Source organism: Xyrauchen texanus, chromosome 22 (assembly GCF_025860055.1).
Source record: "Xyrauchen texanus isolate HMW12.3.18 chromosome 22, RBS_HiC_50CHRs, whole genome shotgun sequence".
Lineage (NCBI taxonomy): Eukaryota > Metazoa > Chordata > Actinopteri > Cypriniformes > Catostomidae > Xyrauchen > Xyrauchen texanus.
The window spans coordinates 15526110-15652746 of NC_068297.1; the positions used below are offsets into that span (position 1 = coordinate 15526110).

Below are 126637 nucleotides of genomic sequence, written 5' to 3' on the forward strand. Positions count from 1 at the left end.
CTTTTACATATTTTATTAATATAAGTGTATGCTATTTGTTACAGGTGATTATGAGGAAATGGATGAGCATAATGTGATTGTTTGTATAATTATTGGTCATTGCAGGGAATACATAATGATGACTCATCACCTGTCTTTAAGCATATTTGTCAGGCACAGTGAAGTTTAGTGTCTGTGCAAGAACAGGGAATGTCAAAAGAAGCCATGTAGATACAATAATCACTACATAGCATATACCTGTATACAGGGTTGGGAGTGCTACTTTTGAACAGAATACATGCTATAAAATGTAATTTGTAACGTATTCTGTTAGATTACCCAAGGTCAGTTACATATCCTATATACTTTGGATTACTTCTACAGCACTGGTAGATTTTTTCTCACTTGTTTTGACTATAAAAACTCTGCCAGTACAGTAAGACAAAATATACATGTTAAAAATACATTCTCAAAAATCTAAATATCTTAGATAAAGATAAATCAAATTGATCTTGTTTTAAGGATTTATAGATATTTTTACAGGAAAACAATACAAACATTATTATCAAGAATATGATTTTTGCCCTAATATCAAGGTCTTACTAGAAAAAAGAAATTATGATATAACATGAATTTTCTTGATAATAAATATGATCGTGACTGGTAACAAGTGCATGTTAAATGGCTAGAAATAGCAATTTAGCTTATAGCATTAAGCTGACAATTTGCACAAGGTTTATTTCTATTTCTTCTGCTCCAATCTTACTTCAAATGTACTTCTCTGTCTGCTCGTATGAATGTAACACATCATAAGAAACTGTTTCACCGCTGTTCAGATGCACTTTGGATCACATCATTTATATGTATAAATGTTTTCCATCTGAAAGGACTAAATATTAAATGAAACAAATTATAATAAAATGCAATGTAACCAACAACAAAAAAATTTTGTCTGTACTAATTTACATAATCAGTAAGTGTGTGTTATCTAGTATTTTTAGAGTCTGTTCAAATTTTAGAAGAGGTGTTGTGTAATCCAGCCTAAAATCGCAAATACATTTTTCGACTGATAAAATATTTGATGGCAATTTTTATTATTATTGTTATAATTTTTTTTTCTCCCATTTTCTCTCAATTCCCACTACTTAGTAGGTCCTCATGGTGGCGCTGTTACTCACCTCAATCCGGGTGGCGGAGGACAAATCTCAGTTGCCTTATTACATGGCTCGCTGTGCTTGACATCGCACATGCTACCCTCCGCAATCCATGCACAGTTTACCACGCACCCCATTGAGAGCGAGAACCACCATTTGTGACCACGAGGAGATTACCCCATGTTATTCTACCCTCCCTAGCAACCGGGCCAATTTGGTTGCCTAGGAGACCTGGCTGGAGTTACTCAGCACACCCTGGATTCAAACTCATGACTCCAGGGGTGGCAGTCAGTGTCTTTACTTGCAGAGCTACCCAGGCCCCACTTTCATTGCACTTTAAAAGCAAGCACAATATGATTAGTCCTGGTCTATATAATGGGTTCGGTGGAGAGAAAATTTAACACACAAAATTACACAACACAGGTTTAATTTTGTTTGATTTACTCCAAAGTCTTTCTAGCAATTCAGTCCACTGTTGGCCATCTTTGGAATGCTCTCGGGAGGCTATTTCCAGTCATGACAGTGCAGCTCCTATCTACTTGAATGGGAAATGAATGAAATATCCTAAACGGTTTGTCAAGATTATCTGGTATCATAAAGTGTGCTTCTTTACCTCAGATTACACAAAAAAATGAAATTTTCTTGGCTTGTATGCTAATGCCCATGTTCATTGTAGAGTTGATTGACAGGCGATGTCTGTATCTAATAGGTGATTGGCTCTTTTACCTGGAAAGCAGGACTTCTTTTTAACATCCATTGACTGTTGGTTGCTGTTGGGTGTTCCAATTTCTCCCAGTATTTTACTAGAATTGGCCCATCTCTGCTAAATAATCTCTGTTTACTCTAACATGATCTGGTTCTATCCTATCCACCTCTAATTAACCCAAACCTGCACATATCTGCACAAAGCTCACAGCAGTGTTGTGTAAACTGTTCAATGTTGATACAGGACACATGATAAAACACTTATAGTTTACTGAGGACCAGCAACAATGTAAGCCAGGTGCATCATCAACAGCATACAAACATTTCACAAAGATTTGCAGAAATTTTTGGAGGTTGGCATTCAGTGGTTTGTCAGTGCATCCGGCCATGAATATTCACATGCATTTTATCTCATCAGATGGGCTATTTTGAGATTAATCTCTGCTTTAATCTGTTTTCTGTACTTATGTTGCCAAGGCAACAATTTGTTTTTGTTTTTTGTTTTACTTTTGAGGAAACATTTTTAATTAAAGTACCATTAATTACAAAGTGTTGAACATACAAATGAGAATCATTTACTACTTAAGTCAGTAATTATACTGGCACACATTTTTGTTAAAAAGTAACAAAATGTTAAAAAAATTTGGTAACCTTTTTTTTTACGATTAACATTTTTATTGATTCATCTATTAGAAAGGAACAGGAAAACATATGTATACAGAATCAATATTTAATTCTAACTACTTATTTATTTATTTATTTACCAGGGACAGTGTATGGCACTCAGCCATACCAGAATTAGCTACAAGCTAAATTTCATCTGTAGTCCCAACTACCCCCAACAACACCCCAGTGGTCACATAATTATAGACACACAACAAACTGTGTGTAAAAATATAAATAAAATAAATAATAAACTAATCACACGCATCCCCTACACCTCTCTCCACTGTCCCTCCCTGAGAGCCCTCCAAAAAAGACAGATATTTGACCCATTTCTTCCCAAACAGGTATAGACTTCCCAGTCTTCCTCCTCAAGAGCTGCCAGCCTGACCATCTCTGAACACCACTCCTGAAATGGGGGCGCTCCTTCTGACTTCCAACTCCTTAACATAATCTGTCTGGCAATCATTATACTAGTTAGGACCCAGTTTTTCATGTGTTTATTCTCCAAATTATTGTCTGTCCCATCTCCTAAGATACAGAGTCTGGTGCAGAATAAAATTTGATAGGCCAAAACCTTGCACATAAAACTGAATACTCAACCAGAACTCTTGTATCTTAATACATCCCCAAAAAACATGGGTTGTGTCCCCATCTTCTGATTAACATTGCAAGCAGGTGGGTGTGTCTTCAAAACCAAGCCTATACAATCTTGAGGGGGTCCAATAGACACTTCCACCACCTGTACCATCAGCACTGGTGCCCCCCAGGGATGTGTGCTCTCCCCACTTCTCTTCTCCCTGTACACCAATGACTGCACCACCAAGGACCCCTCTGTCAGGCTCCTGAAGTTTGCAGACGACACCACTGTCATCGGTCTCATCCGAGATGATGATGAGTCTGCATATAGAAAGGAGGTTGAACGGCTGGCTTTCTGGTGCAGTCAAAACAACCTGGAGCTGAACACGCTCAAAACAGTGGAGATGATTGTGGACTTTAGGAGGAACACCCCAACATTGTCCCCCCTCACCATTCTAAACAGCACTGTGGCAGCAGTGGAGTCATTCAGGTTCCTGGGCACTACCATCTCACAGGACCTGAAGTGGGAGATACACATCGACTCCATTGTGAAAAAGGCCCAGCAGAGGTTGTACTTCCTTCACCAGCTGAGGAGGTTCAACCTGCCACCAGTGCTGCTGAAACAGTTCTACTCAGCAGTCATTGAGTCTGTCCTCTGCACTTCAATAACTGTCTGGTTTGGTGCAGCTACGAAATCAGACATCAGAAGATTACAAAGGACAGTTCGGTCTGCTGAGAGGATTATTGGTTGCCCCCTGCCCCCCCTTCAGGAACTATACACTTCCAGAGTGAGGAAAAAGGCTGGTAAAATCACTCTGGACCCCACTCACCCTGCCCACTACCTTTTTGAACTGTTGCCTTCTGGCCGGCGCTTCAGAGCTCTGAACACCAGAACCGTCAGACACAGGAACAGTTTTTTCCCTCAGGCCATCCATCTAATGAACAATTAAATTGCCCCACTGAGCAATAATTATGTGCAATACACAATTTAATTTAATTTTAATTTATATTATCCAACATATCCACTTCTGCCATTACTTACATTGCTCTGTACATAATATACTGTTTTTTGTTCTTTATATACAGATTGTATTAGAATTTGCACTACGTGTGTGTATGTGGGTATGTATGAAGGTGAGTGTATGTACGTATATGTATAATTATTTATTTTGTGTTCTTTTTTGTTTTTAATTACCTATGTCTTGCTGCTGTTTTTGGTATTGTTTGTATTGTTGTTGACTAGAAGCTCCTGTCACCAAGACAAATTCCTTGTATGTGTAAGCATACTTGGCAATAAAGCTGATTCTGATTCTGATTCTGATAATTTGGGGTTCAGCCATATGCTTGAGGCAACATTTATAAAAATGTCAGAATTAAACAGTCTGGATACTTTTGTCCATAACGAGTTCAAATGTGAGATAATTGTATTTAGTTATTATTCCTATTTTTATTTGAATGTTTCCTTTCTATTTAGTTTTTTCAATTTGTTTTTCTTTCTGTTAGTTTTAGATCAGTTTTAGTTTTTTTTTTCTAGAATAATTTTAGTTTTACATTTTCAGAATAGGCCTATTTAGTCTTTATTTTAAAGGAACAGTTCACCCTAAAATTAAAATTGTGCGGAAGCGATATATTTTTTACTATAAATATCCACTTTCACTTTAAACATTCTTCTACTTGATTTTTTTGGTGATTCACATGCTTCGTGCATATCGCCACCTACTGGTCAGGGCTGGTCAAAGACAGAGATTTAAAGTAAAAAAGGACTTAAATATTGATCTGTTTCAAATTTCAGGTCATCATTCACTTGCATTGTATGGACCTACAGAGCTGAGATATTCTTATAAAAATCTTTGTTTGTGTTTTGCAGAAGAAAGAAAGTCATACACATCTGGAATGTATGAGGGTGAGCAAATTATTATAGGTGAATTATCTTCAATATTTTAGGGCTGTCAAAATGAATGCATTAAGTGCTATTTTTAAATATGTTTAATGGCATTACATTTCTCAGGTCCTTCTATGGTGTTATTGCTACTAGCATTTTCAATTTTAATGAAAGTGGGTTATAAAGGTTTATACGTTATTATAATTTATTTAAAACTAAATTTGTTTTAGTTACTTTCAGTTTTTCCAATTAAGTAAGTTTTTCTTTCAGTTCAGTTCACTAAAATATTTTCATTTAGTTTTTGTTTTAGTTTTAGTTTTTGTTGATGAGAATTACACTAACAATATCTCCAGTAAGCACTTGTTTTATCTGAGAAATTATTTGAAAACCTGTTTTTATTGTTGTTGCTGTGATAAGTTACTGGATGTAGCATAACCAGGCTGAAATGCGGCCAGAGAGAAACGTACAAAAGTGTGACAAGAGCAAGTGAAAGAATCACAATCCTCAAGCTTAACCAGATTTTACATATCCCAGCTGCCCTGTGTTTGGCAGACGGTTCAAAACTTGTTGTCAGACTGTCATGGTGACTATAGCCATGTAATAAAATATATTTACAGAATGTTTATTCTATGAAGAAACAACACTGAAGAATTATAGATGAAGATTCTGCAACATTGAACATGAGTCAAAATATGTGAAAATCGTCATGATCACCTTTTAGTATATTTTATAATGAAAACAAAAATCTCAAACCTTATTTAAAAAGTTTAAAGTGTCTGTACACTTAGTTCTTAGAGTAACTCGACTAAGAACTCTCAAGTATTTAATAGAACAATAATGAGCTCTTTTCTGCAGATTCTCAGATTCTTAGAGCAGATTCTCTCTCAGAACAACTCATACATTCCTTTTTCAGTTTTTCTTTTTTATCACCCTTGCATCTCTTACATTCAACCCTTTATTAGGAAAGCACCGAGATACAGATAAAGAATCTATTTATAGACTTTGATTTCACAAGGTTGTAATTCTGGTGATGTCATTTATTCAGTTTACACTATTCCTTTATGCAGTTTATGTAGTTGACATAGTTCTTCCACCACCATACATGTCGGAAGACATATATCAACATTTTGATTCTTATATAATGCTAAAAGTTACTTGGAATTGGTATGGTTCTTACACCTGAAGCGATAATTTTGGGATGTTAAAACCAAATACACACACTGGCTCTATATATGACTTGAATCTGTTTTCTGGCCAATGGTCAGGGTTGGTGAGTAATGAAATACGTGAAACGGGAATACATATTTAAAACACAAAATATAAGTAACTGTATTCCACAACAGTTACTATTTAAATCATTGGTAATTAGAATACAGTTACATTCAAAAAGTATTTTACTTACTGAAGAGATTACTTTGCATTTTATTGGCATTTGTATCATTTAATATTTAGTCCTTTCAGATGGAAAACATCTATATATATAAATGATGTGATCCAAAGTGCATTTGAACTTTCTTATGATGCGTTACATTCATACGAGCAGACAGAGAAGTCAGTTTGAAGTTAGATTGGAGCAGAAGAAATAGAAATAATCCTTGTGCAAATTGTCAGTTTTACGCTAAGCTAAAATGCGATTTCTAGCCATTTATCACGCACATGTTACCAGGAAGGCCATGTTAGATCATAATATATATTTTTCTAGTAAGACCTTTGATGTTAGGGCAAAAATCATATTCTTGATAATAATTTTTGTATTGTTTTCCTCTAAAAATATCTAAAAATCCTTAAACCAAGATCAATTTGATCTTGTTTTAGAAACAACACTGCATAAGATATTTAGGTTTTTCAGAGAATGTATTTTCAACATGTATATTTTGTCTTACTGTACTGGCAGAGTTTATATAGACAAAACAAGTGAAAAAATCTTCCAGTGCTGAAGAAGAAATCAAAAGTATTAAGAATACGTTTTCTGACCTTGAGTAATCTAACGGAATACGTTACAAATTACATTTTACAGTATTCTGTAATCTGTAGTGGTATACATTTCAAAAGTAACCCTCCCAACCCTGGCAATGACAGTTCAGCTAGCGGCACAGAAATTAAACACTTTATTCTTTATAAGAATTTCAGTGAAATACACTGAAACAGATGTTTTGACCAACCATTTCCTCAATTTGAATGTATCAATTGTTTTGGTTCAGTGCACTTTCCTTAGAAATAAAATCTAGAAACATCGATTTCTAATAGTCTGACTTTTAGAAATGGATCTATTTCATAAGTAAATATGGATGTTGGGAGTGGTGTTTGATTTCCCATAATGATGAATGATGTCTGTATGGGAGGAAGAGGCTTTTTCCTGCAGTTCTTAAAACTCAGGAAAACTGTGAAAGTTTTTAGCTTTTTCCTAGTAGTGTCTTCAGTTCTCCTCTTTTGTTGGTTATGTGACAAATGTTTTGACATTCCAAGCTTAAAGTTTGACAGTGGAACAAGTCTAGTTCAACAACAAGACAGTTCTACAGGAATTAGCAATTAGATAACATCTGGATAATCTTTGATCATCTGAACATGTTGCGTAAAGATGATACCAAAATGTAGTGTGACATATTTAACTTACTTGTACAGAAAACTACAAGTGACATTATGTCAGCAATATAGAATGACGTAATGCTTCCAACTCTCGGTTTCATCTGGTCTCTCATGTCTGCATAAATGGCCATATTCATGCAGTGTGCTGATAAGCAGCCACACTTGAAATCAGTGTGTAGATAATTAGCTTTTCTGTTTATTGTTATGCTAGCATGATGAAGCTAGTTTCTCTTTCACCTGCATCTCAGGGAGGTGCATTCTGAATTAAAGGAAGAATTCAGGCTGTTGTTTTGGACCACATCTGTTAAATGGGTTTCAATAACCAATACTTAATAGACAGGAAATGTGTACAGTAATTCACGTAGAAGTCTATAATGAATATATCTCGAAATATTCTGGAAATATCATCATGAGAGATCTTGAGGAGCTTTTGAAGCTGGTAGAGGTTTGAAATGCAAATTTAAAAATTTACTAATGGGTTGATAATGGAGGAAGATGGGAAACTGCAAGAACTGAAAGAGGTGGATGGGGGGCCTGGGTAGGTCAGTGGTAAAGATGCTGGCTACCACACATGGAGTTCGCTAGTTCGAATCTGTGCTGAGTGACTCCAGCCAGGTCTCCTAATCAACCAAATTGGCCTGGTTGCTAGGGAGGGTAGTGTCACATGGGGTAACCTCCTTGTGGTCACCATAATGTGGTTCGTTCTCAGTGGGGCATGTGGTGAAAGTTAAAGGTGTATAATGGTTTGAAAAACATTATTATACAAATACAAATAAATGTTATTATAAAAAGATCTTATTACAAAGGTTTATTGTTGAAAAATATGTAATATTTCAACTTCCATTGAGAGCATGTCAACAACATATAAGGACATTTTATGCAACATTTCAAGAGGTAGCATATAATGGTTTTTGAGACACATACTCGAAATGGCACACTAAGAAACCTTTGCCAAACTTTTGTCTCTAAGCCTCAGCTAGAGCAAGAAAAATAAAATCTAGAAGCTTTAATCCCAAAATCAGTTAAAGTTTTATGAAATCATACCATGAAAATCCAGTGTTTATTCTGGGCAGTAATTATTCAGCACAACTACCGGTGCACTGATGGGATAGTAATGTTAGTACGCCAACATAGGTGTACACTGCTCTATTCATTTTATTTGAGTATTTGCACTGTTTGTAAATGTTAACATGTTGCTGTTTAAATTGTAATTTAAAGGAACAATTCACCCAAAAATGACAATTCTCTCATCATTTACTCACCCTCATGCCATTTAAGATGAGTATGACTTTCTTTCTTCTGCAAAACAAAAACTAAGATTTTGTTTTTCTGTAGGGCCATTAAATGCAAGTGAATGATGACCAGGCCTTTGAAACTCCTTTTCACTGTACATCTTGACGGCAGTCTCAATGGCGATTATGATTTCCAGCTAGATTACACTTCATATAGCACCATCCAGCTCTCTGAACATGTATCAAGCATTAGGAAGTGTAATCAAGCTTGAAATCATGATCGTGCCTAGAGACAGCAATGGCAAGATGTACTGTTATAATTTGGTCTTTTTAGTCTTACGCAAAACCGATTGTATTGTTTCAGAAGACATGGATTAAAGAATCGTATGGATTACTTTTATGATGTTTTTATGTGATATTTGGACCTTCAGAGTTCTGATCACTATTCACTTGCATTGTATGGACCTACAGAGCTGAAATATTTTTCTAAAAATCTTTGTGTTCTGCAGATGAAAGAAAGTCATGCACCTCTGGGATGGCATGAGGGTGAGTAAATGATAAAATAATTTCATTAATAACTATTCCTTTAAGTAATTTAAAATGTGTGTTATAATTAATTCTTAATAATACAGTTATTATGGGCATCTGATATAATGTACATTAGAAACAAATTCGCAAATCTGAAATTTTTAAAGTGTACTTTTTTAAGTAGCTTGTCTCAGTTAAGTTGGGCCTAGATTTGTTCAGTCTGGCTTTAGTGTTGAGAATTACAATTACACCAAACCAGCATGTGGACCTGGCCAATGAAGAAAAAGCTTTACATCAAATATCTTTAAGTTGAATATGTAAACAAAACAAACTGTTTGAAGTTTACAAGGAATGTAATACGCACACCTAAGAATTATACCCAAAACCAACATAATTTGACCAATTTTACACATTCTTCTACTAAAGTATTGCACACTAAAATATTCAAGCTATACTTACCATTCCATGCAACTTAGCATATGTCTTTGCATTGTGCTGCAGATAGTGCTGCCTTCAAATAAAGTGAAACAGATCTAAAATAATAGACAAAATTGGTTTTCTGTTCAGCAAGATCGCAGGTTTAACTTTGACCTGTTTGTGCTCAAATGTAAACTTTGTCTTTCTTCCTTCATTTTCTTTATGGCATTTGGTGAATTATTAACACCCTAACTGTTAACGTGTAAAAACATTTATCATAAAAACAATGATTAAGCAGCAATCTGGAAAAACACTCCCATTCCCTATAATGTCCGGAAAAGAATCCTCGCTCATCAATGTCCTTTCTGTTCAGGATGAGAAGGTATAGGGTTGGGCAACATTGTAGAATTGTAGAGCAAACACCAGAGCAATGTACTGTAGGTTTAACTAGGTTGTATACTATACAAGGCTTTCTGGCACAAACAAGGCATTTGGAACATGCACAAAGGAACTCAGGAACACAAAACCTAGTCAGTAAATTCATCCGGCATTATATAAACCAGCGGAAAAAGAGATCCATAAACGAGTATGGAAAGTCCCAACCGTAAAAAATGCTCTAGCTGTTTGACAGAAGTAATGCTGGAATAGTTCGAGAAAAGTCTCTTAGCCGTTTAGAAGTCTCATGTTGATGGTCCTCGGCAGAAGCAACCTAATTGGCCAGTCCTGGGTAAATGGCATTTTAAAGAAAGAAAGAGCTCAGATTGGCAGATCCATGTGTCCATCATTTTTCATCCATTTTGGCAGGGCAGACACCCCATTGGCCTCTATCCAAGAGAACAAGAGAAGCCTGGGCATCGCCTGATGCCACTATCCCCAATCTGAAGCCCCTTTCCTTGGCAAAGCCTCTCATGTTCTTAGTTTAAGAATAACAGTTGCCAGCATAAGGAAGAATGTGTTCCAGCCCAGAGTGACCACAAAACCACGCCAAACCATCATACGGGAAAAACCCCAACCTAAATGTGATAGAGAATCATAGTTAGAGCTGATATGAACTAAATTACAAAGATGATATATAACATATATTCTAACACTTATAAGTTATTATTTAAAGGAGTCTTGTCATGCATTTTTTTATTGTATTATTTTCCTTGAGGTTCACTTATAATTTGTTTGCAAAAAAACAAAAACAAACAGTCATAATGTAATGTTACTGTACAGAACCTTTTCCCACCCAGTCTCTGTGCTACTTCTATTTTAATATTTCAGTCTCCACACAATGATGTTATAATGAATAACTGGCTGATATTTTTGCAGAGCAAATGTCTTGCCGTTACAAGTCTGCGAAACAGTTTTCATGCGAAGCATGTTTTTTAACAGAATAAAAACATGCAAGCGATTAACAAAATTTCCTAAAAGCACTCAGTCCAGGCAATCATTGATTGCTATATGTCCAAATTTATGTGAAACAAGCAATCAAATTTCTACAGTTGTTCGACTGACAATAGAAAATAATAACAACATTTATTATATTTAAAATAGTAATTTAAGATTTTGAAATAAAATAATGCTATATACAGCAAACAACAGTGAAAATAGTCCAAAAAAGATGCATTTTACATTTACATTTACATTTATGCATTTGGCAGACGCTTTTATCCAAAGCGACTTACAGTGCACTTATTACAGGGACAATCCCCCCAGAGCAACCTGGAGTTAAGGGCCTTGCTCAAGGGCCCAACAGTGGCATCTTGGTGGTGCTGGGGCTTGAACCCCCAACCTTCTGGTCAGTAACCCTGAGCCTCAACCACTGAGCCACCACTGCCCAGATGCGAATGAAGCGTTAAAAAAAAATAAGGGACTGTTGGCCTTTCACAAATCTTTTGTTTGAGTATTGAAATATGGTGTGTTTTGCCAGGTTTGAAAGTAATGTGACAATAATATTAAGTATTCATTGAACTATACTAACCATTCCAAGTAATGGATGTCAACACTACATTGGTTGTCACATGTCTCATAACCGAATGCAAGTTATTTTGAGGAAGTGAGCATGAGATTTGAGAGCTATATGGCAGAGGAAAAGGTTTTCAGTGAATAAAGACTTAAATTTGTATCTCTTTCACAGCTTTTTTTGTGTCAGAAGACTTGGAATATAGCAGAGACTACTTTTAATCTGTTTTATGGTGTTTTTTTAAAAACAGGATCAATGAACAAATTTTATTATGTGGAAAAATGAAGCATTTTACTAAAGACTTAGGGTCATACAGGTTTGGAACAACATGAGGGTGAGCAATAGATGACAGAATTTTAATTTGGATGAACTATGCCTTTAAACTATTCCGTACAGTATGTCCTCAGGTGAGCGGAAAATCAAACAAAGCACTACAAGTAATGATGACCCCACCTAGAACAATGCCACTGTGATGGAGGCAGATACTCCTCCCTACTCTGTGAATAATTGAGAGAGAAGAGCTCAGAGCATGAGATCCTGTGAGTGTCAGGTGTCCTGAAGTCTATCGTAACTCAAGATGTTTATATTAGAGAAAACATGTTCGGTGAAGAGATTATTATGTGTGCTTGTAAGTAGAGGTGGATCACAAAAGAGACATCAGATGTCTGAGGTAGGGATGCCAAAAGCACTAGTACTTCAGTAAGTCAAAATAAAATAAAATACATTTTACGAAACCAGTTTTTAATGTATAAAATGTAATAATCTGTCATTAAAACATTATACAGGGGGATGTGTCACGCTTTGCAGTAATACGGCTGTGTGCGTGAACGGTCCAAGGCACTTCTTCAAAATGCCCGTATTCTGGAGAATTACAGTAATATAATTAATGGATTTGTGTTAGGTAAATCTAAACAGGTGGGACAAATACAGAATGCATTAAACCTTGCTGTGTAAATCCAGTCGAATTTACCAATCAGCCAAATGCAGTGCAATGAGTAGAACAGGACGCAGGAGTCTCAAGATGTGTTCTTTTTAACTTGACACACTCCATCTAAAAAATGTGGCTATTCTGCGAGATGCTGAAAACAGCATCCATCCATCAAGTTCACACAGTACGGCCCCTTAAAGACCTGCCACTGCCAAGTGATTTTATTTTTTGCATTGCTTACGTACTTTATAATTTGTTTCTTAGTTCTTTATCGCTGATTGTTTACTTGAATAATTACTTGAAAAGGTACAGGTATTGACTACTGAAATTGAAGTATCGTGACAGCCAACAAGACGTGTGCGGTTAGGAGAGACACTTTAATGTGTGTGATGCCAAAGGCATGCTAAGAGACTCTGTTTCCATGAATTCCATAAATATGAGTAGACTCAACCAGTCCCAGACATGCAACTCTATAATAACAGTCACACACATCCAGCAAAAAGGTTGTGCCAAATATGAAGATATGTGGGTGTTTATATTTACATAAACTGTTATATTATTTGAGTGTGCGTATGAAGTTCAAGTTTATCTTTGCACTGTCTATCCTGCTACAGGTTCCTACTGTGTGCGTGAGTGAGTGCACAAACTCTACCTCTGTACATGATGCAGCGCAGGGCCTCAGATGCATAGGTCTGGGGTAGGACTAGACTAAAATAACGCAGAGGATACGGGATACACTCAACCGGCCAGATAACACCTACAAGAGAGATAGAAAAAGAGAGAGATCATACATTTCATTTAAATAACACTTTCCTCTGTAACATCTTAAAAAAATGCTATGTGTGTCTATGTGTTTATAGTTACCAGGGTTGTGTGCTTTTAAAATTTCATAAAAATTGTTATATTGCAATTGAATTGAGGTAGCAAACAGGATGCAGAATTGTAATTCGATTTTGAATTTAAACTAGATAGGTTAAGTTTGTCCAGACAAACTTTTATGTTAGCTTGGCGAAGCCTTGTCTGAAAGATTACGCTACTTTAAAGTTTTATGGTTTTACACACATTACAAACAACAAGCTAGCTAGCTAGATAGTCAGACTTTCACATGAGCGTCAAATAAAACATAAGATAGACAGAAAGAGAGAGAGAGAGATAGATCAACTTAAAGCTGATGAAACTTATTCTTTTTTAAAATATTTCTCCTATCCAAGTTTAATATGCAGAGACTATTAGTAAGCCATTCATAGGTTTATTTTCTCAAAAACTGTGAGCTCTTTGTTTCTATGAATCTAGGAAAATTGCTCTGTTTGTTTCAAGAGACCCGCTTAGACCCAATCCAACAATGTTACTCAACCAATGGCGTGAGTTGAGAGCGGGACTATCTCTTTGTTTAACCAACATAGATGGGGGCGTATTCAGAAAGCTGTTTTAAAAACAATTTTAATTTTGCAATACCGTTTGGTGGTGCTAGTGGTGAAAATTTCATTTCATTTCATTTCATTTCATTTTATTAGAGGATAACCCCTTGAGATGGAACATCTCATTTTCGAGGGGGTCCTCAAGATAACACCAAACACTTACACATTCGCACATACTAAAGCTCTTCCTCACAACCAACCACCCCAACCTGTCCCACCTCTGTCCAAAGCATTTTCACATAAACAATATAGTATGACATTAAGATATTACAGGAGAGAACCATATTTGACGAACCCACAAAAACAAACAAATATAACCTACATATACATACCAATACAAAAATACATACCTATATACACATATGCACACAAACATGCATGCATGTCTATAATGATATTATATAAATAACAGCTCATATACCAGGAAAACATATACATTGGTCACAAGATTGCAAATAAGCTAAAAGGGCTAACTTAAAGAGTGTAAAGGAAGAGATGGACCTTAAGGAACATGGTAAGCTGTTCCAATCAGAGGGGGCTTTGAATTTGAAAGCACGTCTTCCAATTTCTTTAGATATCTTTGGGACAGAAAAAAAGGGATGATCAAGGTGTCTCAGGCCATAAGTTGACCTATATAGGACTAAATGTTGCTTCAAATAAAAAGGATAATTAAAAAATATACATTTATAAACAAACTGAAACCAGTGTAGCTGACGTCTAGCCTTTGGTGATAAAAGATTCAATTGTTGGTACATATGACAATGATGGGTTAGAAACGGACATCTCAGCACAAATCGACAAAGACTGTTATAGACTATATTTAAGGATTTAAGGTGTGATTCTGTTGTACTCATATAGACAAAGTCAGCATAATCAATAATAGGAAATAGAAGCTGAGTTACAATTCTTAGTCTAATCAATTGTGTAAAGCAATTAATTGAACGGTATAATAGTCTCAAATTATAATTTACTCTTTTCACTATATAGTCAATATGAGGCCTAAAGGAGAGGCTGGAGTCGAGCCAGAGGCCCAAGTATTTAAATTCCTCAACATTCTCCACAAATGTACCATCTGAGAATTTAAATGTTAAACTATTACCATGGTTATGTCGGGCAGATCTAGTGGAAAATAACATACTATAAGACTTACTTTTATTCAAAATAAGTCCATTATTCGAGAACCACTTTTGAATAGTATTAAAATCAAGTTGCAGTGATGATTTAATTAAATTAATATCACGTTTTGAAGAATAAATGACTGTATCATCAGCATACATGAGAATTTGACTATCAGAGCACATTTGTGGGAGGTCATTAATGAAAATGGAAAATAAAAGAGGGCCTAAACAAGAACCTTGAGGAACACCCTTTTCCATTATCATGAACTGAGAGAGAGCACCATTAAAATGTACACACTGACGTCTGAAGTGAAGATATGAATTAAACCATAAAATGGATTGTTCAGAGAGACCAATGTTGTATAATTTATCAAGGAGAATATAATGATCAACCAGATCAAACGCTTTGGAAAGATCTATAAATATTGCTCCAGTAGACATATTATTGTCCAAAGAAGATGTAACATCGTTAACAAATTTTGTAAGAGCAGTAGTGGTGGAGTAATTGGGCCTAAAACCTGATTGGTTTGAAGAAAAAATAGAAAACTCATTAATGTATTTAAACAGTCTCTTGAATATAATTTTTTCAAATACTTTTACTACATTACTAATAATTGAGATTGGTCTGTAATTGTTAGGATCGAGAGGATCACCACTTTTGTATAAAGGTGTTACTCTAGCACACTTCCACATGACTGGAACTTTGCAAGTAGATATAGATAAATTAAATAGATCACATAATGGATATGCTAGAACATGAGAGGCAATTTTAATAAACTTTATCTCCAGACCATCTATACCAACACCACTTCCAGATTTAATTTCGGAGATTGCCTGCTGTACCTCAGTGGGAAGAATTGTAGTAAATGAAAAAGAACTGTTTACTACATTACTATTTACAGGGTTGGAGTAACAGAAATCAGGTGGACGTAAATTACAAACAGAAGAAAAGTGCTGATTAAAGGCGTCAGCTACAGAAATTGGATCACTTATAATATTATTATTTATTCTTAATTTTGCAAGGGAATTCTTATTAGATTTATTCAACAGGCAATTAAGTTTTTTCCAAAAATGTTTTGGATTTGTAAAATCATTTGATAATGAATTTTTATAATAGTCAGATTTGGCATTTCTTGTTTTAACAGTACATACATTTCTTAATTGCTTATATTCAATCCAATCTGACAGATCTTTTGTTAAATGATATCTTTCCCAGGCCTTGTCCCTTTGCTTAAAGAGATATATTAAGTCACCAGCAATCCATGGTAGATGTCTACCCTTCACTTTGACTGATGCCCATGGAGCATGTTTATCTATAACTTTTAATACCTCAGTATGAAAGAAATTCCAGGCATCATCAACATAAGGAATTAAATCCATCCTGTCCCAGTTAATACATAACAAATCTTGAGTAAATGCATCATTATTCATATTTTTAAATTGTCTTTTTTTAAAAATGACATACTTAAGCTTTAAAGCAGATCAAAGGCCTTTTGTGGGTTTGTTTACATTTGAAATTTTGGCAGTTGAAGTTTGAATTAAAAAGAATTCTGTTGGCCCAACAAAACATTCCATCAGTGCAAGTCTATCCACCTTATTTTATGAAGTAAGCAGAGGTAACACATCTTAAAGACTTTTGTTATTTTGTCATTTCAATCTCTGTTCTCTTTCCCTATTGGCCTGTAATCAAGATCAACCAATGGCAGTCTTGCGATTGACGTAATGAGCACAACTGGCTTAAAATATAAAGCGTTCAGCACACGTAAGCAAACGGAACCAAACTCGGAGAACATCGGGTCCTCTGAGCACGGGATGAAGTTGTGAAGCAGAAAACCGCTCTGAAAATACTTTAATAATGGACTAATTTAATACAGATAGGACAGCACATCGCATATAAACTTTTAAAGATGAGAGCTGCTCATCTTGTTGCAAGAAAACATTATTCAAGATTACAGCGCAGAAAGATCAGAGCTGTTGTCCACATCACTTTTGTTCTGTCGCGCTCTTCACAACAGACGATGAGAGGGTGCAATCGTAGTCTTGCGGTGCGGATGGAATCAATCCGGTGTCCGACGTAACCTAATTGTTAGCAAGGCAGCTAGCATTAGCAAGTTCATCCAGTCTGACTCTACGTTACCACTGGCGCGTTGTGAGCGAAGCTGAGAGCGTTTTCAATTCATTCCTATGAAAGCCGAGCGTCATGCTCGCAAGGTGGATCGTAGGATTGGCAGCGGTGTGGAGCAAGCTCTCTCCTAGCGCTGTGAGCGCTTTTGAGTGGATTTTGCTCGCCCCATTGGAAACGCAGCCTGAGAAAGCAGAACTGCTTGTGTTTTAGCGACACGCAGTAAATATCGAAAATTCCTCAAAAGCTTATCGTGGATTTTCTTTATTGTGATATATATCGATATTGTTTTATCGCCCAGCACTATTCTGACATGATGCTTGCGTTCAGTCTGGACAAGGTGTGAGTCAGAAAGTCCAGAACGGTCTGAAGATGAGTACCAAGTTATAGGAGGAGTTAATGTCAGACATTTTGGTCTTTGTGTAGGGATTTTGAAAAGGCTATAAATAAACTTTGTAGAATAACAGTTTTTAATGCTTTATTTGCCAGAATGCTCTAATTTAGTTAGTATTTATTTAGTAACTACCTTAAAGTCCTCAAAATTAAGCCGGACATTATGAACCATAAAGATGGAAGCCATTACAGAACACCTAAGAAATTATCTGTTCTTAACCATTTTCTTGCTATGCTGGACTACTGAAATGTCCTTGTTGTGTGACTGTAGAGACTGAATAAAGTAAAATTGTCCTTCTGTTATTCCATTTCAAATTTCAGCTGCCTCCTCATTGGTGGCCCCCAACTGGTGCTGCCTTGTTTTTGCCTATGCCCAGTAACGGCCATGGTTATGACCACTAAGGTCAAAAAGACCCCACTAAAGAGAATTTCCTAATTTAATTTTCTTTTTTTCTTTTTTTCACATTAATCACCCTTGCGATACATTTCCTCTCCATTTTTATCTCATCTATCAATCACCATTTACTCTTTACTATCAGCCTATCATTTTACTCACTATGGAATCACATCCTTTAATCCATTGAACACACCCAGATCATATAGCCCTCATGCAGCCCTCATTATATTTTCTGGATTAGACCATTGTAGAGTGGGGTGAAAATTAGAAACAGTCTTGACAGAGAAGTCTGGATCAATCCTGGTGTGTAATGATTATAAAGGGAACTGAAATCTAGATATTACCTAGTAATATAAGACGCAGTGTCACCTCACGTAATTTAATCTAATCTTTAAAGGTTTGTGAGATAGGGAGGCATACCGCTAATGACAAGGTTGGGGTAGAAGATTCCAAGAGCTGCCTGGTTGGCTGACTGCTCATCGTCAATGGCAGAGGAAATGACCAGTCCGAAAGAGATTCCGGTCACACCTTGCAGCACAATCAATGAAATGACCAGTGCCAAAGATCCTTCGTTAGGAATCTGCAAGAGGGAAAGAGAGAGAAATTACAAAGATGATGATGTTAAAGGCAATGAGAGAAAGATAATTAAATTTATCTAATGAGCTCTGATCTGGGCAGTCAATTATACCATTTTATACCAACCCACTGTTGAATGCTTGATTATGATAGATGTTCTAAGGTTTGTCTTATTTTCCACCTCAGGTTGTGCATTAATTTTCATGAAATCAACAGTGCATCATCAATTATTCCTGACATTATACTGCTAAAGCAATAAATGTGTGTAACAATATGATGTTAAAAGACCTATTTTTTTTTCTTTGAAAAGAGTGCTTCAAATTGGCCTGAAGATAGTGATCTAAATTTACAGGCATAGCACAATGCTATAATTCTTATACAAATGCGATGAGTATCTTGTCTGAATAGTGTCAACACTCACAGTTCTTTATGGCTGGTTACACAACACATGCCAGTAACAGCATCATCCTCACTGCTATCTTTAATCTACATTTGGCTCTATTACCAAAGCAATCATTTTGTTGTTGGTGTGGTCAAGCACAAAACACTAGATGCAGCAAAGCAAGGAAGTGCTTGTGAATATTTCTATTAACATGGCTCAGTCCTGACATTTTTGAGAACACCAACATGAGCAGCTAGACTTCTCCATTGCCTGCCTGAATATGTAATGTCTACACTTAATCTACAATTGTAATGGAAGTTCGCTCTGTATATATGACATACAAACACCTGGCTGATGGCTCTAAAAACACGTTCTGAATTATTTTATTTATAAAAGAGGTCTGGTTAAATAGTAACTGTAAATTATTTTAAAACTCAAGTTGATAGGATTTGATAGGCAGTTTATCTAGATGATCTGGCTTTAGATTGCTGTGGACTCAATACAAATGCGTACAGAGAATCTATATTATGTGCACCCACTTCCATCCATTAAGTTTGACTCACATTACCATTTACCAATGCAATGAATCAAGGTTTATCTAAAAAAGCCAGAATCTAATCAAAATACAAGAGTACTCCTCTGACTCATTGATTTATAACCAATCAAAATAAGGACAAAGAGAGCACTAGGAAGTGATATCGATATGTGTATTTGAGCATTCATACCCTTTCATACATAAAAAGATGCAAACATTATATCCACACACACACACTCACACAAAAAAAATCATGTTATATGAACACAAGCACCCACATTTAGACATGCATACTAAACTACTGTATCCAAATTAGGTTATATGTAAACAGACTAACCTTACACCAAACAAAACTCTTTGCATTTTTATAATAATAATAAAATGTATAATAAAAGCTTTTTTTCTGATTGGGGATTTCCACAGATATCCCCAAAACACACACACACTCACTCACTCACTCTCTCTCACACACACACACACACACACACACACACACACACACACACACACACACACACACACACTCACTCACTCACTCACTCACTCACTTTGAAGACCAGCAGGATGAAGATCAGCAGAAGGATGATCTGAACACTGATGACAAAGAGCTGTGAGAAGAGGTGGGCCAGCATGGTCTCCAGAGAACTTACACCTTCAGAGAAACACACACACACACACTCATGGGTTTAGCTGTTTCTGGCTGAAAGGCTCCCCCTACAGGCAAATATCAAAAACTGCTCATTGATGAACTTTAGATGAATATCAATATGTTAAATGATGGCCATCTGGTGGATGTGAGCTGTCTTACCTGCCACCCAACACCTGTCCAGCAGCCCCTCCTTTCTTTCTAACACAAAGGACAGAGCGGTCAAACCCACTGCCAGGTAAAAGGTGATGCTTGATGAAAAAGAGAAAAAAGAAAAGAGAGAAAAGAAGACACATATGATATTAGAAAGAACAAAGAAGTCCATCATATTGCAACAGAATCACAAGACATTGCATTTTAATTTATGAATGGCTGAGTGAGTAAGTGAGTGTATGTATGGTATTGTGTGAATATCTTTATGAGTGTGTATACATTTTTACCTCAGAACAGCTCCTGGTGTCACAAATGTTGTAAAATCTGTGTTCAGGCTGCCATATATAGGTTCTTCAAACTATGCAAGCACATAAAAACAAGAAAAGTAAGGCATTTTTAAGAAAGAGATCATAAAGAGTGTTGCAAAGAGACAGACAGCAAAAAAAGAGCATACACAGGAAAAAAAAAGACAAAAGAGAGGTGATAAAGAGAGATTAAATAAAGACAGAATGTATAGAAAGATAACATACTGTAGATAATAAGACAACAAAGAGAAAATTGCAGAGAGTGTTGAGTTAAAGCAAAGGTTTGTGACTCATCACAAGCTTTGAAATTCTCCTAACAAAGTGGTTAAGAACATAATCACTCACTTTTATAGGGACGTCAACCATGTATGCCAAACTCCCCAGCTTAGTCTCGATAAAAGCCTGTTGAGAGAACAGAATAAATAAGGACAAAGGGTGTCTGAATGATGGAAATAAGCACTACAACAAAGTCAAAAGTTACGTTTTATTTTTTAAGGTTTTCACCTCAAAGGCTTCATGGAGTTTTTTCTGTAGCATTATGGCAATCTGACGATCTAAACCATTGGAAAGACAGTACGTTACATCCAAATGCTATGTGAGACTGAAGTAAAAAGTTTGTCACAGAGCATTTATGGTGTATTACCACCACCTAAAACATGCAGTAAATTCAGTTCTTCAGACATTTATTACTCAATTAAATTCAAATTAAAAAAACTTTATTGTCCATCCCAATGGGGGGTAGAAAATTGTCTTTAGACAGAGGCTCAACAATACAACAAGACAAACAAAAATAATATATATTTACATTTATCTTAAGATCCTATTTAAAATTTCAATTGCAGTAGGGATAAAAGTCTTCTTATATTTAGCCTTTTTCACTAGAGGTACCTTATATCATCTGCCTGATGGAAGTACCTGAAACGGGGGTGGAAAATGTCCAATGTGATAACGTAATAATGTATATACTCTTTCTTCCTTATCTGCTCCGGCTGTTTGACCTCAAATGTAAACTAAACCTGTTCAGATGAGAAACATTTCAAATGCATCTTACGGTACGCCTACATCATATGCCGGAACTCAACTCTCTTGTGAACGCGTGGACGGCCGTTACCAGAAGTATATAAAGTTATATACAGTATATATATGTATATTTTTCTTACAAAAACACATCGCTTCAATTCAGAAGGCCTTTATTAACACCCTGGAGCCTTATGGATTACTTTTTTGATGGATGGATATGTTTTTTTGTGCTTCAAAATCTAAGGTACCATTCACTCTTATTATAAAGCTTGGAAGAGCCAGGATATTTTTTTTTTAATATAACTCTGATTGTATTTGGCTGAAAGAAGAAAGTCATATACATCTAGGATGGCTTGATGATGAGTACATTTTGGGATAATATAAATTTTTGGGTGAACTAACCCTTTAAGTGGAACATATTTTTAAAGAGCATGCATGCAAAACATAATGAAAGTTAGTTCAATAGAGATTAACAATGTATGCCAACACTTGATAACAATTAACAATGCAGTCTTAAGTTATATAGCTGTTTACAAAATTGAAGACTATTAAGAAAGATAATAACCCCTATGAAAAGCAATGGGAGTGCAGCAGTTTTACTTCTTGAACTGCTAAAAAATAAAAAAGATGCTGTGCTGTCTAGGCCCCTTGGTCTAGGCCTAAATGACGCCCTCTTGTGGCTGCAATACAAGGTCATGCGAGTGCAAAAGCAGAATGACCTTGGCAATAAAAATCCCTGAAAACTCACTAGTCAGGTCCAGCCAAACATGCACAGATCCTCCCTCAACCACTTCTCTGGTGACTCTGGGCTGTAACATTCTGCACACACACACACACACACACACACACACATAATAATAATTATGGAAAATATTAAACACTGTTCTGTACATTAGCATTAAAGGCAGCATCTATAATTTTTACATTACATCAGCTTCAAGCATGAAAAAAGTAGAATTTGGGCTCAAATCGGGACATAGACACATAAATGGACAGACTGACACTGAAAGACAAGACAGATCTGTTTTCTCCCCTTAAAAATATGGATTCATGTCAGCAGTCTCTCCCTTCACTCTCTTTGCTACTACAGTCATTGTCACCTGACACATAACCTTGTTTACATGAATGCTTGCCTTTTCAGACAGAAGGGTAACACCTCCGATGTAGCTGATGAGGTAATAGCTCAGTTCAGATGTTTCATGTCAGATTTGGGAGAGCACAGTCTCAATTTATATTGCTCAGTGCTCCCGAAGTGCAGTGTGTGTTTGTGTAATTGTGTGTGTGGTTGACGTAGTAGGCAAATGGTACTATGGTACAGTGATGGTATCAGATTTGAATACAATGATACTTCATGGTACTTCATACTACCATGGTAATTCTTGTGTTGTGAGTTAGGAACTGTATAAGAGCTGAGTGTGAGTGGGTGAGTTAGGTTGGTGTGTGTGATCATCTGGGTTAAGTGAACCCTGGAGGTAATCCAGGGTTGGGTGCAATTTGCATTTCAGAACGTCTGTGACTCCCTTGGCTATGCAAAAATGATGAATCAAGAGCTAGCACAAAAAACGGTCTGCTTGTCTATTAACTCCTGCTGAAAACCATGGCTGCCATTGACTTGGAGAATAAGAATCTATCTCAAGGTAATTTTTATGATCACCATCAATGTGATTGAGAAACTTGTCAACAACATTATTTGGTCACAACAATAAAGCAAAACACGTTACAGCCTGATTTAACATTTCAAACAGGCACTCCGAGTCAACAGGGCTCTGAAACACTGGATCTCACCTTTTGGTTAGATAGCTGGTGAAATTCTCCCCAAACTCTATGACGCCCCAATATTCCCCATTATGGATTCCAGCAAAAGCCACTGAATGAGACAAGTTCACCTGCACAAATGAGACAAAAAAGATTGTGAAAATGATTTGTCAGGTAACCTAAAAATTTGCTAAATGTGGTAACATGTAAAAATATTATTTAAAATAACAGAATTAACCTGAATACATTAGGTTACACCAAAAAAACATAATATTTAAGGGACAGATTAGGTAGATATACATAGATCCTGAAGGTCCAACAGCATGTTATGACATTCCACAGTGCACTGATTTTGACTGATTGTAAATTAGCATGTCGCATTAGAGTTCCTAGGAATACAGATGAATAGCTTCTGATCTGTTGAGCAAAATAAGCACTTACAACTCTCTAACATCAATTATATTATACAATATGATCATTAGAGATCACCGTAACACTAATTCACTCATAACCATAGTGAAAACTGCATATTTTCTACTTAACACCCTCCTCTTCAAAGTCTGAAAATAAATGTACAGCTTTTCTCATGACTAATTATAAAGTTGTTTGAGTTCCTTGTAAATTTGACTGAAATTGAGAAAAGAAGAAGTGAGACAGTCAGAGTCTGTATCATTTCTATTTCAAGACATTGCCTTGGCCCCTTTTTATTATTTATCCTAACTTGCTAACTTGCTAGCTATCTTGCTGAAAATTATATTGTCTCCAGATTCACCATGTCAAAGCTAATCTAGATCTACAATCATAACATGCAATCTGTAAATTCCATTGTCTCCTATGAGATATTAGTCTTATAGTGTTTGAACACAAATGTGTGTGTGTGTGTGTGTGTGTGTGTGTGTGTGTGTGTGTGTGTGTGTGTGTGTGTGTACCTGGTTGACACTTGTGTTGTCAAGGAAGGACAGCAGTGATTTGCTGTAGGCACTGGGGCTGCTTTCATTATTGACCACAGCCACATTGATACCTTTGGGATCCCCACCAATACACAGACACATCAGACAGATCTGAATTACAGGCAACAGGAACTGGAAACAGAGGGACCTGAGCAAAAACACATACACCCCCTTGCCATGAACAAAATCCACAGCTTTTGGATGAATATGTCCACTTTTCTTATCAGAAACTTTTCCTTCCCCTTCACACCCCTGGCCGGCTGGTGGTGACGGGTCTCGAGGACGGCCCGAGAGGCCCTCCTCCTCAGTCGCCAGCCTGCCTTCTGCCGGGTGTACGGAGCAAGGTAAGTCCTTCGAGGGTCCCCTCAGCAAGGCCGCATTGGGTCGAAGCACCGCTCCCCAACGTGGCACTCCTTGCTTCCCCCCACCGCGAGGCCCCACCCCCAGGAATGTCGGACGCGATCCTTCCATTACTGCACCTATACCTGGAGTTTGGACGCATGGCTATTGCTTTCCAACGTGTCACTCTGGCTGGCCAGAACTATCCGACTTGGCTATACGATTCAATTTGCGTATTTGAATCAAATACGCAGGCACCCATCATGGTTCCGAGGCATTCTCTTCATGTCATTGAAGGACGAGAGCGCAGTCGTCTTGCGGGCAGAGATCGCGGTTCTCCTACAGAAGGGCATGATAGATCCTGGGGTTTTACAGTGTGACAGGGGTTTTGCAGCCCTTTACAGCCAATCTTGGACCTGCAAGTTCTGAACCGGGCCTTGCACAGACGCCCGTTCAAGATGCTGACGCAAAAGCACATTTTGAGGTGCATCTGGCACCAAGATTGGTTCGTGGCCGTAGACCTGAAGGATGCTTACTTTCACCTCTCGATTTTACCTTGACACAGACCCTTCGTAGGGTTCGTGTTGGAATGTCGAGTGTATCAGTACAAGGTCCTACCCTTCGGCTTGTCCCTGTCCCCTCGCATCTTCACCATGGTTGCAGAGGCAGCCCTTTCCCTGTTAAGGGAAGTGGGCATTCGCACACTCAATTATCTTGACGAATGGCTGATTATAGCGCATTCTCGACAGTTACTGTGTGCACACAGGGACCTGGTGCTCATGCACCTCAGCCATTTAGGGCTTTGGGTTAACTGGGAAAAGAGCACATGTGAGCACGCGCAGTCGGTGCTGAACTGCCTGGACTTATCCAGGCGGGAAATGTCAGTCCCACTGAAGTACTTTCAGAGACTCCTGCGTCACGCCGCTTGGGTTGATGCATATGAGACCGCTACAGCACTGGCTCCAGACACGAGTCCCGAGGTACGCATGGCACCGTGGCACACATCGTGTGGCTCTCACACCCACCTGCCACCTTTTCAGTCCTTGGACGGATCTTGCATTCCTGCAGGCAGGAGTCCCTATACCGCAAGTTTCCAGGCACGTCGTGGTTACAACGGACACCTCCAACACCGGCTGGGGTGCCGTGTGCAACGGGCATGCAGCTGCTGGCTCCTGGACAGGACCTCGCCTGCATTGGCATATAAACTGCCTCGAGTTGCTGGCAGTACTGCTCATCCTGCGGAGGCTATTGCCATTGATCCAGGGCAAGCACGTGTTGGCCTGGACGGACAACACGACAACAGTGGCTTATATAAACCGCCAAGGCTGTTTATACTCATGTCGCAACTCACCCGTCACCTCATCCACTGGAGTCAGCAGCGACTCAGGTCCACTCATATCCCTGGCAACCTCAACGCCACAGCAGATGCTCTGTTGTGGCAGGTGACGCTCAGGGGAGAGTGAAGACTCCACCCCAGGTGGTCCAGCTGATTTGGAGTCGATTCAACAAGGCACAGGTAGACCTGTTCGCCTCCCAAAAATCCTCTCACTGCCTGCTCTCATATGCCCTGACGGAAGTTCCCCTCAGTACAGATGCGCTGGCACACAGCTGTTCTCGGGGGCTGTGCAAATACGCATTCCCCCAGGAAGCCTACTTACACAGGTTCTGTGCAAGGTCAGGGAGAAATGGAGCAGGTCATTCTCATGGCTCCATATTGGCCCACCCAGACCTGGTTCTCGGACCTCACGCTCCTCATGAGAGCCCATCCCTGGCAAATTGCCCTGAGGAAGGACCTTCTTTCTCAGGGACGGGGAACCCTCTGGCACCTCTGGAATCTCCATGTCTGGTCCCTGGACCGGACATGGAAGACCTAACTGGTCTGCCGCCCGCAATGGTTAACACGATCACTCAGGACGATCACTCAGCCCAGAGCTCCTTCTACAAGACAGCTGTATTCCCTGAAGTGGCGTATCTTCGCTAAGTGGTGTACTTCCTGTAGCAAAGACCCCCAGAGGTGCACAGTCGGTTCAGTGCATTCCTTCCTGCAAGAGAAGTTGGACGGGTGGCTGTCCCCCTCCACTCTCAAGGTCTATGTGGCTGCTATAGCAGCACACCATGGCGCTGGAGAAGGTAAGTCTCTTGGTAAGCACGACCTAATCTTCAGGTTCCTGAGAGGCTGGAGCAGGAACCTCCTAGGCCGCGCCTCTTTCCCTCGTGGTACCTCTACGTCGTCCTTTTTGGCCCATGGAGAGCCCCGTTCGAGCCCCTAGAGTCAGTCGAGTTAAAGACCGTCTCGTTGAAGATCGCTTTCCAGACCGCGCTCACTTCCATCAAGAGGGTCGGGGACCTGTAAGCATTCTCTGTCAGAAAAGAGTACCTATAGTTCGAATTGGAAGGCTCTCACATGATCCTGAGACCCCGACCGGGCTATGTGACCAAGGTTCCCACGACCCCTTTTAGGAATCAGGTGGTGAGCCTGCAAGCGTTGCCCCTGGAGGAGGCAGACCCAGCCTTATCGTTGCTGTGTCCGGTGCGTGCTTTGTGCATCTACTTGGATCACACGCAGAGCTTTAGACACACCGAGCAGCTCATTGTCTGCTTCGACGGACAGGGGAAAGGGAACGCTGTCTCCAAACAGAGGCTTGCACACTGGATCGTGGATGCCATTGCTCTGGCCTACCAGACCCAGTCCATGCCCGCCCCCTTGCGGGTTTGAGCACACTCCACAAGGAGTATGGCATTTTCGTGGGCACTGGCAAATGTCACCTCTCTAGCAGACATCTGTAGAGCAGCGGGCTGGGCAACACCGAATACATCACAAGATTTTACAACCGGGTTGAGCCGGTTTCGTCCCGTGTTCTTTCAGAAATGCGTTCCATGCATGTTCACGATCTGTGAACCCTGGAGGTCCTTCCTCCTAGCCCTCTGGCTCACGAATTCAGCAGAGGAATTCGTAGTCGGACCCAATACGTGTGCTAACGTGCCCTGTACTGGGGTAAGTGCTCCACAGGTCTTGGTTACCTCAGTAACCTCCTGCAATGTATCTTCTGCGGTACGGTCTCCCTTTTTTGGTAGACCCGCATCTCCCTTGGCAGAGCCCTCTCTGCCCCTGTCGCTGCGTTTGTAGAGCTCCTCCAATATGAAGGTCAGGACCTACTGCCGCACCTTTTCCATGTGCAGCCTTAGGCCAATATGACATATTTGTCACTTTTTTACCCTCCCCAGTTTGTGACCTCCACAGGGTCTTTTACCACTGAACGAATAGGAAAAGAACGCCTTCCCCGGAACATTTTATGAGCATTTAAAGGCCCCAGCCAAATCAAATTTTCTGCGGAGAGAAAAACTTAGAGAGAAAAGGCTGAGGCTGGCGCGGCCTGCTCCCATACAAGATAGTTCTCCTTCACACCACTTTGGCCTTTTCTCAAAGAACTGAAGGTGTCTCGGGCTCTCAAGATCGACCCCTAGTGTCACTACATCGACACACCGTCTCGTTCCCTCCATCAGGGAACGGCGTTTACTACAGTAACCGAGAAGTTTCTGATCATTCTTGTCATTCATTTATTCTATTTGCTGAACTAGATCATAAAGCTAAATAGTCTCATTAGGGCCTCACTGTACAGGATTGATTACCCTGGAGTTCTTTTCATTCGAACCATTGTCTTGATCATCAGTGCTGCGATGTTGCGCCATTTTGGAATGATGTGTCTGGCCCGCACCTTCCAGTCAGCTGTGGAGAAACACATTTAATCTAAGTCTGAATCAGTTTCAAGGTAATAGAATTATTCTATTCTAAAAACATCATATAATTACTGTATTTTACAAGCGTACATTAAGCCGAGCAGCTGAAAAAAAAAGTATTTCTAGTACAAATCGAGTGATTTAATAGTAGAAAAGGCTTAGTTTACTTTGAGAGTTTCTTGTACCTTCATATTTAGGCATTCCCTCTAATGGGCTCTTTGCCAGTATGGGCATTCGGCTCTCATCTCTTATACTGTCTGGAGATGGGCTGCTGTCCAGCAGACGGCCCTGAGGACTCTGTTTGGGCCCCATCTGATCCGAGTCCTCACAAAGTTGCAAAAAGGCACTCTCTAATGTCTAAAATAGAGTATACATAGATACAAAAGCACAAACATTTGAAAAGTTAAACTAATGCTCATATGTACTGGCTCATCAGATGTTTGTGTGTGTGTGTGTGTGTGTGTGTGTGTGTGTGTGTGTGTGTGTGTGTGTGTGTACTCACTACAGCATTGTGTTGCTTCATAACAGCATCTGGAGGACCTTCGGCTAACAATCGACCATTCCGCATCAAACCGACCTTTAGACAGAGATGCAAACCTTGAGTTCATATTGAAATTGCTGCTTTGGACAATAGACCTTGGTATCTTCAGAAAAGTGTGACATTTGAGAAGCAGGAGAAGAAAGTCTCAGTTTGCTCTCCATTTAATTTCACTGCTGTCTAGGAGAATTAATTGAGTAATTAAAGAGATCTCATTTTGATTTATCTGTTACTGGTAAAAATGAGACAGACAGAATGAGGGATTTAGAAAACTGTGGGGGTGGGGGGGGGGGTCTTGTTTTAAGAATAGTTCTCATTTCAGGTCCCTCACATCATTGCTGTGGCTCTGTGTGAAAAGACAAGTGAATGTGCTTATATGTGCATTTATGTTGTGTACGTGTTTGTGTCATTGGTGTCTCCGTATATGGCTTGTGTATTTGATTCAGAGTAATACATTGTACTGGATGCAGCAACTGACTGCCTGATGTTACACAGTCACACAGAATTATGCACTCCAAACAAACACATCAGATGACATACACTGAAGACAAACTGGTAAAACAATACTTCGAAAAGTTTCTGTACAAATAAATGTAAACAATAAACCCAGGTGCCTTAAAATCCTTGCCGCTTCTTCTCCTGGAATCTATTTTCTGACATCTACCAGCTTCTTTTTTGACACAATTGACAGTGCTTTTATGGTGTCAGCAAAAGGATTGTAAAATCCCTTATTATGTCACTAAAAAGGTTTTCCAGTTGTCTCTATCCCAGCTTTATGACACAAATATAACAAGCATTTAGCGTTAAGGAAATGTTCGCCAAATCAATCATAAAAGCTTACCTGTAATTTTTTGCCCAAAGCTAGTTTTAAGATTATGTAATGAGCCGCACTACAAAGTACATGCGGAAAACAAGCCAAGACGTTAATTACAGGGATTACAGAAACTAATCTGTATGAACAATACTGAGTGGAGTGGCCTATCTGTTATAGACACGCAAAGAGCATTCAGCATCTCTGTAATCCTGCAGATTCTGTCATGAACATTCGTAAGAGATTGCATTGAAATCTACTTCTATTCTACACCTAAAAAAGGACTAATTTAGTTATTCTGTGAATTGGTTTCCTAAGTGATAAAAAACTATTTAGCCTCAGTGGAATGCTTGAAATTTGTTTGTTGATACAGGTGTTGTCGCATCGATGTGGGCCAGTACTCACCGGTATGGAATACTAGCAATTCTGTTATATTCTGTTTACATTCTCGGGAATTTTTGCATACAATTGCTTCTGTCCACCCTAATACTCACACTAGACTAAGGCTGTTTGTCTTGTAAACCAGACTTTAAACCATCAACAATATATATATGGTGGATATTGTAACTTACTAATGTCCATTCAGCAATGAAGGGCCTGTCTGAATCACACCAATCACACTGTGATTAATTTGACTGTATGTGATGTTTAGGGGTGGGCAATAAATTAGGCATTAAGTCAAAATGTCAGTAAAGATTTGACTGTCCCCAACTAATATAAAATAAGTCTATTTATATTGTAAGTTGGATGTCGGTCAGTTCAGGAAGGTGGCTTACCATATTGGCTTGCCTGGCCTCTTCAATGTAATGTGTTGTAATAATAACAGACACCTGTCCTCCTCTTACAATGTCCACCAGGTGCTGCCATATCCTGCAGAGGTGGAGAGTTTGTTGCATGAGTGTGGTGCTTTCTGTAAAATAGTACTGTTATACCAATGCAATGAATTGGAAAGTGGTACACAACCACTCTTGGAGGGCTTTTAACATGCTGGCATACCTTAGTACACAATGCATAAGTAATAGCATTCAATTGTTTTGCAAAGCCCCCCAAAATGGTTGCAGGCTTAAACATTCTGTTGTGTAAGAGCACAGAATTTTTATAAAAGAGGATTTCAGCAAGGTACAACAGGGTCTCGCCAGAGCAAAACAATTATTTGTCAATAAAACTACATAGAAAACCTAAGTGAAAAAGTGTTTCTATGGGTGTCAAATATGCTAAACAATAAAAATATTCTGGAGTGATAAAGCCACAGAGATCAATTGCAAATAAACAAATAAGGCCTATATAGCATCTGTGCTGCTCAGTAATTGCTGCATTTTATTAGACTTATTCAGTCTTTTACTGGTATGCACTACTTTTTTACTTGCTCTTTATTGCCTTTCGTTCATGAAAAAACACAAGCAGAAATTAGGATTGCCACTTCAAATTTACAGAATAAAGCTCTTTTCCTTGAAACATTCTTGAGATGTGGTTGGAATATTGAGCCTATAGAACTCAGTATAATGCTTCACATACCACATACTCAGGATGAACTAGCATGGAAAGAAAAATAAAAAGGCATGCAAAGTGGTCATTGAGCCAAGAGGATTTATGTATTATAATGAACAATTATAATGATATACAATGAAAAAGTGAAAAATCGTTAAACGTATATTTAATATATTATATTCATTTTATAAAATGGATAGTTCCGAGACTAAATTCTGATCGGATTAGCCATGTTTGAAGTCAGAGTAAAATGACTATAATTACATACATTCTACAGTATCTCACAAAAGTGAGGACACCCCTCACATTTTTGTAAATATTTTACCTAAACCTAAACCCTATTGAGCATCTGTGGGGCATCCTCAAATGGAAGGTGGAAGAGCACAAGGTCTCTAACATCCACCAGCTCCATGATGTCGTCATGGAGGAGTAGAAGAGGACTCCAGTGGCAACCTGTGAAGCTCTGGTTAAAGCAGTGCTGGAAAATAATGGTGGCCACACAAAATATTGACACTTTGGGCCCGATTTGAACATTTTCACTTAGGGGTGTACTCACTTTTGTTGCCAGCTGTTTAGACATTAATGGCTGTGTGTTGAGTTATTTTGAGGGGACAGCAAATTTAAACTGTTATACAAGCTGAACACTCACTACTTTACATTGTAGCAAAGTGTCATTTCTTCAGTGTTGTCACATGAAAAGATATAATCAAATATTTACAAAAATGAAAGGGGTGTACTCACTTTTGTGAGATACTGTATATTAATGTGCCACATTGCTACATTACTTGGCAACAACAAATAGCTTTTGGGTGATAAACTGTATTATTCAACAGAAGAATTATTTATTTATTTATTTTGGGGGGATCTTCTCCCCTGTTTTGGCCCCAATTTGGAATGCCCAATTCCCAATGCGCTCTAATTCCTCATGGTGGCGTAGTGACTCCGAGTCTCTTTGAGAAATCTGAGTTTTCTCCATGTCTGAGACTGTCAATTCACGCATCTTACCTCAGCATGCCCTGGATTCAAACTTGCGACTCCAGGTGTGGTAGTCAGCGTCTTTACTTGCTGAGCTACCCAGGCCCCCTATTTATTAATTCTTTATATTTCTTAATAATAAATCTAACTCTTTGAACATTGGTGCATTCTATCATAGTGATGTTTCCACCATTTTAAAACCACAATAAGCCAATTTAATATACTGCTTTTTAGTTTTATTACTTTTTGCTTTAGCTTTGAACTTACATTTTCATTAACGATTAATGTGATTCTGTTGTTTAATATCTATAAGCAGTGCTATTTTAGGAGGCACCTGAACAAGGACTGTTGAACCCAGTGTTCTACGGAAGTTTCTAGAAGGTTTCAGTTTGTAGTAAAACAAAAGCTACAGAGAAAGCCAGAAGAAACCTCAGCAGAAATGTCAGAGAGAGAGAGAGAGAGAGAGAGAGAGAGAGAGAGAGAGAGAGAGAGAGAGAGAGAGAGAGAGGAGTGGTGCAGGTTAAATCCTCTGTGTCATACTTTTAGAATGTTGAACAAGGTTGATACACGTACACACACACATTTGAAAAAAGACAGACTGGTCGTGCCAGTAGTAGCAACAGTGGAGTAAAGGGTTACTGAGGGTGAAGGAAAAGAGAGTGGGAAGTGGCAGTGGAAGGTAATGATGAATGAAAACTTGAGATATATAAAACATACTTGGCCCGTAGAACAGGGTCCACTCCTACAGTGGGCTCATCTAGGATCAGAAGTTGTGGGTTCTGAAGAAGAGCAGCTCCAAGAGAGACACGGCGGCGCTGGCCTCCGCTGTATATAAAATGAAAACATATGTCTATAAATAACCTACACACATACAGTAAATATGTAAATACATGAGTAGTAAACAACTGTCATAAAAAACAACATGTTTAAATAATTTTCTGTGGCTCTTGTTTAAATCTAAGTGAGTAATTTCGGAACCACTAGCATCATCACACAGGATTGCAAAAATACTCAGACCATTTGTAATTGGTTGGACAAACAGATAGATAATGTTGCTCTGTCGGGCTGGTCAGGTTTGCGTAAACCAATATCAATGATTTGATAGTGCCCACAGAACCACAGTGTTTACAGGAATATAAATAAATTACTTACAGCTGTCAACTTACAGCATATTAGTATCAGCAGAAAGTATCAAAACATTTGTTGCAACTCTTCAATAAATTCTAACAGGTCTTCACTCAAAATACAGACTTACAGTTAAGTTTATACATTCAATATCTGGCCTTGGAACTTAAGAAAATGTTTCTCAGTGCTAACAAATTGAATGGTAAATGTCATGATAATTGACAGCACTACCAACAAACTAAATTCAACTAAACATAATGCAGTCAACATTCAAACAAAAAGAAAGTTAAAAGAAATGAACCACAAGTTTATCACAAGGTATCACAAGATCTACCAAAGCTCCACCTTAACTAACCCAACCAGTCAAGGAGAAATTGACTCAATAACATACTAGTGTGATTCTTTAAGGCCTTCAAGGCCATTGTCTTGCTTTGTAGATTGATAAGCCCTGCCTAGAGCCAGCTCAGCTTAGTGCTGTGAAAACAAAACCAGACAGACAACATACAAAGGAAAACAGGACACGTGCTGCCTTCATGCACCCAACGTTTCATGCTTTACATTCCTCAGTCTTAGTGAAAAACAATCGCCTCTCCACTGCCCTGGCTGCCAATACACAACACAAGGCAAGTGATGAAGCTTCTCAAACATCCATAGTCTAAAACTCGATAAGCATGGAAAGCAGTAAAACATCTGCATCGGCTCTGCAGAGCTTGATAAAGTTAATCTGTTTTTCTTATCTTATCACTGCTTTCCTTGACTGTAATCCAAGATGGTTAAGGATATAATCAAAATGTTGTATTTATGTATTTATTACACATTCAAAGAAATGGTCTGGGTTCAATAAAAGTAAAACTCAATTGACAGCATTTGAAGCACAATGTTGATTACCACAAAAAATAATCTTGTCTTGACCCTCGTTTATATAACAGGAAAAAAGAAGCAAAAATCACGGTTACAGAAAGGCATTTACAATGGAAGTGAATGGGGCCAGCCATAAACATTAAAATTCACATGGTTTCAAAAGTACAGGCACAAGACGTAAACAATATATGTATTAACATTATTTTAATGTGATAAAATTCCATACTTATGCTATCTGTGTAAAGTTATATCTATTATTACAACTTTGTTGTCATGATCATGCAACGCCGGTAAACCGTGTAAGCAAATTTATCACACTAAAATCACGTTAGCATGTTTAATGGTTACATCTTGTGGCTCTACATTTAAAACACTGTGTGTTTTTAATGTTTTTAGACTGGCCCCATTCACTTCCATTGTAAGTGCCTTACTTTAATCGCAATATTTTATTTTAATGTTAATTAAACAAAGGACGAGTCCAAATTAATAAGTTGTAATAGGCATTATGCAACAAATGCTTTAAATTAAGCTTAACTTGTAATGAACTCAGAACATTCCTTTAATGGCTGATAACAGATAAATCATACAAAGATAGTGACATTGTTTCATTACCAAAAATGTACGCTTATACATATTGCACTAATATCATAGCAAGAAAAAGGTGGCAGATGTCCCTTAGTTACATGCACAAGTTTTTTATATCCAACTCCTATTATTCAAGTTATCTGAAAACATAAATAAACTGTTTCTTCCAATTAGTGCACAAACAAACAGAAATGACAATGGGAAATTGTTTGCAAGGCACTACATCTTACAATATGACACCTATGTCATAATTGCAAATGTAAACAAATGGCCATTAAAAAGTGTACTATTTCATAATCAGTGACTTCAACAGACTTTAAACTCAATCAGCCTAATGTAACCACATAAAGTACATTGTGGTCACATGACCACTTGACCCCCATAAGGCCCCCAAAGAGGTAGCGTGAGAACTGTCAGAATGGACTTGCCAGAGAGGTGGATGCAGGGTTGTCCAAATGTTTTTCCATTCATGATGTCATATGGCAAGCGCTAATGAGAATGTTGTTGTCAGAATAGTTAACAGATAACTGGGTCATACGTGAAGCCTAGTTTTTTGTTATCCTTCCTCTCTTTCTCTCATTCACTCACACACACCACTTCTTTCTGAGTTCTATTTCAAAACCCTCTCACAAACCAGCAAATAGCTGAAGCTGCAGAAAATAAACATGCAGCTGACATGATGACAGGCTGAAAATTACCTGACTGCTGAGATTAATGAAGGCAAAGAGCACATGCTGTTCTACCTGAGATTTCTGACGAGGTTGTTTTTCTGTGGCAGGTCCAGAAAGTCAATGAGAAAATTCATCCTGGCTTCTGTTTCTTTGGATGAAAGTCCATGGATTCGACCGTAAAACCATAGTGTATTGCTAATAGTGAACTCATTGTATAGGGCTATGTCCTGCAGACAGAATAGAGGAAAAAGAGAAAATGAATGAGAAGAGACAATTGAACAAAGAGGAATACACCAGTCAGGAGGATTCACTTGTCAAAATAATCATATACTGGGTTTTATGGGTAAACACCAGTCTCTCCTTGTCTCTCACCTGTGGCATGTATCCCACCATCCTTCCTGGCACTTCATGTCCTGGGAATGCAGGTGGTTTGCCCAGCACTGTGATGTGACCACGACAGATCTTCAGAGTTCCCACAATGCATTTTAACAGTGTGGTCTTCCCACAGCCACTTGGCCCTAGCAGCCCATAACTGAAGAGAGGAAACACACACACACACACACACACACACACACACACACACACACACACGTTGTTTTTCCATGTTTTATGGGGACTTTCCATAGACATAATGGTTTTTATACTGTACAAACTTTATATTCTATCCCCTAAACCTAACCCTACCCCTAAACCTAACCCTCACAGAAAACATTCTGCATTTTTACATTTTCAAAAAACATAATTTAGTATGATTTATAAGCTGTTTTCCTCATGGGGACCGACAAAATGTCCCCACAAGGTCAAAAATTTCAGGTTTTACTATCCTTATGGGGACATTTGGTACCCACAAAGTGATAAATACACGCTCACATGCGCACACACACACACACACACACACACACACACATACACACACACCAAAGCATCACATCCACTCAAATTGCTACAGTATTTTATAAATTTAGCAATTCAAATCACAGATGTTATTTAGTGGGTCAACATTTAAAGCGAAGTTTCAAGCAACTATGCAAAAGCTCAAATACTCATGAGACGCAGAGTGATTCTGATCAGATGACTGTTAGGAGAACAACAAAAAAAGGAAGTGAGAGATGTTTAAGCAAAGCAAAAAAGGCTAATAACAGCAAAAGGTTTTAAGGTGACCTCTGTATGACTTAATGGATGGGTGTTTCTTCAACTTTGGGCAATTTCATGTCCAAGGGATTGATTTTTGTTAAAACTAACAGATTTCAACTTTTTTCTTTTTGTTATATGACGGTTAAATTAAAACTGACTTAGAAACCTTATACCAGGCCTTCATCATTTATTTTTTCTACTTTACAAATGCATTTTATGTATAGATCTTATTTATTCGTATTGTTGCTTGTCCCAAATCTATTATACTAATACAAGTAATGACATGTTTAAAACTATGATACTAAATAAACAAACAAATCAATATGTATTTGGTAACTCTTTACAATAAGGTTTCATTTTTAAAAATGTATTAGTAAATGTTGAAATGAACATTAACTATTTATTAATAAATGCTTAATAAGTATTGTTCATTGTAAGTCCATGCTAACTAATGTTATTAACTAATGTTAACAAATGGAATCTTATTGTAAAGTGTTACACTTAATTGCTTGAAAATTATTTTATAATATTTTCATTTATTTAGTACTGTCCCACAGGCATCACTTCAATCACATCACACAATTCTACCTATAACATTTTTATTTTTTCAAATTAAGTGCACTTGTTAACCAAGTCGACAAATGTGTAAGTGAAGAGCTTGAGATGAAAGAGGAGACAAGTGATGCTTAAAGAAAACTAAGGAAAATCAAGGGAAATATCACTTGTGAGCAGAGTATTTTTATTGGACGTCATTTCGAACAATTTTGACAAATTACGCAAAAACTATGAAAATGTTATTTAATTGAGTTTATGTAGAATTCAAGACAAAAGAATTGGCCATTTTATTTCAAAAACATAAAAAAAATTCATTTTCAACACCGTCATTCCCAACATGTAATTCTATGAAATACAATACAGAATTTGAGATGCGGTGGAAGTGACACTGTGGTGGTAATTTCCACGACTCTCCGAAAAAAATTACAAAAAAGAAAAACATTTCCTGTGATGCATTTACATACTGTGTTGAACACTGTTAGTAGAAAAATTAAATAAACTATTGAAAGTGTAAAAAAAAGTTTTACCTGGATTTACTTTCAAGAAATTGACAGAACTGAAAGAGCCCGAAGTTGAACAAGCACCCATACTTTTCAATGTACTAAGATGAAAAATGAGACTCCAAATGTGGCTCTAAACTCAACTCAAGACTTTTTAATCTCTCTCAGTCCAACCTCAGTCTTCTAGGCTGCTCACAATGTCTAGAATGTAATTTCAGGAAAGCAGCCAAGTTTTACAAACATAATCTCCACTTCTAGCTCAGACAGCCATCTAAATATGGGTCATTGCAACTAAATATGACTTTAGAAAAAGGAAACAAAGACATATGTGCAATATTTTGAACATTGCTCTGATTAGCCTTATCAGCACTGTCGAAGAGTATAAACAGGTGATGACAGAACACATAACTCAAATAAGGTGAAGTGAACAGACACTGCCAAATTCGAGAAGTAAAATGCAACAAGAGGAAATAACTGTTTATAAAGTTAGCTGAAGCCATCTTCCTCATTTTTATCTATATAGATAATAAAAGGAACATCAAGCAAGCTGCTGTAGCGATGACTGCCTAAAGCCTCTCAACATCACATCTGATGTTTGCACTAGAAGCCCAAGGGTCAGCTTTCATATTCTCCAGTCTCTAAGATCTCCCAGAATATTTTTTTAGTTTTGCTATACTAGACTAAGGGATGAGGTGACAGAGATACAGTATGTACATGTACATGACATGTCACACAAATGTCAGGTCTACATTTGAGCATGTTTTAATGCTCAAAGTGAAAAAGCAAGATCAGAGTAACCTGAAGACATATTAGTAAACACATTAAGAGAGAAAGAGAGAGAGAAGGGGATAATATTGGACTCACATTTGGCCCTGAGGCAGTGTCAGGTTGAGACTGTTGAGGACTTTAAGTTTGCCATATGAACGGCACACATCAAGACAGTGGATTGCAGCACCACCACTCGCTGCTTCCAAGTCAGCCTTCATAGTATTGCTCTCAAAACTCTACAGAGAGAGAGATGGAAATTTCTATTAGTTCAAAGTATTTTGATAACCAAATCAAACAGCAAGCCAACAACAACTTTAAAAAAAAGAAAAGAAAAAGGATAGTTTACACAAAATTTAAAATTCACTAATCATTTAATAATAAACAATAACAATTATGGTGAATTAATGAGGAAATAATTGTATTTTCTATATATTCTAAATATATATTCTAAATATAAAATAAAAAATATGCACATTTGGTACAACAAAAACTCCAACAACCCCTTAAAAACATATATTGTTAACCAGACACAAAAGATGATGCCTCCTCATGTATGACACTTGTATTGGTTTCTAAGCAACAGCATGGATTCTGTAACTTTGAGTATGCAATTTCCCAATGCAGAAAATGGGTCATCAGCACAGTAATCTCTCCCATCTTCTTTTCACAGAATCTCTGCACACTTAATCCCGCATCTTTCAAGATTATTTCAAAAAATAATCAAGATCTCTAATTCCAGTTTACAAGCTGTCCTGCATGAATGAAGACTGAAATCTGAGCCCATTATAGTAATAACAAAGCATTAAACATTTTAATCAAGGAATTGCTCATTGATTTATGCAAGAGTTTAGATGGATGTGCTTATGAGGTGACTGTGAAAAGATGTGAAAACTGTCTATACATGAACCGTTCATATGGAGACAACATGAAAATCAGCTGACAATTTCGTAGCAACACATTCATTTTAAGCAGCTGAACTGGTTTGGTTTTCAATTTCTTAATTGTGTTAGAGGAAGCGCCTCCTATTGTCATATCACCTTCAGGAGTTGCAGGGGTTCTTCAGTAAATCTTTTCAACTCTCACTTGACATACGCGCTCATGAATAGTTTAAAGTGAATTTGACATAATAGAATAGACTTACTACAACGTACAAAGTAGCAGTTAATCTAAGCAGATATAAATTATCACAATGAAAGTTCGAATGCACAATGCGAATTTTTAAGAATTTCAAATATATCTATACTAAAGCTAATAAGAAAAAGAGGATTTTATACCAAGGCGGTTTCACAGTATTTGAAGAAAAATCACGTTGAGTAGATGAACAGTCCAGCTGTCCGTGCTCTTATCAGCCGCCGCGTTATCTTACGACAGGTGCAACGATGCGCAGCGCCACAGAAGCCGCGCGTGTTCTTTCAGTCTTTCGTACGTTTTCCGACAAGTCCCGCCTCCCTCCTCCTAAGAACCAATCCGGTTCGGACATACAAAGCAGTCTGTGATTGGACAGTTGAGAAATCCTTCATAGAACCAAATCAATCATGGCAAACCGTGAAACGAAAAAGGGCGGGATTTGTCGGAATACAGATGGAACAAATATAAATATTTAAATATAAGCAAGACGCAGCGCCACGAGCAGAAGGCAGGTGTCGAGACATGTTTATTAAAAGAATAGTTCGTTTTAAACCTAAAAACGCGTCGCTCCTGGACGAGACGCTGAAAAACAGCGAGACGCGTCTAGCGCATCTAGGACAAACAGTACGGGTTCAGTGTGAACGGCCCCTCATTACTCTGGCTGCATCGTCTGCGTCAACAGGGGACAGAGGTCCCTTATTTAGTCTTTTGAAGCAGGATATGTCTGCTAATATGAAGCAAGTATATACAAATAAAAAAATCAAGACAGAATAGCAATGACTCACTCTCTCTTCCATCTCTGTTCTCTCGTTAAGAGCTTCCTCGATTCCGTTACCGGGCATGATCACCGTGCCGGCGAGATGCTGCGCTCGGTTCAGTGCGCGTTGATGCGTCAGTTAACCCATTCATCGCCAGATCAGAGTTTATGTGATCTGATTTCAATTCGAGCATCTTTCTCTAGAGCGACTGCCTCTTTCAGTGTATCTGTGAATCTAGGTCGTCACCCTCTGAGAGAGCAAATTATGTTTGCATGAAGCAGGAATGCACACAACATATTATAATGCAAGAGTGTGGAAGGTTATAGTACATAAAGTGTCATTTGCATGTAATTTCCCAGATAGCAAGAACCTTTGGGCAAAATGTGGACGTTAGCAGTCACATCTGGCGTGGCTAAATACTTGTGGGCCAAACTTTCATCACATATGTTTAGCTAAAGCTTTAGAATTGGAGGGAATTTTCTCTTGGGTCACAACTGGGATTGAGGTAAATGGTCCAGATGACAACACGTAGCTGAGAGCCATGTGTGGCTTGGCTATGGCAAGCCGTGGAAAATGTTAATTTGTGGTAGACATTGGTTTATACTTGGAAAAACACATGTAGGCAGGTGTGGGATTCCACACCTCAGCTTGTTCAACAATGCCATTGGTTGGTGACGTCCTTGTTGTAGCATCTTCTTTCAATTTCTATTGGTGGATTAGTGAAACTGTCACTGTAGCAGCAACTTAAATACTGGACCATGGCCATTTGTCCCACTCTTTTCTCTCCTAACAACTGCGCTAGGTACCATTGTTGGCCAATACAACATACAGTAAAAACTTTTTCCAGTTTTCAGATGTTATTACTCGACCACTGTAACCAACAGTGGTTGGTGGATCACTGTGTTCACCACATTGCCTTGTTCAACTCTGTGGCATCACCAATGGTCACTGTCACTCATGTCACTGGAAATCAGAAGTCTCATTGAAAATTACAATGAGAGACAGCAGTCTGATGTAGAATCCAATCTAAGAATCTTTTCTCCTCCATAGCACCTCATTCAGACAGCAGTGATTAGTGTGTCTGTGGACCAATCTAGGTTGTCTCCCTCTAAGAGAGAAAATAACGTGTTTGCATGAAGCAGGGATGAACACAACATAATATGTCTAAGGGTGAAAGGAATGATATAAAATATAATCTGCAAGTCATATATAACATGTGTAAGTAAAATAGCAGATAGCTTCATTAATATTTAAAAAACAGGTGAAAAGAAACTAAAAATACATAGATAAATTATGGACTGTGTACAGAAACAGCACAGGTGCCTTTGGGGCTCTCTGAAGGAAAACAGAACCAGTTAACTCCTGTCTGATGCACAAAGCAGCTGAGGAGCCAGAAGAGATTTCCTGATTGGGTGGCAAAAGACAAACAATGAATGTGCGCCAAAAGAAAACAGTGAAGGTGCACTCAATAATATTTCTCTAATTTAAAATACATTTTACACATGCAGAAATGAAAAATTTTGAAAAATATGTTTAAATGTACACTCACATAAGATGACGATTCCAGTCATATCAGTCGCCTAATAAAAGCGGTTTTAGTTTACATGGAGCGGGTCGCCTCATAGGGGCTGCCATGTTAAGATCACATGACCAGCCTGAATGAATGAATCATGGGTGACAATGAACAGTGCATTGAAATAGCATCTGTATCTGAAAACGTTACAACATACATTTTTCGAGTTTTTAGATATTATTACTCAACCGCTGTAACCAACTTGTGGTGGATCACTTTATTCGCCACATCGCCTTGCTTAATTCTGTGGCATCGCCAATGGTCACGGTAACTCATGTCACCAGAAACTGGAAGTCTCATTGAAAATCAAAGACTTCTGGTCACTTTGTTGCTGCCCCTGTGAACACCCCTTTAGAGAAGATCTGACTCACCCATAGTGCAATAATGTAAATACACATCTCATCTACATATGTAAATTCACATATTTAATTTAATAACTGTACATACCCCTAACTTGCACTTACAATACCACTTGCACATGTACATATACCCTTCTGTTAAATGTCCTATTATTTGTGTCTATTTATACTCTTAACATGTTTTACATTCTGGGTCTCACTGTAATGTTCTGTGTGCACTTGTTTCTTCTATCACCAAAAAAAAATTCCTTGTGTACGAGAGAACACTAGGCAATAAAGCTCATTAGGATTCTGATTCTGGCATTCAAAACAGAAAGAATAACAACGTTCGTCACTTTTTATTCTTGATCAATTTTAAAATACATTTTACAAAGGAAGAAAAAGATATGATCACACAGGAAAATCTCATTATAGTCTCTTTGCCACAGGAACAGTACAAACCATGCCCATCTTTTCATTAAAAGTATGGGCCGATAGCATTATTGTCATCTTCATATAATACCCATTTAATCTATATATTGTGCAAAGATCCTCCTTAAAAATAATACAGTGACATGACATAAAAACAGCTCAAACAACCACAACAGAATCAAATGCAAACCATACAAAATGCAGACTTGCAGAAAGACGCACTTTCCCTAATTAACAGTAACAAAATTAAAAGACAGTCTAATATTTTTTCAGTGTGCTCGTCAGTTGTGCGAAAACCAAATAAATAAATAAAACTACTGGCAGTGAAAGAAAATTATTGTTATATGATATTCATGTATTATATAGAATTAGGTGTACAACAGTCTAAACAAATAGTTAAACCAATGAGAGAAATCTTTAAGAGAGTAAAGGCGTGTCTTTCCAGTTTATTCTAATTTAAAATATATACATCTTTGAATGGAATGACATTTAAAAACACTGATAAATAAAAAAAATCACAAATTCAAACACAATGTATACTGTACTGTAGAAAGCAAGGGTCAGTATTCATCTACAGGCTGTCTGGTTTCAAGTAGTAACATGTGCAATTCTGGTATTTTACTTTTCACAAAAATCCATAAACATTTAACTCACAAATAAAAAAGTTATGTTCGGATAAAAGAAGTGAATATGCTGTTCTAAATACTGCATGTACTAGAGAAGGTGGAAGGTGCGTTTTATTTTTTTCACACATAGCAGGGCAATTCAAACTGTTTACAAAATCAACACATCAGCCAGGACTGTTATAGTTTATAATTTCTTTTAAATAATACTTTATAAAAGTATATAAAAGGCAGCTTTTAAAGATTACTTTTTATATGAAATTTGATTGTTTGGAGGAAGCCATGAAGAGAAGCTAGAGCTGCTGCTAGTACACAGAATAAATTATGATGTCATAATGACTGATAGAACCGCAGTATTGAAGGCTGATTGGCTGGTGGTCGTGTTTGGTTATGTGCGATTGGCTGCTGGAGTTAGGATGGAGGGGAACATTAGGACCCTGCCCTTCATGAAGGACAGATCAGGGAGAAGAGAGATAACCTTTGCAGCTTCTTCACTTAACTTTTCATCTTTTCCATCTGGCTTCCTGTGAAACACACAAAAATAAAAATGAGCAGCTTTTCACAAAAGCAGTATTAACAGCAGGGTAATAACGGCCTAATTAAACTTGCGCCGCTTGTTAGTCCAGTTATGAAAGAGTTATTCAGTCACATCATTATTTTTTTGATGCACAACTTGTATTCCAAATAAATTAAATGAGAGTTTATTCTGTAAACATGTTTCCATCATACTTGTACAATTCTTCTTCTCGGATAAAAAATGTATCCACCTCAAGTGAGTGTATACTTTTTTGATGCACATTGTGGTTTTTTTTGTGTTTTTTTCGCATCTTGGTGTTTGTGCATCTCAGCATTTTTTATTAGCAATATCCTAAAATACCCATGAAAATACATTGATGAAAAAAAAAGCCAATGAGGCCAATGTTTGGAGAGTTTAAAGGCAGAAATGTGAAGCTTTTAATTTAACACAGCACTAACATGAAATCTTCTGTTAAAAATTGTGCATTATTTGAGTTGTGAAGTTGTTTAAATCATCTTTACACAGAAAAGGTTAGTAAATGATTTCATCACACTAAAATCATGTAAACATTTTATTTTATTTATTTTTTTTTTAAGTCTTGTGGCTATACTTTTGAAACATGAATATGGTAACATTTATGCATTGGCCCCATTCACTTCAACTGTAAGAGTAAAGAAAAGGAGTGACATTAATCAAAATCAACTTTTGTGATAATCAACATCATGCCACAAATGCTGTAGACTGATCTTAACTTGTACTGAACCCGGAATATTCCTTAAATGACACTAAACCAATCTGGTGCTCAGAAAATATCTATGAATCTATAAATTCCTGCAAATACCTCAGAAATGTAACCAGGGTAATTTCCTGGAAAGCACATTTCTGAACAGCTATATATTCAGTCCCTGGCTACAAATGTCAGACAGATCTCAGATAATTGTAGATTAAAACAAGATTGAAAGATTTTTTACTCTCAAATCTCAAAAATCACAAGACACAAGAAAATCATGGAAACACTCCATGTAGTGGACAAAATGACACTTGCACAACGGTAAAGTAGACCCTGGCTAGTGAGTGACCAACACACTAACATAAGACACGTGTCAAGACATGAAGTGTATGTATTCATGCATGCATATTTCTAACCTGGCTGTTGATCTGGTTTTCTCCATCGATTCCATTAGTTTTGTAAATGCATCTGCACTGCTTCGACCAGTGTTGTTGGTCTCTATTTTAGCTGTAGTCAGTTCATACAACTCTGGATCAACACCTGCATAAACACAAAAAACTTTGAAACAAATGTACTACACACGGACAAACACACACACACACAAACAAAAACCCCAAAAAATAGAAACACATACATGCAAACAGACACAAAAAAATCCTTCCATTTTCAGTCAAAACAGCAATATTAATGAGACAAATTTTATTATTATTTTGTTTATTACAATATGAATAATATTTTGCTTCAACCTCATCATACTTTAATTGCATCATAGTTACAGTAAAGACTGCAAATATACCATGGAAACAGGATCTCAGAAGCACAGTAGAAAACTTGTGTTTAAAGAACATGCAAGACTGTGTTGTCTGACCTAAATATCATTTCCCAGACAAAGAGAAGCAAATCACTATCGACAGAAGAAAGGAAGAAAAACAGAGATACTCACAGAGCCAATCCAGAGAGGAGAAATGAGGGACAGAGCGCCATACTAAGAAGAAAATCTAAGATGACAGCTTCCCTTTAAAGACATCGGTTTTTAAATCACAAACAGAATGAAAAAGTAAGGAAAGAAGATTTCACAGCAAGCCAGCTACTTGAAAACAGAACCGATTCTGTTCTGTTCAAACCTGGTAGTGGAGTGTCATTTTCAATATTTGTGTTACAATCATCCACAGGCCCAAAATAGTCCAAATTTAGCTCTGGGAATCCACCATCTTGCGCTTCACATGAGAGTTATAGCAATGATAGTGTAACAGTGCGAATTAGTGTGTTAGTGCTTGAAGCATTTAAAACCCATGATATATTAACAGTAATATATACAAATGTAATAGCAGTATATGTAAAAGATTTAAAGGAAGATACAGATTCTACAGATATGAAGAAACTAATAGCAGATCAGTACAAAACATGTCAGTGTCAACATGTCCGCTTATTATAAACAGCTTATTTTCCAGAATGTATTGGGGTTTGCTAGTCCTTATTATTTAGGCAAGTTACGTCAGATAAGGTTGCTTACCTGCTTACCAGGTCAGTGTCTGGCAACACTGACCTGTAGCAACATATTAGGCAAAGAGAGAAGAGCTATAGTGAAGTGAATGTGAAGAGCTATAGACATATTGAAGTACATCATTTTATTAGACATTTTTGGGGGGGATTTTCACCCCAATTTGGCACACCCAATTCCCAATGCTCTCTAGGTGGCGTAGTGACTCGCCTGAATCCGGGTTGCGGAGGACAAATCTCAGTTGCCTCCGCGTCTCAGATCGTCACTCCATGTATCACGTGGCTTGTTGAGCACGTTACTGTGGAGACCTAGTGCATGTGGAGGCTTTACGCTATTCTCCACGGCATCCATGCACAACTCAACCCAACGTGACTCTACCCACCTTAGCCAATTAGTTGCTTAGGAAGTCTGACTGGAGTCACTCAGCACGCCCAGGTGTGGTAGTCAGCGTCTTTACTTGCTGAGCTACCCAGGCCCCAGTACATAATTTTATTGACAGATTTATGATGTATATTTATCAAAAGAAATTCAATGTGGTGTGACACAACAACAAAAGTCTTTAATGTCAACAATTTGGTAAAGATCAAGCAAAAGCAGTAGATCACAGTTTGCAAAAGGTTGTTAAAAGTGCATTGACGAAGATCTGACTGAGGTCTGAGACAGGAAGGAGACAATCATTTGTTTTTATCAGATGGAAAAACAGAATATGAACATAAAGACAAGGAAACATGGTGTCTTACATTTACATGGACTGTTGAACCGAAATTTCCACCAAACTCAAACTTCACATGTGCAAAATAGTATCTCAGCGTGTGTTGTAGCATGTTTATGTAAATCTTTAAAATAATTGTTGGTGTTCACCCTTCAAACAAGCCAAGGCAAGCTGTACAATGGCTTTAAATTAGCACCAGCAGTAAGGTCAGCTATTCCAAAAAAGATTAGCAATACATTTTTCAATCAAACCTGAGACAATAGCTGGAGCGTAAGGACTAATCTGGTGGTATTTTTGACAACACAATAGAGAAAATATGTAATAATGGGCAGAGAGTCTTGCATATCTTGACAAGGTGATTAATCCCTGTTAAAACTATATACTTATCATTTGAGGTAGTACATTTCAGCCGCTGCGTGTGTATATGAGCGTAGAAAGCATACTGAAGATGGCCTGTAATTTCATAGTGCATATGCAAAAACAAGAGGAACAGGCAATAGAGAACAGGGTATAAACATATAAAATCAAAACAAAGACAAATATGTTTCTGAGTAGTGTTTCAGTACCCTTTTCCACCAAAATGGTGCTGGTTCTTGTGCTGGAGCCATAAAATTTGATTTGATTTATTGTGTCTTTAAGCTATTACAAGTTGCTCTTGATGCTACAGTTAAGCACAAATACTATTTATAGCAACCAGTTTACATATACAGAGTAATTTTGTAGATAAAATAATTTTAAGATGGCACGGAAAAATAAAGTGGCCAGAGCTGCTGTACAATGAAACACACCAAATGTCCATCTGAACGCATGTCACATTGCAGCAATGAGCGTTTCAGTGTAGATATTTGCTGATTATAATGGGGATGATATCATTTTACTTGATCTAGTTTAGTTTTTTGCATCAGTTTTGCCAGACTAAAATGTTGTTGTGAAGGTTTTACATAGTAAGGACATTATCTTGCCCCCCTGCTTCTGACATTATCGGGTCAAAATCAGAAGGATTTATGGGCTGATGCAGAGCAGATATACATATGAATATGCACAGAACAGTTCCAGATTGGGCACCAGCTCCAGTACTTGAACCCTGTTGGTGGAAAAGGGGCTTGGGAGGAAAGAGAGAGAGAGCGAGAGAGAAGAGAAATATAAATTTCCCAAATCGCTTCAATTGTCTCCTGTCTTGTGGTTCAAAAGCATCTGTCAACAAGATTTGGATAGCTATTACTCAAATTGTCCTGGTAATTGTAGTTCAGTGTTTAAATCAAAACAAAAACCATTTGCAATATCTGTGAATTGTGAATGGAACAGAAAGTTAGAAAGACAGAGAGAAGATAGGAGTGATGGTGATAAAGGGCAGGGTGATGAGAAGTATCAGGAGTACGATTTCTGCCGTGAGTGGCAATTGGTTTTATCTTGAGCTATAGAGAAGGAGGCACGGCGAACAGACATACCGTCAATACTAACAGCCAAAGAGGGTGCCACCTGCAATACATGAAGCATCAACACACAACCAGTTTAGAAATCTTTTAAACAAGTTTACTGAATGGCCAAGAAACAGAGAAAATATAAAGAATGATAAACAATGCACATGGCACTTTCCAATATTAACTCCAGGTGTAGGTTCCATATTTTAAGGTCAAACTATATACCCAGATGTATATGTGCTGTCCTCACCTGAGTGTGTAGTATATTTCCACTCTCCACAGGAGTAGAAGGAGAAAGTGCAGGAGAGGCTGGAGATTTTGAGGACTCTTTCGTGGGCTCAAGCATTCCCTGAGAGGAAGAGAGACAGAAAAAGTGTGAGAGGGTTAAAATCAGCACAAAATACTGCATGATGTTGGGCTCCAGGATTTCACTCACCAGCCCAGCAGCAAACATAGGCACGATAACTGGCTGCTTCTTCTCACCAGTGAACAACTGATGAAAAGACATGAAAAGAAAATATTATAATAATTATATATAAATAAATAAATATATACAGATCTCAAAAAAAGTTGCTCTGTATTTACTAATTATAGCTGCGTGTTTGAGTAAAATATTTTTTTTGGTTTTATTCTATAAAGTACTGACAACATTTCTCCCAAATTCCAAATACAAATATTGTCATTTAGAGCATATATTTGCAGAAAATGAAAACTGGTAAAGAAATTCAGTCTTTGCAGACCTCGAAAAATGCAAAGAAAACAAGTCCATATAAATTTTTATACAACACAATACTAATGTATTTACTTTGGAAGAGTTCAGAAATCAATATTTGGTGGGATAACCCTGATTTTCAATCACAGCTTTCATGCAGGCTCTCTACAAGTATTTCACATTGCTGTTGGGTAACATTATGCCACTCCTGGCACAAAAATTCAAGCAGCTCGGTTTTGTTTGATGGCTTGTGGCATCCATCTTCCTCTTGATCACATTCCAGAGGTTTTCAATGGGGTTCTGATCTGGAGATTGAGCTGGCCATGACAGGGTCTTAAACCGGTGGTCCTCCATTCACACCTCGATTGACCTGTTTGTGTGGCCTGGAGCACGGTCATGCTGAAAAAGCCAATCCTCAGAGGGGAACATCGTCAGAGACAAAGGAAGCAAGTTTTCTTCCAGGATAACCTTGTATGTGGCTTGATTCATGGGTCCTTCTCAAAGACGAATCTGCCCGATTCCAGCCTTGGTGAAGCACCCCCAGATCATCACTGATCCTCCACCAAATTTCACAGTGGGTGCAAGACACTGTCTCCAGGTCTCCTTCTAACCATTAGATGACAAGGTGGAGAATCGGTGATGCTCTGCGGGTGCTTCAGCAAGGCTGGAATCGGGCAGTGTATATATTTACACACGCACGCCACGCACACTCGATGGCTTACCACCAGATACAACAAAAATTCCCCATCCAAAAAGTGGGGGCACAAAAATTCCCTAATAACATCTGATACAGTTTTTAATATTCTATTACAGTCTTAGTTATAGCCTATATATTATGGAATAAAATATGAATTAGCCTAATGTTGATTTAATTCTTAGGATAAGAGGTAATAAATTCTCTATCTTTTGAATTTTATTTTTAATTAATCAATTTAAATTTGACATAAACAGATTTAGTTTTAGACTTAGAATTTAGATTTAGTTTGTTTTAAGTGGTTATATAAAAATATGTCCTCATAAAGGTAAAACATCTAATACTGCCCTTTAATGTGAAAGTTAATTTCTGACCCTGCTATGTACTGTATCAGTAATTTACTTTACAGGAACTCACAATGTTCCTGATTCCTAGGCAATCCAGCAGGAGTCTGTTGCTATGGGAACCTGCCCATTTGAACTTGAGGCCGTGTGTGCCGTGAATATCCTGAAGGTGGCGCCATATGGCTAATGCATTCCTGTAGGAACAGAAAAGACCCCTCAGACTTTTCTCTGAAACTCAAAAGCATAACTGAAATGCAGAAAATACGGAAACACCTTCAATGGTGCTCTTACTGGCAATATCAGCAGAGAGCAGATCAGTCTTTGGCTCTGGTTGGGAGGGGGAATTTATCTTAAAGTCTTATAAAATGTCAAATCTTTTATCCAGAAGAGTTTTTGATTATATAAAAGTCAATCTAATCATATAAGAGCACACGATCTTTAGATCCTTTCCAAATGGTCACCTGTTGTCATTAATCTGGTGCCACATATTTACAGCAGCACATGCAGAAACAATCTTAAATCCAAGCCTTGCTCTGCATGTGATGTTTTAAGTGGTGCGCACTGCTAAATAAACTCCTGCATTTCATGCATCAGTCAGTCTGTGTCTGTCTAGAGGCAGAGTCCTAAAAAGACTTCACTCAGTGACACACTCAACTCTGAGAACAAACATAGATGAAGTGAAAATAAAAGTAGTATCTCCACTGATTCATTTATCATCTTTGTCTCATCCACTGTCCACTCCACAGCTCTTACCCCAGGGCAAAAGAGCTGCTCGGGTCCCTTAGCTCCGGAGGATCCTGAGCCTGCAGGGCTTCCTCGAGGGTCAACACCACTGTGACCCCACTAACCTCAGGACTGACATCTGAAGGGAAAGTGGATCTGAAGAGATGCTGAAATGTACAGCTGAACTCAGTCTAAGAGAAACGGGCAACACAAGCAGACATTTATTGTTTTTTTCTGTTTCCTTTTGAACCCATATTATCATCTTCTTTGCAACCCACATTGAGAAAAAAATAAGTCATTTAGAACTGCAGTTCACGACTAATTTCTGTCAAACCTCACTCTCATCCCTCTCTCCATTTCTCTCTCTTTTCTCAGTCTCATTCTTTCTGTTAAGCTCAATTGATGGCATATGTGTTGATTAAAACAAAAAACATTTTGACTCATCCCTGGTGGAAGAGGGTACTGAAACGCTACTCAGAAACATATTTATCTCTGTTTCGATTTTATATGTTTATACCCTGTTCTCTATTGCCTGTTCCTCTTGTTTCTGCAAATGCACTATGAAATTACAGGCCATCTTCAGTATGCTTTCTACGCTCATATACACACGCAGTGAAATGTACTACCTCAAATGATAAGTATGTAGTTTTAACAGGGATTAATCAAGATATGCAAGAAAAAAATTCTCTATTGTGTTGTCAAAAATACAACCAAATTAGTCCTTATCCCTCAATTGAAAAAATAAATAAATCTGGGTTACAGTGAGGAACTTACAATGTAAGTGAAGGGGTCCCATTTTTGAAGGGTTTGAAAAGGCAGAAATGTGAATCTAATAATTTTATTAAAGCACTAACATTAATTCTTGTTAAAACTTCATTGTTAAAGCAATATTTGAGCTGTAAAGTTTAAATTGTTGCTTTTAAAGTCGTTTTAGAGTGTTCTGCATTACATCGGCATGGCAACGAAGTTGTAAAATTGGGAATAACTCTTCACACAATACACAGAAAAGGTTAGCAAGCGATTTTTATCACTCTAGAATCGTGTTAACATTCATATCATTTACGTCTTACAGCTACACCTTTGAAACCACAAGTATTTTAATGTTTACGGATTTGCCCCATTCACTTCCACTGTAAGTGCCTCACTACATCGCATATTATTGTTTTTTAAAGAAAAGGAGGGACGAGAAGTTTTTGTTGTAATCAACACATATGCCGTCAATTGAGCTTAACTTGTATTGAACACGGAATATTCCTTTAACAACACACTTTGATTAACACACACAAACAAACAAAGAGGTTATGAGGCATACGGGATGTCCGGTTTCATCACATTTCTTAGAATTAAAAGGGACACCATTAACTACAGTATTTGAGTTCTTGACACTATATAATTTTGGGACGTTGATGTGTTCTGCACTGTGACAAGCTAAACTCCATCTGAAACTATTTTAATCAGCATTTTGCTAATACTTCTATTATTATGCATGCAGTTTTTATGACAATATTAACTGAGACTACATGGAATATTTGTACTTGTATAAATTCTTGAAACACCTCAAATGTTTTAATTTAATATGAATCAATGAAGTCAAAATGTGATTGAAATGAAAAAGAAAATGGTGACCAGTCACAGCACCTAGAAAATAAACTCATACATGAATGTACTGTAAATGTAAAAATACATTTTAACCTAAAGTCTTGATATTGTAAAAAATTATGTATACAGTATATATATATATATATATATATATATATATATATATATATATATATATATATATATATATATATATATATATACATATATACACACTCACCTAAAGGATTATTAAGAACACCATACTAATACTGTGTTTGACCCCCTTTCGCCTTCAGATCTGCCTTAATTCTACGAGGAATTGATTCAACAAGGTACTGAAAGCATTCTTTAGAAATGTTGGCCCATATTGATAGGATAGCATCTTGCAGTTGATGGAGATTTGTGGGATGCACATCCAGGGCACGAAGCTCCCGTTCCACCACATCCCAAGATGCTCTACTGGTTTGAGATCTGGTGACTGTGGGGGCCATTTTAGTACAGCGAACTCATTGTCATGTTCAAGAAACCAATTTGAAATGATTCGAGCTTTGTGACATGGTGCATTATCCTGCTGGAAGTAGCCATCAGAGGATGGGTACATGGTGGCCATAAAGGGATGGACATGGTCAGAAACAATGCTCAGGTAGCCCGTGGCATTTAAACGATGCCCAATTGGCACTAAGGGGCCTAAAGTGTGCCAAGAAAACATCCCCCACACCATTACACCACCACCACCAGCCTGCACAGTGGTAACAAGGCATGACGGATCCATGTTCTCATTCTGTTTTCAGCCAAATTCTGACTCTACCATCTGAATGTCTCAACAGAAATCGAGACTCATCAGACCAGGCAACATTTTTCCAGTCTTCAACTGTCCAATTTTGGTGAGCTCTTGCAAATTGTAGCCTCTTTTTCCTATTTGTAGTGGAGATGAGTGGTACCCGGTGGGGTCTTCTGCTGTTGTAGCCCATCCACCTCAAGGTTGTGTGTGTTGTGGCTTCACAAATGCTTTGCTGCATACCTCGGTTGTAACGAGTGGTTATTTCAGGCAAAGTTGCTCTTCTATCAGCTTGAATCAGTCGGCCCATTCTCCTCTGACCTCTAGCATCAACAAGGCATTTTCGCCCACAGGACTGCCGCATACTGGATGTTTTTCCCCTTTTCACACCATTCTTTGTAAACCCTAGAAATGGTTGTGCGTGAAAATCCCAGTAACTGAGCAGATTGTGAAATACTCAGACCGGCCCGTCTGGCACCAACAACCATGCCACGCTCAAATTTGCTTAAATCAGCTTTCTTTCCCATTCTGACATTCAGTTTGGAGTTCAGGAGATTGTCTTGACCAGGACCACACCCCTAAATGCATTGAAGCAACTGCCATGTGATTGGTTGATTAGATAATTGCATTAATGAGAAATTGAACAGGTGTTCCTAATAATCCTTTAGGTGAGTGTATATACACAGTGCATCCGGAAAGTATTCACAGCGCTTCTTTCACATTGTCATTATGGGGTATTGTTTGTAGAATTTTCAGGAAAATAATTAATTTAATCCAATTTAATAAGGCTGTAACATAACGAACTGTGGAAAAAGTGAAGTGCTGTGAATACTTTCTAGATGCACTGTGTGTGTGTGGGTGTGTGTGGGTGTGTGTGTGTGTGTGTATGTATATATATATATATATATATATATATACAAATACTGTGTAGTTTCCAATTTTAACTTAAGTAACCCATAATGAAAAACAAGTGGATTAACATCTAAAACAACTCACAGTGTCTTTGTCCATTCTGTTTCTCTGGGGGTTTTCACTAGAGAGCACTGTTGAAGTCATATAATCTTGTACCTCTGTACCCACAAAAGTAGTCTGTTCCTCCCCAAATGCTGACCATGAATCCTGACTCTCTTCTATGCCTTCATGTTGTCCAAACGAAGCCCAGTTCTCTTCCTCTTCCACCACCACACCACCAAACAGAACAGAGCTAAAGTCAGCAAAACTATCGCTAGGCGGCAACTCTGAACAAAAACCTCCTGTACTGTCAGCAAACTTCTCCTCTTCCTCAGCTGGCTCATCTTGCTCCTTGAAGTCTTTCAGGGTGTCCATGTCACCAAATTCATCATCGGAGGAGCAGCATGACATTGCCGTGACAAAATCAGCGAATCCTTCCTGGATTAGTGGTTCAGTCCGGCTGAAGTCTGCAAAACCCTGAGTTACATCTCTGAAATCCCCAAAGTCCTCTTCGGCTGCACCTCTGTCTGTTGGTGTATCATTAAAGGCCTTAATGTCCTCATTTACCTCCATGTCTGAGGATTCATGAATTTCCCTTGTGTCTCTGTTCAGTTGTGTGTCAGAGGTTATATCCACATCAAATGAGGGGGCTGTCGCTGCCTTGGAATCACCCGTGACACTACAAATAACAAAGTCCTCACTTGAGGAGCCAGCAGCACCTGGAAGTCCCTTATCTTCTGGTCCCTTGTTCTCCTTATGTTCCTGCTTATCTTCAGCCTCCTGTACATCTTTACATGGACTAAATGACTGGGAGTCATCACTTAACTCCATTTCCACTCCCATCTCTACAAGTTCAGATTTTTCTTTAGGAGATGAGTTACTGTTACAGTCTTGCAGGTTGTCTGTTTGGTTAATTTTCTGTGTTCCGTCTAACCCATCATCCAGTCCAGAGTTTATTCTGCTCTCTGTGCTTTTTAAGAAGGTGCGCTGAACTTTCTTTTGCTCTGAATGGCCATTACTGAGGTTGTTTCGGTCACCTGTGCCATCTAAATTCTGGCCTGTGCAGCTGTGGATTTCAGAGAGCTCCTTCTGTGGGTCAGAGGATGTTACACCATTTGTGAGAATCTCCAATGTTTCCTTCTTTATATTCTCAGTGCAACTGTGCACCTCTGTCTCACCTTCTAATGTTTCTAGGTTTGATACCACACAAGGCTGGTATGCTTCCTCTAATATTTTTTTCACATTGGCGGATCTGTTCTTTCCAGACAGAGTGAGATTCTGCACGGATGTGATGTACAGGTCAGGTGGAGAGTCCTCCAGTACATTTGATTGGTTGAACGTTATGGGTGTGTCAAGCTCTGAGAAGCTGCAACTGGACATCATGCCTCTGTCGCCGAAACTGCCAAACTCACTGAACTCATCCTCTGCTGCCTCGTCCATTGGAGGCGGCGTGGAAGAGTACAAATGGACGACATTGGGCTCCATAGTCCTCTTGTGCCACCTGGGGGCCACATGCACAGACACCTAGAAAAGATAACACAAACAGTTTTAGAACACTGTAAAAGGAAGATTTTTTTTTTTTGAGAATTGCATTGTCTTACCATTACAGAACAAGAACAAAACTTTACTTTCACTATACTTTAATTCAGCACTACATAAAACACCATAGTTTAAAAGAAATAAATATATTCAGAAATAAAAATTCTCTCATCATCTGCTCAGCCTAATGCCATCCCAAATGACTTTCTTTCTTCTGCTGAACACAAATGAAGATTTTTAGAAGAACATCTCTTCTAAAATGCAAGTCCATAAAATGCAAGTGAAAGGTGGTCAGAACAATGAAGCTCCAACAAGTATAAAGGGAGCATAAAAGTAACCCATAAGACTCCAGTGGTTAAATTCATGTCTTCAGAAGCAATAAAATAGGTGTGGGTGAGAAATCACCTTTTTTTACTATAAATCTCCATCTTTTAACAGCCCCGACCAGTAGGTGGCAATATGCATAAAGATTGTGAATCGCCAACAAACAAAAGAAGAGGAATGTGGAAGTGAAAGTTAAAGTAGAGTTTTATATTAAAAAGGACTTAAATATTGAAATGTTTCTCACCCACACCTATTGTATAGCTTCTGAAGATATGGATTTAGCCACTGGAGTATGGATTACTTTTATGCTGACTTTATGTGCTTTTTGGAGCTAGAAAGTTCTGGTCACATTCACATGCATTGTATGGACCTACAGAGCTGAGATATTCTTCAAAAATATTTGTTTGTTTTCTGCAGAAGAAAGTCATATACATCTGAGACGGCCTAAGGGTGAGTAAAAGATGAGAATATTAATTTTTGGGTGAATAATTCCACAAGCTATAGGCCTTTATAATTCAGCATTCATAGTACATTTTGTGCACATATGTCCCAATCATATGTTCTAAACAGTGAATACAACAGCCACATTCACCAAAAGCCCTTTTTCTGGTATTTTGATAAATATGCCTTTCATTTGATAGCTGTAGCATCAATTTAACTATATTATCACTCTATGTTTGGTATTGTGAACACAACTCTACCGCTGAACAACATGCAAAACAAAAACCCTTAAAGAAGACCTTAAAGGGATAGTTCACCCAAAAATGTAATTGTCATTATAAATTGAAGATGAAAATTATTGTGACTGGGGCTGTCAGTCCTCAATAATATGCCTAACAACTCCTTTTGTGTTCCTTAGAAGAAAGTCATATGGATTTGGAACAGCACTGGGGTGAGTGAATGATTACATAAATTGTCTGTTTTGTTTTTTATTGAACTACCACTTCAGTTTTGTTGCAATTGACCAATGAAATGAATGACATATGTATTATTTACAGTATTTGTAACAGTGCATTAGTGTTGCAGCAGTATACCACGGTTTGAAAATTGACAGTTATCATACCATGTACATTTGCTTATCTACGGTATTGAGAAAAAAAATGCAACCGGATGGAGAATCCCACATGCGCGTGCGCATCTTCTTTATTCCTTGTCTGCCTGTCAGACTCGTCAACTTGCGACACACGCGCACGCAGCGGAGAAAATGTCTGAGAGAAACGAGGCGAGGGGGTCTGACGTGTGTGTGTGTGTGTGTGTGTGTGTGTGTGTGTGTGTGTGTGTGTGTGTGTGAGTTAAAGCAGTGTTTCTCAACTGGTTTATTCGGACTGGGTCGTGGACAGCAGGGAAAGAACAATCCCATGGTTCTCCCATTGAAGATATTTCGACGGCCGCCCAAGTGATAGACTATTTAGGACTGCCGACGCAGATTTAATGATAATCTCGCAAACAGCTAAACCAGACATGGGCAACATACGGCCCGCGGCTCATTTATCGAAAAAGTGTTTTTATTTTTAATTGGATATTTCAGTTAACTTGCATTGGGTTGCCAGATAAGAGACGAAACACCCCCAGTTTGAGATTTATACTTGCGCAAATTGGAAATATTCCGCCTAATATTATACTTATTTTGTGCAATCTGGCAACCATGTATGTCTCGCTTTCTCCTTTGATCAAACTTGTAGTGCAATATTCTGCTCAAGGAAAAGTGTTATACAGCTACTCTGTGTCCATTCTTGAGGCTGCTTGTGATGTTTGGTGCTACTAATATTGCAGGTAAACCTTCAGTGATTAAATTAAATATAAAAGTAGATCTTGGCATCATTGACACATGGAGGGGTAATCATTGACATGCGAGCAAAAGCAAGCCAGAGACGAATATGAAAATTAATTTTTTATTTGTGCAAAGTACACTCGCCCGCTTTGCGACAAACATTAAAAGTTTTTTTTATTATTATTAAAACTGAATAATAAATTAACAGGGAAGTAGAGATGGTAAAATAAATGTATAAGTCTCAGCCTTTATTCAGTTTTTTTAATGCCTGATAGAAAAGTATCTATCTTTGTAGAGCAATACAATACTTCAAGCAATTGCTGAATAGTCCCATTAGTCACAGATACACTTCGGAAAATTGAGTACACAACTATTTCTGGTATTAAAAGATACAAAAACCAAATCAATGCAGAACATTGTATCTCAAAAGGCTTACAATGTGGCCCCCTCATGCACTACTTACAGCCCGATGTGGCCCCTTTACCAAAATAGTTACAAATATTAATAATTACACACATCACCTTTACAAATGTATTTCAGGATTTTACATGAGTAAAAGTAACTGTTATATTTTGACAAAATGTTATAGTTTCATATGAAATAATCTAAAGGTAGAATCTATTACACCTCATTTTATATCTACAGTGGTAGTTGTAGTTAAAGTTTCAAGATGTGTTTCAGCTAGTATTTATTTTTCATAAATACATTAATTTATTATTACTATTATTCAAGACTAGCTACACTGACATAACCACGATAACAAGGAGCCTTTCCTCCTGTGTAATATGTGTATAAATATTTAATATTAGGTAACAAACGGGATGATAATGGGCTCAAATAAGTAAATATGTTCTTCAATTTTTAAAAGGGGGGAGAGAAAACTTCCTGTAGATTTTGACATCAACAACAAAAATAATGTCACTTGATGCATATCCTTGTACTGGAAAACCATGAACAAAACTACGCAGCATAAAAGGAAATGCAACCCAGGATACATTAAATGCAGGTTATGTTTAATCTATGGCAGGTCGACACTTGATGTCCAATGTAAAATCTGTCCTGAAGCAAAACCAGTTGAGAAGCACAGAGTTAAAGCACAGAGTTAAAGCACAGAGTTAAAGCACAGAGTTAAAGCACAGAGTTAAAGCACAGGGTTAAAGCACAGGGTTAAAGCACAGGGTTAAAGCACAGGGTTAAAGCTACAGACAGGAGCAGTCTGGCTATGCTGTCGTGCACCTACAGTATATGTTAACTGTTAATAATCATAGGACATTACTTTAAAAGCTCACACAGCTGATGTTATTTTTCATTTAGTAGTTCATTTAACATGTAAACTAACATGCTTTAGTTACATAACATGTTATAGTTACATGATATTTTGTATCATGTTTATAATTCTGTTTATTTTAATTCTGTTAGTTTTCTTATTTTTTCTATTTATTTTATTTTCAAAAGGGAGACTTTTTTTTTTTTACACATACTTCAATAAAATAAACTGTTTCAAGTTTCAATTATAATAAAGTGTTTGCTCAAAAATAAATAAATAAATAAATAAATAACCCTTCTGTTTTCACTGATAATAGTAATTGTGTAATACCGTGATATTTTCTGAGATGTTATCATACCATGAAAATCTCATACCATTGCAACCTTACAGTGCACTGACTTGGTATTTTGGTCTAAAAAGATTTTTATGCACTAAAAAAAATCAGTCACAAAAAAACTAAAATCAGTCGATAGGGAAGAGTATTCAGCACTACTAAATCATGAAGCAGCCCATTCATTATTCACTTACCATACGAGATGATTCAATTGACAAAAGCTACTAATATTTAACAGTTTATTTGCAGACTTATTACCCTGGGTCAGAGTTGAGTGGTTGTGCAATGGGGAAAATCAATAATACTGGTCATATGCAAATTCACGTTTCAGTAGTTTCTGGTATTAGGTTCATGATTCCTTGACTGCAACTGTTTCTGTCATCATTGTAAAAGTGAAAGCAGTTCTGTCTCGCTGCAAAGTGAACATGACACAGTAATATGAAGTCACATAATAAGCAGGTAGGAGCTCACAGTGCTCAGTTCCTGCACTATTTTACACTACTAGTAGATCTACACTCAGTTTAAACAAAGCTCTACAATCATGTGGCAGCTGAACGTTAATTCTAGAACTCAAGATAAGTTTTTTGCACAATCTGTGTCAACAATTGTAGAATCTTAAAGGGGTCATGACATGGCGAATACAATTTTCCTCGATCTCTTAACATATAAGAGGTCTTTGAATTATACAAATATATTCAGAACTCAAAATTTCCTTCTCACCGCAAAAAGAGCATTTGTTGAAACCAAGCTTTCAACAAATGCCAAACGTCCTCCACATTGTGATGTCACACTGTTGTAGACATTTGACTGCCTCCCAGAGTGGGATCTAGGGGAGTGGGCTTTGCCCTCCCAAATTATACTTACTTATATTACTTATCTTCTTGGCATGACTTACTGAATTCAGTCTTGAGAGAAGAAAATATAGGCTTATTTTTAGTAAATTAAGAAACTGTTCGTCAGTCGTCACCCAAAAAACTTCCTAAGAATGTTAAGACAGCATTTCACGGGTCAGAAATGGTCATTTATCTGACACTTTTAGTCATTTGACTGGAGGACAAACTTAAATAGGTCACAGAGTGACCTAAATGACTGCTTCTATGAGTGAGCGCCTACGAGTCTATGATGTCTACATGTTCAGTGTTGCAAAACAAAGTTTTGGCTGGGGCTCCTAATTTTAACCAGACCTAATAGTACACTATATAGAAGATATTTGAATTCATAAAAACAGTAAGAAAATCTTCCAGCCAATCAGTTAAGTAATTGCAAACTGCTGTAAATTCTTTTTAAGATTTTCACAAATAGCTAAAACACAAGAGACTTGTTTTCCTCGGGCAAACACACACATATACACATGCACACTGTGTAAACGTTGATATGTTTGAGTCTATTTGAGGGGTTGTAAACTGATGAGGAAACCCAATCCACTCCCTTTGTGCTCTCTGTGCCTCAGACCAAACACTGTCACTGAGGGACACAGTCCCATACAGTTCCTATATAAAGACATCCAAAAACTAAAATGAAAGCCTTTTGCTCAATTCAAAATAATTTTAAATGGAAAAGAATTTCCCTTGACAGGGCAACCTGTCTGGTAGGACTAGTTTGGGGTACTAATCTACCCCCATGAACAAACTGGAATGACTGCTGTTGTCACATTAGGCTTCTAGATCCTCCTGTCCCTGTACAGCACAGCTTACATGTAAGTGGATTGACAACAACAACCTGACAGCACATGCAGCACAGTATTCTTACCTTCACCTATCCGCTATGGGTGATCATGACGGACACTTAACCTGCTCGAGGACATATCACACAGCTCTTCTCTTCTCTCTTCGTTCTCACTACCAGTTTCAGCACTCATCCGGAGCTCCGCGTCCAACTACATGCAAGACCCAGACCTTTATTATCGCCCTACCGGATCACAAATAAGAGATCTGCCGCCCCCTGTCTGCGCGGAGTATGACGAAACGACACCGGAAAAAGAATGCAATGGAATTATGCAAAAATCTGGGTTGAGGTGAGGTACTTACAATAGACGTGAATGGGGCCAATCCGTAAACGTTAAAATACTCACTTTTTCCCTAAAAAATATAGCCACAAGACGTAAACAATATGCATGTTAACGTTATTTAAGTGTGATAAAATTGCTTACTAACCAGTTCAGTATAGTAAGTTTATTATCCATAATGTGGAAATTTGTCTTCGGCTTCCTTCACCATAGACAGCATAAACATAAACAGCATCTAAAAAAATATGATATGTTTATATATGTTTATATATCCAATTTTACAACTTCATTGCCATGACGATGTAACGCCGTAACCCTAATCCTGCAGAAACGAATATTTAAACAAATTTACATCTCAAGGAATAGTTTTAACAGAAGAATTAATGTAAGGGTTTTTATAAAATTATAAGATTTGCATTTTTGCTTTTAAACCCTCCAAACATTGGCCCCATTTACTTCCAAAGGAGGGATACGTCGAAATGGATTTTCTTGGTAATAAACATTATGGCACAAATGCTATAGATTTATCTTAACTTGTATTAAACCCGGAATAATGAGACATCTGAATTATATGATTGACAAGCCTGCTTTATAATTTCACCGGACTGCCAACTTTAAACTACAAATGCCACAATAATGCAAATTTAGGACTCTTGCTCTCTATATTTGTGGTTTGCTTTATATAGCATGCTTTTTTATAAAAACCACAAATTCGCAGAAAATCATAACAAAACTGGTTACAAGAAGATGCTCTTCCATTTCATGTCATATCTTGCCATAAACGATATATACACTGAAAAAAAAAAAAGATTTTGCGAGGTGTTAATTACACCTCGCAAGCTAGAACAGTTAGAAGCATTAAATTCGCTTTGATAAAATTACACAACATGTCCTTTAATAATTTAAATAAAAACAACCATATAAAACTTATATTAAAATACATTTAATTAATGCACGCATGCGCAGTTGCGCACATGCGTTCCCTTACGACTTCAGTCCACTTGACATTATATGACGATTCATGATGAGAGATGCCTGAGACCAGGAAAGGCACCGGGCAGAGATGAGCTCACAAGCAAAATACTGAGGGAGGGTGGCGTTTGTGCACTGACTGCCCTACATGACATCATAACAACAGTCTGGACCACTGGGCGGGTTCCGCATGATTGGAAGGATGCCCTGGTGGTCCCTCTCTATAAAAAGGGGGACCGCACGGATTGTAACAACTATAGGGGCATCTCACTCCTCAGTGTGCCGGGAAATGTCCTGGCAAGGATTATTCAACATCGCCTTGCCAGGCATGCTGAGGAGAGGCTTGCGGAGCCCCAATGTGGTTTCAGGAAAGGGCGGTCTTGCACAGATGCCATATTCTCTGTCCGTCTGCTACAGCAGAGGTGTAGGGAATTCATCTCTGCTTTACTGAGCTGGTCAAGGCCTATGATACCATCAGTAGAGCTGGGCTCTGGGTTTTTCTTCGTGCTTTCGGAGTCCCAGACCCGCTGCTCGTGATCATTAAGGACCTTCATGATGGCGAGCAGGCCCGGGTAGAACTACGTGGCCGGGAGTCGGAGCCATTCCCTGTTCACCTTGGAGTGCGACAGGGATGTCCTCTAGCTCCAACATTTTTTAATATCTATTTCGTCCACGTGGTTCGTGAAGCCTTCGATGGCTGTACTGGAGGAATTTCCATCTGAATATAATGGGAGGCTGATCAATGCCTGGGTGCGGTCAAGGGATGGGTCCCTATTGATCAACCATATTATGTATGCTGATGATCTGGTGATTGTTGCTCACTCAGAGGAGGAGTTAGAGGCGCTACTGACGAACCTGGAACTTGCCACTAAGAGATGGGGCCTTACCATTACCCCAACCGAAACTAAGCACCTGCCTGGGTGTTATGTACCATCGGACACTCCACCCCCACAGCTCCCAATTGGTGATGGGGCAGTTGTGAAGAGAGTGGAGTGTTTTCCATACCTGGGCAGTGTGCTTATGACAGTAGAGGTCTCACTCCGAATCAGTCGAGCGGCATTATCTTTTCATTGGTTGCGTAACGCTGTGTGGAATCTACCTGGTTTGTCACTCCACACGAAGCTTCAGGTATTCTCGGCCACGGTCATTCCCTCCCTTCTCTATGCTTGTGAAACGTGGACCCCCCTAATGGAACATCTTCGCTGGTTAGAAACATTTAGGCTGGCCTGCAGCCTAAGATCCATCCTGGGTTTAACCAGGGTGGATTGTGTGAGGAGCTCACAAATCCTTGAAAGATGTGGACAAAGTCCCATCAGTGAGCTCCTCCGGCAAGCAAGGTTGCATTGGCTGGGTCATGTAGCCCGCATGCCCGGCCACCGCATGCCTAAACAGCTTTTGTTCAGGCCGGATAGAAGGGGCTAAGCGGGCGCGGCACGGGCTGGAGAAGAGATGGAGTGATGTGGTACAGGAGGATGTGGAGATGAGTGGACTTGCTGATGACTGGAGGAGGCTTGTGAAAGACGCTACTGGCCAGTTGGAGGCAGTCACCTTCCAACAACAATGGAGGGCAGAGGAGCGACCCTCACAACAACGAGCAGAGCGCTGGGTGGCTAAACCACAGCAAGTTGGCCCAGTAGAGGGCACAGGTGGTGCATCAGCCAGTCATCTCAGTCAGTCGACCCGTGTCACCTGTTGGATCTGTCCCCTGACCTCCTGCCAGCAGTCGTTGGACACTTCATGTGGCCTCGACATGCACATAGCCTGGCACAAGCGTCATGGTGAATGGTGGTTTTTGTTGTTGTTGTTGTTGTTGTTGTTGTTGTTGTTTGTGTGTGTGTGTGTGTGTGTGTGTGTGTGTGTGTGTGTGTGTGTGTGTGTGTGTGTGTGTGTGTGTGTGTGTGTGTGTGTGTGTGTATGAAAGAGAGAGAGAGACTGACATACAGCACGCAGAGAGAGAGAGAGTTCACGTATAGGCTATGATGCGCTAGATTTAATTACGTTTTTTTGTTGAGGAGTTAAATATGAAATCAGCTAAATCGCGGACATTTAGGGAATCTAGAAATCCCAACTGGTCGCTTTTTAAGGTTCGAGGAAACACCTGAGAAAACAGGGCATATGCGCATAATATGTTCCATTAAAAAATCTTCAGATTTGAAGCTCGTACCTTTGCATTATTTCTGCATTAACAAGTGCCGCCTTCTCACGCACTCTTCCGAGAACAACTTGGTCTCTCCCTTATTCACATACACTCACAGTGCGATATGAACCTTCTAAAGCTGATTAATAAAACAAAGGCTTGGTTTAAATGTTTTTCATCTTTATTATCTTCAAAATTATATATATATACATATATACATATATACATATATACATATACATATACATATATATATATATATATATATATATATATATATATATATATATATATATATATATATATATATATATATATACATATATATATATAGGCCTATATATATATACAGTGGACACCACCGGTATCTCACCCGAGAAGTGCAGCGTGTGCTCGCGCCCTCATGTATAGTTGTAAACACAGAGTGAGTTGAGGCCATTTCAATTCAACACGGAATTAGCTGTTATACACCCGTGTGATATGGAAATCTTTCTGTGTTTTATTTTGAGGACAATGAAGTACTGACGAAATTCAGCAACAAGGCTTGTGCACTGTTAATAGGACATTTTTAAAGAACTGGATGCCAGATCAGATGTGATTTTTATGTATTAAATTTGTACTGTATTGTGCATTTAAACATTCAAAAATTATCCTCTGTGAGCGATTTTTGTGTAGTCGACCAATTTGTACACATGTTGGTCAATAAATATTATTAACATTTTTTTTTTTGTTTCTTGTGGGTAATTGAAATATATTTTGTTATGTGTTGTATAAAAAAGATAGGCTACAATAATTATGGGGGTCTATATGTTGTTTTTCAAAATCTCGTATTTCTCTTTCTTTATGAAGAAATAATTGTTTCATTCAATACAATTTTTATTTTAAAATAGCCTATAGTTTTCTCTTTTTTCAATGCCACAAGAACAGAAAAGGAGGTATTTACATATTCAGATTAATATTAGTTGCCAGAGAAAATAATTTTATACAGAAAATGCTATTTTCAGATGTTACATATTTTAAGTGCTTTTTATCTAAAAATGTGAGAAATTCAGTCTACAAAAGCCTATTTTTTTCTTGTGTATATGATTTGTCCTGTATTATTAATAACTAGAGATATTTCACCCAAAAATGTAAATTCTTTCATCGTTTACTCACCTTCATGCTATCCCAGATGTGTGACTTCTGCAGAACACAAGATTTTTAGAAGAATATCTCAGGTTGCTCTGTTGGTCCTCACAATGTAAGTGAATGGTGATCAGAACGTAGAAGGTCCAAAAAAGATATAAAGGCAGCATAAATGTTATCCCTATGACTCCAGTGGTTTGATCAATGTCTTTAGAAGTGTTATGTGTGGGTGAAGGTAAACAGATTCATATTTAATAATATCCACCTTTGACCAGCCCCAACCAGTAGGTGACTGAATGTAAAAGTGATAGTCAATTCCACACCAGAATGTGAAAGTGTAGATTTATAGTAAAAAAGGATATACACATTGACCTGTTTCTCACTCACAGTTATCATATTGCTTCTGAAGATATTGATTTAAAAACTGGAGTTGTCTGGATTGCTTTTATGCTGTCTTTGTGTCCATTTTGGTCCTTCAGAGTTCTGGACATCGTTCACTAATACTGTATGGACCTACAGAGCTGAGAAATTCTAAAAATCTCCATTTGTGTTCTGCAGAAACAATAAAGTCTTGCGTATCTGAGAAGGCATGAGGATGAGGATCATTTTCCTTTTTGGGTGAACTATCCATTACATTTAAAGACTTATTCTTTACATTTTCAAATATTTAAAATAAAATATAACAATAAATATAGTTTGTTAGCACACATTCAAAATTTTCCTAAAAAATAAAAATAAAAAAATAGATAGATAGATACTTAAAACTAGGGAGGTTGATGCGTGTCAACTTGGAGGGGGGAGTCCCTTGCAGCTCAGTCCCAGCTGGAGCAGGAGGCCCTTCACCATCACATGACTGTATGTGTGCGTACGCGCCGTGGCTGCCAGTGAACATGGCGGATGAGAACACAGAAGCGGAGCTCGACTGGAGCGGCCGAGCCAGCCTGCTGCTCGACGAAGACACGTTTTTCGCCATGGAGGGTCTGCAAGCCACCCTTCAGCAGCTCGAGGCCGAGCTTCGGCAGCAAGACGTTTCCGAAGAATCGTCCACAGTGTATTGCAATAACTTCTGCCAGGTACGTGCTGTTAAAAACGGCTGCGTTTATGTGAAATATTTATGCAACAATCCAGCGCGTGTGGTGGCTTGCGTTAGCTGACCACAGAGGCAAGTTGTGGCTACAACCTGCAAGCTAGTGAAATCAATGTGTGGGCCTCTCAGGAAGAGCCATGCTAACGCGAAACTACTGCTGGCGGATTGTGGTAATATGCATGGTCGATAAGCAGCAAAATAGAAATGTTGCAGCCTTCTAGTTGTCCATTACAAATTGCTAGATGTATTTAGATGAGTTGATTGGTTGATTTTCCGCGTCAGTTTGTTGCACGGCTTCCCCTGGTCCCTAGTAAGGGACGATATAAGCGTGTCTCTATGTGGTTAGTAACAACACATGTTTATGAAGAATCGATTCGGACGGACTTCTTTAAACGCCATTTCCACGCTAAATCATTTAAACGGATATATCTTTTGTAGGTAGCAGTTTGGGGGTACAGCACGTTTGGATGGGGTGGGGCTCGGTTGTGTTTATCTAGTCTCATGCAGATGTTATGGATCAACTGGGGATGTGCACGTGACAATTTTTACTTGCCTTTTCAGCAGATGCGTTTAATGTGAATTGTCAAGGAGCAAAGAAAAGACGTTTTGCACATTATAAAATTGTTGGCATCATTATTAAACTGATTTTTTTTCATCGATGTCTGTTCAAATTAATTTTACAGTTTAAGAGCGATTTTAACCGTTTCACAGGGTAACATGGTTGTCCATGTTAAAGTGGGACATTGGTTTGAATGGGAACTGGCGATTACACTTGTCTGAGTAGTAAATCGCATGTTGAAATCTATTATCGGTTTCAAATTCATTGGAACAGACATCAATCATACAAAACGGGTTAATAATACAAAATAAAATCATGATGTGTAAAACGCCTTTTCTTGGCTCCTTGGCAATTCACATTAAACAAATCTGCTGAAAATACAAATTAAATGAACTAAAAACTGTGTTAATTTACTAAAAATATTAATTAAATTGTTTAAACTAAGAAATGTTGCCCCCCTACAAACAGTCCAATCTGCTAAGAACCTAGTAGAGCAACCAGCTAAGGCTGATTTAAGCTGTTAATTGTGATTTGGTGTAGACAGTTAGGCTGGTTGTGCTGCCTTGCATTGTATTTTAATATTTAGACTGATTGTGGCATTGGAAGAATAATTATTTAACAAAGAGTTTTTCCTCTGCTTTAGACTGCGAAAGTCTCAAAAGGAAGCACCACAGGTGTTCTGAGGTGAATCTGGTTGGCAGAGGCTATACCCAGTTACCCAGAGGGAGGCTCTTCTAATATTAGTCTGAGAGGTTAAATATGGCATGCATGACATTTCCTCTCTCATTCCCTATAATAAGACATCAGCTGGGAATTAACATCTTGTGGCTCAATGTTTGTAAAAGGGGAAGTTTTGCATGTATTTGCACTGTGCTCAGGTTGCATCTGCTTCCATCCCAAAGGTCCAATCAAAGCGCCCCAGCACAGATGGAGTGCTGTATCAGGGGTTTCTCCTCTGATGCTCCCTTGTGTGGACCTGTAGACTTGTGGTAGAGACAGCATGTGTCAGACAGGCTCGGGTTTCTTTCTTGAACATAATGCTGCCCAATAATTGTTGAAGTATTAAACTCAAATGAAGGCTATGCTTTAACAGATTGCATTTTGATATTTTTTTTAATCTTTATTGTTGTTGGTATATTTTGATATTTGTATCTGAATTTTAATGGCTGAAAGAATTCACCCCAAAGATTTTTTTAATGAATTTGCATGGTCTGTTCTTTTAGGCTCTAATGCACTATGCTGGGAGCAGAAATTCATTGGAACATGGATTGCCTCTGTTGGAAGTCTACTGTCTGTCCATAAACTGTTTCGCTGCTGCCAGGCCACATCTCACAGCTGACTCCCCAAATGTTACCCTTGTGCTCAAAAGACTTGCATTGTGAGTGCTCTTATTAGTACACTAATATATAATGTTAAGACTTTAATATTTAAAAAATATGTTGGACAACAAAATGTACATCATTGAATATGGTGATATGTAATGTTAATATGGCCTACTATGGTTGAGCTAATGTTTTTAAATCCTTTTGTCATCTCCAGGAGTTGCCTTGAATTGTTGCTGTCAGTGCCTCATAATGAAATACCGTATGAAGCCTGGCTGCAGTTCCATGGTTCAGTTCAGGTAAGATCAAATAATTGGCTTTTATGGCACTAAGTTGACTTTGTTGTGTGTAAAGGTCTGAGTATACTTCAGTTGTCCACGTTGCTGATTGCTCCGCATACTGTATGTATGATGCAAATTTTGTCATCACCACAGAGTTTCTCATCCCACGGTGGGATGAGAAACTGTAGTGGGCATGCACCGAACGCATTTGTATTTGCTTGCAGTTGAAAGAGCAACACAGTCGGTCCGTAACGCAGAAAAAAAAAAGAAGTGTACTGGGGCCTCAAGCCATCGCTGAAAAGCTGAATATGGAACAGAAGGGAGTAACATAATCAGGCTCTAACAGCACTGTGGTTTGTCTCTCTTTACAGGCAGCCCATGAGGCCATGCTGCAGTATGGCAGTACAGATTTGCAGGCCCTGCTGAACATCACAGGAGAGGGGGGAGCATGGAATAACCCTGTCCTGGTCTCGCTTCTTACCGGCCAGCCCACAGAACCTGATGAGGGTCAGTAATTCCATATTGCAATGTTGTTCATATGGCCACCATACATTGCAAGTGAAAATCGAGTCTGTCTATGAAGAGATTTGTGCTCTTTCTCGGGTTTGTTCTGTTCAGTTGTGTAGGCGTGCTGACATATTATTACATACCATTAGGCCTATGTGTATAGCTTAAGGATATTGCGAGATGAGACGCAATGACCAGTCTGTAGTCTTTAAATGGATTTAAAGAAGCGAGTATTAAAATTAACTCTGAAATATACAGTATGTTTACCATCATGACCATCACTAGCATGTAAAGCCGGCACCACACTTGCAGACTCCAAACAACTCTGTTTTGGCTGAAGGTTTCATACTTGCAAACTGTTTTTCAGTGAGTAAAATAATTATGTTTGATAAAAACAGACTGTTGTGTCTCCGCTCTGTGATTTCTTTATCATTGTAGGAAAAACACTTGGTGACAATCACTAAGGCTGTGAGTGTGATCACAGTTAAAAATGTTGAGATCAGCTTGACTACTTGTCCGTTCTTTTGTAAAGAAGAAGCTCATTGGTCGCTTGACACCTTGTTGACAGAACAATTTTTTTAAAGCAAGCTTGATGTGCTTTTACTGTTTTTAAAGCCATTAACTCCGCAGGGAATCCGACTGTCAAGTAAATAATGACCTCCTGCTTGTAGACGCTAATGCGCGATTGGTCTTTTCCCTACTGGCTGGCGATTATGTAAATTAAGCTCCCACCTGGACATCGGCTAGCATGGTGCTGGCTTAACATGACAATTCATAGCTTCTGACAGTTTTGACATCTACTGTTAAACACTATCAGTTGTTTATTTACCATTGTCTTCTTCTGGAACAGTGAATGCCTATCTTGCTTTGGAGGGAGATGGTTTCATGGAAATGAGGATCAAACACCTGGAGAAAGTAGGGGAGGTAGAGAAGGCCCTGATCCTCAACAAAGCCTGTGCTAACTGTAGCCTCCTGCCCAACCAGGCCACCTTTCGGCAAACCTTTGTCACCCAACTGTGCCAGCAACTCCCTAGTGAGGAAGCAATAATAGAGGTAAAGTACCAAAGTGCCATCCAGCTTTAAGATTTTCCATTTGTTGTTGTTTTTAGAGGATATAGTCAGTGCAATAACTTTCTTATACATATATTTCTATTTCTAGATTTCTAGAATAGATGGGAAAGATATCCTGGACATTATTTGCAACATGGACACTGAAGGAGATGAGAACACTGCCTTGATCTTGTGCACCACCTATTTGACACAACAGCTACAACAGGAGAGCTTGTACTGCACCTGGTGAGGACCTGTTTGAATCACTCCTTTTCAGAAATTTATGATTTTACATCATGTGTATGATTTATACCTTTTGCCTCTGTGTTTACACCTTAAGTCCCTTTCAATGGTTCTGGACCAAAAACTTTATTTTTAAATGTTGGCAACTGGTTAAAACTGGTTATTTTCATTCCGATAATTTTTTTCATGAAACCAAAGTCTAAATGGTTTATCACAATACTTTTTTAAAATTACACCCCACTACCTGTTGCCCCAAAAAATTAGGCTTCTCTCTTTTAGTTGAACACAAGCATGTGCTTTGATTCTGAAGGAAACCGCTAGATTACACATTTCTTTGCCTTAATGCATGTTGTGGATGAAGCTTCTGTGACATGCTGAAGAACTTTTAGACAACTATATATATAATTACTACTTATACATGCATGGTTAATACAAGGAAAAATATTGAGCAAGAAAGTAAATTTCTCAGTTCACTCAGAGACTTCAATGATTTATTGTTAGATATGATCTATTAATATAGATTTAATGCTGCCGGGTTCTGACCGAGAAGCAGATCTGTAACTAAAACAAATAATTAAAATAAATTGAAATAATTAAATTAATGATTTGCTCGCATAATATGAAGAACACACTTCACAACAAAGATTGTGTTGGACTTATGATAGAGGAATTTAGCCAAATGTGTTTCATAGTTAGGCAAAATGAAATCAATCAATATTTTTTTTTTTATTGCAGCACATTTTTTAATTTAATGAATACATTGAAAATCTTTGTTGTGAATTATGCATTTAAAAATGTTATGGGATACATACAAGCTTTCAGAGGGCTGCAACAACTAATTAATAAAAACTAAATATCACAAAAATTATAAAATCAATGATTAAAATCATCATCAATTAATTCAATTATGATTAGTTGAATATCTTTTCACTAACACTGCAACCTACATCAGTGATCCCATATTACAGTAGGGAAATGTGTTTTGATGGGGGGAAAAAAGACATTTAAAAATGGTACAGAGCTGCATCTGAAAAGAGCCCAACCCAAGCATTATATAAAACATTTAAGCTCATAGTTTTGTTTGTGGTGTTCGGTGCTTTAACAGATTCCTTCTGCAATTGAATGTGCTTCAATGTTTAACCCAAGCATATAACTTAAATTGTACTGATTTATTCTTATTTGTAAATTGTATAAACTCAAAGACATGAATGTTTCCATTCTCAGTTTGTAAAACAACTTGTCCAAAAAAAAAAAATATATATATATATATAATAATGGTGTGAAGTAACCAAGTATAGAGATCCACATTACAATATTGTTGATATGTTGAATGTCAAATTGATCACTAAATTGAATCGTGCTTTATTTGTAACTGTAATGGGATAATAACCGTTTGGTTTATTATTTCATTTCATGATTTAAATTGTCCTTCTATTTATATTTCTTTATATTTCTTCTATTTATATTGCAAGATTTAGCATTTCGATTTTTTGTAACCTTCAATTTGCACATTGTTTGCGAACAACATTTGGCAAGATGTGGAATACTGTTTTAAAAGACAAGAAATTAAATTTGGCTTTGTCCTTTGATTAATCAAATAATTATTCAACAAAAACAAATATTATCAAAATATTGTTTTATAGTGTGTTGTATATTAAATCACGAGTGATTTAATGATGTCATACCAGCTGGAACATATTACCCTTGCAGGCTCTCTACAGGCTGATTCAGTGTTTGAGGGATACCATTTTGATAGACATCACTATAGTCCTTATTTCAAAAACTTTAATTGTCACCTCAGTCAGCACCAAAGTATCAGTCTTGGTTGCTTTTAGCATCTTTATAAAAAGCTCCTACTCTTACACAAGTCCTACTCTTTGCTAAGACTAAGACTAGTTTTGCTACACTTAAGTCAAAGATTAAGACTATTCTTAGGAGCATTTCTGAAGTTTTTTGCATGCGGCCCCCAGGTCCCTTTTTTCTTGAGAGATCTCGTAACACTTAGAACAGAGTAATGTCATGTGTAATGTTTAATGTAAAAAAAAAAAAAGAACATCATTAACCATTCTTTAATTTAATTCTTACCGGTTACTGGTAATTGGAAAGGAAGTGGCGGAATGCCGGTGTTCTGACGATTTGTGCTGCCTTGTCGAAAAATGCTACCGTAGCGCGAATCAATAGCAGAGTCTGACGATTTGTGCTGCCTTGTCGAAAAATGCTACGCAAGCGCGAATCGATCACAGAGAATGTCGATTCATTCTCTAGCTACTGTTTCCATAATGATGTAAATCTCACAATATTAAGACATCGTTATTTAATTTAAAACAGGGTAAGTGTATGGGGAGCATATTTTTATATTTTAAATGAACCAGCAATTATCACATTTGATATAACAAGTAAAAATGACATTATTGTATATTATATGATGTACCAATTATAATAAAATTATAAGTTATGAGTACTGTATACTGTACTGTTTTTATTTTTAAAACTGTGTGAAAAGTAAAAATTATCATAAAATATTCATCTTTGACCTGTCAAAGCACACCTTTCCTAACTGAAACTTTCAGTTATTCTTGTTCAGCTGGCTGACCGTACAAATATTCATATGGTAGTTAGCATTTTTTAACACATGAATATTTACCTTATGTTCACTGTCATTAGAAAAATCAATACTACATAATAATGTCTTCAAGATGTAAGGAGTTGCATATTTTGATAGACCAACGTGCCCTATCAAATAATGCTCCCAGTGCAAATTCACTTTATTTTACATCACTACTCACTCCATATGCACCTTATGAATATGGAGAGTATGTTGAGATATTTTGTAATTATGCCTTCAAGATGTCAGGAGCAGCATATTCTGTAATAGCATCTTTAAGATGTCAGGAGTTGCATATTTTGATAGACCAACGTGCCCCATCAAATAATGCTGCCAGTTTTTTGAAACTAAATAAATGATGAAAGTACTCTGAATCTGGCAAAACAGTACATTTATTTATTTATTTTAAAGCCTCACGCCATATCACACTACATGAACATTAGCACATTCTGATTACTTATGTGTCAAGTGCTGCTACCTACTTTGTACACATTTCACACACTCTGGCACTTTTTGCACGTGTATGTTGCACAAATAGCTAATTGCTATATTATGCTGAAAATAAGGTGTGCATGCTAACATTTACACGTTCACATGTCAAATTATGTAATAAAAAAAGGATTAAAGATATTGCAATGCTCACCGTCAAGTCTCCACAGCAAGGATGCATACATAGATTTATGGGCGTGGTAAAGCAGAACAAAACTGTGAGTCTGCACATGCGCATAACCAGTAAGTAGCACATATCGATGGGTAGCACAAATCCTCAGAACACCGGAACCAGAACAAAACAATATAGTTTCCCTTATATTTAGTCCCTTCTCTGACCACCTCCAAATGGGGTTAAAGTGATCAGCTCACAATGTGTTTCCAATACATATTTGACACTTTTTATACATTTGACAGCATACACACGGGACAGATGAAAATCTAAATGTTCAGGACCAAAACTTTTGTAGTCAGTGGCATCATAGTTGGTCCACAGGACATCAGCATAGATGATCTTTAGAGGAATGACAAGAATGGGGAGATTAATTTTCAATGTACATCTCTCTAATAGAACTTCTGTTTTCTGTGATGTCTCTCAGGGAGTTAACACTTCTTTGGAGCAAACTGCAGAAAAGAATTGATGAGTCCCTTGAATCGTTTCTTGAACGCTGCCTGCAGTTTGGAGCCATTGCCAAGACTATCTACCCTCTTCTTTTCCTCATTCGTGTAATTCAGACAGAGGTTAATACACTTATTTTTATTTTCTAATATTTAATCTAGGTATGGCTGCTTCTGAATCTTTCTTCTTTTTTTGTATTTTTCAGACAATGCACCTTGGCTTAGCAGTATCGGTTGAACTGTGTGTGAAAGCTCTTCGGCTTCCAAAGCAAGAAGATATAGACTCTAAAACAATGGTCTGCAAAATGGTTGCCTGTCTCCTTCCTGAGGATCTGGAGATGATACGGGCCTGCCAGCTCACAGAATTCCTCTTAAGCCCTGCCCAGGAGGCCTTTGATGTCCTTAAGGACCTCTACACACTTCCTGATCAAAAATACAATGAGGAAAATGCCATTATTCCAAATTCCCTGCGCTGTGAACTGCTACTTGCTCTGAAAGCACACTGGCCCTTTGACCCTGAATTTTGGGACTGGAAAACTTTGAAGCGGCACTGCATGCGATTACTGGGGCTAGAACCTGAGGAGGAGGTGGAGGATGAAGCAGCACCTGAGGAGCTGTATAATTTAGGAGCAGTTTTGAATGAAGCGGCAGAGGAGGAGGGAGATAAGTGTGCAATAATCAATGGATTTAGCAGCAATGAACAAGAGCAGACAGAGGAAAAAACAGATACAACGAAGGAACAAAAAGTCTTGAAGAAAAAAGCACAAGGTCAGAAGTGTAAGTTTCTTTGCCAGATATGCCATAAAGAAGTGGTTGAGTCACGAATCAGTCACCACACCAAAAAACATATGGAGAATGGTGTGTGGAGGTGCCCTATATGTCTACAAGAGTTCAAAATTCGAAAGGAGTTTGTGGCACACTCTAAAAAGCACATTAAGATGCCTACAAAGGCCCGTCACTGGAAAAAGAAAAAAGTAAAGAAGAAGGTGGACCAGAAAAAAGATTTTAAAGAGGATGGTTTCGATGACCTAGAGCCTGGTCAAATTCCTTTAGACCCTTCCCTTGCCATGTACTATCAGTCCACCCATGACCCTGTTGTATTAGAACATATATTAGAGCAAGCAGCTAGTGTGCCTAAAAACCAAGAAGAAAATGATTATATCACATTTGACTACATCAACACATACTTAAAATTACAGGATCGTGATGTTTACCAGTGTCCAGCCACTGGCTGCTCAAAGAAGTTTAAGCTTTTCAAGTACATGGGTATACACATAAAAAATGAGCATGATAATGATGACCCCAACTTGAAACATTATCTGGAGATGAAAGATCGCCGGGAGAAGTGCACTTTTTGCCGGAAAACCTTTATGACTGGCTACCACAATCGCAAGCACCGTCGGGCCCATTACGGAGATCGTCCTTTCATGTGTTTGGTCACCGGATGTGGAGCTAATTTTAACACCACCAACGAACTCCTTGCACATAAACATAGTCATGGGTATCGTTTGTTCTACGGCTGCGAGTTGAAAGGCTGCAGTTTCTCATACTGTGACCTTGGGCAGCTCTACCACCATGAGGCACAGCACTTCCGCGATGCTGCTTACACTTGCACCAGTTCAGGTTGCAAGCAATTTTTCTACTCGCGCAAAGAATTTCTAAAGCACTTGGCCACTCATAACATCACTTTTACAGAGGAAGACTTTGAGAGGCAGAGAAAAATGAAAAGGAAACTTTTGCTCCCAAATGTAAAAGATGATATGGGCTCTGAGTCAAAGACAGAATTAGAGAACGGTGTCCAAAAAAGTGGTTCAAGTTTATCACCACAGCCCTCGGAATGCAAAGAATCCAAGGTTTCATTGACCTGTGTTGCTGTCTGCTTTGATGGCAAAAAATTCACCTGTGGCCTAAAAAGGTGTGGAAGGACCTTCACTAACTCCAGAGAACTTCATAAGCATTTGAAAATTGCCCATGCAGATGAATTTAATGAAGAGGATCAAATATGCAAAAAAAAAGTACAAGCAAAGCATTTGAAGAATCAAGCCATTGAATTGCATAAAAATGGCCAGGGTAATGGGTCATCTACAGAGGAATCTATTCAAGAAAAGGCTGTCTCGCCTGCAGCTAGTTCTTTAGATTGTGACACAACCCTTTCAGACACTGAACTCAGTGCAACACTAACTGAGATAATGCTTGGATTAAGTCAACTAAGCCTTATTACTCCTAGTGCCAGATATGTTAGGCGTAACTCACAGAGAACTGTTTCAGGATCTAACACGCCACTGGTCACTTGCCTCTCTACCTTAAATGCAAGATCATCTCCCAAAGCAACATCAAACAACACAACTGAGCTGAGAACTCCTGTGGAAGGTAGAGATTCAATGAGATCTGCCAAAGCAACCACAAACAACACAACTGAGCTGAGAACTCCTGTGAAAGGTAGTGATTCAAAGAGACCTGCCAAAGCAACAACAAACAACAAATCTGAGTTGAGAACTCCTGTGGAAGGTAGAGATTCAAAAAGATCTGCAAAAGCAACAACAAACCACAAAACTGAGCTGAGAACTCCTGTGGAAGGTAGTGGTTCAAAGAGACTGCCCAGCAAAACAGAATCACCACACACACCTGATAACATCAAAGAATCTGTGTTGAAGAAGGATGAACCACAAAGTGAGATACTTGTGCAGCCCCCAATCAAGCCTTACACTTGTGAAGCAAAAAGCTGCCAATACCAGAGTGTTACTAGCTTTTCTTTAATCCAACACTATATAACATTTCATGGTTGCTCTTTGGAGGAGGTGAATCAGATGGAGTTGTTTCAATCTCAAACACTGAAGCCTTTCAAAGCACTTGATGATAATGTTAGAGATTCTTTCTTTGAGAAGGATCAACCACAAAATGATTTTCTTGTGCAGCCCACAACCAAGCCTTATACCTGTGAAGCTGACAATTGCCATTACCAGAGTGTTACTAGTCGTGCTTTAATGCAGCACTATATTAAGGTCCACCATTACTCTGAGGAGCAGGTGAAACAAATGGAGGTGTTTCGGTCTCATACATTCAGGCCCTTCCAGTGCCATCTCTGCTCCAAGTGCTACAAAAATAAAAAAGGGTTGAGGGTCCATTATCTACAGATGCATGACATAACAAAAGCAGTTGTTGAACAGATGAGTTGCTCTTTTAAAAAGAAGCTGGGTGATGAGGCACCATTGTTGTCCTCGTCCAAAATAAAGAAGAGGAAGAAGTCACAGTCATTGAAGATGGATGAGGTTAAATCCCAAAGAGATGTGCGCAAATGGCAACCGAGATGCCAAAAAAGAGATATAGGAAAACTATATAGGAAAAATGACAAAGTCAAAGCTAAAGAGAAAAGGCAGAGCAGCAGCCTTTTATCATCACCACAGAAAGTCACTTCTGAAACTGATGCTAATGTAAATCATTCAAAGGATGATGGTAGGGGAAGCCACCGCTTGGTAGCAAAAGAAAACCTAAGCTACATCCTCAGCAAATACAACAAACACTTTCCCTGCACACACAAGAACTGCAAAGCTGCTTTCACCAATCAGAAAAGCCTTGTTGGCCACCTTCAGTTTGTACACCACTCTAATTGCTCACAGTTGTGTTTTCCATGTGAACACAATGGATGCAATAAGCAATTTAACCACTATTCAAATCTTACTAGCCACTACCGCCGAGTGCACAACCTTACCAAAAAGGAAATTCCCTCAAAAACATCCTGCAATGGTAATTCAAAGAGCATACCAAAAAGACAAACAGCCACATTGGAAGAGCCCATACCGAGATATAAATGTACCTATGCTAACTGTAATGAATCATACCATCTCAACAGCAGCCTCTTGCGGCACACAAGTCAATTTCACTGGAACCAGCCTCCCCCAAATCCAGTTGCCACAGCTGTGAACTGTGAGTTTATCCCAAGCTATAAAAAACATGTGTTCTATAGGCACTGTGATCCATCGGATTCCCTTGTGGTGCGTCTTCAAAGTACACCTAAGAAAGAGTCAAATAGTGGATGCCAAACTAAGCTGATCATCTCACCCTCCCCTCAATGCTCAAAAGACTCTAAAAAGCTAACTCTCAAGCAGTCTTTAAGATGCTGCCGCAAAGGCCAGGAACTTGCTCAATCTGAGAAGAACTTTGAGTTGATTGAAGAAACCGCAGAAGAGCCATGTCAAGTATCTATAAAACCAACATCCAAAACAAGTGGAGGATTTGACCTGATTTTCTTCCGAACACATGAGGAGGCTTTGCAGATGTGCCAAGATCGCTGTCTACCGATGGCCTTTCCTTGTATGATACAGAACTGTGACTCTGTGGTCTCGTCTAAGCGTAGTTTGCAGCGACATTACATGAGGTGTCACAAAGTTCCACGCAAACTGTTGGATGATAATAAGGATAAGTTGTTTTACACTATTGAAAAACTAGAGGAGATTATACAAAAGAAATCTGCTGTTTCTGCAATACCTGAGTTAACACAGATTCCAAATGGTGTCCTCAAAATGGAGTATCAAGCTGAGCCTTCGACCCCAGGTGGCCCGTCACTGCCAATGAGCCTCCATTCGATCAAAACCGATACAAAGGGGCAGGAGGTGGTCGAGTATTCAGAGGAGCAACTCCCTGACAGCAATTTGCTTATTGCCGCAGATGATTCGCTCTATGGGGAATCAAGTGGGCATCCTGAAGAGCCTATTTCTGAGGAGAGTCAAAGCCACAAGGAGAGGTCCGAGTCAAGTGCACCTCCCCTTATACGTCCTCCACCACTGGACCTCTCGCCACCCTCTACCCTCAGAATAGCCGTTGAAGAAAGTTCATTTGAACCCTCTAGTAAAGACAGTTATAGTAAATCCATTAACATTCCTTCCTCTGATTCCATATCAGTTCCGACCCAAACCCAGGAGCCTCTCCGATGGAAGAATGAACTCTCTGAAGCACCTACCCTGGTCCCTCATTCACCAATCTCAATGGATCCCCGAACTCTCAATCTAGCCCCACGAGCTTTTGACATTACAACTTACAAACCAGTTGGCTTTGAGTCTTCATTCTTGTCATTTATTAAGGAGAAGGAAGAAAAGGTAAATTATGACAAGCGGTGGACTGCAGCAGTTCCTAATCCCTGCCTCAAGCCAAATCTACCTCGCCAGAGAGATTGTTTACGACGGAACTGCTCAGTCAAGGAGAACAATGAGAGAGGAGCCACAATCTCTCAAAGCCGCAGGTCTCTATCATCACCTCTGAGACATTTGATCTCAGAAGGGGAGTGTACCTCGATCCAGAATCTCCGACTCATTTTGGAGAGGGCTTTGAGGGGCTTTGGCGACCAAGCTATAAAACAGCTGCAGTTCTTGAAACCTGTGGTGGTTCTAGAGAGGCCCAAGTCCTCTGCCTCCATTCTTGATCTGTTACCCTCTGAAACAAAAGCTTAAGCTGCTACTTGACACTAGGGCAGTTAAAACTCTTGCCCACCTTTTTTATTTGAAAGACTTTCATAGTATTTTTATATCACGGTTACATTTTTGGTTCTTTTGTGTCAAAGTTAGGTACCTTGTTTAATTTGTGAATGTTTATATGTGTATATAAGTGTAAATGGGAAAAAACAAAAGAAATTTTGAACAGTTATATTCTGTTTCTAGTGTTGTCTCAACTGATGGCTCATCTTTGAAAATGATTCTGAATCTTCCACAGTCTTTGAGTTAAAAAAAGAAGGCACTCAATTAGGTCTGTCACGATAACTACTTTTGTTGGACAATATATTGTCCCAGGAATAATTGCGATTTAAACTATATTATTGTCATTTTAAGCCACTGATATAATGATAATAGCATAATAATGCAAGTACACTCTTTCAAAGAGCATTGATCTTTTAATTAAGGACATTCAGACATTGGAATCAGAATGTAAACAAAAAAAATATCGGGAAGGCCAATCTAGAACTGCGTTTTTTGTTTCCAGCCCAGAAAACTGGATGGGATTGTTGTGTTTAAGATGAACTTTTAGGTTAGTTGTATTGCCACTGTTTTAAACAAAGTCGGCATACCGGCTCCTTCACGTTAATGGACTCTCTTCTCTCATTCGGCTTAAAGCTAAAATGTTACCACACCAGAGCTGTAGATTGCAGCTTTGAAACCAAGTCCATTTGGACTTATTCTTCCAAACGTTCTGTCTGGAATTATGCAGTCGTCGGGAAAACAACTATTACAGGGCACGACATTAAGCATTGTCATGTGCTTGTCCTTTGGACAAGTAAATGGTTCGTTGGATCATTGTCCGGAGACAAAAACAAATGAAAAGACATAGGAAAAGAAAAAAAAGAAAAGCCTACATCATCATCATCATCGTCGTCATCATCATTTACACGTGACAGGGAGTAAGAACACAGTGCAGAAAGATGGTAAATCATTACCAAGCCTGTATGAATTTCTCTCTTCTGAGGAACATAGAATTAGATTTTTGGCAGAATGTTAGTCGCTGTCACTATTCACTGTCACTACATCTTTTTTCCCCATAAAATAAAAGTGGATTGAGACTGAAACTAACATTCTCCCTAACTTCTTTTGAGTTCCACGGAAGATAGAAAGTCAGACCGGTTTGGAACAACATTAAGGCGAGTGATGATGACAGAATTTTTGGTGACATTTTACAATAAGGTTCATTATCATTGGATAATGCATTAGCTATCATGAACTAACCATGAACAATATTTTACAGCATTTATCAATCTTTGTTAATGTTAGTTACTAAAGCAAATTTGATTTCTCCAATTAACAGGTTTTAATCCGCTAATATGCAAAATCGAAAGTTCAGTAGATGCACTCCAAAAAACGTTGGGTTATTTATTTTACCCAATAGCTGGGTTAAACATATTGGGTCGTTCTGTTGGGTTATTCCTAACGTTTATTGGGTTGTTTCTATAACAAAGCACCCAGTTGGGTTAAAATTGGTCTCGCGAGGACGTTTTAAATTTCAACGGTCGACCAGTGCCACTGCCAACAGAAGACAGAGGTAAGTTAATATCACATTATATGAACGCTTTTAGTTTTCTTTATCAACATACAATGATAGCTGATTAATTAAATAATTTCCCCTTAATTTTAGGTCTTCTGTATTGCTGCTCACTTGGCTACCGACATAACACTTGCTATAAAGCCAGTCTTTTTTAAACTATTAATTGGGACGCTCCCCGTCACTTTCTGTGTTTGTCCCGACACTTTTTTGGGGGGGAAATTATAAATAATATTTCATATATTTGGCAGACGCGCGGAGAAATTGTAAGACGCCTCGGCTCATTATCCGGTGTTGCAGACACGGCAGTTCTCTTACGAGAGGTTCTGTCGTATTGCGTAAGCTAGCTTACGCTACGGGAAAGATTCATCTTTTCTGAGATATTGAAGCCAAAAAATTATCCTTAATTTTGTATCATTTGTCAACGCAGTGCAGCAACTGCAGACCTTGAGCGGGCTAGCTAGCGAGCTCATTGATTGCTCTGCGGCAACTTCTGCAGCCTATAGACGAACTTGGGCGAACTCGCGCTTACTGCATCAAAGCCCGCCAAAATGGGCGTGGCTAGAGCGCATATAAGCGTAGTTTGTAGGCTGGAACCCTGATTTTCATCTCTTCAGCGAAGCTCTTCGCATCTCTGAACTGGAAGCCGCGTCGCCGTTCGAGGGGCATCTAGCAAGCTTGGACAGCGCTCGAAGAAGCCGGCCGTCTCCGCCACCTTCAGCCATCCTGCGAGCTACGCCATCCGGCGACGTATCCTTTTTTAGAGCAAGCTAGTTCTTAACGAACTTCACAAAAGCGTAACGAGCTTCTTTTTTAAGATGCCTCGCACCACTTGCGCTTCATGCATTCCCCTCTCAGCGCCGGAGACCGCCACATCATCTGCGCTCTCTGCCTGGGACTGGGGCATGCAGAGCTCGCCCTCACTGAAGGCGGATGCGACCTCTGCGAGGAGCTTCCGATGTCGACCCTGCGGGCTTGACTCGAAGCGCTCAGAACCGAAGCCGCCGCGCCGCCTTCCGTTCCGCCGTGCAGGAAAAAGCGCCGCTCCCAAAGGCTGCCAGAACCAGTGATAGAAGCGACTGCCTCGCCGGAGCCTCTCCCTCGAGCATCGCTCTCACCCTCCCCGCCCCCCCCCCCCGGGACGCGCGGGGAGGGCGGAGGATAAGGGCTGTTCCATCATGGCTTCGGACAGCGAGGAGTGGTCAGGCTCCCACGCCTCCTCCTCGGCCCAGGAATCCAGCAGGACCTGCGCCGGAGTCGAAGGGGAACTAACACGCCTACTCACACAGGCCGTCGACCGCCTCGGGCTCGAGTGGTCACCGCCCCCTGAGCAGGCTCCCAACAGACTCGACGGCTGCTTTCTTCAGAGCCGTCGCCGCGCAACACCCGCGGCCCGGGCCGCTCCCTTCCTGCCGGAACTCCACACTCAAGGGCTACTCCTCCATCCCCCCAGTCGAGGATTCGGTAGCAGCACACCTTTGCCCGCCCTCCGCGAGATGGCGGTCTAAGCCAGTGCTCCCGTCTAAGGCCTGCAGAGCGACTTCCGCCTATGTTGGCCACGCCTATTCCGCCGCCGGCCAAGCCGCATCTGTTCTGCACTCCATGGCCGTCTTACAGATCCTCCAAGCGGACCTTCTTCGGGAGTGGGATGAGAAAGGCAGGCACCCAGAGGCTGTTACAGATCTAAGAAGCGCGACGGACCTCGCCCTTCGCGCCACCAAAGCTGCAGCCCAAGCTCTAGGGAAGTGCATGGCCTCGCTGACTGTGACCGAGAGACATCTGTGGCTAACGCTAGCCGACATGGGAGAAGCAGAGCGCTCCACGTTCTTCAATGCACCGCTCTCTCCGACCGGTCTCTTCGGCTCCGCGGTGAGTGGCATTGTTGACCGCTTTTCTGAAGTCCAGAAAGCCACCCAAGCCATGAACCTCTTCCTGCCGCGTCGCGCTAGCTCCTCTGCAGGCCGCCCATGTGACCAGCCTCCTGCACGAGCCTCTTCACAGCGCCCAGCTCAACAAAGTCAGACTTCTCAGCGTCGACAGGGCGGCCGCCCTCGATCGCGCTCAGACCGCCGCCCCCCCGCGGGCCTCGGTCTAAGGTTGCGCTGAAACCTGAGCAACCGAAGTCCTCCTAGCCTTGTTGAAAAAACGACGGCTTAGTCCCGCCGCGGCCGGACCACCGTCAAAGCTTCGCCCCCTGTCAGTCCCCCTCTCTCAGGCTACTACAGTGGTGGATTCAGCAGCCAACAAGCCGGTGATACTGCCCGCTTGCCTGCACTCAAACGCCGTTTTCACGGCAACCCAAAGAAATCTTGTAAAGAGCAAACATGCCTTATGTGTAGAAAATGTGCCCACAATCCAGTGTTCACCCCTACACAAAAGCATTACACTTCCCGTGTTCCTATCAGAGCCCACTCACATAAAGCGGACACAGCCCGCTCGAGTGTTAGAGTCAATAAACGCGCCCACGAATCCGTGCGCGCGCCCCTTCTCTGGCCGCTCTGTCACACGACCAGCCTTATGTGTAGAAAATGTGCCCACAATCCAGTGTTCACCTCTACACACAAGCATTACACTTCCCGTGTCCCGATCAGAGCCCACTCACATAAAGCGGACACAACCCACTCGAGTGTTAGAGTCAATAAACGAGAGCCCATTCTCTGCCCGCTCTGTCACACGGCCAGCAAACACTTCTCTGTATGTAAGTCCCGTGCCCGTGACTATGCTCGCGCATCACTTAACAGATGTGACTCTTTCCCCATTCACCTCAATCGGGAAGTCACTCACAGAACAGCCTGTCCCTGCTGTCTGCGAGCAGTCATGCATAAGCACAGTAAGCGCGCTCACACATTCTGTTCAGCGCGCTGTGTGCGGCAATCAGGGCGATTTGGCCATTCACCCTCTAGCATTACACTTCAAAGCGTGGGAAGCTATCCCAGGGATATCCAAATGGGTGTTAAGCACAATAAAACAGGGCTATTTGCTACAGTTCGATCGCCGCCCTCCCCGCTTCAGAGTGCGGCTCGAAACTATTGTGAACATGGAAGCAGCCTGCATGCTTCGTTCAGAAATAGCAAACCTTCTGTGCAAAAGGGCCATAGAGAAAGTGCCGCCTTCGCTTAGCGAGTCGGGGTTTTACAGCCGTTATTTTCTTGTTCCAAAGAAAGACGGCGGCCTTAGACCAATATTAGATCTCAGGGGTTTGAACAAGGTGCTTGCAAAAAGACCGTTCAAAATGCTTACAATCAGGAAACTCCTCGCGCATACGCGCCAGGGGGACTGGTTTATCTCTCTCGATCTGAAAGATGCCTACTTTCAGATTCAGATAAATCCCGTCACAGGCCATTCTTGAGATTCGCCTTCGACGGCCAGGTTTATCAATACACCGTCCTTCCGTTCGGCCTGTCTTTAGCACCCCGTACTTTCACGAAGTGCATGGATGCGGCGCTCGCACCCCTGCGGAGTCAGGGCTTGCGAATTCTGAACTATTTGGACGACTGGCTGATTATGGCACAGTCACATACGGAGCTTCTGTCTCAACAGAACAGTTCTCCTCAGCCATCTGAACAGTTTGGGTCTTGCAGTCAATTGGACCAAGAGCTCACTACAGCCCAGTCAGGCAATTTCCTTCCTTGGAATAGAACTAGACTCCGTGGCAATGACGGCTCGCTTATCTACACAGCGTGCGCGCCGTGTTCAGCGACTAGCCGCGTCCTTTCAGATGAACAGCCTCACGCCTCTGAAAAAATTTCAGAGAGTGCTAGGTTACATGGCCTCAGCCGCAGCAGTACTTCAGCTGGGTTTACTGCGCATGCGCCCGCTTCAACATTGGCTAAACACCCGCGCGTCTCGCCGGGCTTGGGCCACAGGCCGCCAGCCGATCAAGGTGACTCAGACCTGTATTTCAGCTCTGCAGCCCTGGACAGTGGCCGAATGGTATCAGCGGGGAGTGACGATGGGAGCTGTATCTCGCCGAAAAGTCATCTCGACAGACGCGTCCAACACGGGTTGGGGCGCGGTCTGCGAGGGCTCTCCGGTTTTTGGCCTATGGTCAGTTCAGGAAAAGCTCCTTCACATAAATTGTCTGGAAATGATAGCGGTCGAGTACGCGCTTGTGCGCTTTCTCCCGGTCATTCAGGGTCACCACGTCCTGGTCTGTTCGGACAACAGATCTGTGGTATCCTACCTAAACCGTCAGGGCGGTGTCAGATCCAGGAACCTCTTCCATCTGACGAAACGCATACTGAGTTGGTCCCAGTGCCACCTGCGCTCGCTGAGGGCGACGCACGTGCCAGGCCACCTGAACGACGGCCCAGACAGACTGTCCAGAGACAATATTCCTCCAGGGGAATGGTCCCTGCACGCTCAAACAGTCCAGAAGTTATGGCGCATATTCGGCAGAGCAGAGATAGACCTCTTGGCGTCAGAAGAGAACTCTCACTGCCCAATATTTTTCTCGAAAAGCGAGGACGCACTGGCCCAGGACTGGCCCAACCGCCCGCTTTACGCCTTCCCTCCCGTCTCGCTATTGCCACAGGTAATGCAGAGGATCAGGGAAACGCGTCACTCGGTGCTCCTCATAGCCCCGCGTTGGGAGAATCAGACATGGTTCCCGGAGCTTACGCAGCTGTCACTGACAGCGCCGTGGCCCATCCCAGTGAGAGCAGATCTCCTCTCTCAAGCTCGCGGCACGGTCTGGCATCCCCACCCAGAGCGCTGGGCACTGCACGCGTGAGTGATCAACGACTACCCGTCGCTCTGCCAGAAGGGGTAATAAACACCATCATACACGCTAGAGCCCCTTCCACGAGAAGACTCTATGCGTCAAAATGGTCTGTGTTTTCAAAATAGTGCACCAACAGAGACCTGGACCCACGGACATGTGGGGTGTCGTCGCTGCTCGTGTTTTTACAAGAGCTGCTGGATAAGGGCAGATCCCCATCCACGCTCAAAGTGTATGTGGCGGCCGTCGCGGCGTTCGCTGAACCCCTGCACGGCCAGTCACTGGGAAAAAACGAGCTGGTCATCCGCTTCCTCAAGGGAGCTAGAAGGATGAACCCCCCGCGCCCCCCATCGGTTCCAATCTGGGATCTTTCTATAGTTCTCGAAACTAAGAAAGCCCCCCCTTTCGAACCGCTTCAATCCGTAGATTTGAAATACCTTTCACTCAAAACCGTTTTTCTGACTGCCCTGTCATCAGTCAAACGTGTGGGAGACCTTCACGCGCTGTCTGTCAGCGCTGCGTGTCTTGAGTTTGGACCAAGTGACTCCAAGGTCATTTTAAAGCCTAGACACGGCTATGTTCCCAAGGTGATCGGTACTCCTTTCAGAGCACAGGTCATTTCCCTATCGGCGCTGCCAGCATCCGATAGCGAACGCGACGCCAATCTCCTTTGCCCAGTCAGAGCACTGAGATTGTATACTGCGCGCTCCGCCTCTTTTAGACGCTCTGAGCAGCTTTTCGTTTCGTTCGGAGGGCGCACCAAAGGTCTCGCCGCCTCGAAACAGACACTGTCTAGATGGATAGTGGACGCTATTGCTGCCGCATACGTGTCAAAAGACCTGCCATGCCCGTTGGGCATTAGGGCTCACTCCACTAGAGGCATGGCCTCATCGTGGGCATGGTCCAGCGGGATTTCCATTCACGACATATGTGTGGCAGCGGGCTGGGCTTTCCCCTCCACCTTTGTCAGATTTTACAATCTGGAAGTGCCCGCCCTGCAGGCAAAACTACTAGCGGTTTAATACGCTACAGCTCCCCTGGTGAGCTGCACTGATGGGACTCATTCCACACAGACCGGCACCGCCGCTCTGTCGTTCCCTTCCCACTATGTGCTTATGAATTACACACACACTGGCCCGCACTCTTGCCGGCCAAATATTATTTCCCCACTCACAAGGGCTCCCCCGGGTCCCCCCACCCCCGGGGCTCATGCAGTGGATGCTTGGCGCGCACGGCGTTGACAGTGGGTTCCCGTAGCGTAAGCTAGCTTACGCAATACGAGAGAACCTCTCGTAAGAGAACGAATCGGTTACCTAACGTAACCTCGGTTCTCTCTAGATGAGGGAACGAGTATTGCGTAAGCTAGCTTACGCTACGGGAAAGATTAATCTTTTCTGAGATATTGAAGCCAAAAAATTATCCTTAATTTTGTATCATTTGTCAACGCAGTGCAGCAACTGCAGACCTTGAGCGGGCTAGCTAGCGAGCTCATTGGTTGCTCTGCGGCAACTGCTGCAGCCTATAGATGACCTTGGGCGAACTCGCGTCCAGTGAGAGGCGTCCGCGCGCTTACTGCATCAAAGCCCACCAAAATGGGCGTGGCTAGAGTGCATATAAGCGTAGTTCGTAGGCTGGAACCCTGGTTTTCATTGAATGAAGCGAAAGTCGCTCGTGGCGCGAGCACGGCCGGCTACGCGATACTCGTTCCCTCATCTAGAGAGAACCGAGGTTACGTTAGGTAACCGATTCGTTCTCTTACGAGAGGTTCTCTCGTATTGCGTAAGCTAGCTTACGCTACGGGAACCCATTGTCAACCCATTTTTCATCAACTGAAAGAAAAGTATATTGTCATTTTTATAGTGTAATATTAAAATACGTCAAAGCGGAAATATGAAACATTTTATCTAGAAAGTTATATCTGCAAGGTACTAAATTATATAATACACAAATTGGTCTCAACAAGATATTACACCAGGGATCGGCAACCTTCTTGACACGGAGTGCCATTTTTTATTTTCCTAGTCAATGGATGTGCCGATGAAGGATTAATAGTGGTGTTTTCCTTATTTCATGACGTGTTGTTCTGAAAGCAAAATGAAACACGGAATGTAGGCTGTCATCCGCTCAGTCTGACCAAAGCAAAACAATTCATCGAAAGAGAAGTGCTGCTGGCTCGTGCAGCGCGAGTCTCATCACACTTTAATAGTGTTTAGCTTCCCATTCAGCTGATGAAAACATACTACATAATAATGAGGAAGGATTTACACCAAGATGTAAATTGGAATGCAGGTGTGGAATTTATATAAATATAGTCTACTCCTCTCTCGCCGTTGCTGGCATGCCAATGATTACCCCTCCATGTGCCAATGCTGGCACACGTGCCATAGGTTACCGACCCCTGTATTACACAATAGCCAGCATCTACATGACATTGGGTGATAGTTGCCACTTTTCAGATAGTTCTGCGCCCCTGAATTCACAACGGTTATGACTTTTTTCACGTTGTGACATTTATCACTTTTATTGTGACTTTTTAAGAAAGCAGCAACATTTTGATGGTGTTATTTACCATTGCAGGAAGGGGCCTGGCTATTCCAGAGTCAGCTTCAGGCCATGTCACAGCCACGCCAGAGTCAGATCCATGCCATGTCACAGCCCGCCTCATCCTGCTCCATGCCATGTCACAGCCACACCTCAGCATGCTCCATGCCATGTTACAGCCACACCTCAGCATGCTCCATGCCACACTGAAAAAAATATTTTAGCCTATTTTTAAGATGTATCCATTTCAATTGAATAACAAAATAAAATGTATAAAGTTTTTTTAATTACATTTTCTTCAAGACTAATCAATTCAATTAGATGGAAATGTGTTATTCAATTGAAAAGGATACATCTTAAAAAAAGTTCACAGCCACGCATCCGCCTGCTCCATGCCATGTCACAGCCACTCCCCAGACTGCTCCATGCCATGTCACAGCCGAAACTCAGTCTACTCCATGTCATGTCTCAGCCAAACCCCTGACTGCTCCATGCCATGTCGCAGCTAAGCTAAGCTTCAGTCTGCTCCACGTTACAGCCACGCCTCAGCCTGCTCCATGCCATGTCACAGCCATGCCCCAGACTGCTCCATGCCATGTCACAGTCATGCCTCAGCCTGCTCCATGCCATGTCACAGCCATGCCCCAGGCTGCTCCATGCCATGTCACAGCCGAAACTCAGTCTACTCCATGTCATGTCTCAGCCAAGCTCCATATTGCTCCATGCCATGTCACAGACGAACTGCAGTCTGCTCCATGCCATTTCTCAGCCAAACCCCTGTGTGCTCCATGCCATGACACTCTCCACACTCCACCTCTGGCTCTACATGCCACTCTACTTACTCTGCTGCTCTTTTATTTTTATTCTTACTTCTAATATACTGTAGTTGCCACATACACTTTGAGCATTGACAGGGTGAGTCCTGCGTCTAATCGTCTTTAAGAAATATTAGAATTTCATGTATGGGGCAGTTTACTGGGTCCTTGCTGTGTGAGAGACACCAATCAGTGAACACCTTCAATTTTAGTGCATAGAGGTATCTTCTGGATGGTGTAAAATGGTGTTCATGACTGAACACATCAGTTCTGGCATGTGTAGTGCGCTCCTTTCAGGGGCCACACATGCAGGTTCCGGTGCTGGGGATACCCCGGAATGCGCCTGAGAGAGGAGATCTCTCCTCAGTGGTATTTCCCATGGTGAGGTGTACAGCATCTCCATCATTTCCTGAAATCATGATTGGATGGCCATTTTGGTTCAACTAATAGAACGGTTTCCTTGTCCTCTCAGACTTTGCATATAAAAGAGTGGATCAGGCATTGTCTTGCGTCAATCATGCATGTTTTGCATTTTGCCATCCATTTGTGTGCCATTGTGTCTCTTCCCAGTGGGGCTTGGGACTAGAGTTTCACGGTATACCACGGTTTGAAAATTTACGGTTATCATACCATGTGCATTTGCTTATCTACAGTATTAAAAAAACGTAACTGGATGGAGAATCTCACATGCGCATGTGTATCTCCTTTTCTTCTCGACTGTCTGTCAGACTCATCAACTTGCCTCACACACACACAAACATGCAACAGAGAAAATATCAGAGAGAAGCGAGGTGAGGGGGTCTGACATGAGTGTGTGTGTGAGTTAAAGCAGTGTTTCTCAACTGGTCTATTCGGACTGGGTCGTGGACAGCAGGGAAAGAACAATGTCATGGTTCTCCCATTGAAGATATTTCGGCTGCCGCCCAAGTGATCGACTATTTAGGACTGCCGAGGCAGATTTAATGATAATCTCACAAACAGCTAAAGACTTCTCATCTGCACTTTCGCACAAGTGTAACGATCTTGCGATCATGATCTGCTCTTCTCTCTGGCGCGCGTGTGCAACAACTGGGCTTCCCTTGATATTGCGGAGCGCAGACATCAAAACTGATGTGACCAATTTAAATTCTAGTGAGACTTTTCTAGTTTAAAATATTACGGAGTTTGTCAATTCGAACCTCTCAAACAGTAGCAGCCCTGACACGCTAAACAGCACTGAGGAGGAAAAGAGCAACTGTGCTCTGCGCCAAAATAAATAAATTACACACCATCACCTTTTACAAATTTGGTTCAGGATTTTACATGAGTAAAAGTAACTTATATTTTGACAAAATGTTATAGTTTCATATGAAATAATCTAAAGGTAGAATCTATTAGACCTCATTTTATATCAACAGTGGCAGTTTAAGTTAAAGTGTCAAGATGTGTTTCAGCTAGTATTTATTTTTCATAAATATTATAATTTATTATTATATTACTATTATTTAAGACTAGCACACTGACCTAACCATGGTAATGAGGAGCCTTTCCTTCTTTGTAATATGTGTATAAATATTTAATATTAGGTAACAAACGGGATGATAATGGGCTCAAATAAGTAAATATGTTCTTCAATTTTTAAAAGGGGGGAGAGAAAACTTCCTGTAGATTTTGACATCAACAACAAAAATAATGTCACTTGATGCATATATATTTACATTAAATTTATGCATTTGGCAGACACTTTTATCCAAAGCGACTTACAACTTGGAGTTAAGTGCCTTGCTCAAGGACACAATGGTGGTGGCTGTGGGGCTAGAACCAACATCCTTCTGATTACCAGATTACCAGTTATGTGCTTAGACCACTACACCACCACCACTCACAAGGACTCTAGCATATCCTTGTACTGGAAAACCATGAACAAAACTATGCAACATAAAAGGAAATGCAACCCAGGATACATTAAATAAAGGTTATGTTTAATCTATGGCAGGTCAACGCTTGATTTCCAATGTAAAATCTGTCCTGAAGCAAAACCAGTTGAGAAGCACAGGGTTAAAGCACAGGGTTAAAGCACAGGGTTAAAGCACAGGGTTAAAGCACAGGGTTAAAGCACAGAGTTAAGGTACAGAGTTAAAGGTACAGACAGGAGCAGTCTGTCTATGCTGTCGTGCACCTACAGTATATGTGAACTGTTAATAATCATAGGACATTACTTTAAAAGCTCACACCGCTGATGTTATTTTTCATTTAGTAGTTAACTGAACATGTAAACTAACATGTTATAGTTACATGCTATTTTTATCCTGTTTATAATTCGGTTCATTATTATAATTCTGTTAGTTTTCTTACTTGTTATATTTATTTTATTTTCAAAATGGAGACTTTTTTTTACACTTCAATAAAATAAATGGTTTCAAGTTTCAATTATAATAAAGTGTTTGCTCAAAATAAATAAATAAATAAATAAAATTCACTGATAATACTAATTGTGTAATTCTGTGATACCGTGAAACCGTGATATTTTCTGAGACGGTTATCATGCCGTGAAAATCTCATACTGTTGCAACCCTACTTGGGACTTCGAGTAACAGAGGGGCAGTGGGCATTCTCTTCTGAGGCAAATAGATCGATTTCTGGTTTGCCGAATAATTTCCAAATCCTCAGTACATTTTGAGGATTAAGTCTCCTTTTGCCCGGTATCACCCCTTAGCGTGACAGTAGGCCCATGCCGTAATTCAGGCAGCCTGGGACATATGTCACACTCAGGGAGAGCTGATGCTCGCTCCATAGGTGGAGGTGACGTGTCATTCTCGACTGTGGCGGTGAATGAATTCCGCTTTGGCTGTTTATATATGCCACAACTGTCATGTTGACTGAACAAACCAGGACACGACAGCTCACTATTTGTGACTGAAAGCCTTTAAGGCTAGAATTACAGCCGATAGCTCTAAGCAGTTGATGTGCCATGCCCTCCTCGCACCTTTCCAGGTTCCCAAAGTTGGGCGTCCATCGCACACCGCCCATCCAACCTGTGTTGTGGAAGCATCCGTGGTCACCACATTCTGCCTGACAACTTGGGACTTCGGGTACCAGAGGGGACAGTGGGTATTCTCCACTGAGACAAATAGATTGATTTCTGCTTGGCCAGGTGAAGTCTCTTGAATTCCGTCTTGGCGGTTTATATATGCCACAACTGTCATGTTGTCTGAGCGAACCAGGACATGACAGTTTGATATTTCTGACTGAAAAGCCTTTAAGGCTAAAAATACAGCCGATGGCTTAAGGCACTGCGTGACAACGTGCCCCAGCGCGACACTTCACTGGTAAAATGCAGGAGCTGTCCGTGGTGCTAAAGCAGTGGCGGGATATAGTGATGCGCATGCATCCTTGGCACCAAGCACATCATGCACACGGTGCTTCAGCCAGCACTGAAGAGGTCTCATGTGTAAGATACCTAATGTCCACCACAAATCCCAATGATTTCTGAAACAAGTTTTAGTGGAAATGTTCTCCCCAGTTTGAAAATGGACACTGTAGCATGGCTGAAGCAGTAAGTCTCTGCTGGCATAACAAAGCCTCTGATTGTGGCAGTAACAGCCAATTGGCAATGGAGTTCAAGAAGCATACGCTGCTCTGTCTCAGAGGGGTGAGAACCACACCGATGCGCTTGGTGGGCAGGACTTTGAATTAATATGCTGTTTCTTCGAACACGAATCTCAAAAACATCCTGTGATGTTGGACAATTTGGATATGAAAGTACGCATCCTTCAAATCTATTAATGTAAACCAATCGTGTGGGCATACATGTGATCCATTTCTGAATAAGCATTTTGAATATGTGATTTATAAGTGCACAATTTAAATGTCTCCGATCCAGGATTAGCTGAAGCCTGCTATCTTTCTTTGGAACAAGAAAATAACGTCTGTAAAACCTTTTTGTGTGTGTGTGTGTGCTTGACAATTTGGCACAATTACTATCACGTTTTTCATGCTGGGACTGTATATTTTGGCTTGTAACACTGGCGCATCTTCGGACAAAAACGTGTAAGACAGAACGCCATTGAAACGGGGTGACCGATGTGCAAATTTGGTTCGTATCGATGTTCGATCGTTTTTGCTCCCATTCTGAAATACCCATTAGGGCTCGCTTGAAATACCCATGCATCCGAATAATGGGACAAAGGGTAATTTGCTATGATGCGACGCACACTATAGGGAAGCGGTTGCGCATAATGTGTGTGCTTTGAAGAGGAAAAAGGTGCTCTTTATTGAGAATGTGTGAGCATCTCGTGCATTTGCAATGAATACTGTATTCAATTTTGCACTTATTGCATTTTTTATTGCATTTATTTGAGTGCAAGACACAGAAACAATATTGTGAACAACAATATTCCTTTCCCAACAAACAATAGTGGGGAGATGGGGAACAGTGTTTTGTGTCTTCAATCAAGTCTTTTTTGAAGCCGGCCCGGAGGGAATCGCGAGCTCTGCTTTCCATTTCAAAGGGTTGTGCCCATGAGGATGCTTTTGCTGCACGTGCTTATTTACATTTACATTTACATTTATTCATTTGGCAGACACTTTTATCAAAAGCGACTTACAAAAGAGGAAAACATCTTAATCATCTTAAGGAGACAGTGGTACGAAAAGTGCCATACTACAAAGTTTCACTATCATCAGAATAGTATTCAAAACAGATTTAAGTGCAACAAGAATTGTAAATATTTTTATTTTTTATTTTTTTTAGTGACCGGTTAAGTGCTTTTGGAAAAGATGTGTTTTTAGCCGTTTTTTGAAGATAGAGAGTGAGTCAGCTTCACGGATTGAGTTGGGAAGGTCATTCCACCAATGTGGTATGATGAAACTGAAAGTCCGGGAAAGTGTTTTGGTGCCTCTCTGTTTTGGTACGACAAGACGACGTTCCTTAGCCGACCACAGGCTTCTGGTGGGAACGTAGCTCTGCATAAATGTTTTTAGGTATGCTGGAGCAGACCCAGTGACCGTTTTGTATGCCAGCATCAGGGCCTTGAATTTAATACGTGCATGAACCGGCACCCAGTGGAGAGAGACAAAGAGTGGTGTAACATGTACTCCCTTAGGTTCATTAAAGACCAAACGTTCTGCTGCATTCTGGATCATTTGGAGAAGTCTAATTGCACATGCAGGGAGGCCTGCAATGAGAGCGTTACAGTAGTCCAGTCTAGTTATGACAAGTGACTGAACGAGCAGTTGTGTGGCATGTACAGAGAGGAAAGGTTTTATTTTCCTGATATTGTAGAGTGTAAATCTGCATGATCTTGCAGTCTTGGAGATGTGGTCTGTGAAATTTAGCTCATCATCAATGGTTACCCATAGATTTCTGACCGTTTTGGAAGGCGAAACTGTAGTTGGACCCAGCTGCACGGTGATGTTGTGTTCAACAGCAGGGTTGGCTGCAAAGACCTGTTTATACGCAGGTGCCTGTGAGGCAGCAGGTATGGGGCTTTTAGTCGGTCGCTGGCTCGAAACAGAGCGAGGGCGAACTGGCTGTGATATACTCCATTTGGGCGTAAAGTGTCTCATAGCCTGTGTCTGCTGCTGAATCGCAACGTAATGCTCAGGAAACTTATTCACAGAGTCGCCTAAAAGGCCGGCTGGAGACACTGGAGCATCCTAAAGAGTGGCTTTTTCCTTATCACTCATTTCAGAACATGAGAGATCTTCAACCGCCCCTGTAATGATGCAGAGCATCTCCCTGTCAGTGGCGCATGCACGTTCCTCGGCCTTGCTGGGGAGAGGTGCGGCAGCATCATCCACTGACCACTCGTCTGATGCAGCGAGAGACATAATGACATCGTCATTATTATCCCCAGCATCAGATACGCCAAATGAGATGAGGCCACACGGTCCTTCAGAAGGCCGGAGCTTGTCTCACACATTGCGTACTGGGAAACATGTGCTTTGTGGAGATTGAGGGGCACATGTGTATGCCGTGACTAAATTCACCTCAAATTCATCCTGCTCGACCTCGCGGCCCCGCCGTGTCCCCTCGTGAGGCTGAATCATTCCTCAGAATGAGGGCGATTCGTGAGCGAAACGACTTGAGACTCATGTCCTCGCAGTGGTCAGACCTGTCTGTAAGCCCTCAGTCCAGCCTCTCTCAGCCTATTGCGGACAGTCTGAGCTATGATGGAGGGATTGTGTATTCCTGGTGTAACTCGGACAGCTGTTGTTGCCATCCTGTACCTGTCCTGCAGGTGTGATATTCGGATGTACCGATCCTGTGCAGGTGTTGTTACACGTGGTCTGCCACTGCGAGGATAATCAGCTGTCCTTCCTGTCTCCCTGTAGTGCTGTCTTAGGCGTCTCACAGTACGGACATTGTAATTTATTGCCCTGGCCACATCTGCAGTCCTCGTGTCTCCATGCAGCATGACTAAAGCATGTTCACGCAGATGAGCAGGGACACTGTGCATCTTTCTTTTGGTGTTTTTCAGAGTTAGTAGAAAAGTCTCTTTAGTGTCTTAAGTTTTTATAACTTTGACTTGAATTGCCTACCGTCTGTAAGCTGTGCATGTTCATTAATTGTTTATGGTTCAGTGAACAAGCATCGAAAACTTTGTTTAAAACCCTTTACAATAAAGATCTTTAAAGTTATCTGGATATTCTCAAAACTCTCTTTAAAATACAGTGTCCTGAAAAGGGGATGTTTATTTATTTGTTGAGTATAGTTAACGAAAACATTGGTTAACAAATGAAAATATTGGGAACAACTGAAACTAGACTAAATTACTTTTTCATAATTCCAAAACTAATTAAAAATTTTTTTAAATTGAATTAATTTTAATTTTAGTTTTTGATATAATAGGGTGAAAATAGGCAAAGTGGGACTCTTTTGGAAATTTTACTTTTCTTGACACTTTGAATTATGATCCAAATGCCACATAACCTAACATTATACCTTTGAAAAAAGCTTAGGATGTATTCTACCTTAGTCAAAAGCAAAAATAAAGAAATATTCAATACTGGGAAGTAGAACTTTTGAAGACCGTCTTTTGATCAAATCCCAGATTGTTTTTTACCAGTACGTTAAAGTGGGACAGAGGAAAAAGTATTCTCTAGACATTATCTACAAAGTATTTGGAATTAATTTTCATATTTTCTAATACACTTTCACAACATTAAGTTAACATTAAGGTTTATTTCTTTTTTATAACCTTAACATCAAATTCGATTTACATCAAATTTCTGTCATTTTCTTTACCATTGCTTTTACCACTAGTGGTCATGAAATGAGCTCTGCCACACAACCCAAAGTAAAATCAACCATTTAAAACCTCAAAAAGATAACAGGATAGTTCACCCTAAAATGAAAAGTCTCTTATCATTTACTCACGCTCATGCTATTCCAGATGTGTATGACTTTCTTTCATCTGCTGAACACAAACAAAGGTTATTAGAAGAATATCTCGGCTCTGTAGGTCCATACAGTCCAAAACTTTGAAGCTCCAGAAAGCACATAAAGGCAGAGTAAAAGTAATACACAAGTGGTTAATCTTTTGACGTGATCTAATCTGTTTGAGGTAAGAACAGAACAACATGTAACTCCTTTTCACTGCATATCTTGACATTGCGGTCTACATGAATGATCATGGTTTCAAGCTCGACTACACGTATTAATACAGTTCGCAGAGTGTTAGATGGCACTGGAATATAATCGAGCTTGAAATCATGATTGCCAAGGAGACTGCTTAAGTCAAGATTTACAGTGAAAAAATACTTAAATATTGATCTATTTCTCACCCATACCTATCATAGACATGGATTTAACCACTGGAGTTGTAAGCATTTATTTTATGCCACCTTTATATGCTTTTTGGAGCTTCAATTGACATGACGAACAGAGCTGAAATCTTGTAAAAATCTGTGCTCAGCAGAAGAAAGTCATTCACATCTGGGATATCGTGAGGGTGAGTCTTTTACTCCCCAAAGATTAGTTTAGCAATGATTTATAATCATTTAAGGAAATACATGTGGATACACTGTGGATCTAGCTTAAAAGCTCTGTCACTTTACCCATATTCACCCTATATTTTAAAATTTGCAACATTTACAATCCACATTAAACATAAAAATACCACTAGATAGATGTAGCACAAGACTGCCGTGAGACATTTAATGATGTTCGACATTTTAAATTACACCAGTAAACACAGCTTTGGTAGCCATAAAAATGCTAAAACTAAAATAAAACGAACGAAACATTGAGAAGATGAAAACTAAACTAAAACTAACAGACAAACTGTGAAAACTAACAGAACTAACATTCAATGACAAATTGAATATAAAATAGAAATAAAAACTAAATGAAAATCCAAAACTATAATAACACTGATGCAATCAAAGTAATTGAGTTCTTAGTTGAGGATGTGTGGATCTGTTTTCTGCATATTGAATTCTTAAATTATGATCAAATTCTTAATTCTTTGATAATTGTGTTTATCTCTCTAAAACAAATGCAGAATGAAAGTAATACATAGTTAGTGCACTGGTGTATGCTGTTACTTTAATGTACGCTGTCTTTTTAATTTATTTATTTATATAAATAATATTTACAGCAGAATCGTTTAAAAGTATGAATCAAAACTCCACTGTATTAAGCTTCTATTGTATTTTTTTAACATGTTACCAACCTCCTCAGCAGTCTGATATTCGTACATTGTGCGAGTTTTCACACGGGTTTATTTAGTAGTTTCTATGGAAACAGACAAAGAATATTTCCCGAATATAATCACGGCCGTAGACTGACATCTCCTTAAGACGGTTCTCCCCTATCTCGTTCTATTTTTTTCTGTAAAGGAAGTACATGAAGTACCGCGCTAGTAAAGGCAAAAAATACATTTAACGGTACTCAAAAAGGTTGCAGTGTTTTTTTCTTTCTTTATGTTTTTGTTTGTTTGTTTGTTGTAAGGGACAGTTATGATCTTTGTGTCTGAAATATTTTGTAAAGAGTTTAAGAGTTTTTGTCAAGTCCTAAAAATTTCAGCGGCTTTGACAATTTACCAATTTTACTGCAAGAGGAACTGTTTGTCTAAATATCAAGGCGCTTTATCAATTATGTTAATAACAACATCTTCTACATTTATGTATGCAAGAATCGTGTGATTCATGTGTTGATGAACTATTTCGGTCTCCGTATGGGATCACGTTCCCCCGCACTTAGAATCTGTAAAAGTATATAATGCGTCTAGGAACCTTTGTGCTTGTGCTGTTGTGTCAGGTGGAACACAGTTACTGGTTACACGCTACTTCACATGAATGGGAAAGAGAAATGATAGAGCATGAGTTATCATTATAAGTGCACCCTTGCTTATTGTTTTTCAATTTATAGATATTTTGATAACACGTTCTCGTAAGGGTGAAAATTTGTATTGGTTCGGAATAATAACAACGATTGTGTTTGTATTGAATTGAGAGGTGACTGCTGCCGGTTTGCTCCAGGCTAATTAACGGTATCAACAAACAACTGTCAGGCCGTAATCATGCTGCTGGAAGTTCTTGCATTGCCCGTTGAAGACAAAATATTTTACGCTGTCTTGGTCTTCTCATGGACTGTGTATGTTTGGGAGGCCTACCTCGCCTATAGACAGGTGATATCAGATGCTTATTGTTTCATGGTTGTGAAAGTGTTTACATTTGTGCAGCTCACCTCTTCATGCATTTAGGATTTTTCTTTTACTGTTTAAAACTAAATTCTTCACATGTAAAACGTTGAGCATAACATTGCCAATAGGGATGTTCAGAACAGAAATTCCAGTGAATGTGTGTAAACTCAATCCCTTATTTACCCATCACAGAGGAAGATCTACAGAACTACAATGCATGTGCCTACTGAGCTGGGCAAGATAATGGATTCAGAGACCTTTGAAAAGTCTCGCCTCTATCAGCTGGACAAGAGCAACTTTGGCTACTGGTCTGGACTCTACTCTGAAACAGAGGGCACGGTAAGCTTGAAACAGCCTGCAAAGAAATTTATCATTTTCAGAGATCTTGAAATGACCTTATAAGCAGTGGTGGAGTGAATGTGTTTTTCCATAGCCAACACTTTTTTTTATGTTAATAATTATTATTATTATTTTATTAAGTATGATTCAGAGTCTTTCTTAGGATATTAATTATTATTATTTTTATAGGAAATATATTAAATGGAACACATAGACCATAAATTAATGCCATTAGCCAAATAAAAAGGACATTTCATCTGTGTGCACTTCAGTAGTCAATTTGGGATGGACTTAAGACACTTAATCATTAATCTTACAGTTTATAAATATCGTTTATTTTTAAACATTGCCCACCAAAACTAGACTTGTAATACATATAAATAACTAATATTGACATTAATCATGCTATAGAGCCAGAGGGGAACTCTGTTAACCCAGCTGAGCCTGGTTTCTCACAAGGTTATTTCCCCCCATAAACTCCATCTTAAAGACAATAATTTTTAAGGCATGGTATTCAATCACATTATTCATTTAAACTGTATAATGAGATTTTAAGACATCACAACATAATTCTGTTACTGCATAATGTTCTGTAATGCTGCTTTGAAATGATGCGTGTTGTGAAAAGTGCTATACAAATAAAAATGACTTAATGTTATGCTTTCTGCTGTGTTTTATATTCAGACATTCACATCTGCAGCTTTCAAAATTCATGTATCCCTTTGAGGAAAAACATATTAAACTTGTTTTTGCACCTTGTGGTTTCATTCTAATGAGACTTGGACTATAAATACTATCTTTCTTTTCATTTGGTTTTGTAGCTGATTCTGCTCCTGGGAGGAATCCCCTTCCTCTGGAAAGTGTCAGGGAATCTCACAGCTCATTTTGGTCTTGGTCCAGAGTATGAGGTGGGTGTAATATTTGCAACTCTTTTCGGAACCTTAATAGTTCACCCAAAAATGAAAATTCTCTCATCATTTATTCACCCGCATGCCATCTAAGATCTGTAGGACTTTCTATATTTTGTTGAACATGAACAAAGATTTTTAGAAGAATATCTCAGCCCTGTAGGTCCTACAATGCAAGTGAATGGTGGCCAGAACTTTGAAGCTCCAAAAAGCATATAAAGGCAGCATAAACCAAATTCATCAGACTCAAGTGGCTAAATCAATGTCTTCTAAAGTGATCCATCAGGTTCTGGGTGAGAACAGACCAAAACGTACATCCTTTTTCATTGTTTATCTAGATAGCAGTATTTGCCCATTGTACGTAGGGGAAACCGGTTGTTCCTGACAGGCAGCAGATGCCTTAACCCCCCCATCCTAATCCTAGCCACATGGAGCCTGTAAGGCAGAGTAACCTACCAGGAACAACGGGATCGCAATATTCTTGGCGATCATAACTTTAAGCTCGATTATATTTCCTATTGCACCAACTAGCACTCTGAGCATTTGTCAAGCAGTAGGAAGTGTAATAGAGCCTAGAGACTGTTGATCATGCCTAGAGACTGCAATAGCAAGATGTACAGTCAGGAGTAATGTTTTGGTCTGTTCTCACATTAAACTAACTGGATCACTTAAGAGGACATTGATTAAACCACTGTAGTCTTATGGATTACTTTTTTGCTGACTTTATCTCCTTTTTGGACCTTCTGTGTTCTGCTGAAGAAAGTCATACACCTCTGGTGAGAGAATGATGGGAGAATTTTCATTTTTAGGTGAACTATCCCTTTAAGATTGCTAAACACTTTTTTTGTAGAATCAGTTTAACCCAAGATGGCCCAGTAAATCAGCATTAGAAACATCCTGGAGCATCCATGTAATACTTATTTCCTTATAGCTGTCAAATATGTCCATATGCTACTATTACTCACGTAAGTATGGTGAACTTCAGCTGAGTTGGACAATGGCTGTGTTTGGACAGGAATACTAGCTTTCTACTTACTGAACATTTTGCAGTAAACGCTGTATATCGCCTGCTTTTTTTAATTAAAAATTGAAACAGCAGGTGTCATGCTACATTATTTCATGACCTTATCACTTTGCATGTTAGATGTCTTGGATATAACCTTTCCATTTTTAAGTTTATTTAATTTTTTTACAAATATTTTTAACTTTTTGGCAGTCCTATCAAAAAAGTCTGTAATTTGTTCATTCGTCAAAGGAAATGTGTTACTTTTTATGCATACGTGTACGATGTACATTACATTCTAGAAACTGCAGAAATAAACACAAGAGTATAATGTTAGTATGCTATTCTGAACATGGCTTAAGAAAATATGATTAATCTATTGATATTTACAATGTTCTTATTTCCTTCAGATCTCCCAGTCTTTGGGGTTCCTGGTGTTGGCGACTCTCTTTAGTGCCTTCACTGGTCTTCCCTGGAGCCTCTACAGCACTTTTGTTATTGAGGAAAAGCATGGATTCAACCAGCAGGTATGGATAACGCTCTTTCTCTGTACAGTGTTTTAATTAATGTACTGAATTTCACGTAATGTTCAATTTAGCGCACTTGTTATTATGACTCTCTCTCCTGCTGTCTTTTTCTCTCATTCTGTGTCTTCCCTCTAGACACTGGGTTTTTTTCTGAAAGATGCTGTAAAGAAGTTTGCTGTGACGCAGTGTATTTTGCTGCCAGTGACATCATTGCTACTCTACATCATCAAGATTGGAGGAGATTATTTCTTCATCTACGCCTGGCTCTTCACTCTCGCAGTCTCTCTGGTTTGTTACCCAGATTTTTTTTTTTTTCATAAGTCATTGAGTGAACTTTCCTAAGTACTGATGCTTATGTCTATGGCCATTTCACATCACCTCTCTTGGATATATTATACTTAATAGGAATATTCCATGTTCAAGACAAGTTAAGCTCAACGACTGCATTTGTGGCATAATGTTGATTACCGCAAAAATGTAATTTGACTTGTCCCTCCTTTTCTTAAAAAAAGAAGCCAAATTCTGGGTTAAAGTGAGGCACATACAATGGAAGTGAATGGGGGCAATCCTTAAAAGTTAAAATACAAGACGTAAACAATATGCATGAAAACAGGATTTTAATGTGATGGTCACTTACTAACCTTTTTCTGTTATTTCCAATTTTACAACTTTGTTGCCATGACAATATCAACAAACCCTAAAATGACTAAAAATTAAAAGCTCAAATAATACATGAGTTTTAATAGAAGAATTAATGTAAGTGCTTTTATAAAATTACAGTATAAGCTTGACGTTTCTGCCTTTTTAAACTTTCCAAAATTTGGCCTCATTCACTTCCATTGTGAATGCCTCACTGTAACCTCAATCTTAGCTTCTTTTAAAGAAAAGGAGAGACTAGTTAAAATAATTTTTGTGTTAATCAACATTATACCTTAAATGCTGTCAAGTGAGCTTAATTTATGTTCAACACAGAATATTCCTTTAAGCTCAAATTTCTTGCTTGAGCTTGATTTCCCTCATTCCCCAGATTCTGGTGACTATCTATGCAGACTATATTGCTCCTCTGTTCGATAAGTTCACTCCGCTGCTGGATGGAGAGCTGAAGAGCGAGATTGAGAGCATGGCGAATTCCATCCACTTTCCTCTCACCAAAGTCTATGTAGTGGAAGGTACAGCAAAAAATAATCTTATTCACTTCAATAATATGGAAGATTTTAGAGGGTTGTTAGCCATATGCATCAATTACAGTTGCAATATCAGTCATTTTTATATCACTTGAGCCACGATATATCAGTCTTGGATTTCTTTTTGCCCTCTTTCTCCAATGTTTCTGCCCTCTATTTTCATGTTTCCAGGCTCAAAGAGATCTTCCCACAGCAATGCCTACTTCTACGGTTTCTTCAAAAACAAGCGTATTGTGCTATTCGACACACTTTTGGAGGATTACTCTCCTTTAAACAAAACCGAGGGGGCAGATTCAGGGACCGGAGAGGAGAACGAGGCGACAGAGAATGAGAACAAATCTAAACCAAAGGTGAGAAAAATCAGTACACTTCTTAAATGAAAACAGATCAAATTATGTCTTGCACTGTTATGGGTGAGAACAAATTCAGTGCTATTAAAATTATTATAAAAGTGAATGGGTCATTTACATGTGCCTCTATGTACACTACTATTTGTGTTCTTATCCCTCATCAATAAACCTCATGTGGTGAAATGTGTGTATATGTGTGTATGTATGTATATATATATATATATATATATATATATATATATATATATATATATATATATATATGACACACACACAGTTGAAGTCTGAAGTTTTCATACACCTTAGCCAAATGCATTTAAATTCAGTTTTCACAATTTCTGACATTTAATCGTAGAAAACATTCCCTTTCTTAGGTCAGTTAGAATCACTACTTTATTTCAAGAATGTGAAATGTCAGAATAATAGTAGAGAATTATTTATTTCAGCTTTTATTTCTTTCATCACATTCCCAGTGGGTCAAAAGTTTACATACACATTGTTACTATTTGGTAGCATTGCCTTTAAATTGTTTAACTTTGGTCAAACGTTTTGAGTAGCCTTCCACAAGCATCTCACAATAAGTTGCTGGAATTTTGGCCCATTCCTCCAAATAGAACTGGTGTAAGAGTCGCACATGCTTTTTCAGTTCTGCCCACAAATTATCTTTTGGATTGAGGTCAGGGCTTTGTGATGGCCATTCCAATACCTTGACTTTGTTGTCCTTAAGCCATTTTGCCACAAATTTGGAGGTATGCTTGGGGTGATTGTCCATTTCGAAGACCCATTTGCGACCGAGCATTAACTTCCTGGCTGATGTCTTGAGATTTTGCTTCAATATATCCATGTAATTTTCCTTCCTCATGATGCCATCTATTTTATGAAGTGCACCAATCCCTCCTGCAGCAAAGCACCCCCACAACATGATGCTGCCACCCTCATGCTTCATGGTTGGGATGGTGTTCTTCGGCTTGCAAGCCTCACCCTTTTTCCTCCAAACATAATGATGGTCTTTATTGCCAAACAGTAAAAAAAAATTCATCAGACCAGAGGATATTTCTCCAAAAAGTAAGATCTTTGTCCCCATGTGCACTTGCAAACTGTAGTCTGGCTTTTTTATGGCGGTTTTGGAGCAGTGGCTGTGCAGCCTTCAGGTTATGTTGATATAGGACTCGTATTTCTGTGGATATAGATACTTGTCTAACTGTTGCTGATGTTCTGGGATTGATTTGTACTTTTCTCATCAAACTACGTTCATCTCTGAGACAGAATGATTCTCCTTCATGAGCGGTATGACGGCTGAGTTGGCCCATGGTTTTTATACTTGCGTACTATTGTTTTGTACAGATGAACATGGTACCTTCAGGCATTTGGAAATGGCTCCCAAGGATTAACCAGACTTGTGGAGGTCCTCAATTAGCCTGAAGATAATATCAGAAGCTAGTTGCCTAAAGGCTTGGCATCCTTTTCTGGAATTTTACAAGCTGCTTAAAGGCACAGTTAACTTGGTGTATGTAAACGTCTGACACACTGGAATTGTGATATAGTCAATTAAAAGATAAACAATCTGTCTGTAAACAATTGTTGGAAAAATAACTCATGTCATGCACAAAGTATATTTCCTAAAAAACGTGCCAAAACTATAGTTTGCTAATATGAAATCTGTGGAGTGGTTAAAATAAGTTTTAATTATGTCAACCAAAGTGTATGTACTAAACTGTATAAAAATGATATACTGTATACAAAATCTTTACAAAACCGTTTATCTAGTAAATATAAAGGCTATTAAAATCATCTTACATATACTGGAGAGCATTGTAATGCAGCCAAGTCTCTTTCATTACAATATGAGAGTTCTGGGTGTATTTTGGGCTTAAAAGGTTCTGCATTATACACCAAATCTTATTTTTGAGATTTTGTTTGTGCAATATACTGCCTTTGGAATGTTATTCATTTTGCAGCCTTAATGTATGTGCCTTTCATTGTTTTTACGTCTTTAAAAAAAAAAAACTGTCCATTAATCTGTTATCTGCCAAACTTGGTTATGGGCATCTGAAAAATCCACTATCGGTCAACCTCTAGTCTTAGTGTTTCAATTTTTTTTTTGTTTATTTCTTTATCCAGAACAAGAAGCAGGGCTGCAGTAACCCTGAGGTCCTGGCAGTTCTTGGACATGAATTGGGGCACTGGAAACTGGGCCATACAGTCAAGAACATTGTAATCAGCCAGGTGAGTCACTGTTTATATGGCTGCTCTCTCTAAAATTCTGGCATGGTGCTGCCCAAGTGTGGGTTATTTATTTGTAAAATGATATTTTATAAAATTATATTTTGGCATCATACTGGTCTCCTAATTTTATTAACTGTAGATTAGCCAGTCTTCATAATGGCCTGGATTCTTGTAAGTTAAATTTCACCAGGCTAGTTTTTGCCATGTTCTACAATGCCATTTTCTCCAGTTGTGCAGTTAATAGAAAGTTGTCCTGTTTTTTTTTATTTATTTTTTTTACGTATGTTAAAAAAAAAATTATATATGATTTTTGCCATTTTATGAGCATGTGAATAGAAATGTGTGTGCATGTTAAAGTATTCACAAGCTGTTTCTTCTCTACAGTTGAACTCCTTCTTGTGCTTCTTCCTTTTTGCCGTCCTGATTGGTCGGAAAGAGCTCTTCATGGCATTTGGATTCTATGACAGCCAACCCACCCTCATCGGACTGATGATCATCTTTCAGTTCATCTTCTCACCTTACAATGAGGTAATAACTCTTGCTTCCCCATCTAAAACATTTATTGTCTCCCTTGTTCAATTTGGATAAGCCTTAAACATGAAACTTAGTAATAATTACATCATAATTGTCCAAGACATGCTTATTTCCCACATTATAAGACATAACTCATCTAATTTCGCTCTGTCTTGTCCACCGCAGTTGCTCTCATTCTGTCTGACAGTGTTAAGCCGGAGGTTTGAGTTTCAGGCAGATGCATTTGCACGGGCTATGGGCAGATCATCTGAGCTCTACTCTGCTCTCATCAAGCTCAATAAGGATAACCTGGGTTTCCCTGTAGCAGATTGGCTCTTCTCTATGTGGCATTACTCTCATCCTCCCTTGCTAGAGCGTCTCAGAGCCCTGAAAGGACCAAAGCAGGACTGACGGCTTTGCAAGGGGGGGCCACGTTCACCACTCGCTCCTCCGAGAAAGGGTCTCCGCCGACCTCTATTGGCCCTCTGAAACCAATGCCTATTTCTCTCTCTTTTCCTTCCGCTTCCATGTCAACCTGCCTGATATTTTCCATTCTCTTCCTAAGTTTTTAGTTTTGCCATTTGTTTGTCATCAGCCTAAGTGGAAATTCAGTGTTTCAAATCAAAATCCCTTTATTGTCACTCAACCAGATGGCTTTAGAAAACGAATAATGTACAAAATGAGTCTAGGTGTTCAGTTTGCCTTTTGCAATTGTTCTTAACATGATTTTGATTTGTTTTAATTCCTTTTTACATTTGAACTGTAAATTGTCCCCTTCGGTACTTTATAGATACATGTGTTTAAAAAATAATTTTATTTTATTTTTTTTATCTACAAAGTGTTATCCTCTGTTTGATCCATCTGCACCATGAGAGAGAAAGTAAGTTAAAACATCTCAGAGTGGACCGTAGCTCCACATGAAACCCCCCAAAATTCTTACGTTTAGTAGTGGGTGCTTCAGATTGCCGGTTGGTGTACTTAAAATTATGTCTGTCACATTAAAAGGGAATGAGGATTATCTGCAGTATAGTCAAGCACGTGTTTCAGATGACAGATGTTATATACAGACCAATGAGACCAATGTTCTGACTCTTAAACCACACAGGAAGAGAATTCCTCATTTTGATGACTTTTATGGCTCAGTAAGGCCGGCTAAAATGTTAATTCCAGTATTGGTTCTTTGATAAGATATTTGAAAAATAATGATTGTTTTTTTTCTTTTACTTTTGTAACCAAAAAGGGTTGTTTGTGTAAATATGTTAATTTTTGTGAGCAACATTCAAGGGCAGAAGTGACTTTAAAAAGTATTTAGTGAGTAGTTAGAAATAATTGTTATTATTTTGTTATTCATTTTCTTTTTGTGCCTGGTGTGTTAGAATGTTGCAGTGAAAGTATGGTGTTGGAACGTAATAATGCTGTCATCTTTTTTTACTTCCTCCTAAAATCTGAGGCCTGAATCATAACGATACGTTAAGTTTTACTGGTGGAAATCTTAGTTTTAGGGCATACACTTTTTTTTTTATATATTTGGCATGCAATAAAAATGTTGGTCTCAGGCTTTTAAGATAGTTGACATTTTAATGGATTCAAGAGTTTAAGTACCCACCTGAAATTTAGGACTAAATGCATCACTGAGATCATTAGAATCTAAAGAATTGAATGGCTGTTGGTTCATTCACACTCAAACTACAAGGAATATATCCAGTGACATCTGGCATGATTAACCTGTAAGGAAGAACTTTTGCATTACTATGAATAAAACTGATCACAGCAACTGTGGTACAAGTTTTGATTTTTATTATGGCTGAATGATGTCTGTCCAGAGAATCAGAATATTTTGTTTGCTTACATGCCAGGGCTAACCAATGGGGTGTAGTTCTCACCATTAACCGTATACATGTGTAGTTTCTTTGCTCTGTGCCCTTCACTTCCTACCATTTACGTTTTTCTTTCTGCCACAATCATGATGGTATAGATCAGAGAATGAAATAGTGGAAAAGAGACACTAACGCTACAGAGAAAATTAGGGAGCCAAGAAAAGATATATATGGACATCTATTGATACTATAAAAATACATTGATTGCATTTTATTCACTTCTGGTGTTGGGGGGATCACTGCCCTTTGACCCCTGACGTGTGTGTGTGTGTGTATGTGTATATATATATATATATATATATATATATATATATATATATATATATATACAGTGAGGAAAATAAGTATTTGAACACCCCGCTATTTTGCAAGTTCTCCCACTTGGAAATCATGGAGGGGTCTGAAATTGTCATCGTAGGTGCATGTCCACTGTGAGAGACATAATCTAAAAAAAAAAAAAAATCCAGAAATCACAATATATGATTTTTTAACTATTTATTTGTATGATACAGCTGCAAATAAGTATTTGAACACCTGTCTATCAGCTAGAATTCTGACCCTCAAAGACCTGTTAGTCTGCCTTTAAAATGTCCACCTCCACTCCATTTATTATCCTAAATTAGATGCACCTGTTTGAGGTCGTTAGCTGCATAAAGACACCTGTCCACCCAATACAATCAGTGAGAATCCAACTACTAACATGGCCAAGACCAAAGAACTGTCCAAAGACACTAGAGACAAAATTGTACACCTCCACAAGGCTGGAAAGGGCTACGGGGAAATTGAAAAGCAGCTTGGTGAAAAAAGGTCCACTGTTGGAGCAATCATTAGAAAATGGAAGAAGCTAAACATGACTGTCAATCTCCCTCGGACTTTGGCTCCATGCAAGATCTCACCTCGTGGGGTCTCAATGATCCTAAGAAAGGTGAGAAATCAGCCCAGAACTACACGGGAGGAGCTGGTCAATGACCTGAAAAGAGCTGGGACCACCGTTTCCAAGGTTACTGTTGGTAATACAATAAGACGTCATGGTTTGAAATCATGCATGGCACGGAAGGTTCCCCTGCTTAAACCAGCACATGTCAAGGCCCGTCTTAAGTTTGCCAATGACCATTTGGATGATCCAGAGGAGTCATGGGAGAAAGTCATGTGGTCAGATGAGACTAAAATAGAACTTTTTGGTCATAATTCCACTAACCGTGTTTGGAGGAAGAAGAATGATGAGTATCATCCCAAGAACACCATCCCTACTGTGAAGCATGGGGGTGGTAGCATCATGCTTTGGGGGTGTTTTTCTGCACATGGGACAGGGCGACTGCACTGTATTAAGGAGAGGATGACTGGGGCCATGTATTGCGAGATTTTGGGGAACAACCTCCTTCTCTCAGTTACAGCATTGAAGATTTTTTTTACATTTATGCATTTGGCAGACGCTTTTATCCAAAGCGACTTACAGTGCAATTATTACAGGGACAATCCCCCTGGAACGACCTGGAGTTAAGTGCCTTGCTCAAGGACACTCAAGGTGGCCATGGGGTTAGAACCAGCGACCATCTGATTAACAGCCCTGTGCTTTAGCCACTACGCCACCACCACTCCAAGGTGGTGGCGTAGGCTGGGTCTTCCAACATGACAATGACCCGAAGCACACAGCCAGGTTAACCAAGGAGTGGCTCTGTAAGAAGCATATCTAGGTTCTGGCGTGGCCTAGCCAGTCTCCAGACCTAAACCCAATAGAGAATCTTTGGAGGGAGCTCAAACTCCGTGTTTCTCAGCGACAGCCCAGAAACCTGACTGATCTAAAGAAGATCAGTGTGGAGGAGTGGGCCAAAATCCCTCCTGCAGTGTGTGCAAACCTGGTGAAAAACTACAGGAAACGTTTGACCTCTGTAATTGCAAACAAAGGCTACTGTACCAAATATTAACATTGATTTTCTCAGGTGTTCAAATACTTATTTGCAGCTGTATCATACAAATAAATAGTTAAAAAATCATACATTGTGATTTCTGGATTTTTTTTTTTTTTAGATTATGTCTCTCACAGTGGACATGCACCTACGATGACAATTTCAGACCCCTCCATGATTTCAAAGTGGGAGAACTTGCAAAATAGCAGGGTGTTCAAATACTTATTTTCCTCACTGTATATTGATTTATACTTATTTTCCCCCTTCACCTGTGCTTGTCTTTTTTTCAAACATTGTTTGATCTTAATGAACATTTATATAGAAAAACAAATCTATATTAATAAATTAGCACCATTTGTGGACTTTTCGGATGCTTCTTTACCTACCATATGCAGCACATTTTCCAACTTATATCAAAGTTAAATTAACAATCTGGAACGATTTCACCGTGACACCATTTGATCAGCTTAAATACGGGACAAATCGCATCGCGTATTGATTTGAAACGGGACGCATCATTGTATCTTTAAATACGGGCATCTTTCCATGAAATTTCGGATGACAGAAAACACGAGTTGTGTTGTGATGAGTATCTAGCGCATGCCATTGAAGAGAGTGTCCCTGTAAGTCTATCCCGCACAGCCTCCTTTTCATTCACGTCAAGAATAATATGCTACTGTGAATATGGTCTACAGGGCAGTTTCTGGGATTAAATAGTAGTGGTCTGTAAGGTGACCCTATAACAGCCTTCGTGATGGGACCCTCTCAGATAATAAAATAGCTTTTAAAAAATGTATGATAGGACTGGAATCTTCTCTTCAATTGTGTGGTCATGATGATTTTTACATATATTTCAAAATTACTATTAATTTATCTTAAAGCAACATTTATTTATTAAGAAATATTACAGAGTGCACCTTTAACAGGCAGCTCTGCGCATGACAGCTCTCACTTGCACAGCGCTGAAACCACGGCTGTACCATTACAAGTGGATTCCTTACACATTATAATAATGAAGTTCACAGGTGTTTTGTTGTGGAATATTAGAATTAATACAATAATCAAAACTTTTAAATTGCCCTTGGATGACAAATATATACGATAAAGTGATGTAAAACATGGTCTCCCCTATTTCTGTCCAATAATGGTACCTTCCTGTCTGAGTCTACATAGACAAGAGGGCACGCTCATGTTGTTGCGCGTATGAGAATCAAAAGTCAAAATGGCGAGGTTTCTCAAACTTAGTTTAAGGAACATTTTGGCCACACAGATCAGGATGTCGTCCGATCAGGTAGAGAATGCATTAAAAATTATTCCGGCCTAGTGACTTTCTCACAGCAAGTAAATAAAATTCGTTGTATATCAAATTCATTTTAGAGTTTATTCATGAGCATGCGTTAGCATTTCATTGCCATTGAGTTTCGTCACCCGTGTTTGCGTCCTTGTGTTATGACCTTTTTGTTTACATTCAGGATAATTATATACATTGTGCTTGCAACCGCATAACCCACAAGAGCAAACATTATATCTGTACATGTATACATGTATACGTTTTAATGACATACAATGTGTCATTTTATTTTACAATACAGTATTTAAATGGCACTGTCAAACATGCAGAATTTAGATTGGTTTTCTTATCTCTGTAATGCATCCTCAATGCTACATCATTTATTTGTATGTTATGCTTTATTTTGATATGGCTTGTTGCAGAATATGTTGCATTTACACATTATTCTTAATAAAAACTTCTGTCTTGTGCAATCTGTGTATGTGACTCACTCTGATAAAGCTTGGAGAACTGGGTAAAGGGGCTGGGAAGGGTGGAGGTGGTGGAGGTGCGGTGAGAGAGGCAGGAGGAGCTTTTGGTAAGAAGCAGGCCGCCGAAGAGGAGTTGTACTTCAAGTAAGTGTCTTTGCTTGAGCCCATCATGCTTGTAAATCTCTATTGCTTGCATGTGTGTATAATCAATATCACCTCACTTTATCTATGTTTTTGAGTATGGCTGTATAGCTGCAACAGTGTTCTTACAAAGTTGTTTTTGTGTCTTGTCATCTTCTCTCTACATAACTCTCACAGGAGAAAAGAGAAGGAACAATTGGCTGCTCTTAGAAGGCACCACGAGGAAGAGATCGACCACCACAAGAAGGAGATCGAGAGGTTACAACAGGAGATCAGTCGTCATGAGGGCAAAATCAAAAAACTTAAACATGATGACTAAGGCTCTTTGACAGATCTAGAAACTTATTTCATAGACAAATAAGTTTCCCCACACAGAGTTTAAAAGTTTTGACTTATTGTAGATGTTTTATTTGAAATAAGTAGTGAAATCATATAAAAACTCTGTGATCTCTGCACTTACTGATATATTAATATCTGCCTTATAATATCTGATTGACTGACATAATATCATCTGTATCAGTGAAGATTCTCTTGTCAATAAACTTGAATTTGTGTCTCAAACATGGAAGTGTGTCTTTGTTATCAATATGTAATTACCATTTGGTGACCCAAAGACTAAAATTCATTCTGAGCATTGGCATTATTCTTTAAATTGAAAAGGCGTATAGATGCTATCATAAATTAGGAGCAAATTGTGCCAGATGAAAAACACAATTAAGAATTGTGGCATTGAGTTGAATGGCGTACTGAAATTCAACAGAGAGGATTTAGTTAAGAGTAGTATGATAGTATGCCAGAACAGGGCAGAAGTTTGCATCCATACAGTAATGCCATGCTCCCTCCAAAGTGCCCACTTTAAAGACTCTGCGCTTCGGAGTAGGTAGCGCATTGGGATGATCACTTTCGATTAGAATTCTCTATTTTTTAATATAATATAAATATTTATATTTTTTTGTCTACTTTATCTGACACACCCATTTGAAGCAGTCTATTAATAGGCCGATGATTTGAATCAGGTGTGTTACATTAGAAACACATCCAAAATGTGCTCTAATGTTAAAGCCCTGCAGTTCGTTTATGCGTCAGCTGATGGCGGTGTAAAAAAACTGTGACATGACCACTGATCTATAGTGGACATGACTGTCACTACTCCATCCGTACCGAGAACGTACGAAACAACGCTTCTCTGACGTCACTTCCGATGATGCGAAAAGCCCCGCCCAGGCCCCTGTCTTTTACGTCGGGCAGCCCCGCGTGTCTTTCTTTTCCCACATCATGGCGGACCGGTTCAATAAGGTGCGTTTGTGTGGCACGTTTTACAGTCGAATAATTCACTTTTCCTCGGTATGGATATGTTGGGTTCGAAGGATAAATCATTAGCAACTTCATCCGACGTAATTTATGTCGTTTTAGAGTACGTAATAAAAGATGAAAATAGTTTTTTAGGCGAATGTTGCTAGTGGGATCACCCATGCCGTCTTGCTAGAAGCTAGAGGCCTACTCATGACATTACACTCGTGTTACCGTGAAAACTAACCTGAAATGGTGTAGCGTTGCTTATCGTGTTCAATTGCTTTAAAATAGTCTTAGGACAAGGTCAAGCAAGAATGTGATTGAATTTTGGGTAGTTTTGAGGTGTATGGGACATTAATAAGGATAAATGGAGCTACGTCTTACCGTAGTAAGTGTATCTGAACGGAGTCATCGGATGATTGCCAGGCCCATTACAGGTATTACATGTGGTAAACTACGTAAAAATCCTAAAATGTGCATGGAGTGTTACGACGGTGTAGTAGCTACCTAGTCAATACATGGCTAACGTCAGATGTGGTTCTTGTCGGTGATGAGCTCGCAACCACAGTTCAGTATTCGAGTTTCACGACCATGAGAATACTTTACGTGCACTACCATCTGAGACAAATGCAGCAATCTTGCAGAGACTGAAAGTGCGACATATACCCTTTACTTATTAAGAAACCTGTTTTTCTTTCTCCAAAGGTTCTGATCCTTGATGGCAGAGGCCATCTACTGGGTCGTCTTGCCGCTATTGTGGCCAAGCAAGTTCTGCTCGGTAAGTTTAAAGGGGATAGTTAACCCATAAATTAACGTTCTCTCATTTACTCACCTCATGAATGATTTGTGCTGAACACAAATGAGAATTTTAAGAAGAATATCTCGGCTCTGTAGATGGGCGGACTGGGACTAAAAAGTGACCGTGGACTCAACCAGAACAGCACACCATAACGCACTGGCTCATTGATTTCATTTTCCAGCTCAATTTCAAAAACCCACAGTGCAAAAAATTGTCATCTTTAAAACCACTGTAAATGTGAAGAGAGGCACTAAAATAGCACTTTATTAGCTCAGACAAATTGCATGTCTGGAAACTTTTTCCTTGACTTGCAGAAGTTAGGTTAAAATGTACATGAAAGGATAAGGGAAAGTGTGTATTTTAGGTACTGTGACAAGTCTGCATAAAGATCACCTTTCAACTCTTCTAGAAGTGCAAATAAACTATTGTCGTAATATGATTACACATAATAATAAATGTGTATATATAGCTGTACAAGATCATAATGTTCTTCGATGAAGAGCCACACTGCAGGACGATGATGACGATGCTTAATTTCATTTCAATTACCCACATAACTAATTATAATTATAAACCAATATATGTATGCAAATAAACAACTCTTAAAGTGTAGATCTTGGCAGATTCATTGCACGTTTATTCCCTCTGAGAGTTTGTCTTTATATCTGCAGTGTTTTATTTAATTCCCCAGATTATTCTTGAGAAAAGGTAAAAAGCTCAATGCTTTTGTCAAGTGCTGTTTTTGCTATCACTTAAAGTAAGCCTCAAATAGCCACAAAGTAATATTTTTCATGACTTATTTTATGCATTTTTATCAGGCTTGTGCATTATTCAGCAGGCCGCACTTCATCTCCCACTAATTCATTCCGTGCAAATTACTGTACTGCTCAAAGCTTTACTGTTTGCTAATTTAATTTATGATGCTGTTATTGTATTTGTTGGAACTATGTTATTTGTCATAATGTGATTATTCTGAGCTCTTATACTTAATTTTTTTGGTTGTCACCATTATTGTGATTTGTCAAACTGTGAGGTCCACTCGAGTTACACAACTAACTCGCACGTAAATTAACCAAGCCACTGTAAGTGATTTCAAAGTAAAAGCCATTGTATTGGCTTTCTCTTACAGAGTTTATTAAAGATTTGCCCTGTAAGAGTTCCACGCAGGCATGTTGGGCCACCGGGGCTGCCGTCTGTAGCAGTGGTTCTCAACCAGGGGGCCGGGACCCACTAGTGGGCTTCAGTATGATTTAAAATAATCCTTAACTTAATTAAAATGTGGACCACCGGGAAACCGCCTGGTGCTTTCTGTAGATGCAAGTGAATGTTAACCAGAAATTTGAAGCTCCAAAATGCACACAAAGGCAGCATAAATGCAATCCAGGCACCATCAGAGGTGAAATCAGTGTCTTCAGAAGCAATATAAGTGTGGGTGTGATTTTAGTTTAAGTTAAGAGTTCAGTGCTTTAGCCCACTACACCACCACCACTTTCATGCTGCCTTTGTGCTTTTTGGAGCTTCAAAGTTTTGGTCCCCATTGACTTGCATTGTAAGGACTTAAGGAGTCGAAATATTGTTCTTAAAATCTTCGTTTTGTGCAAAAGTCATATACATGTGGGGGGCTGGAATGAGGGTGTGTAAATGAGAGAATGTATTTTTTTGGTAAATTTATTTTTTCTTTGCTTTGAAGTGACTTGAGTCTGTTGTCAGTGATGTCCTCCTCATACATTGAGTTTACAACTGAATAAAAAAAACAACTTTACCATCTGAGACAGTCTACATGTCATAGTCCTTTTTAATAGGAGAGTTCAGGATCTCCCTATTAATAAATTTGCTCCCTTACAGGCCACAAAATTGTGGTAGTGAGATGTGAGGGCATCAACATCTCTGGAAACTTCTACCGCAACAAACGTAAGTTTGTTGAACGAGTTTAAGTATGTCTTTTGTAAATTTATTACTGTTGGCTTTGTGAATCAATGTGAAAGTTGAAGTTTTATTTCTTGTGCAGTGAAGTACTTGGCTTTCCTCCGTAAAAGGATGAACACCAACCCTTCCCGTGGACCATATCACTTCAGAGCCCCCAGCCGCATCTTCTGGAGGACAGTAAGAGGTGATTTATGTATTCATATGTCTGTTGCTGACACTTTGCAGTGGCTATGCTTTCAAACAATGATGAACACATTATCCCGAATCTGAACCTATTTGATGATACCAAACTACGGATCTGACTGCTGAGTTTGAACGTCTCTGAGAAGTCTTCTGATGGGTTGCATGCTGTCATGGAGGTGTAGATCATTGATTATGGTCTCTATTAAACAGGTATGCTTCCACACAAGACCAAGAGGGGTCAGGCTGCTCTGGAGAGGCTGAAGGTGTTTGATGGCATCCCCCCTCCTTATGACAAGGTAGAGCATTCTCACAAGCTTTTGTATGATTTTACAGATAAGGGCCGTCAATGATGCTTACCTCTACTTACCTACATTGTATGAATGTCCATGAGTACACACATTATCTGAGACATCTCAGAAATGGAGTTAAATCTAGCAGTGGTTTTGCATGGTTTCTTACCTCTCACTCGCTTCCACAGAGGAAGCGCATGGTCGTTCCAGCTGCTCTCAAGATTGTGCGTCTGAAGCCCACACGCAAGGTGAAAAGCTTTTGGGAAAAACCACATTGAACAACTGTCTGTATAATGTTATAAATATAGACAAACTCGGGGTGTTCTAGCTATATTTGGATTTTACTTTACATATTTGCTTTTTGTCAGTGATGTTTTTCCACAGCAAGTATGAGTTTAACGACCATGAGTCCACTTTCATGCACTACCAACTGAGACAATAAGCAGCACCTCTTAACAAATAGTTTGCATCACCCAGTCTATAAGATTCAGTACAATGAAACTGACCATACCTCTTAATAGTATTTGATTCTGCCCCTTTATAACCTTTTTACTGATCTTCTTGCCCTGTAGTTTGCCCTTCTTGGCCGGTTGGCCCATGAGGTTGGTTGGAAGTACCAGGCCATCACCACCACCCTAGAAGAGAAGAGGAAGGAAAAAGCTAAGATGCGCTATCAAAAGAAGAAGGTTCAGATCAAACTGTCCAAACAGGCAGAAAAAAACGTTGAAGGCAAGATTGCAAAATATACTGAGGTTCTTAAACAGTATGGTGTACTTGTTTGAGCTGTTCTTGCAGCCTGTCAAATAAATGTTTATAGAAACTCTTGTCTTGACTCTATGGTTTTCTTTATGTTTGGCTCTCTTTTAAATGCAGATTTGAAATGGCTTTGAAGTATATTGCCATCTTTTATTATAAACGTTAACTCTGAATTTAAAGAATTAAGTGTTGTTTTTACATATGTGATGTGTAATTTTACTTAATACATTTGGCATTACCTAGTTTTATGTTAAGTGGTTTCAAACTGGTGGTCTATCATGAAGTGGCTCGGGGCAATGAGACCACAAAATATTTACAAGAATAAAATATAAATTAGGTTATTTATGGCATTTGTATGTAGTTAGTATTGATTGCTTGACGTTCAAATATTTGTTTACTGTGCTTCAGTGAAATGTTTCACACTATCTACTGTTTCAGTGGAGAAATAACTTCAATATCAGAGTAGTTGCATCGATCTGTGCGGTGGGTTGCAAATAATTTTTTAAAGACAGGTTTTGCTTTCAATTACTTGTCATAATGGTAATATTTTGACTTTCTGCTTCATCTTAATGTGACAAAGTGATTTGATCTACGGTGAATGGAAATAACATGGTCGATGTCTGGCTCATTCACAGCACTTTTGGCTTTTTAGAAAACATGCTGCCATTTGTTTTTCACTGTTTGCAAATACAATGTAGGTCACATTTATTATGCGTTTTAGGAGTTGACTGTTCCATAAGGTCTCGGCAGAAATCCTTATTTGCACTTATTAAAGGAATATCCGGGGTTCAATCGACAGCATTTGTGTACTACGGAAGAGGATTAGGGCCAAGCAATAATACAAAAAATAAAACCATCTCGAGATTAAAGTCATTATAATGCGAGATTAAACTCGTTAAATTTCGAGAAAAAAGTCAAAATACAATCTTGAGAATAAACTCATTAAATATCGAGATTAAAGTCATTATAATGCGAGATTGACTAATGTTGAGATGGACTAACGTTGACTACCATACATTTATTTTGGCTCGTCTCCTAATATCGTAAATCGAGGTTACAGTGAGGCACTAACAATGAAAGTGAATGTAGCCAATTTTTTGAGGGTTTAAAGGCAGAAATGTAAAATGTTATTGTATAAAAGAACTCCCATTCCTCTGTTAAAACTAATGTATTATTTGAGCTGCTGTTTAAATCGTCATTGTTATAGTCATTTGAGGGTTTGTTGACATTGTAATGGCAGTGGTAAAATTGGCTATAACTTTACACCGAAAATGTTTGTAAGTGATTTAATCACACTGAAATCATGTTTCCAGCATATTGCTTATGTCTTGTTGGGAGGGTTACTTTTGAAATGTATTCCTCTACAGATTACAGAATACATTCTGTAATTTATAATGTATTCCATTAGATTACTCAAGGTCAGTAATGTATTTAAATACTTTGGATTACTTCTTCAGCACTGGTATTTTTCACTTGTTTTGTCTATATAAACTGCCAGTACAGTAAGACAAAATACTCATGTTAAAAATACATTCTCTGAAAAACCTAAATATCTTATGTAGTGTTGTTTCTAGAACAAGATAAATCAAATGTATCTTTATTTTTTTTTTTTTTTTTTTAAGGATTTTGAGAATTTTTTACAGGAAAACAATACACAAATTGTCACGAATAAGAATTTTGCCCTAATTTGCCCTATATAAGGTCCAAAAAGAAATTATGATCCAATGTGAATATTGTTGGAATTTATTTTTTATCTTTACTGGTAACATTTTGCATGTCTTAGTTTCACTGCAAAAGCTGGTGGATATGGAATGACGAGTGGACATGAAGACGGCCTCAGACTCTGAATATGGCAGTGCCAACATGTCTGCTGCAAGTAAGATGAAGTGGTAATTAATGCTGTAATTTATATTTAGGCCTGTCCTGTATGTTTCTCTACTTACATTAGAAAGTCTAAAACTGGTACCCTTTAAAACACATACACAAGCACATAAAAGAGTCCCGCAGTCTTAATATGGTTAGACTTGATCTATAAAGTACAGTCAGTAACTTGTTCTAAATACTTTGGATTACTTCTTCAGCACTGGGAGATTTTTTTCACTTGTTTTGACTGTAAAAACTGCCAGTACAGTAAAACAAAATACACATGTTAAAAATACATTACATTTACAAAACCTAAATATGTGTTGTTTCTAAAACAAATTCCTCTAAAAAATATCCACTATTCATCAATTTGTTTTCAGGAAAACAATACAAAAAAAATATTATCAAGAAATGTAAAATGGCTAGAAATAGCATTTTAGCTTAGAGTAAAGATGACAATTTGCACAAGGTTTATTTCTATTTCTTCTGCTTTAATCTTACTTCAAATGTACTTCTCTGTCTGCTCGTATGAATGTAACACATCATAAGAAAGTGTTTCACCGCTGTTCAGATGCACTTTGGATCACATCATTTATATGTATAAATGTTTTCCATCTGAAAGGACTAAATATTAAATGAAACAAATGACAATAAAATGCAAATAAATCTCTTCAGTAATCAAAATACTTTTTGAATGTAACTACATTATAAATACCAATGATTTAAATTGTAACTGTAGTGGAATACAGTTACTTATATTTTGTATTTTAAATACGTAATTCAGATACATATATTTTGTTACTCCCCAACCCTGCATATATATTTATACAGGTGAAACTCGAAAAATTAGAATATCGTGCAAAAGTTCATTAATTTCAGTAATTCAACTTAAAAGGTGAAACTAATATATTATATAGACTCATTACAAGCAAAGTAAGATATTTCAAGCCTTTATTTGATATAATTTTTATGATTATGGCTTACAGCTTATGAAAACCCCAAATTCAGAATGTCAGAAAATTAGAATATTACATGAAATCCCCCCAAAAAAAAAGGATTTTAAATACAGAAATGTCGGCCCTCTGAAAAGTATAATCATGCATATGTACTCAGTACTTGGTTTGGGCCCCTTTTGCATTAATTACTGCCTCAATGCGGCGTGGCATGGATGCTATCAGCCTGTGGCACTGCTGAGGTGTTATGGAAGTCCAAGATGCTTCAATAGCGGCCTTCAGCTCTTCTGCATTGTTTGGTCTCATGTCTCTCATCTTTCTCTTGGCAATGCCCCATAGATTCTCTATGGGGTTCAGGTCAGGCGAGTTTGCTGGCCAATCAAGCACAGTAATACCATGGTCATTGAACCAGGTTTTGGTACTTTTGGCAGTGTGGGCAGGTGCCAAGTCCTGCTGGAAAATGAAGTCAGCATCTCCATAAAGCTTGTCTGCTGAAGGAAGCATGAAGTGCTCTAAAATGTCCCGGTAGACGGCTGCGTTGACTCTGGACTTAATAAAGCACAGTGGACCAACACCAGCCGATGACATGGCTCCCCAAACTAACACAGACTGTGGAAACTTCACACTGGACTTCAAGCATCTTGGATTGTGTGCCTCTCCATTCTTCCTCCAGACTCTGGGACCTTGGTTTCCAAATGAGATGCAAAATTTGCTCTCATCAGAAAAGAGGACTTTGGACCGCTGAGCAACAGACTAGTTCTTTTTTTCTTTAGCCCAGGTAAGACACTTCTGACATTGTTTGTTGTTCAGGAGCGGCTTGACAAGAGGAATACGACATTTGAAGCCTCAGTCCACTCCTTGTGAAGCTCCCCCACACATTTGAATGGCCTTTTCCTGACAATCCTTTCCGGGCTACGGTCATCCCTGCTGCTTGTGCACCTTTTTCTTCCACACTTTTCCCTTCCACTTAACTTTCTAGTAATGTGCTTTGATACAGCACTTTGAGAACATCCAACTTCTTTTGCAATTACCTTTTGAGGCTTTCCCTCCTTGTGGAGGGAGTCAATGATGGTTTTCTGCACAACTGTCAGGTCAGCAGTCTTCCCCATGATTGTGAATTCAACTGAACCAGATTGAGAGACCATTTAAAGGCTCAGGAACCCTTTGCAGGTGTTTAGCTGATTAGAGTGTGACACTTTGAGCCTACAATACTGAACCTTTTCACAATATTCTAATTTTCTGAGATTCTGAATTTGGGGTTTTCATAAGCTGTAAGCCATAATCATAAAAATTATATCAAATAAAGGCTTGAAATATCTTACTTTGCTTGTAATGAGTCTATATAATATATTAGTTTCACCTTTTAAGTTGAATTACTGAAATTAATGAACTTTTGCACAATATTCTAATTTTTCGAGTTCATCCATCGTCAACCGCTTATCCTGTGTACAGGGTCGCAGGGGGCTGGAGCCTATCCCAGCTAACATTGGGCGAAAGGCGGGGGACACCCTGGACAGGTCGCCAGTCCATCGCAGGGCCACACATAGACAGACATACACTCACACTCACCTCCACATCCACATCCACATCCACATCTAGGGCAATTTTTTTTTTTTTTGGAGACACCAATTAACCTAGCCTGCATGTCTTTTGGATGGTGGGAGGAAGCCGGAGTACCCGGAGAGAACCCACACAGACACAGGGAGAACATGCAAACTCCACACAGAAAGGCCGGGGCAACCAGGGTTTGAACCCACGACCTTCTTGCTGTGAGGCGACAGTGCTAACCGCTGCACCACCGTGCCGCCCTAATTTTTCGAGTTTCAATGAAAAATTTTTCGAGTTTCAATGAGTTATAATGTTAGTATTTTATTTTCACTGTCATTATTTAGTAAATAGTTTTCCACTCTGTCTCTGGCCTTCTGTCTGAAACACTCAGTTTTAAGCTCTCTAGCCCTTTAAGACTTAAATGCCTACTGTTATATTGGCTAACATCTGCATCCTCTTCAGTTCAGTTGTATTTGAAACTCAGTCGGAAGAAAATGAACAACAAGCCGAATACCTTATTTGGAAAGGCATGAGTAATGACTTCAAAACTAATAACAAATTCATCTGAATAATAGAAAAAATATTTTGAAGAATGATCATCCATCGAGCACAGGTATAAAGTGATATTTTAAATAAACATATAGAAAATTACAAAGCAATGATGAGTCTGTGAAGCCCATACTACAATGTAAAAACCTATGAATGAAAATGCACACGATGTGATTTCAAGTTCAGATCGGATGGCTGCATTCTCGGCTGGGTTTCCCGATAACGTTGCAACTTAAGCTTTAACGATCATCTTAACTAATATTGCTCATTATTTTATGATGGAGTGTTGCCTGTTTCCCAAACCAGCATGTAGATTGCTCGTTATAAAGTAGAAATGAAGTGCATCATTACGAGAGCTGTTTAGTCCAAAGATGCTGAACACTTTGGCCAGTATGTCCAGGTGTTTGTCTTCTCAAAATGAAAATAAGGTGGAAATACTGACAAACATGTAAGTTGTTTTTAAACTTGTTGAGGCGCCAAAATATATTACCTAACTATTACAGAATTTAATTAAAGAAATAATGATGGCTTTAGTTAGATGGACTTTCAGATGTATTGATGTTCAATCATAGAGCTTAATGAAAGTCATGCAATAAATGCATGTAACGTGACTGTACACTATGTGAATCATAAGGGGCTCTCATGTAGCCTTAAGTTTTGTTCCTTTGGCTGGAAACTGAACAAATGCACACAGAACAGGATTAAAGTGTCGGGCATCAGTATTGAACTTCTCATAAACCTATCTAAATATTAATAGATCATCTGGTCATAGGCGGAAAACCCTCAGATAGGGAAAACCCTATCTGAGGGTTGTCCCCCCCTAAAATATCATTAAAATATGTGTATTGTAAATAATATAATGATATATTCTTAAAATAATTGTTTAAGAAATAAAATAATACAAATGCAAACAGGGCAACAACAAAAAACCCCTTGGTGTCCCCTTCAAAAATTGCTCTTGAGAATTGTTATGTTTATTGTCCCCACCAACATTTTGATGAAATTTTCGCCCCTGCATCTGGTCAGTTGAAGGTACAGTGTACTTGCAGCCTTCTGCCATTATGCATGATCCAATTTGAACCAGCCATTGGAGGAAGAAAGAAGAGGGGGATGAAGAGAGGGAATCTCTCATTGCACACTCTCGCTCTAATCTCCTCTGTTAACCATATTTTAATTATTTATTAAGGCATATTTATGTAAGTTTTAAACTGCGTGGTCACATTACTCACATATGTCATGTCGTCTTTCTATTGCCATTACACTTATGCTTATCAATGAAGGCTATATCATATTATAATGTATTACGTGTCTTGTAAATTTAGACCTATCACGATGCATGCACAGACTGTGGAGAGTGCCTATTGATTTCATATTATTTTCAACACTTTTTATCCACTGAAATAGTTTACAATGGCCTTCCAAAGATCAAAATATATTAATACAATTTATTAAATATCCCATTGTCTTTGATAAACTGTGAAAGATGCCAGAAATATATGTTTAAGTTGCACTTAATGGACTACTCGGCGATACTGAGTCCGATACCTGTTTTTTTTTTTCTGAACTCAATATCAGCTGTTTATTTCAATTTTAGTGTCAAAATTGTGTTTAAATAAGTACATTAATTACAACTAATTACAATAATTTTTCAACATGAAATTGTATTATTTTTATCAAATTAAGTGATTTTATACCAAACCTCACAGCACAATCCTAAATACAACATTGGAGTTATTTTTTCCAAATAAAGCACTACATAATAGAGGATCACAGATGTGATATATTGCTTAAATATAATACAGTTACTATTGATTTGTTATTATTATTATTAGTAGTAGTAGTGGTATAACAGTGAATATTACATAAATATATAGTAGTGAACTATTTCTGTCGTACTGTTTTCATTCAAATTGAGCTTTTATTTTGAGATGTGTCTGTGTTGTTAGAGCATGGAGCTCTGATGTAATGACTGCAGATTCCCAATCCGGAAAAGCAGGTCGCTACGTGAATCACAGTTATTATTAAAGGCTACTATATAAATAAATATGTAGTCTGAATATGACTCGTGGTAAAAAGTTGATTAGTGCTCTGCCTGCTGTCATCCGCTACAAACAGGCTACACGTGATGCTCATGATAGTGTTTTCTGTGTATGAGTCAAGGATCTGAAAAGGTATGAGCAGTTTGTCTCTGACTCCACACATTCACAAGCACTCATATTTAAAACCCTGCACGTGCAAACAATCTATTTATATCATTAAATCACAGCTTTTTCTGTTAAATAATCTCACTAGGACATGATGTGATTTTAATCTGTGCGCTGAATGTTTACGTAATGATATTTTTACGTCAGATGGTATCGTTTTTTGGTATTGGAGCATTTTTACGAGTAGTAGTACGAATACAAGTACATGAGCGTGATATCAGATCTGATTGTGATACCAGAATTGAAGCAAGTCACTATGCCAACATGAGGATTTATAGCGCATTGGGAATTGGGCATTCCAAATTAATAAATAGCGCAGCTATTCTAACTTGACATTGCGTCTTTTGAAAGTGGCATGATATACATGATAATGGTTAAAGTCATTCATCTAGCATAAAAAAACTTTTAAATCTAGATAGGCACATTAAAGTGTCCTGTGTAAGTCCTCTTGAAAGTGTAGATTAATCTCCCATGACAGGCCCATCTCTCTCCTCTTCCCCTGTGTAACTGAGCTCCAGTGGGCAGGGTCAAGTGTGTAATGATGAAAAAAGGCATTGATGTTTGGCTGAAGAGGTAGTTATATGCAGATATATTTGGCCCTTGTGACGTCACAAGTTCAACAAATTCCAAACGGCCTGTTTCCACAGCCTGGTTTGAATAATTGCTCTTTTTCCATTAAGGAGGAAGTTTTCAGTTCTGAAACTTACAGTATATTTTATAATACAATGACCTCTTATGTGAAAAGATCAAGGACCATATTATTCTTCATGTCATGGCCCCTTTAAAGGAATAGTTCACCCAAATTTGTAAATTCTCTCATAATTTACTCACCCTCATGCCATCCCAGATGTGTATGACTTACTTTCTTCTGCTGAACACATAGAGGATTTTTAGAAGAATATCTCAGCTCTGTAGGTACATTCAATGCAAATGGATGGTGACCAGAACTTTGACGCTCCAAAAAGTACACAAAGTCACCATAAATGTAATCTATACGTCTCCAGTGGTTTAATCCATGTCTTCTGAAGCAATATGATAGGTGTGGGTGAGAAATAAATCAGAATTTAAGTAAATTTTTACTATATATTCTCCTCCCTGCCCTGTAGACGGCGATATGCACAAAGAATCTGCAAAAAGAAGAAGGTTAAAGTGGAATTTATTGGGGAAAAAATGGAAAGAAAAGGATTTAAAATGTATCTCTTTCTCACCCACACCTATCATATCACTTCTGAAGACATGGATTTAACCACTGTAGATGTATGGATTACCTTTATGTTGCCTTTCATAGGTTTTTTGAACCTCCAAAGTCTGGCCACCATTTACTTGCATTGGATGGACCTACAGAGCTGAGAAATTCTACTATAAATCTGTTTTTGTGTTCAGCAGAAGACAATCATACACATCTGGGATGACATGCGGGTGAGTAAAAGATGAGACAATTTTTATATTTGGGCCAACTCTCTTTTTAAGCAATAAGGCACGATAGGCTACACAGCTAAAGGGCAATAAGTTACTACTTCTTCATGCATGACTATACTGACAGCATACCTCAAGCAAAGCCTCAAGTGCTTTTTTGTTTTTTTTAAAGTGGTTGCTACATAGGCCTATAAACAATATTAACACCAATCTCCAAAACTTAATTTTATTAAGCAAATTAATAATTAACCATCATTTTACTTGAAGATGTAGTCTCTGACAAGTAAACTGTTCATAGATTGCCTCTATGGGTGCTACAAATAGAAGCTAAGTGAACAGGTGTTTTGTGGCATAGCTTTTAATATACTGAGTTTTTTAGCACATCTTGAACTGTATTGACCAATCGTTATCCGGCAGAGTACAACCAGCAGCGTGGACAGAAGAGAAAGAGAGAGGAAGATTAGGAGAGTTTAAGTGTAGCTGCAAACTCCACATATGTCTCTTCCAGGACACACTTAGAGAGACATGAAGGACTTAGAAAGTGGAGTCGTTGCTTGCTCTTATACCTCTCAGGTGTGTGTGTATGTTGTTTAATTTTTAAAAATATAAGTATAGATATTACTGTTTTACCCTTCTCCAGAACTAATGTTTAAATCTTAAAATAGGAAAATACATGATTAAAATAGGAATACTGTTCCTAATACTGTTACATGTGTAAAACTATGCTCTAAACATAGAGTAAAAGACTTTCAATTCTTGTTTGGGGGATTTTTGCCCATTCTTCCTTGCAAAATGCTTCTAGTTCTGTGAAATTCTTGGGCCGTCTTGCATGCACTGTTCTTTTGAGGTCAATCCACAGATTTTCAATTAAGGTTTGGAGACTATGAGGGCCATGGTAAAAGCTTCAGCTTTCTCCTCTTGAGGTAGTCCATTGTGGATTTTGTGGTGTGTTTAGGATCATTATCCTGTTGTAGAAGCAATCCTCTTTTCATCTTCAGCTTTTTTACAGATGGTGTGATGTTTGCTTCCAGAATTTGCTTGTTACCTCTACAAGTGAAATGTTCCACTGTGCCAATGGCATCAACACAAGCCCAAAGCATGATCGATCCACCCCTGTGCTTAACAGTTGGAGAGGTGTGCTTTTCATGAAATTCTGCTATGTTTTCTCCAAACATACATTCTGTTT

General features: G+C 39.1%; 6 protein-coding genes and 3 non-coding genes across 11 annotated transcripts; 7 read left to right on the forward strand and 2 right to left on the reverse strand.

Moving 5' to 3' along the window:
- Window positions 1-8426: 8426 nt before the first annotated feature.
- Window positions 8427-40465, reverse strand: LOC127662868 (ABC transporter G family member 20-like). Its single transcript, XM_052154252.1, has 20 exons — window positions 40373-40465; window positions 38556-38695; window positions 35875-36034; window positions 35575-35729; window positions 32978-33085; window positions 30574-30667; window positions 28951-29025; window positions 28634-28805; window positions 28341-28437; window positions 24351-24519; window positions 23452-23552; window positions 22415-22485; window positions 21151-21200; window positions 20992-21048; window positions 20629-20699; window positions 20351-20439; window positions 20091-20194; window positions 18470-18629; window positions 13254-13358; window positions 8427-10738 (listed from the first exon to the last, which is right to left on the reverse strand). Exons 1-20 carry the CDS (start codon window positions 40427-40429, stop codon window positions 10632-10634), a joined length of 2142 nt encoding a protein of 713 aa, XP_052010212.1. The 5' UTR covers window positions 40430-40465; the 3' UTR covers window positions 8427-10631.
- A 2143-nt stretch (window positions 40466-42608) lies between these two features.
- On the reverse strand, window positions 42609-61108 carry LOC127662866 (aftiphilin-like). Of its 3 annotated transcripts, none has more exons than XM_052154251.1 (9): window positions 60960-61108; window positions 54021-55499; window positions 50696-50832; window positions 50016-50136; window positions 48629-48685; window positions 48443-48541; window positions 48220-48250; window positions 44975-45098; window positions 42609-43835 (listed from the first exon to the last, which is right to left on the reverse strand). In XM_052154251.1, exons 2-9 carry the CDS (start codon window positions 55458-55460, stop codon window positions 43700-43702), a joined length of 2145 nt encoding a protein of 714 aa, XP_052010211.1. In that variant the 5' UTR covers window positions 55461-55499; window positions 60960-61108; the 3' UTR covers window positions 42609-43699. The 3 variants fall into 3 exon arrangements, 2 of the variants coding, with proteins under 2 accessions (XP_052010211.1, XP_052010210.1); XM_052154250.1 differs by having other exon boundaries at window positions 50696-50856; XR_007972929.1 differs by lacking the exon at window positions 42609-43835 and having other exon boundaries at window positions 45032-45098; window positions 45502-48250; window positions 50696-50856.
- Window positions 61109-66315: 5207 nt separating this feature from the next.
- LOC127662864 (zinc finger protein Rlf-like) lies at window positions 66316-79838 on the forward strand. Its single transcript, XM_052154247.1, has 8 exons — window positions 66316-66522; window positions 68319-68473; window positions 68635-68716; window positions 69070-69205; window positions 70056-70258; window positions 70365-70501; window positions 74192-74333; window positions 74417-79838. Exons 1-8 carry the CDS (start codon window positions 66340-66342, stop codon window positions 79652-79654), a joined length of 6276 nt encoding a protein of 2091 aa, XP_052010207.1. The 5' UTR covers window positions 66316-66339; the 3' UTR covers window positions 79655-79838.
- An 18740-nt stretch (window positions 79839-98578) lies between these two features.
- LOC127662870 (CAAX prenyl protease 1 homolog) lies at window positions 98579-107755 on the forward strand. The gene is made up of 10 exons (XM_052154258.1): window positions 98579-98920; window positions 99128-99274; window positions 100096-100182; window positions 101596-101712; window positions 101848-102000; window positions 102740-102881; window positions 103068-103246; window positions 105368-105472; window positions 105857-106000; window positions 106172-107755. Exons 1-10 carry the CDS (start codon window positions 98813-98815, stop codon window positions 106394-106396), a joined length of 1407 nt encoding a protein of 468 aa, XP_052010218.1. The 5' UTR covers window positions 98579-98812; the 3' UTR covers window positions 106397-107755.
- A 3173-nt stretch (window positions 107756-110928) lies between these two features.
- On the forward strand, window positions 110929-112232 carry LOC127662742 (ATPase inhibitor B, mitochondrial-like). Its single transcript, XM_052154047.1, has 3 exons — window positions 110929-111060; window positions 111562-111674; window positions 111849-112232. Exons 1-3 carry the CDS (start codon window positions 110992-110994, stop codon window positions 111988-111990), a joined length of 324 nt encoding a protein of 107 aa, XP_052010007.1. The 5' UTR covers window positions 110929-110991; the 3' UTR covers window positions 111991-112232.
- A 482-nt stretch (window positions 112233-112714) lies between these two features.
- Window positions 112715-116987, forward strand: LOC127662329 (60S ribosomal protein L13a-like). Its single transcript, XM_052153454.1, has 8 exons — window positions 112715-112766; window positions 112837-112967; window positions 113670-113742; window positions 115609-115674; window positions 115772-115873; window positions 116083-116168; window positions 116351-116410; window positions 116735-116987. Exons 1-8 carry the CDS (start codon window positions 112715-112717, stop codon window positions 116942-116944), a joined length of 780 nt encoding a protein of 259 aa, XP_052009414.1. The 3' UTR covers window positions 116945-116987.
- LOC127662933 (small nucleolar RNA Z195/SNORD33/SNORD32 family) lies at window positions 113505-113592 on the forward strand. The gene has a single exon (XR_007972936.1). It is a non-coding gene; the product is annotated as a small nucleolar RNA Z195/SNORD33/SNORD32 family (small nucleolar RNA).
- LOC127662935 (small nucleolar RNA SNORD50) lies at window positions 115928-116001 on the forward strand. Its single transcript, XR_007972938.1, has one exon. It is a non-coding gene; the product is annotated as a small nucleolar RNA SNORD50 (small nucleolar RNA).
- Window positions 116523-116602, forward strand: LOC127662934 (small nucleolar RNA Z195/SNORD33/SNORD32 family). The gene has a single exon (XR_007972937.1). It is a non-coding gene; the product is annotated as a small nucleolar RNA Z195/SNORD33/SNORD32 family (small nucleolar RNA).
- Window positions 116988-126637: the final 9650 nt, after the last annotated feature.

Excerpts from the sequence above, each read along its gene's own strand:
- LOC127662868 (XM_052154252.1), bottom strand. The coding sequence starts at position 40,429 with ATGCCCGGTAACGGAATCGAGGAAGCTCTTAACGAGAGAACAGAGATG. Across the intron at positions 23,553-24,350 it reads ACAACACAAGTGTCAACCAG|GTGAACTTGTCTCATTCAGT; the intron begins GTACACACACAC and ends TCATTTGTGCAG. Across the intron at positions 22,486-23,451 it reads ACCAGCTATCTAACCAAAAG|AATGTTACAGCCCAGAGTCA; the intron begins GTGAGATCCAGT and ends GTGTGTGTGCAG.
- LOC127662866 (XM_052154250.1), bottom strand. The coding sequence starts at position 55,460 with ATGGAGCCCAATGTCGTCCATTTGTACTCTTCCACGCCGCCTCCAATG. Across the intron at positions 50,857-54,020 it reads ACAGAATGGACAAAGACACT|ACTGAGTTCAGCTGTACATT; the intron begins GTGAGTTGTTTT and ends CGTTTCTCTTAG. Across the intron at positions 45,099-48,219 it reads TTTGGCTGTTAGTATTGACG|GTGTTGATCCAGAGTTGTAT; the intron begins GTATGTCTGTTC and ends GTGTTTATGCAG.
- LOC127662864 (XM_052154247.1), top strand. The coding sequence starts at position 66,340 with ATGGCGGATGAGAACACAGAAGCGGAGCTCGACTGGAGCGGCCGAGCC. Across the intron at positions 68,474-68,634 it reads GTGCTCAAAAGACTTGCATT|GAGTTGCCTTGAATTGTTGC; the intron begins GTGAGTGCTCTT and ends TGTCATCTCCAG. Across the intron at positions 68,717-69,069 it reads AGTTCCATGGTTCAGTTCAG|GCAGCCCATGAGGCCATGCT; the intron begins GTAAGATCAAAT and ends CTCTCTTTACAG.
- LOC127662870 (XM_052154258.1), top strand. The coding sequence starts at position 98,813 with ATGCTGCTGGAAGTTCTTGCATTGCCCGTTGAAGACAAAATATTTTAC. Across the intron at positions 102,001-102,739 it reads TCACTCTCGCAGTCTCTCTG|ATTCTGGTGACTATCTATGC; the intron begins GTTTGTTACCCA and ends CTCATTCCCCAG. Across the intron at positions 102,882-103,067 it reads CAAAGTCTATGTAGTGGAAG|GCTCAAAGAGATCTTCCCAC; the intron begins GTACAGCAAAAA and ends TCATGTTTCCAG.
- LOC127662742 (XM_052154047.1), top strand. The coding sequence starts at position 110,992 with ATGGCGAGGTTTCTCAAACTTAGTTTAAGGAACATTTTGGCCACACAG. Across the intron at positions 111,061-111,561 it reads TCAGGATGTCGTCCGATCAG|CTTGGAGAACTGGGTAAAGG; the intron begins GTAGAGAATGCA and ends ACTCTGATAAAG. Across the intron at positions 111,675-111,848 it reads GAAGAGGAGTTGTACTTCAA|GAGAAAAGAGAAGGAACAAT; the intron begins GTAAGTGTCTTT and ends TAACTCTCACAG.
- LOC127662329 (XM_052153454.1), top strand. The coding sequence starts at position 112,715 with ATGTGCTCTAATGTTAAAGCCCTGCAGTTCGTTTATGCGTCAGCTGAT. Across the intron at positions 115,874-116,082 it reads CTTCTGGAGGACAGTAAGAG|GTATGCTTCCACACAAGACC; the intron begins GTGATTTATGTA and ends TCTATTAAACAG. Across the intron at positions 116,169-116,350 it reads TCCCCCCTCCTTATGACAAG|AGGAAGCGCATGGTCGTTCC; the intron begins GTAGAGCATTCT and ends TCGCTTCCACAG.